The 142,521-nt window shown below is 53.4% G+C and overlaps 1 protein-coding gene across 1 annotated transcript; it reads right to left on the reverse strand.

Annotated features, from left to right (window-relative positions):
- Positions 1 to 10,884: 10,884 nt before the first annotated feature.
- On the reverse strand, positions 10,885 to 71,888 carry RET (ret proto-oncogene). The gene is given in 21 exon segments (XM_068548830.1): positions 10,885 to 10,928; positions 10,931 to 11,014; positions 13,614 to 13,761; positions 15,893 to 15,992; positions 17,069 to 17,206; positions 18,514 to 18,584; positions 20,802 to 20,924; positions 21,008 to 21,222; positions 22,321 to 22,428; positions 23,894 to 24,041; positions 26,683 to 26,939; positions 28,622 to 28,744; positions 29,320 to 29,430; positions 31,094 to 31,219; positions 31,968 to 32,226; positions 34,351 to 34,550; positions 35,922 to 36,117; positions 37,236 to 37,477; positions 39,721 to 40,008; positions 42,023 to 42,286; positions 71,807 to 71,888. Coding segments are annotated over 21 exon segments (3,312 nt in total). The 5' UTR covers positions 71,874 to 71,888.
- Between the last annotated feature and the right edge of the window lie 70,633 nt (positions 71,889 to 142,521).

A 142,521-nucleotide genomic window follows, 5' to 3' on the forward strand; every position in this document is an offset into this window, starting at 1 on the left:
AGTTGCTTATTCCAGGGACATCCCCAAGGCATTCTGTCCGGCCCTGAGCTGAGCAGGTGATGGGATACCGGGCAGCACCAGCCCCTGCCTGTGTCTGGGCAGGACATGGCTGTGCTAAGAGGGGATCTGCCTCCCATCTGGGCTCTGCTCTCCTTAGCGGGTTACCTTGGCAGGCTATGTGGGCTTAGCCTCTCTAAGCCTCAGTTTCCTCAGCTGTGTTATGGGGACAATAATAGTACATGCTTCCTAAGATTGTTGTGAGGATTAAATGCAATTTTGCATTTGAAGTGGTTGGCACTGTGCTTGGCAGGTAGGTGGCAGGCAGTCAGAGCTCATTGTTATCGTTAAGTGCATTAGTTAGAGCAGAAGTCTGGGGCGACTGGGGTGGTACATCCTGTAGGAGTGGCAGCATTCCAGGGGGATCTGTTCCTAATCACAGCTGTCTTCATTGGATGATGGTTGTTGGGATGTCTTTAACTTGGATGGTCTCCTTGGATATGTCCTGTGGGGAATTCCATGGGTAGGAGAGACTGGACAGCCTACTTCTAAGCCAGGCTTGCTGAATGTCCAGTCTCTACCCAACTTCAGGATCTCACTCCTCTCTCATGGCACTTCTGAGCAAATGAAAACATTTATGGTTCTAACACCCCTTCCTCCTCAACCTGGCCCAAGAGTAAAGAATTCATCTAGTCATAGACTCCATGGGTCTGTAAGCTCCTGAAAGTAAGGACCATGTCTTTTTCATCTCCCAGTACTTTGCACGTAGTAAGTGTTCAACAAATATGAATTGAATTGGTTAGAATAAGAACATGCAACAATCCCTCTCTTGTTCAGAATCTCTACCACTTGACCAGCTCCTCGGGCAGACGGCATGCCTGATTACATTTTCTGCCTGCCGTAATTAAGGTTTTGGTCTGGTTGGCTGGTTATGTTCTAGTGTGAGTTTCCTGACATCCCTGTGGAGTAGGTTATGGTCCTTAGTTTACAATGGAGAAAACGGAAACTCAGAGAGGAAACTGCATAAGCTCTCCCAGGACAGGACCTGGCATGAACTCATGGCATAGGGTCATTTCTTTAAAACTATTCTTTGAATCCTCCATTAGAATTGTTTTTAAAATAATTGAGGTTCTGCCATCAATGGATTTAAATTGTAAGCTTATTATTAACTGCCAAATCAAATACTAAATGTATATAATTTGAATTTGGAGAGAAGATAATGCTTAATTCAAATTCTATGGCAGATAATGGATAATATACTGGGGCTTATAAAATAAGTAGTTCACTTGGGAAAAATACTAAAGCACAACTGTGGTATGATTAGTATCAGAAGAATGTAGTTAAAAAAAAAAACCCAAAAATTTCCCACTAATCTCTAATCTGAGGCTTTTGTGTTTTAAACTATGAAGCTTTCCCATTCCCCTAGCCTGCCTTTGAGTCTCTGCCAAAAGTAAGTGATGGGTCTCATGCCCTGGCTACCACAAGCTCTGAATAAATAGCCTTTGCCTGTTTCATTTGGGCAATCTTCATTTGCTTCTAGTTTTCCTGGTAGCCCCGCCAAGGTATGGTCTGCATCATAGTCTGCTTGTTACCTCAGACTACAGCCTTCAATCAGGTGTGGCACCCACAGTGGCCTACTTGTGCCTTGCAGTTCTTGGTTTTGGGTCTTACCTCTGCTCTCTTTGTGTTGAGTTCCTTGGCTATTTATTCTCAGTTTGGTACTCAGCTTTTGTTATTGGTTCATATTTGTTTGGCATCTTTGATAGAATCAGTACATTCTTTAGCATCCTTTTTGCTGTCTTTTGTGTTACTGTTTTGTGTTGTACTGTCTAAAAGTGTTGTTTGTCATAAGAAGAAGAATCATGGTGTAGAACACAGGCATAGTAGGCCCTACAACCTGTTGCTCCAGCCAGCCTCACTGACCTGTGAGTTTGGGGTTCTCACCAGACTGGCATCCACTAGGACCAACGTTATTGCAGTTGCCAGTAAAACTGGATGGGGTTCTTCCATCTCGATTTTGTGTCCAGAGAGACATGAGGTGCACAAGCATTACATTCCTACCCACTGTTGCCAGCTCTCATGGTGTTGCCTAAGTCTAAATCCTCTTCTCCTCCAGGAAAACTCCTGCTTCTTTTATGTGGTCTCTTTGCAATCCCAGTTCTTGGGTCTATCTCTCTAAATGGCGAAACTTCACCAAGGATGCTTTGGGCCTTCAGTGGCCACTCTGAACATTCCATGTGAACAAGTTTGTTCATTTGAGAGATGCATTAGAAAAGAAAGGGAACAAGATTTCTCAGGCCCAGTGGTAGCATTTTTTGATTGGTACTCAGAGGTCACCAAATAGAATCCTGATTCAAAAATTGTTTCCCTAAGCGATTCTTTGGCCAAAGCTAATGAGAAATTTGACAGATTTAAGCAACAACGAACTAGACTCATTTTCCTAGAAAAACCTTCCTCTGCTTGTCCCGCAGTTGCCTTCCTGCATACACACTCCCTCCTTCCCCCCATCCTTCTGATCTACTACCAGCCTCCATCCACTCCTTCTTCTTTCCCTTGTCCAGACCCCTTCCCTCTCCCCAACAACTCTCCTAAGACCCCCCAATTCCATTTGCCTCTGAAGGTCCATTCCTCTCATGAACTAGGTATGAAGCCAGCAACCGTAGAATTTAAACTTTGGATCCAAGCTGAATTAAGAGCTATAATTTAGGACTTTCTCAAACCCAGACCAGACCAGCAACTCTTCATAGAATAATTTAGAATATTTGGGGGAGTATGTGATCCAAGGTTACCTGACCTCTATCAACTTGTACACGTGTTGCTCAGAACCTCAGGTGCTAAATCCTGAATGGAAAAGCTGAGTGGGCTCACCTGGAAAGGAGTCTACAGGATCCTTCTTTCCATAATAAACCTGAGAATCCACAAAAAGACTCAAAAGGTAGGGTGAAGTCTCCTAAAATCCCTACCTAAAACATTTCCAATAAAAAGAGATTGAGCCATAATTCCATCATGCAAGCAGAAAAGATGAATCTATAGGAGATCTTTGGGATAGGCTAGAAAATACATTGCAGCAACATTTGGGAGTTTAAAAAGTTGCCCTTTCATCATTCATTTTGTTAATGTAGTTAAACCTGAAGCTGGAGACCCAGTTCAAAAACAGAAATTAAAATGGGAAATAGCCTCTTGACCTGAACAACAATACCTGGCAAATATTTCGAAAGGACTTTAGAACAGAAACAAGACAGGACCCCAGATAAACTTGTGGCCCTGCAGATCAGTCAGGTAGCTTACTCCTCAACCAACCACCTATTGACAAGGACTCTTGCAGGTATCATAAACAGAAAAGACACTGGGAAGGTTGTCCCATCTTATGAGAGAAACACCAAGACAAAGAAAAATCCCTCAATTCAGGTTAACGACCGTGCTCCAAGGAAGGAAAAGCACACAATACCTGCCGTACCCTTAAACACTCAGGTGAATTAACTATAAATATAGAAAGTGTGTTGGTTTCCCAGGGCTGTTGTAACAAATTACCACAAACTGGGTGGAATAAAACTACAGAAACGTATTGTCTCACAATTCTGGAAGCTAGAAGTCCAAAATTAAGGTGTCGGCAGGGCCATGCTCCCTCCAAAGTCTCCAGGGGAGGATCATTCCTTGCCTCTTCTAGCTTCTCGTGGTTGCCAGCAACCCTTGGCTTGTAGCTGCATCACTCTAATCTCTGCCTCCATCTTCACATGGTATTCTCCCCGTGTCTTCTCTGTGTCCCAATTCCCCTCCAATCATTGAATTAGGGCCCACTCTAATCCAGTATGCCCACATCTCAATTTGCATCTACAAAGGCCCTATTTTCAAATAAGGTCAAATTTACAGGTTCTGGAGGTGAGGACGTATCTTGTGGGGAACACAGTGCCACTATAGCTGGTAACCTCATCAGTTTCAGGCAGCTACTGGTGCTAATCTTTCTACATTAAACCTTGCCACCTTTGCTCAAACTTCACCTGGCAGTAAACAAACATACGTCATAGGTGGTAGTGTTTCAGATAATCCACAGATGTTCTCTATCCCCCGGCCCTTAACTGTAAGCCTTAAGCCCTTGATTGCAAACATTCCTTGCTGCTCTGTGATACCACCTCTGCAAATTTAATAGGGAGAGGCTTACTTTGCAATATTAAATATACACCAGAGTATTTGGGACTATTTGTGAGATTCCAGAGGACTCCCCTACTCATAAGCAAGTTGATTCTGTTCTGGATATACCTTTGCCTTCTCCCTTATATTTAATGCATACCCCAGACAAGTATTGAAACTGAACCTGACACTCTATGGGCTCAAAGTTCCACTGATATGGAAAAATAATTGGAGCAGAACCTACTAAAGTTCATATAGATCCTACCAAACCATTACCTAAGCTTCCCCAATATCCCTTGAAGCCATAAGCATAGTAAGGGATCAAACAGATAGTTGAAAGCCTTAGCTCCAAAGGTCTTCTCAAACCCCGCCCTTGTAATATGCCCATTCTGGCAGTAAAGAAACCGGTGGACAGGTTTAAGACCGCAGGGCCATCAACGAAATTGTTATTCCTCACTTCCTAACTCAAATACCATCCTGCAAGCCACTTGCTGTAGTGAATCTTTGCTCAGCTTTTTCAGTGTGCTTCTAGAACAAGACAATCAGTAGTTTTCTTTGTGTGTGTATGGTAAAATACACATAAGATTTACAGTTTTATCCATTTTTAAGTATACAGTTTAGTGGCATTAAGTACATTCCCATCGTTATGCAACCATCACCACTATCTCTAGAACTTTCTCATCACCCCAAACTGAAACTCTGTACCAATTAAACATTAACTTCCCATTTTCCCTTCCCCCAGCGCCTGGCAACGACCATTTGACTTTCTGTCTCTATGAATTTGACTGCTCTAAGTACTTCATATAAGTGGAATAATCTAGTGCTTGTCTCTTTGTGTCTGTCTTATTTTACTTAGCATAATTTTTTCAAGCTTCATCCATGTCGTAGCACATGTCAGAATTTCATTCCTTTTTAAGGCTGAATAATGACAGTCAATACCTTTTTGCCTTCACCTGGGGAGGGAATATGTTACAGCAGTGAAACTTTAGGGCGTCAATCCTTGGGTTCACCTTTCACAACTAGGAAGCAATCTGGAATTCCACACAATTGGAGGGCTATTCCAATAGGGGACCTCAAACTGAGGATTCTGAGACCCTCTAAAAGCAGCTGATCTTCAGAAGCAACAGCTGACTCAAGACCTTTAGAACAACAGATGACCTAGGACAGTGGACAACTTCTGCCCAAGACGTCGGATCAAGACCCTAATTCTTGTTTTGTTTGTTTTTATTTGCTTGCTTATTCTTCTTGTCATTTTCTATAGATCCTGGTTGTCATTCACCAATAATGGACCTTTTCCTCTCTTGTTTTTTCTCTTTATTACAATGGTTAGGTCAGAACATACTAATTCTAAATGCCATTGTTAGATTATCCCAAGCAGTAGCCACTGCCCTAGATCTTAAACTGACTGCTGAATCTACTATCCATCCCCAGAACCCCATGATGAAAACCACAAGGAAGTTATCATCTCATCAAGGGAGGCAATAAGGAATTACAGCTGTTGGCAGCTCCATTTGCAACAACATGGAAAACAACCTTAAACAAGTTAACCTGTGACTTTGCTGCTTTCCCAGAAAAAGAACCAATTATTACAATCTATTGACCAGACCTTAGGTAATTCTAAATTCGAATTCAATAACTTTCATAGGGTGATGAGTCAAATACTTGCCACCTGTAAGAGACCAACAGAGATCTAAACATGTAACACAACTCATGTAAGCCCTGGTTCCAGCCTTCTGTCACGAACAACTTCTTTCCTAGATCTCCACGTATCCCTACCAGATATTACATCTTCTGTGGTCAGGATGCCTGGTCCTGTTTGCTTCAGACTAACATCTCATGCACGTTAGGAATAATATTCCAAGACTTGTCTGTACAAGTCTGCACAAGTCTTGTCTGTATAAGTCTGTAAATTACCAAGGCTGAAAATTCCGAGCTCCAAAACAAAGTCACCCTTGATTATTTAGCACTCTACCTGGGGGAATTACTTACTATTTATGTGAACAATTTGAGCAGTGTTCCCATCGGTAGGAATCATGCATATAGGATTGTAAGAAACTTATCACTAACTCTGGCAGAAGTCATTAGCAGTACCACCTCTTCCCTCGCTGGAACACAGATCAGTCCCATCTTGTTGGCACAAGTAGGGATGGACAGTTGCGTTGCTCTAGATTTCTTGTTGGTAAGTCATGATCTGTGCCATTCCTGATACCACACTTGGATCAATGAAACAGGGAAGCTGGGACAGACTATACAATGCCTTAAGGCAAAGCTACTTGGGCTCTCTAAATTTGATCCTCATGGTCTATATGGGATTTGTTCTTGGCTTGGATTGGGGTTCTTGGTTCAAAGCATCTTACAGGGGTTATTAACTGTTCTTGTTTTTGTCCTAGTGGTCATGATGCTGATTCACTGCATTCTATCTAGGTCTCAAATGCTTCTGCACAGACACTTTCTCGTCAGATGATCACCATGATGATACAACAACAGAAAGGTCAAGAATACCTCACAGTACAGTTAACCACGGAGATGACTGAACAGTCAGTCTCTAAGTGGTGAAGATCTGGATTTCTAAACTTACCTGAATTCATCAACTTTCAAGCAAGAAAATTACCAAAAGGGGGGAACTGAGAGACTGAATATGCGAACAGACAATGGCCAGACCACATATAACTGAAGATCTCTGACCCACGAACTCTGACCCACACCCTCTGCAGTAACTAGCCCAGAACGGTCAGGGTTTAGTCAATGACTGCCAGATTCCCCATTTTTTTGGCCCCAATTTCCAACTTGAAACCAGCTAGAGAAAACCAAATATATTCTCCAAGTGATCACAAGACGCTCTGTTCCTAGTTAGCTGCCTCCAGTCTCCCCATGTAAACAGCCTCCAATCACAGTACACCGGAAGCCTCCTCACTATTTTTTTTTCCTGTAAAGCTTTCCCAGTCCTCTGCCTGCCTTTGAGTCTCTGCCAAAAAAGCAAGTGATGGTGGCCTCTTCCCTTGCTATAGTAAGTTCAAAATAAATAGCCCCTGCTCCTTATCCTTTAGGTGGTCTTACTTATTTCTGCAAAGCTAAAGATTATAGGTAATTTACCTCTCTTAAAAAATACAACTTTTGGGGACTTCCCCGGCAGTCCAGTCCTTAGGACTCCAAGCTTCCACTGCAGGGGGCACAGGTTCGATCCCTGGTTGGGGAACCAACATCCTACAAGCTGCAGCAGTGCAGCCAAACAAAACAAAAGAATTTTCTGCCACAACACTTCTTTTAACTTCTTTCAATGACTATCCTGTGAGGCACCGGAATCCTTCCCGCTTCTGTGTCCTTCCGGTCCTTAAAAATTGTTTCCTACTATCTTACCTCTCTTTCTATATATTCATGACGTCTCTCAACCCCTTTACCCTGGAGTTTTGAGCAATCCAAGAGCTATGGCCTCTCAAGCCCTGTGGCCACAGAGCCTCAAGGAAGATTTTCAAGCTCTTTAAAACTCCCAGAAAAAAGGTAGAAAATATGGAGCAAGGCACATGCTCTTGTTGAGAGGAAACTCCGAGGACAGAGGCTGTGACACAGGCATGCGTGGGCTCCCTGCAGTCCTCCGAACAAAGTCCCTTGCCTCAGGTAGCAAAAGGCAGCCTTACGTTCTTCCTTCTTCCGGGCTAGACCCTTCCCAACCCACAGGAATGACTTTCCTCTGTGGGGAAATGACAAGTGCAGAAAAGGACTGGACTACAGGTGAGAAACAAGTGCGGCCAAAAAGAGTACCGTTGACAAAACTGACATCAATAAATAGGGACACAAAAAATGAACTTTGAACTTTTATTCAAGAAACTGACAGTCTGCGTGGTAAATACGGTCTGTGTATGAAACATCAAAATGGTTTCTTTCTTGAAAAATGATTTTTTCCCCCTTAGTTTTAGAATGTACTTTCCTTACCTTGCCTGCCCACACCAATTTTGAACTTGAATTGCTCAGTGTCATCTGAGAGGATGCAGGATTATGGTCTCTCCTGATGTGGTACCCAAGTCCTGAAGTCACAGGGATTGGCGTGGTCTCTGGTCATGGCTCCCTCCACACTGCCTAGCCCAGGTCTCTGTGACACTGATGTCCCTGAAGCTGCCACGGCGAGACGGCCTCCCTGTCACAGCTCCCCTGAGAGATCTCCGTTGGTCAGGCCCTGTGATTTAGCACATACCAGAAACATCTGCAAAAATATCTTGCCATTTGACACAGCAATAAAAGCCTGAGTTGCACAGATTAACCGGGATTTCTTTCAAGTGTTCATACACGTGCCTCTTTAACTCTGGGTGTGAAGCTTATTCTCCCAGCTGTCACCCAGCCACCCATCCAGCCTCAGCTGCAGGCACAGCAATGCACCGCACATTGAAAAACTCTCTACATACAGGTTCTGGTTTCTCATGATCTTAGCCAAGAATCGTTCATGTGAATCCCAGTTCCCTAAAGAGGTAGGAGACTCTACAAAGTTCTTTTTGTTTTTTTAGCCGCATGGCACGGCGTGTTGGATATTAATTCCCCAACCAGGGATTAAATCCGCGCCCCTTGCAGTGGAAGCTCAACGTTCTAACCACTGGACAGCCAGGGAAGTCCCTACAGTGTTCGGAATGAGGCTACCAAGGTTGCTGCCGTGGAGAAGGGGCGGGGCGGGGCAGGCAGCCTCAGTGGAGGGTGTTTTCTGGATGTACAGGCCCACCCAGAGGGTAAGCACCACGTGCAAGTTCACGCTAAAGGGAAGGTGTGCCCTAACCGCTGCACGTGCCCTTCGGGCCCACTCTTACTACATCTTTTCCAGGGCCACAGAGATAAGGATTTCTTAGGCACTTTCTAGAACCACCCTAAATACCACCATCCAAATATCCTACATGTTAACATGCTCGAAGGAGGAGAGGAAACCATTCGCTCCTCTGCCTGGGAAAATGCTCTATTTGTAGTGGGGGAAATTATGCTTTCCCTTTGAATTTTCTCTTATGTGTTCAGTATCTGTCTAAGACCTGTTCTCAGACATTATATTCAAACTACATTTCCACCCAAATAAGCCGGCCTCATGCCATCCTTTGTGGAGGTTGGTGGAGAATATGCTTTTTCTGAAAAATAAACCACACACACACACACACACACACTCTCTCTCTCCCCTAATGGAAGTTCTCTGCTCTTGAAAAAGGGGTTTTTAGTATTTTAGTATAAGCTTTTCTCAGCATGGGTTTCTAAACATTCAGAGGCAAAGGCTGTAGCAAATAACTGACCCTAGAAATTGCGTTTATTTCCTGTCCCTGTGGTCCAGATTGAAGGAGGAAGCTGAGAACAGATGCAGGTGCTGAGGGCAGGAGCTGTAGCACCGTGGGCCTGGGGCAGCCCCTGGGTGATGCAGGCACGTGACTGTGTGTGCACATGTGCACCCAGGACAGGACATAGGCCCTCAGCATCCAACGCACAAGGCAACCACAAATCAGATTTATGTTGGTAACAACTCACGTTTCCCTATTGACCCACCTGCTCCTTGCCAGGTTTTTGAGGAGGAGCTCATACCATTCCTACACAACCCGACAGGAAGACATAAACAGAAGCATTTAGTATTTTAAGTTTCATAGTGGTTCGGGTCAAAATTTTTCCTCTAATGGACCTTCAGTCATGTCTATGCATTTTACATTCTCTCCCACAACTGTCCAACTCCAGCTTCAAGAAATAAGCAGTCAGCAAATCGCTAGAGAATACCTGAACTCGACATCGGCTGCTGCTCTATTTTAGGGAAGGAAACCTAAAGGAAGGAATTCCTTGAATGGCAGGATGAGCTGAGTTTTAACAATGACTATAAATGTGGCTGTTCGTGTACATATTATGCAAGACAAGTCAACAGTATCACCAAGAGCCTCCTGGTCCTTCAATCGGCATCACTTCCCCGGTGGTCACCACAACAGACTCCCTTGTGACATCTTACTCCTTACATTGAAACTTCAAAATCAGAAACCTGATGTTTCCAACCAGGAAGTTAAAAAGAGAAAAGAAGTTTACACATTTGAAGATACACGATTTTATTTACATAACTGAGATGATTTTCTTAGTCACCTTGATTACAAAAGCAAATTAACATGGTATGGTTTAATAACCTTTCATAAATAGATTTAACAGATTTTAATAACGGACAGATTGCTACTTAATACTCAGTAATGCTTAATAGTTAGTAATTTCTGCGTATATGCATATGAAAACTCTGTCTGATAGGGCTAATAAGTATGAGTACCTTTATAACTTAGGAATAGACAATTAGATTATGAGTCAAGGGTTAATTCCCCATCACTGGGTCAGCCAGTTAGACCTGGAGTTCTCACCCTGCGGAGGACAAACCTGCTGCACCCGCTCACACTGAGGAGGCATTCTTAGTAACTTGACGAAGTTTATTCCCACTTCTGCATTTAACAAGATTATCATTAAGCACATCTGAAACCCAAAAGTTTACCACAACTAGATATTTGTAAAGGAACGTATCACACAGCGTGTCTGAACAATGGCCCAAACTAAAGCTGCACTGCATCTGCAGTAAGTGTTTCTCCAGCGCTCTTCCTGGGTGTGTGTGCACACACAAGGGCATGTGCATGCATACACACACACACACACACACACACACACGGCTCCTCCACATACTCATCCAAGCCTTCTTGGCCACAAAAATGCCATAATTTTACTGCTTTTGTGAAATGGCTATAAAATCCACTATTTTAATGAGACGACATTAAGTCCTTTCACAGTGGTTTAAGTATGAAGCCCAGGCAGTGTTTTGGTAACTGACACTCTCCTGCAAAGTGACAGCGCTGGGACAGAAAGAAGAGCCACTGGGACTTCCCGAAAGCCACCCCGGCAGGATGGGAGGAGCGCTGAGTGTCTGTGACCACAAACAAGCAGTGAAGAATGATAAGAAGCTTATGAGTCATGGTCAGAACCTAAAAAACAGAAACGTCTTACCATAGCAGCATTACGTTACAATCACAGGAAGAGTGGATACATGTACCTTTTCACACAAGCTCTATAAGAGCCAAAACACTGTCTTTTCCACATCAGAATCGTAATCAGAGGTGTCCCTGTCGATGCTACTTCTAACCTAACTAGCTGAACTGTCCCTTTGAAACTGAGCACAAGTCCCACCCACTAATGTGTGAGATGAGCCTCCGTCACTTTTCAGCGCTGGACGGGGGGACGCTGAAGGCTGTGGGGTGCAGGGATTCACAGCAGCCAAGTCTCTACGGTCAGCAGTCCTTGGACACGAGGCCACTCCACTCAGCGGCCCCGCTCCTCCATACACTTCTCGTCAGGGGGTTAGTGATTACTCAGCGACGGGAACAACTGTGTCCTGGGAGCCCTCTCCCCTCACACCACCTACCTACACAGCAAATGTGGCATCACGTCTCTCCACTGTGCTAAATCTAGGAATCATTTTAATCATGATAAAAATCAAATGTCTCCTTAAGAAAAGGTTACATGATTTAAAAAAACAAAACAAAACAAAAAAACATTCTCAGGATCTCGAAGGCTGAGCCGAGGCCTGTCCTGAGGTCCCCTCTCCCTCTCCAGCCCTGGCTGGGCTTTGACAACCCTATGAGGCCTGGCCGGGCTCTCGTTCTGAACAAGAACAGGTCGTCTGGGCCAGTTTTTTTTTTCCTGCTGCCTTTTTGGTGTGTGTGCTTCATGTTTAAATCGTGTGGCCTCGTTTGGCGGCAACTGGAAAAATCAAACAGTTTGGATAGTGCGTGAGGGACCCACACGTGTGAGCACGGAGTACGTGGTGCTCACTGCTGAACCCAGACCAGTGCTGGGTGCTGCCGTGGACTGAAGAGAAAGGGACACCTATATGCTGGACTCAGAACACTCGTCCAGAGCGCTACGTCTGCTGGGAGGGAAAACCACCAGCCAGTGTGAAATGTGCAAGGAGGGGCCAGCAGACTTTCTGTTCTCGGTATGTTTCTTCCCCTGTGAGTCCATTACCTTTCACAAAGAACTGTTAACTATCAAACGTGTCCATTAATTGTGCCGCGGAGGGTGAAACCATCCAGTTAGCATATACACTATCATTTGCATATCTCGGACACCCAGTGTTGGTGCCATCGGCTCTCGTGAGTGGTACAGGACTCTCTTCAGGCCAGTTCGGGTCTGACATGCCTAAAAATGAAAACAGATCATTTGTTCTGCACTGAAGAACCCAAACCTCATGTGCAGACAGTAAGGCCTTGGCAAAACTCCCTTTGAGGTTCAAACCAAACTTCTGGTTTCTGGGCCAAATGCCTTCAGAGTTTCGTGCTCCAGGTTTCCAAAACATGGGTAACATTTGGGGGGAAACATCACGTGCTCTCTGGTAACTGCAGCTTACCAGAAACTACCAATTTGGACTTTTATAAGCTTCAGACTCTCAAATCTGATAAATACTTGTTGACCTGTTTAACTCTTTTTCTAAGGCAGCATAAAGCATCAGCACCTTGCTGTAATACATGGCTTACTGCAGCAGGAAACTTTCTATAAAAAGTTCTCTAACGTAAAGGAGGCTGCTTGTCTTCCATCCCAGCCTACCACGGAGGAGAGGATCTTCCAAACCAAGGGTGCACGCAGGCGAGCCCCACGGCGTCGACAGGACAAATGGCAAGTAGCACTAGCCAGCAAGGAATCAGTGACCCAGGAGGCATGCAAAAGGAACAATCTCGGCAGAAAAATGCTTGAAACTCCAAGATTTCAAAACAATCCATGATGAAGTTAGGAAACAGGAAAAAATTTCAAGTACTGAATCGAAGACAAAAGAAGGAGTTTTGGCAAGAACCGTATTTACTGTCCATTGCAAGACCACAGCACCACACACTACGTTCTTTCAAAAAGCATTTTGCTCCAGCTTTTTGCACTGACTTCATAAGTGACAACTGTCATGACAGTTTGTAACGCAAAGGATGTGAAAACAGCAGTCTGCGTGCGTCCCCCCATTCCCCTCCCCCCGCCATGGTGGTCCCCAGCACCAGGTGGCCTCCAAGAGCTGCCTTCCACCCAGGCGGGGTCTGGGGGAGCGGCCACTGGCTGTGATCTTAATGCAGGCAGAGTGGTGCTGGCTCCTCCTTTCTAAATTAAATGCCTCCCCAGATCAGGTAAATTTATCCCAGTAGTTAAATTAGAAGTACTATGACTTGATACCCACCCAGGAAATGACTTAGTCATCATTTTCTCAATATCCCCTGAGAGTTCTGCCCTGCCCTCTTTCTTCTCTATCGTCCTAAGTTGCTGGGCAGTGTGGTAATTACACGTATTTTCACATCCTTTTAAAAAAACAGAATAGTAAAAATGCCTGAATGTAAACGGATGCAAAGTCAGACATTTACAAACAAAAAGGTTCAGAGCAGACTTTGGCTTCATTCAGACCAGAAACACTCTTAAAAAGCATTACAGAGAGTAAGGACAGTGCAGAGAGGAACAATGTGGCTAGAATCTAGTAAATGCATGTGAAATTCTACCATAGAGTTTGTTTTCAATCCACGTGGAGGGGAGGTTTCGAGGGAGGGGAGCGTTATTACAGTCCACCAGGGGCATCTCCTCCTCCGACAGGCCGTCGTCGTACAGCAGGGAGTCGGATGGGGTGGACGCGGCCAGGTCCAAGTAGTCCTGGAAGGGAGAGACGGCTGGTCACCCCTGGCGCAGGCCACTACTGGACATGCCCGCCACTCCCTGCCCAAGAGCAGAAGCCCTGGCAGAGTCCCACCCCATGCCTACTGGCCTCTTGTGAGACCTGAGCCCCTCGCCAGGGTGCCAGCACTGAGCTCCTCCAGCCCCTGTCTCGCCGAGCTCTGCTCCGTGGTCCTCATCGCTCCCCCTTAGAAAATCACCTCCTTGGGGGCACAAATGTGCTCCCTCACTGTCCTAGTTCTCTCTCTGCAGCACTGGGGGCACCAGGCCCAGCACTGGAGAATCGGCCTGTTTACAAAACCCAAGGCTCTGGGAGAGCTCGCTGCAGCCCCATGACTCATTGCAGGAATGCCAAGAAGCACTCTCCAGCTTCCCTCGAAGCATCTCGAACATCATGTCAGGACTCAGAAATCTGAGGCACTGATGTGGGTTTTGCAGAGGACACTGCTATAGATAGGCTTCAGCTCCCAAGCATGACGATTCTTGAATACCTGCTATTTCCACTTCCCTGGTTAAATGTGTAAAGAATGGTTCCAGCGTTTTGCTGGCTGGTTCTCAGCACCGCTCTAGGAAGGCCATCTTTTGGCATCAGCTATAGCCTTTGTTTAGGACAACCCTGCACTCACTCACAGGGTTCACCCAAACGGTACACTGATGCTCGATGCTGAGTTTTATTACAAGTGGCCGAGTCCATGCATCTTGCTCTGAAGAAATAGCTTTTAGTAAATGTGTCAATGGAAGGACGAAACCACGACGGCAAGGTCTGTGCCTGTTTTGTTTACTTGCATGCCCAGCATCTAACACAGAACGTGGGAGTCAGCGATTGCTTAATCAATATTAGTGGAAACTTTGTTGACTTCCTCAGTCACCTGGAGTTGTAAACTTGGAGGCACACGGATACGACTGTTTGGCCCACACAGAGGTTTTGGAAATTTAAATGAGTTGCTATTAAAAACTGGGAAACAACATAAATATCCCTTAAAATTCAGAAGACCCGGCATGCCGGCATTCATGTTCCTACAGGTTACAAGTGTCCACAGTGAGGCGTCTTTCAGAGGGCTCCCAGGACACATGCCGGCACTCATGTCCCTACAGGTTACAAGTGTCCACAGTGAGGGGCCTTTCAGAGGGCTCCCAGGACACATGCCGGCACTCATGTCCCTACAGGTTACAGGTGTCCACAGTGAGGGGCCTTTCAGGGACAGCTGGTGGGCTCCTGTCTGTCACAGTCTCCGCTGCTCTCTAGTCACTTCCCACCCCCAGCCGGGCCCCTGATAGCATATGAATTTAGGACATAGACATTTCAACTCTACTTCCTCATGTTCTGTTATTGAAAATGATTCTGTTTGGCTTTGGAATATTTTCCTCCCACCCCTATCTGTGGAGGGCTCTTCCTAAGGGTCAAGGTAAAAATCTTGGTTTCTTCCATACAATGGAATATTACTCAGCCATAAAAAGAAACGAAATGGAGTTATCTGTAGTGAGGTGGATGGTGTCATACAGAGTGAAGTAACTCAGAAAGAGAAAAACAAATACAGTATGCTAACACATATATATGGAATCTAAGGAAAAAAAAAAAGGTCACGAAGAACCTAGTGGCAAGACGGGAATAAAGACACAGACCTACTAGAGAATGGACTTGAGGACATGGGGAGTGGGAAGGGTAAGATGTGACAAAGTGAGAGAGTGGCATGGACATATATACACTACCAAACGTAAAATAGATAGCTAGTGGGAAGTAGCCGTGTAGCACAGGGAGATCAGCTCGGTGCTTTGTGACCACGTAGAGCGGTGGGATAGGGAGGGTGGGAGGGAGATGCAAGAGGGAGGAGATATGGGAATATATGTATATGTATAACTGGTTCACTTTGTTATAAAGCAGAAACTAACACACCATTGTAAAGCAATTATACTCCAATAAAGATGTCAAAAAAAAAAAGAAGCCCAAAAGGCCTGGATTAAGGACAAGGGTTCAGTCGCTGGCTCTCCCTGGGGGCAGCACGACCAACTCCCTCCAGGCAGGCTCGCTCTGCGTTTCGCGCTGGGAACTACACGGGCCGGCGGGAGGCCCGCGGGAAGCTGGCACCAGGAATGGGCTCCAGGTACTCACTCTGCTCTTAACCATCATCTTATCCAGGTCTTTGCTGATGTCGGCAAACACTGGTCTCTTGTCTGGCTCCTCCTTCCAGCACTGCAGCATCAGACTGTACCTGATGGGACACACAGGTGGGCGGTGACAATCCAGCAAGGACTGCCCGGTCATAGCCACCAAACTCAGTATAGTGCCCTGGGCCCCGGGGGCTCTGCTCCCTAACCTCAAAGCTGCTTTTGTGTCACTGACATCCTTCCCTGAGGTGGGTCAGAGCTTGAGGGGTCAGCAGGGGCTCACAGCGTCTGGCACTGTGGTTCAGCTGTGTCCGCTATGATGGCTAAGGCAGAAACGCTGGTCATTAAAACTCTTAGGAAGGACGAACTGGGTATGAATACAAACACCTGCCAATCACACTCTGACTTGTACCTTCCTCCCTCCCCTGGGGCCCTGGCATGGCTGCAGGGCTTCCGGAGCTACCACGTGGGTGTGCGCTGGGCCCCTGCCTGTCAGCCCAGGCCGTCCAGGGAGGTGGCACCTACTCACCCTTGCACTCCCCCATCTAGCCTCGAGCCAAGCACGTGGCAGGCACACGACAGACTCTGTAGAATAAATGGACCAGTGTCCCTCTGCCTGTGGATGACCCCTTCTCATGTGTTCTCAACCTGTCCTCTGAGAAGCATCTGATGGAACCACCATCAGATGAGAAGATGCTGGTGCCCCAGGGCTAAAGTCCAGGCGCCCCCTGCCCACTCCTTGCCTGCCTTTGTGCCTCCACCTGTGTACTCCCCTATATGCGCCCTTGGGGCCATTCTGAATTACCCACCCCGCCCCAAGCATCCTGGGACAGGTCTCTGGCCTTTGGCTCAAGCTGCTCCCTCAGTCTGAAGCACCCTCTCATCCTTCCACCACCTTTCCCCAGGTCCTGCTCCCCCTCATCCCTGTAAGTCCCTCCAGGAGGCCGACCCAGCCCCCAGTGGAGTCAAGGGTCCCCAGCATCTGCCGTCACACCCAAGGGCGGTTCTCTGACTTCTGCCCCATCATGCCCTGCCTGTCACTACCTGCCACCCAGCTCGCCCTGGGCTGGCACCCAGGGCTGCCCAGGAGCGGGAAAGAATGAGTGCACGTGTCTCATCCCCGCCAAAGTCCAGTGTGTCTGTGTCTGAGGAAGGCTGGGCCAGAGCAAAGCCTGCTCACATCTCCTCGCTGCAGTTGTCTGGCCGCTCCATCCGGTAGCCTGTCTTCAGAAGGTTGAAGAGCCGCTCTGGAGGAATCCCAGGGTAGGGGTTGCCCCCCAGGGTCACAATCTCCCACAGCAGGACACCGAAGGACCACCTGCAGGGAGCAAGAGGACCAGTGAGTGGTTGTACTAGGTCTGCAGTGCCCTCTGTGCACCAGACACTCATCCCCCCCGCAGTGTCTGACCCCGAGTCCCCAGTACAGAGAGCGGCCCAAGTGCTCACAGCTTCAGCCTGTGCTGACCCAGCAGATGGGATGGGGAATAGAGGTGGGGATGAGCCATCTGCCTGCCCTGCCCCCACCCCTGCCAAGCCACTGCCCAAGCTCAGCCCCCTCACCCGAAAGGGCACACGGCTGGCCCCTGAGGTGATGCTCTTAAGCATCACAGATGGCACAGGGCAGCCAAGCAAGCACATCAAAACGTAGGCGGGCCCTAGGCCACAGGGCAGAGGGCTCCCTGCACAGTTCCTTCACCTTTTCTGCGTGCTTGCAAATTTTCGTAAGATCTTAGAAGAAAAAAAAGCACTGCTATAGAAAACACACTTAACTGTGAGAGAAAATTTACTGTGAAGGGGGGACAAAATCATATCACAAAACAGTATTATCACACGAGCCCACTTACAGTCACAAAAAGCATATACCTGCACGCCACAGAAAACTCTAGGCCATGCCTGCGAGGGCCAGCAGTAGTTACTTAGGGGTGGTGGGATCCTAGTGGCTTTTAGTCTCTTCATGTTGCTTTCCCCTGCATTTCCAATTGTCTTACGGTCAACTTTGTAATCAGAACACAGTTGTTAAAACTGTCTAAGAATTGCCTTTTCACAGCCCACATTGTTCAAAATATGCAAGCCTGTTCAGAGCAGAACACTTGGAAACAAGTCTGCTGTATTTTTGAAAACTATCAAAAATGTATTTGGACCTGGAAGACTTAGTTTTGGTTCCCATCTTGGAGTAGTTTGGGGCACCTGCCTAGAAACTCACTCAAGGCCACCCCTGCCTATGGGCGGGAACCAGTCCCCAGGGACCTGCTTGAGCCCAGCCTGTGCTTAGGCCCACAGGAGGGAAACTGTTTGGCTGAGCCTGTGTGTCAGAGACATCCAGAGAGGAGAGGGGAGGGGAGAGCGAGGGAGGCGAGGGGGTCTGCAGCCATGGCTCACACCCTTACACTCCACCCTTACACTCTGAAAGTAGTAGCTTTCAGAACTACTGCCTGGGCCCTCGCCAATTGCTGAGTGAATACACAAAGCCCCGGCAGCTTGGAGCCGGGATGAGCTGTGGATGGTTGGCATGAGCCGACAGGCACTCAGGGCCAGCACTGTCCCCCAGTGGAGCTGCTGAGACAGGTGGCATGGTCCTATACACGTGTAACCTCCCCCCTCCCCGGGAAGGCAATACCCACTCACACATCACTCTGGGTGGTGTAGATGTGATCGAAGAGGGACTCAATGGCCATCCACTTGACTGGGATCCGACCCTAAAGAGGGTGTGAAAGAAAGGCATTAACGTAGCTCTGACATCCTGGGAACTGGCGGGGTAGGGGGTAGGGGTAAGGGGGGGGCCACGTCCCAGGCTCTTCCAGCTCTGAGGGGATGCTGAGTAATGACACCAGAGTGGTCCTGGGTACAGGACTGGCGCCTCGCAGGGGCCGGAGCCCCAGCCTGGCCCTCGCAGGCTTGACTGAGACACCAGAGGGAGTCAGCTGGCCTGCCCACATCTACGCAACGTGTGCCTGTCACGCACCGCATCCCTGTTGAGAAGAGACCCAAGAAATTGATATCGAGCACAAGCCAGGTCCCCCTATGGACGCTTCCCTGGCTGCTGCTGCCCAGTGGGTGGGCCAGGAACACCACGCAGCGAGGTCTCCTTTGATTTCTGAGGGTGAACGAGTTTGGGAAACTGACATCCAGCATTTTCCATCTTGGGGACTTTGGATGCAAACAATCACACTAAAGGCTCTTCTGAAAAGCTCTGAGGGAAGAAACCTGTGTGTGTGCCTTCGGGCTGGTTTTTACCTCTTATTTTATCCCAGGGCCCTTTTAGCATCCTCTGAAAGAGTGCCCCCTACCACAGAGGTGCTGGGGTCAGACCTAACAAATCCTTTCTAATGCAACTTGAGAAATAGCTTTTCAGTACAAATAGGTCAGCCTTAAGGCAGAAATCAATTTTTTTTTTTAAAAAAAGGCATGCATTAGACTTCAATGCAACGTTTACTATAATTCCTTTTTAAAAAAGTATTCTTGGGCTTCCCTGGTGGCGCAGTGGTTAGGAATCCGCCTGCCAATGCAGGGGACACGGGTTTGAGCCTGGTCCGGGAAGATCCCACATGCCACGGTGCAATGAAGCCTGTGCGCCACAACTACTGAGCCCACGCACCTAGAGCCCGTGCTCCGCAAAAACAGAAGCCACCGCAATGAGAAGCCCATGGGCCGCAATGAAGAATAGTCCCCGCTCGCCACAACTAGAGAAAGCCCGCACACAGCAACGAAAACCCAATGCAGCCAAAAATAAATACATTAAGTAAACTAAAAAAAATTTTTTTTTTAGGATTTATGTCCTTAATGAAGTGTGACTGTTTCGGGGGTGTGTGTTCCCAACAACGCTGCCTACAGCCTGTGCTCCTGGGGGACGTGCTTGGCCACATTGTGCTCCTTGATTCGTGACACGGGGCTTTCCTGAGGACCTATGCGTCAACAGGAAAGCTCTGTCCACCGCCCTCCACAGGGCAGGGAGCAGCCCCTCTCCACTTCCCCTTCAGCACTTCTGAGATGTGTTGTCACAACGGACACCCCAGAAGAAATGAAACATCACCCTCACAGCCCCTGGCAACACCAGGTCTTCTCCTGACCCTCAGAGCAAAGCTGAAGTGTACGCCATCACTTTTTGTGTTTTTCTTTTTGAGCAGCATATGTTCTGAATGCCAGGTTAGCTGTGTGTCTTGAAGGTACCCGTGAGCTGGCCCTGTCCAGTCTGTCACAGGGAGGCTGCAGGAGAGGGGCTGAGAGGGCAACAGAACTAAGAGGGTCAAGACCAATGCCACAGAGAACTGGACCACGCCAGGGAACCAGATTTCCCGAGAAGGGCCCCTGACCACCTGTTTCAGTGACTCGGAAAAAGCTTCTGAAATCCCTACATTGCGACTCCAGACCCTGTCTCCAGGGTCTCCTGGTGCATCTTCCAAACTCTCTTAGGCAGGGGTTCCCAGGCCCTCGTCCCAGTAGAATCCCCACCTGTAAAGCGATTCATTCCCTTCTGCAAGGAATGAATAGCAAGCTCGGGTTTATTTCATTTCTCTCCTCTAAGCAAAGGACTAAAGGAAACAGTGACTTTCGCTCTGTAGAATCAAGAGGAGCAACTGCAGAGAAGAAGGTTGTTATTTCTGCAGTGTTAGGTGACCTTCGAAAAGGATAGTGATCAAAAGCGAGAGAAGCTGCAGAGTCCCCACTACCCAGCGGGCAGCTCTGCAAGACCACGTGTGGCCCTGAGGAAGAGAAGGAACAGACTTGGGGCTGAGTCCTGAGCTGGGTCTCTGCAGGACTAGGGAAGGGTTTGGGGATGAGGGCTGGAAATTTATACTCTAAAAATCTGCTTTATCTTCTCCAGATAAATATCTTGCCCCTACCCTGTGGGGACCCTGACGGTTGCCCACACCCAGCCTGGGAGCCCCAGGCCGGCACACCCCAGGACCTGGTACCTTGCTTCTCTTCACGTAGGAATCCTCTTCATAAACATCTCGGGACAGACCAAAATCCGAGATCTTCATCCTGCGCCCCTCGGCTACTAGGACGTTTCTGGCTGCCAAGTCCCGATGGACAAGCTGCAAGGAAGACAACAGCAGGGACCCCTGAAACCCGGGCCCATGGCAGGTGGAGGGGAGGGCAGGGCTGGGGCGGCACACACCTTCATCTCGGCCAGGTACTGCATCCCCCGCGAGATCTGCCAGGCGAAGGAGATGAGGTCGCCCATGGTCAGGGCCCGCTCCTCCGGGTTGTCCAGGTAGCTGGAGTTGCGGCTGTCTCTGCTGCCCACGTAGCCGGGCCCCGCCTTGCGGCTCTCTCGGAGGAAGCCCCGCAGGGAGCCATACTTGGCATACTCCACGATGAGGAGCAGCGGCCCTGGGGGCAGAGGGGGCTGTGGGCTGGCTGCCTGCGGGGCCCCGGGCAGGCGGAAGTCAGGCCAGCTCTGGGCAATTGCTTCCCAGAGCACGCAGCAGGCCACAGGGCCCCTGGGCAGGCTCTGCACCTGGGCAGACAGACCCAGCCCTGCTCTGGGGGGCAAGTACCTGCGTTCTGGCAGCCTAAGGACTTAAGCCCCAGCTCACTCGCACATCGCTGGCTCTCCACCTTGCGGGGGCCATGCCAAAGCCAGCTGCCTGGGTGGTCGAGCATGACCTCTTCCCTGGGTGCCCCAGGCAAGCAGTCACTGCATTCAGGACTGTCCTGGGAGGCACCCCCTGCTGCTAGGATGTCAGGCCTTTCTGCATCCTCGGTCCTGCCACAGCATGGCCTGGGGACGGCTGACAGAGGCAGAGTCTGGATCTGCCCGTGGCCACCTGCTCCCTGCTCCTGCCTGCTCTCAGCAGCTCTGGGCTGCAGTCCTGCCCGAGGCCCAGCCCTGAGTTCTGCTGGCGCTGACCAGTGTCCCTGCTGCCCTCTCCCTGTCAGCCCCATCTCCCTCGCACCCCAAACACACACACACACACACACACACACACACACACACACACAGTGGGAGGTGCCCTGGGTGGCACAGCAGGTTTGGAATACCAGCAGAGCAGGATGCTTTTATATGAGAGACGGTGACAATGCCTTTGCCACGCAGGGCTGGGGTTGGGGTCACCCGGAGGTTATGGCATGTCTGGTTCCCCGTGCCCAGGAGGTACTGCTCGTTTCTGGAGCTCCCTGCCTTGGGGGCTCTGCCTGGAGCAGGGTGCTGACAACCAGGATGTCCTCAGAGACCTCATGGCAGCACTGGGAAGCCCAGGGAGCACACCGCAGGGAAGGTCTCACACAAGCACTCCTGCTGCACCCCTTCCGGCCCTCTCACTGACACGCAAGCTCCAGGCAGGAGCCAGAGCCGCAGACCCTGCTTCCGGGAGGAGAGAGAACAGGGGCCCAAGGAGGAAAGGATGGGGAAGGGGAAGGAGGCAGAATGGGGCGGCCCGGAGCCCCCTGGCCTGTGCCTGGCGGCCGCTCGTCCTGGGCTGGCCTTACCGTCCTGGCTGCAGGCCCCGTAGAGCTTGATGACTTGCGGGTGGCTGACCTGCGTCAGGAGGTTGAACTCTGACAGCAGGTCCCGCAGCTCGCTCGCCGAGGCGTTCTCTGAAATGCACGTAAACACAGCAGGTAGCAAAGCGGTCCCTTCTGTTAGCCCCTTCTGCAGCCCTGCTGGGTCACGGCACCCACACCGAGGGTGGGGGGCGGTCTGCACAGACCCATTATTCCCTTCAGAGACATCCTACCCAGGTTCAGACGAGGCCTGCAAGGATCCCACTGCTTGGGGCTACTCTCAGCCCGTGGGAGGGTCAACAGCAGCCTCGTGTGCCTCCGGGGAGTAGGAACCCGAGAAGCACACGTCCATGTGAGCGGATCTTTCCATGGAAAGCCTCCCAGGGCTGGGCTGTGCCCACAAACGGCATTATTTCCCTGCGATCACCATCTCTCAAAGACAGTGGTGCACAGAGACCCCCTTGTTAACCCTTCTGGGAAGGTAAAGGGACTCCCTGTTGTCCCCAAACACCTGCTGACCAAGCACTCAACAGTGGCGGGTGAGGCCCTGCAGAAAGGTGAAGACCGCCAGACATCACAGAAGTCCTCCGGCCACGCTGAGCACGCGTGTCCCAAGGGTGGACGGAGCGTGCTCGGGCTCCCACCAGAATCTTGGGTGTGGAGGTATTCTGAGACAAAAGCTGCGGCTACACAGTCCTGCTGGGTCAGTGGTCCCACAGCCCAGTGCCCAGCTGTGTCACCTCCTCAGGGTGCAGACTTGTCTGGAGATGAGAAGACAGCTGGAAGATGGGGCACTGGGACTCTCTGGACCATATGTGGGTGACCCAGGGCCAGTCTCACTGTGCCCCTTAGGGCCTGGGATCTCATGGGCAAGGGGCGACCCCAGTCTGAGGGCCTGGGCAAGTACCCAGAAGCACTCTGCACTGCATGGCCCCCTGACTGCTGAACCCACGTGTACATCAGCCGACTGTGTCCACTGCACGGCCGCTGGGCCCTCCGTCGGTCCACTTGGGCCAGAGCCCGGCTGTGGCAGAGGGCCATCTACCCAGTCTCTGCTGAGAAACACCAGTGAGGATGCCTAGCTTGCAGCAAGACTGGGGCGGGGCAGACCCGCTGAGGACCCGTGGGGACTGGGCAAGGCAGGGCCCTAGGGGGCAGGGACTGGTCCTTACAGGTGATCTCTTCACCAGGACTCTGGTGGATGCTTGGCTGAGAGAAATGAATGGAGCAGACTGGGTTGGGGAGAGCTGTCAGTCCAAAACCAAAAGGGCTTTAACTTTAAACTCGGATCTTTACCCAACACTGGTACAGAAGTAGCACCACTCCAGAACCTTCCAAGGGAGGAACGTCCTCACCCTGCTTCTCCAGGGACCATGCCAGCCCACATCATCCACGGTGGGGATCCCCAGACTGCAGCCACTCAGGAAGAGCAACGGGGGGGGGGGGCCTCTTCAGGAGGCAGCAGGCCAGCTGCCCGAACCCTGGCTGTCGCGTGGCTTCATCCACCCCTTGGGGCTCCCGCAGGTGTGCATGGCAGAACCACGCAAAGGACAGATACCTTTCAGCATCTTTACAGCCACAGTCGTGTACCCCGCTTTGCCTTTCAGCCGGAAGGCCGTTGCCTTGACCACTTTTCCAAATTCTCCTTCTCCCAGAGTTTTTCCAAGAACCAAGTTCTTCCGAGGGAATTCCCACTTTGGATCCTCCTATGTTGGGTGTGAAGGAAGGGAGACAAGAAGAGAGAGAAGAAAGATGGTGAGAAAAGGAAGAAGGCAAGACCTGGTGGACAAGCTCCAGTGTGCAGACAACTGACCGTCACCTGAACCAGCCCGTGACAGTCACCATGTCCAAGGGCAGGACCCCACAGTCAGGCCCTGAGGTGTCGTGACATGATGTGTCTCCCCCATGGGAAGGCAGGTGTTGCCACAAACCAGCCTGGACTCCGTATGTCCGTACCCTCGCTGGCCCCTGTCTACCGAAGATGCCCTGTGCCACCCCAGGCCCGTGTCCTTGTCTGTCCAATGAGGGATTCAGGGCTTACTCAGCACCCACAGGGGCTCACAGGGGAGCATGGCCTCTTCCCTGGGAGTCAGGCCCAAGCTGCTCAGCACCGTCTCCGCTTTGGACACCAGGCCACAAGGCACTGACTGGCCAGCAGCCCAGATCTTCAGGTGCCCTTTCCAGAGACCCCTCCAGGACTCCCAAGAGAACCGAACTGGCACCAGTGGCCCAAGTTGCCTACCAGCCCAGGACCTGTGGCTACTGGTGGGCATGTCAAGGACACCTTCCCTGTGTGGCAGCCCCTGGAAAGGTACCACCATGCTCCTTGGGAACCTCCACCCCAACGCGTGGAAGACACTGCTCCTCCCATAGGCCCAGGCATTACCCTGAACCTGCACCCCCCTGCCTCCCCACCGCAGTCCCATCCACATACCATGCCCACTCAAGACCACACCGGGGCACCTTCCCAGACCCCCAGCCTGGCTCATGCACTTGAATTCTGGGGATGCTGAATCCAGTCTGGAACCTGCCTTCCTGTGCCAGCACTGGGCATCCTTTACCCCAAGCCTCGCTGCAATTGGGTGGCGAGTGGGTGTGGCTTCAGGTGCTGTTTACGCTGTGCCCTGCCAGGCTCGCCTAACACACAGAGATGACACCACTGGGGACGCAATGCCCCCCAGCGAACAGAGCCTTGTGTTCTGACATCTGGGAGCAAGGCAGCCTCCTCTCAGCACCACGGCGAGGGGTGCCTTCCAGCCAATTCCTGGGCTTCCTGGTATCTCAGGTTCCCCAAGAACCCACAGTCAGGGTCAATGTTGACAACACGGTCACCACCGCCCTGGTGTCCACCCTGCACTGGATAACAGTTTACTGCTCACAGAGACTGCGCTAAGGTAGATATCACTGATTTGATCCTCTTAAAAACGTTAAAAACCATTCCCCCCACTTTACATAAGACAAAACAAAGGCCAAAAGATTGCATAGCACGTCGGAGACCTTGGAGCTGGTCAGCGGGGCCCCCGGGCCTCGGGCCCGGCTCTGAGTTGCTCTGGGCTCTGGGCTGGAGGTAACGTGGGCCGAGGGTGGTTTTTGCGGAGGGGTTCCCCCTGCGCACGCACCTACCAGCACCACTCTCGCCGTGTGCCTCAGCCCCAAACCGCCAGGGCATTTAAAGGAATCAAATGGCTCGGCCCACGCGCCTGCTGTGGAGGCTGAGATGCCGCTGGGGCTGGAGAACCCCACCTGCGGAGCGATGGGAACTAGGGAAGTCAGGAGGGAGGCCTCTGTGGCCACCACATCGGGGAACAGCCCTCATGGCCCAGACCCTCACAGAGGGGCCAGCCCCCCTTGGGTGGCACTTCCTATGAACCCTGGCTACCTCCTACCCTGGGCTGCGGACTGTGGCCCCCAGGTGCCGAGCTTCCTGCACACGGTGCAATGCTCCCTACCCAGCCTCGTGGGTAGAACTTCTGTCCCCATGCACCCTCGGCTCTGGCCACCTCCCTCAGCCCCGCCCAGCACCCGGCTGCCAGCAACTTGGGCGCTCCCAGCAAGCGCGCTGAAGGGCACGGCAGGCAGAGGAGTGGCCTGGCCAGGTCGGGGTGGTGTCTGAGGCGCCCACGCTGACCGCAGGCCCAGGCCCTGCCATGCAGGAGGGGCTTGGGAAGCATGCTGGCTCTGGCTGGCACTCTTCATCGGCCGGCCGGTCACAGGCCCGGGCCTGGCTCCCCCGCAGGTGCCCTAGAGGCCCCTCAGCGCCCCCTCCCTCGGGGCCAGAGACAGACTCCCCTCTCTGCTGCTGCCACCCCGACCAAGCCCCCACCTGCCAGCCTCTCTCGCCGGGATGGGGACAGTGCCTCCCCACGGGGCTCCCACCCCACAGACTCCCAACAGAGCGGCCCGTGGTAATGAAGGCAGAACACGGGCCCCACCCCCAGGGGTCCCACCCTCTGAGAACAAAATCCACGGTCCTCCTCAGCACCTCCGCCAAGCCTTCCTCCTCCCAGCGCTTGGGGCATCGGCAGGATAGCTCCCGGTCAGGTTCAGCACGGCCCACCCGCCCCGTACCCTAACGGCCCAGATCTCAGACCATGTAAATCAGCACCCATCATTCTCCACCCTGCTCCATGCTCTCCGCCCCTCCCTGGAAGGCCGCTCAGTGAAGGCAGGGGGCTGCTAGAATGCTCAGGGTGTCCTCCCGGTGGGTGAGAACACATTAGCCCCAGGTGACCCGTCCCCTCCTCCCCTCCCAGCTGCCCGAGACCAGAGGCCGGCGCCACCTGCAGGCCCCCTCCCCCCGGGGGGGGCGCTGCCTCCCCAGCCCCGAGGCCACACGGAGAACCTCACCGGGATCTTGAAGGTGTCCACAGAGACCTGGTTCTCCACGGAGTCCAGCGAGGGCCGGCGGGCACCGGATGAGGAGTAGCTGACGGGAAAGGCCTGGGCGGGCCGGCGGAAGGTCATCTCAGCTGAGGCGATGGGCGGCTTGTGGGCGTTCTTGTGGTAGCGGTGGATGCAGAAGGTGGACAGCAGCACGGACACGATGAAGGAGAAGAGCACGGCTGCCGCGATCACCGTGCGGCAAAGCTCGTCACACAGCGGGTCTGCAGGCAGCGGGGGTGGGCCGTGAGAGATGACACCCCGGGAGGGGGACCCCGGATACCCACAGGAGCTGGTACAGAGCAGCTCTCCAGCCCGCCACGCCCAGGACAGCCGGGAAGTGTCTGCTGTGACCAGCTTTGAGCATCCTGGAGAGCACTGCTGGTGTGAAGGTCTGAGAGTAATTGCCAACCCTCCAATAGAAGCAGCCCACAGCAGGTACGGTTCTGTACGTTTTTGCTATTGGAGACTGTTACCACCCTTTTCCAGAAGGAATGAGAGTTTATAAGCAGCCTGCCTAAGGTCACACAGCAGAGGTCATGCACACCTGCACCCACCCACCCTAGAATGCTGCGCTGAAGCCAGAGGCCCAGGGGCGCTGGTGGGGAAGTGCAGCTCTTCCCCTGTGTTCCCGATGTCTTTTGTATTTTCTTTATAGTCAATATAAAGGAGGGAGGAAAGAAAAGTGGCCCAGGACCTAGGGCTGTGCAATAACAACCCAAATAACAGAAAAGCATCCCTGGGCTCAGGCAGGAAAGCTCCGCATGTGCTCAGTGGGGCACCTGCTGTCCCAGAAGAAGCACCTAGAGGCTCTGGCTAGGAGGATGGGGACCCATTTGGCCAATGCCATGGGCCCAGCAAAGGCCCTGCACAGGGACAGTCCGAGCAGACACTGAGTTATCTGGTGAAAGAACTAATTTTCCAGCCCAACCTTTACCACAGAACTTCGGGCCAGGGAGTTCCCTGGTGATTCAGTGGTTAGGGATCTGTGCGTTCACTGCCAAGGGCACGGGTTCAATAATCCCTGGCTGGAAATGGAAGCAACCTAAGTGTCCATCGACAGATGAATGGATAAAGACGAGTGGCATCGTCTATATATACCATATATATGACATATATACCATGGAATACTACTCAGCCATAAAAAGAAACGACATTGAGTTATTTGTAGTGAGGTGGACGGACCTAGAGTCTGTCATACAGAGTGAAGTAAGTCAGAAAAAGAAAAACAAATACTGTATGCTAACACATATATATGGAATCTAAAAAAACAAACAAAAAAAGGTTCTGAAGAACCTAGGGGCAGGAGAGGAATAAAGACACAGACGTAGAGAATGGACTTGAGGACACGGGGAGGGGGAAGGGTAAGCTGGGAAGAAGTGAGAGAGTGGCATGGACACATATACACTACCAAATGTAAAATAGATAGCTAGTGGGAAGCAGCCGCATAGCACAGAGAGATCAGCTCGGTGCTCTGTGACCACCTAGAGGGGTGGGATAGGGAGGGTGGGAGGGAGACGCAAGAGGGAGGGGATATGGGGATATAGGTTTATGTATAGCTGATTCACTTTGTTATAAAGCAGAAATTAACACACCATGGCAAAGCAATTATACTCCAATAAAGATGTTAAAAAAAAAAAAAAAAAAATCCCTGGCTGGGGAACTAAGATCCTGCAAGCTGCATGGCGCGGCCAAAAAAACCCCCAAGACACCACCAAACTTCAGGCCAGAAGGCAGTCTTAGAGGCCCTGACCCAGCTCCCTGTCTGCACAGATAGGGGAACCAAGACCCCAAGAGAAGGCAAAAGGTCTCCTGGGTTTCCGCGCCTTCCCGCAATTTCCTCCCTCGCTCCTTGGGGCTCAGGGAGGTGTGGGGATCCCTGCCCGCGTGGCCCCAGCCAGCTCACCCTGGCTGTCTTCCGGCTCGCAGAAGCACTTCTTCTCCTCCGGGAAGCAGTTGCAGATACCGAAGCCGGCTTTAATCCCCCGGCGCTCCCCAGGCTCGTGCCCACCAATGATGCTGCCGCCCCCTGATGATGGACACGACCCACTCAGCAGCCCACTCCGCCTCGGGGGGACCTGACCAGCCAGGCCACCCGGACAGGAGCGTGAGAGGCCCCTCCCCACCTGATGTCAGGACTCTCAGGCCCAGGGAGCGCAGTGAGCTCAGAAGTCTGTGTCACCCAGGCAGGAGTCTCAGCACGACAGGCCCCCAAACCAGTCCCCTGGCCACAGCGGGCGAGAGGAGGAACCCACAGGCTGCCCAGGGCCCTTGCTGAGGTCCACACACGGTCACTTTTCAGAAGCAGAGCACGGGCAGCAGGGGCAGCCGGGAGTCAGCGGAATGGGGGACAGGGCGCCGCACCCCCATGAGTCGGCCAGGGCAACACCGGAGAGGGTGGGTCAGGCCAGCAGGCGCTAGTCTTGGGGGAGGAGAGCCCTCTGTTCAAATGAAACGTTAGAAAAAGGCTCAGCACGCGCAACCCAGGAAGTCGGCTGGCCTGGCTGAAGTGCAGGTGGGAGTCCAAGCCCCTTCAGCTTGCTACCTACACCCCCTTCCCAGGCCCTGCCCTTGCTCAGGTACACGCGCAGGCCCGGTGCTTACGGAGGCAGTCCTGGGGGCAGATGTTGGCGTCTCTGCTTTCCACGGCGTCACAGTGGCCATCGGGGCAGGTCTTGATGCTGGGGGAGCAGGTGGAGAAGTTCCTGGTGATCCCTATGGCACACAGCAGGCAGTTACTACCATGAGGGAGCACCAGCCTGGTCAGACTGCCAGAGCCACGAGGGCCACACCCCAGGGCCTCCCCCAAGGAGAAGCAAACCGAGGCCTGAGCCGAGAAAAACCACACGTGGAGCCCATCCCTGAGGAGAGCCTGGGGGTCCGGGGTGTACAGGGCAGCCCGGGCAGTGAGGGCTGGAGGAGCTGGGCAGTCCCAGGGCTCTGCCCGGGCTCACATCAAGGAGGCCAGAAGAGACCAGACAAGGCTGGGACCCTCTCAAGGCGGTACCATGAGTGGGACCCTCACATCGGTGGCCGTGGCTTGGAGCCAGCAGCAGGCTAAGCCCAAGGCTGTGCAGGCCCCTCCTGCTTCGGGCCACGCTCCCTGGGCTGGGATCTCCCAGGTAGAGCTTCTCTGAAGATCGTTTCGGATATTTTGAATTTTTTTTAAGGTTTGTGTTTTTATGAACTAAAGCCAACTATGAATGATGTGCACAGTGTAACCTACCTTATACTCATCCACCTTTTGGATCTTTGAAAAGGGTCTGTGAACTATGTGTCTAAAAGCAGTGGGTGAGGGCTTCCCTGGTGGTGCAGTGGTTAAGAATCCACCTGCCAGTGCAGGGGACACGGGTTCGAGCCCTGGTCCGGGAAGATCCCACATGTCGCAGAACAACTAAGCCCGTGCGCCATAAGTACTGAGCCTGCGCTCTAGAGCCTACGAGCCACAACTACTGAGCCCATGTGCCACAACTACTGAAGCCCGCGCGCCTAGAGCCCGTGCTCCGCAACAAGAGAAGCCACCGCAGTGAGAAGCCCGCATACCACAACGAAGAGTAGCCCCTGCTCGCCACAACTAGAGAAAAGCCCGTGTGCAGCAACGAAGACCCAATGCAGCCAAAAATAAATAAATAAAATAAAATAAATGTATAAGAAATAAAAAAAATAAAAGCAGTGGGTGAATGGGAGAAGGTTAGGGGGAGAGATAGTTAGGGAGTTTGGGATTGACATGTACACTCTGCTATATTTTAAATGGCTAACTAACAAGGACCTACTACTGTATAGCACAGGAAACTCTGCTCAATATTACATACAACCTAATCGGGAAAAGAATTTGGAAAAGAATAGATACGTGTATGTGTATAACTGACTCACTATGCTGTGCACCTGAAACTAACACAACATTGTTAATGAACTATGCTCCAATATAAAATAAAAAGTTTAAAAAAAATAAAAGCATTGGGTGAATATATTCACAACTGTACATGTAATTTATGTGTATACAGGTAGAGAAATGGAGACACAGATGCCAATTCACATCTAGTTTAGGGACAAATATATGTACAGAAATTTAAAATAAAATAAAAAGAAATCAAGCACATCCCAACTTTGGCCCAGACCCTCCCAAGCCCAGAGCGAGTCCAGCCTCAGGCACCTGTGATCCCACGGTGATAAACAGCCCTAATGTCCTCATGCCACCCTGCACTCATGTCCACCCTCTCCTGGCATCAGGAGTCACAGCAGGGGACAAGGCGCTGGGGAAGAGACTCTGAGTGGGCGGGGGTGGAGAGCATCGCAGAGGCTGGCAGGGCCCACACAGACGCCCTTTCCACTCAGCCGGCATCACCCTCCCGATCACCCGGCTCTGCACGGGGCCTACCTTTGCCGTCTCCCTGTCTCCACTCGCACCTGCCCGTCAGAGAGCCCAGGCCGCCGCATTCCTCACACTCGGGCCGCCTCTTGCTGACCGCGCAGGACAGGGGGCAGCCTGGCTCCTCTGCCACATCTGGGGGTGGCAGAAAGCAAGTCACAGGGGGCCAGCCTGGGCCCTGTGTCCAGCCGCCAGCACCCACGGGTGAGGGCAGCGCTGGCTGAGCTGTCCCCACGGGCTGAGCCCAGAGGGGAGGTAGTAACTAAGCACCGGGGCGCAGGGCAGTGAGGGGGCTGCTGGGGAAGGGGTGGTACCACGGTCACAAAGCGGGGACAGCTACTGGGCTAAGTATGGAGGGAGGGTGTGAGGTGGCCAGACTCGGCCAGTGACACACAGGACACCCAGTTAAACCTGACCTTCAGATAACGGTCAACACCTGCTTTGTGTAAATACGTCCCTAATATCACGGTGACACGCTTGGAAGTTTGTCTTCTAAGAGACACTGCAAAAGTTGCACGAGAGGTACTTACACCAAAAAAATTGCTTGTTGTTTACCTGAAATTCACGTTTAACCAGGGTCCTCTATTGTATCTGGCAGCCCTAAAGCAAGTGCCCAGGTAGGACGCGTTGACAGAGGTGATGGGCAGCAGTGACCGTCCACAATGCTGTCACTCTGGGCTAAACTGTTTCGCACTTTCCCCGTCATCCTTCCAGCTTGGCTGTGCAGCGTGCACCGTTTTCCCATCTTACAGGGAAGGCGGCTCAGGCTCAGGGAAGCCACCAGTTAGTGAGGGGGAGCAGGACCGGGCCCCTTCTGTGGGAGAAGCCCGAGGCTCTACTACGCCCCGTCCATCCCGACCCTCCCCGCAGCCCTGGCACTCACATGTCCCCTCCAGTGTGACGAGCAGTGGGGCCTGGGCTTGCCGGCGGGTTGGCCGTTCGACGGCCACTACCGTGTACTGGAGTTGGGCACACTCGGGCCGCTGCAGGGCCTCCGTGTCGTTCACGAACAGGGTCCCCGTGGTGTCCTCAGCCGAGGTGACCATCCCCAGGGCGCTGCAGTTGGCGCTGGAGAGCTGCAGCTTGTACTGCACGTGGATGCCACTGAACTCCTGGCAGTTTTCCACACAGACTTTCCCAATCTAGGCATGGGACACAGGGAATCCTTAGCTGGGTGGCTGGACCACCTGTGATGGTGGCTGGAGGGGCTCCCTGGCAGCCTGAGTCCCAGGACAGTTTCCTACTCAGCCCAGGATGGTAGCTCCCCATCTCCCCATCCTCCACGCCCCCGGAACCTGCAGACCATGCGCCTGCCTGGTCCTGCCCTGCCCAGACCATGGGACCACCATCCATACCTGCTCCTCAGAGCCGGAGATGAAAGAGCACAGGGCACTGGGGTTTGGTTTTGGGGCTGGCCCTCCAGGGAGGTGCTGCTGGCTTGCCCAGCTCATCCCTCACTTGCTCACTCATTCAGGTACAAAGGCAGCCTGTATGCCTCCTACACACCTCCCTCTCTTCCGGCCAGGCCAATTTTGCTCTGCGGATCACCAGTTCCCATCCTTAGTGCACATGGCTGGGGTGGTCCACGCCCGAGCCAGGTCACTCGCCTGGTTAGTCAGAGCATGTCACCCCGGCCACGATTCATGCAGCATGGTTGTTTGTCCCACACAGGACCCAGGGGGCCTTCCTGGGACTTGGGCTGGAACTCCTGGGAGAGAAGGGATGCTTCTCCCAGGGATGCTAGGCTGGCAGCTGTGGTCACTGGGGCCCGGAGCTGGTCAGCTGAACTCTCCTTTTTACCCCCTCAGCCACTCGAGTTACCATAAGGGTTGTGGTGGCTTGAGATCAGAAGCTCTGACTAGTCAAGGCTGAGGGCTGGGGGCCTGGTGGGGGAGCAGGGATAGGGCCCTGCCTGCAGCCACGCACCATGCCCTTGCTCAGCCCGACTCAGGCCCAGGGCAGAGCCAGGCTCCTCCAAGCCCATGCTTGACGCCACACCAAACCACGTCCTGGGCTCCACACAAAACCACCTCCTGGGCTTCCAGCACTTCCCTGTACAAACCGGGCTCACTTCCACTCTCTCCAGTGACTCTCAAAATTGCCCAAGGCCATCATCCTCAATTTACAATCATAAAAACTGGGGAGCCGGTGAGAGACCACAGTGAGTCTGAGGCCGGACTGGGACTCAGGTCCCTGTGCCCTCCTGAGTCTGCTGGAGCACAGGTGACCCACCTCCAGCAATGCCTGCTCCCGCTCAGCCCCCCAGACACCCCTCAGGCCCCTCTGCTTTGTCACCTCCCACCACCCTTGACCCCTGCCTCCAGGAAAGGCCTGAGGTTGGGTGGCAGGGTGGGGAGCCTGGATGTGTCCAAGGGTGGGGTTCTTCGTCCGCTGGCCCCGGGTGGCTGCCAGGAGGTAAGGGTACCAACCACAGAAACTGGCAAAACCACTGGAAAATAGGAGACGGCCCTAAACGGGACATTCTAAAGAGGATGTGGCCACAGCTGCCCCACTAGGAGAACGCAGTACGTTAAGTCATATGCTTGCTGTAACCACGAGTGAACTTTCAAAAGCGCTTAAGAGAAACATTCTCGGAAGAACTGCACCAAAATGTTACACACTGGCTGATATGAGAAAAAGAGATCACTCCTGTCTATCCCTTATCTCTTTTGACGAATACTTATTACTTTTATTTTTTCCATTTCTAATCGTTATTTTCCAACGACTAATGCAAAATTAGCTCTAGTAAACATACTTGCAGAAAAGTGGAAAGTAGAAGCGCTCCTTATCTTTCCCTGCAGAGGGCGCCACCGTTAATTGCTGCCTGCATTTGCACACTTGCAAACTCCCAGCAATGAGGACTTCGTTTTGAACATAGGGAGCCACCTGAGACCAACACTTACGCAAACCACTTTTTCACTTAATTCACCAGGAACGTCTTTCCAAGTCTGCATACATAGATTTACCTGGCGCTGCTCCTTCATGAGTACAAAATGTTTTAAAGACGCCAAGAAAGGAGACGGCAAAGAAGAGGGGCCCACAAAGCCCACGAGCCCTGCTCATGACTGTCCCACTCTTCCACGGCCCCAGCGTTCCTGGCCGTGTGCCTGCAGCTCCCTGGGGCCACTCTGTGTACTACTTAGCTCAGGGAGGGGGTGTCACCCACCCCCCAGGCCTGCTTGAAATCTGCTCAACGGAGCACCCCTCCCTGGGGGTCTCCTGCCCCTCCACACCCCTCCCCAGGCAGGCAGCAGGCTGGGGCTCACCTGGGCGAAGCGGCGGGCCCGCCTGCTCGCGGCAAAGGAGTAGGTGCTGGGCAGGCGCAGGCTGACGGGCAGCACGGACACGTTGAAGTGGAGGAGGAGGACGCCCTCCCCTGGGGCCTGGAAGTCCGAGTCGTTGACCAGCACGGCCAGCTGCACGGCCCGGCTCTCCGAGATGGGGAGGCTCCGGTTGAGAACCAGCCCTGCAGGAGGTGGGGGGTGGGGGTATGTGTCTGTGTGGACAGGACACGGTGATGCTGGGCGGGGGCCCTGCGGGTTGGGACCACTGTCCCACGCCGCTGCATGCCTCCTCCCCAACGCGCTCCCCGCGCACATGTGGAAACAGGTACCTCCACCCACATGGACACAGATAACAGACCTGGCGGGAGGCATTAAGGTAGAACTACTATTTAAAAGTGAGTCGCTGTGCTGAGCTGGGAGCCCAGAAGACCCTTCTCAGCTGGGAGGTAACCTTGGGGGTGTGTGTGTGGGGGTGTGTGTGTGTGTGTGTGTGTGTGTGTGTGTGTGTGTGATGTGAGTGCGGGGCAGGCCACACAAGGTAAAGGACCGCCACCACCAAGGCCCTGGGAAGACCGTGCTGGCCCCTGAGAACTCTCAACAGCAGCAGCCTCCTGTGGACCCTTGGATTCCACAGGCCTCCAGCACCCGGGAGCTTCCACCCTTCTGAGCACTCGTCGTGTGCCAAGGCTAAGGTTTTAGTTTAGTGGAGACAGAAAGGGGGAGGGGGGCCTCTGGTGCACATGGCACCAGAGTGAGTATGCAGGGGCAAGGATGACGTTTTCCCTCACACAGGACAGAGGGCTTCAGAGGCCTGGTGGGGGAGGGGAGGAGGAGAAACACATAGGATCAGGCCAGCCAGAAAGGGGTAAAGGCACCAGTGATCCTGGGTTCCCCAGAAGCAGACCCCCAACCAAGGACCCAAGTGCAAGTGGGGTATTTGAAAGGTGATCCTAGAAAACACAGGCAGGAGGGCAGGGGAGGGAGGCAGGGAGGCTTGAGGATGAGTACGCCCCGTCCTGCAGGTGAGCACTGCGGGCACCTGGAGCTCAGCCCTGCGGGTGGGCGCATTCCAGGAGCCAGACAGGAAAATCATCGTGGAACCCTCCGACTCTAGGACACTGAACTGCTATTGTATGGATACATCAACTCCTTGTGAGTAGAGAGTTGCTGGTTGGGGGAGGGGGCAATAACCCCCAGGCACTCGGGCACCTGGGAGGTGGCAAAGCAGGTGCCAGGGGCCAGAGGGAGGCCTCAGTGACGACACACGTGTTGCAGTGAGTCCTGGCGTGGTCAGCACGGGGAGGTGTTGTGGTGTCCTGCCAGGGTCGGCCTCAGGACAGTTCATGGAGAGGACAGCCTGTGAACACCCACCAAGGTGGCCCAGGCAAGCCCAGCAGAGACAAAGGCTGGGAGGAGGAGTGGAAGGGGCGGCTGCCTGGTGCTCAGAGGGCCAGGACAAGTGTCTGTGTGTGTGCAGGGTGCTGCCCCATCCAAGGAGAGTGGGCCACCAGTTCCCCAGGGGGCCCAGCCAGGCCACACCTGGCCTCGCTTACTGTAGTCATGCACGGTTGCCCGCACAAAGCTGCCGTTGGCCTGGGCCAAGGTCTCGTTGGGCGAGTGCTCTACTCGGAAGGTCTGGAGGGCCCAGGCATCCCCGGAGAGCAGTGTGCTTGTGTACCGTCTCAGGAGCTCCCCGGATGCTGGCACCACATCTGCATCGAAGACACGTAGTGTGGCCACAACAGTGCCCTGCAGAGAACAGGGGGTGCCAGTTAGGGCCCTTAAAGCCAGAGACCATGGGAAGGCACATGCCCCACGAGTGGACCAGGTGTGTGCAGTCAGAGCTGGCTCTAGGGACAGACTGACCTGGGATCAAGTTCCCTGGGGCCCCTAGTCAGCCTGCCCCAGTCACCCTTCCTGGGCCACTGCAGCTCACCTGTGCAACAGGTGTGACAGGCATCTACAGACTCTCCGTAAGGATGGATTAGAACACATGCCCTGGTGCTCTGCTGAGGACCTCATCTAGGCCCCCATAGAGCAGAGCAAGCACTCCTACTCTTCTCTGAGGAAACCAGGCTCCACAAGGTGGAGGCGTTAGCTCAGTGTCATAGACTGACAGACAGCAGACCTGGGATCCAAGCCCAGGTATCCACCAGAATGCTCTCCTCCGAGCATCTTAATGCTCTCCTCCAAGTCTCTTCTGTACACCAGGCTGGAGAGGGTCACGAGGAAGGTTCTGAGCAAAGTCACAGGGCATCTCTGCTCTCACTGCTAACCAGGCTCCCCAATGTCACCACGAGGGGGTCCTGCCAGGCTCATGAGACATTCCCCTGTGTCATGTGCCTTCCTCTCAGCGGCTCATCCGCCAAACCTGCTCTTGGGGTGCCCAGAGAAGCAGGCAGTGACAACATACTACGCTCCCACCCTTCCATTGCTCCTGCTGGCCTGCCGGCTGCAGGACAGCCGGGGCCCAGCAGGTGGCAGTCACGCTCCACCTACGTGGATCAGAAAAGGGTGGGGCCGGGATGGGGCGCAGGGAGATCCCTGCCGATGTCAGCCCTGGGGCCCCGCCCGCGGCGTCAGACACAGACTGGGCACTCAGGGCCCCCGGCCTCCCAAGGCAGGGGTCAGCTGGGTGCCGGTGGGGCTGGCCTCCTCTCTCCTCCTCAGCTCTCCTGGACACCGACAGAAAACCCCGACAGACAGACTGATGGACAAATGAAAGACGAATAGCTAGATGGACGGTCAGCCACACGTCTGGATGGCTAGAGGAACCGCTGAACAGACCGAGGAATAAATGGCGGATGGAGGAATCCAGACACCGAACAGAGAGACACCAGACAAGCACCAGACAAACGGACAGGCACCTCCTTCCGCTTGAACTCCACGACGGCGCTGGCGGTGTCGACGCCCCCGAGGAAGCTGGGCGCAGAGTCGTCTTCGTCGTACACGGTCACGGGGAAGGGCACCATCACCTCCTCCTCACGCGCGCCGATGCGCACCGCGCACGTAGCCACCAGCTCATACTTCTCCCGCTGCTCGCGGTCCAGGGCCCAGCGCGTGCTCACCTCCAGGCTGTCCACAGCGCAGCGGAAGGGCAGACCCTCACCTGCGCACCAAGCAGACCAGGAACCCCGGGCTGACCCCCGGGCCGGGGAAAGGGTGAGCTGCCTTCCTCAGGGGCCCACCGGGAGTGGCGGCACGGGAGGGGGTCCTGTGGATGGAGCTGGGGTGCCTGCTGGCCCTGGGCCCTGGCCCCTCCTCGGTTCCACAATGGGGCACGGCGCTCCAAGCACAGTTTGCAGTGAAGACTGTGCCCTGAGCTGCACTGTGGCTGCAGCCTGCACGGGTGCTGATGGGGAACAGAGGGACCAGGAGGCCTGCATCAGGCCCTCATCCTCATCACCTAGGAGGGCTGGTCACACCCCTTCACACACCTTGCCTCTGCTGTGGGGAGGGCTGGCACCAGCTCAGCCCAGAGATTCAGCTCCCAGCATTTGCTGGTTTCTGAAAAAAAAAATTTAGGAATTTTTTTTTTTTTTTTTTAAATTATGGAAGCGGTATGTGCTTATTTTAGAGAATGTGAGAAATAAAGCTATTCCACCACTTGGAAACAAACATGGTGGACATTTGGTGTGATTTTATATTAACACAAAAATATTTCCGACTGCCTGGTTTGAATCCCTGTCCTATATACAGGACAGGGATTGTGTGGCCCAAGGCTGGTGGTTCTGTCTCTCTGTGCCTCAGTTTCCTCACAGAAGAGGAGATGATGAAGGCAAAAGTGTCTGTTCCCTGCCAGACACTGCTGTACGTTCAGTGACTCACGTGTCTTCCCACAACCCGATGAGGGAGGACCGCTAACAACAATACACTCTTCAAGCCAAGCCTGTCCTGGAATTCATCCTCCAGAAATAACCCAAAAAAGGGGAAAGGCTGAAGGCTTTAAGGTCAACACTGACCACCCCACAGCCAACCACGGGAGGGCTGTCAACTCCACTCAGTGGGAAATCACATCAGAGCCACACATTACATGTGAATTATACATGTGGGAAATGCTTATCACGCAAACATTTCCCTCTATTGTTTACAGTTACAAAAAACCTTTCTTTTAGCGAAAAAGGCAGCTAAATCATACACTTTGCCGGCAATTCTGCATAAAGACATCTATCCCTGCTGCAGGATAAATGAAAAGATGCTGGGAGAGTGTGAGTGACTACTTTCCTTACGCTACTGAGATTTTCTTCAACGTTATTACCGGGTGTATGCCATCAACGTGGTGTGAATCCAGGTTCTACTTACTAGTAAGTCCAGCTTTTAAGTGTCCCTTTTGAGTCCCAGTTCCTCGCCTTTAAATGGTTTAATGGCACCTCAGCTGCCTTCTCTCATCTCCACTGGGATCCAATTCCCTTCCCCTCCCCACATACGTGCTCTTGGCCTCCCCAGGGCCATCTTGTGGCAGGACCATCTTGTGGCAAGGTCCACTGTCCTTGCGGCTACTCAAGCAGAATCCTGGAACCAGGCTTGGTCCCTTCTTTCATTCAACACCCCACATCCAACTCACCAGGATATCCTGCAGGATCCTCCTTCCAAGCATGCCCACAACTTGCCTGCTTCTTGTTGCCCAAAGGTTTCCACTCTCACCCCAGACCTCATCCTCTCACTCAAGGATTTCTCCTGCCTCCTAATTTGTTTCTCTGCTTCCCCCTAAACCATCCACCCCAAATCATTTCTAACACAGCAGCCAGACTAAGCTCTTAAAGGTAAGGTATGTCCTGTCAATGATCCCCCGTCCCAAACACCTTCCATGGCTCCCCAGTCCCTCGCCAGGAAGCCCTGCCCCCTCCCTTGGAACTGCTCTGCCCTCAGCAGCCTCCGCCCTGCCCTGCGGTTCACTGCACTCCAGCTACATGGGGCTCCCACCTTGGGGCTCTTGAAGGGGCTCACCCTGCTTGCCTGGCACCCTCCCACCTTTGCTCCAGTGTCCCCTTTTCCCAGCCACCTGATGTGAGACAGTGGTCTCCACCACTCCACACCCTCTCAGCTTTTCATCCCACCTAATCCCTTCAGAGGCCACCCAATTTCCTTAGCACGTTTGTGGTCTCCATCTCCCACGGGATGGAAGCTCCAGGCAGGTGGGATTTTGGCCTGATTTGTTCACTCTCTCATCCTTGGTCCCTAGAACAGTGCCTGGCCCATGGCAGGCGTACATGAGATACTCGTGGACTTCTGAATGAACGGATGACGGGGTGGTGCAGAGTAAACTCGATGGCTTGTGTATGTAGAGGGACCGCAGCGCCGTGCCTGGCACTCAGCAGGCACCGAGGAAGGCTCCACGCGGCGGGCACTCACCTCCCAGAAGCCGGTAGGCCACGCTGACGTTGGGGCAGAGGAATTGCACAGGCAGCAGGCGGAACTGGTGGAAGGTGCCGGGAGGCCTGTTCTCCCGAATGCGGAAGGAGAGGCCCGTCTCGGGGAAGCAGAGCTCCCGGGGTTTGAGGGCACCGCAAGCCGGGAAGGAGGTGTTGATGATGGAGAAGTACACTCGGGCACAGCCCGGCCACTGGCACTCGCCCTCACGAAGGGACGCGGGCGACAGGAAGACCTGGAGGTAGACGGTGAGCAGCGGGAAGCCACCGTCTGCAGAGAGAGAAGTCAGGCCCGCCGGGGGGTCAGCCACACCTGCCCGGCGGCGGGGAACGGAGCAGGGAGGGGGCAGGAGCTCGGGGCTGGTGCAAAGCCCAGTCCTCACCAGGGTCCACAGGGCTCCTCTGGGCTCTCTGGCCCGGCCGCCACCTCCTGGGGGTGCCTCACCGGCCCACCTCTCTTGTTATTCAGGTCTCAGCTCAAATACCCTTCCTCAGGGAGGTGCCCTAAGCCCCAGGTCTAACACCAAGTGGAGAGCTTCCCCAGGGAGGGCTCTTGCCCCGCCCCTTTCCCCAAGGCAGTTTCTTTTTTTTTTTTAATTTTTAAAAACACTTTCATTTATTCTATTCTATTCTATTTTTCTATCTTTGGCTACGCGGCTTGCGGGATCTTAGTTCCCCGACCAGGGACTGAACCCGGGCCCTTGGGAGTGAAAGTGCAGAGCCCTAACCACTGGACCACCAGGGAATCCATGTCCCCACCCCCGCCCCCCAGGCAGTTTCATTGTCTTCGTAGACACACACTTCCTCAGCACCTAGAGAGGGGATTTCTGGCAAGTTTCAGCATGGAGGCACCACAGCAACTCCCCCTCCAACTGGTCTGGATCTCAGCTGGGGTCGGGGGCTCCTCCCGGGCCCTCTATCTCAGCCCTGGGGAAGTGGCGGCCCCTCACATATTCATTCATTCTCTGTGCTTCTTACTAGCCTGTCCTCCGTTGTGCCAATCTCCTGCCGTGGTTAATAATTCTCTAGACAAACTTTCCCTGTTCAAATTACTGATTTCTCTCCTGACTGGACCCGACAGGTACCCGAGGTCACTCTCCAATCACGAACAGAACAGGCCTCCTACGAAACTCAGATCCTCAGCAAATTCCACCCTGGCCTCCACCCCAGTGGCCCTGGTTCTTCAAGTTCCCCACTGGGGTCTCGAGATGCAGACGGTGGCAACTAAGTGTGTGCAGAACCAAGACCTATGTCAGGTGCTACCTCCTCCAGGGAGCCGCCTGGGGTACCCTGAGCGGGGGGCATCTTTACTTGGGGACCCTGGCTTCACTTGGCAGATGGGTGCGGTCATTCTGCCCCTGCCGGGCAGAGCCGCCCACTCTGTGTTCCCAGGCATGCCGCCTGTCTCTCAGCGCACACGGGGGCTCGGGGCCGGTGTGAGGGTCCAGGGAGGCCATGTCTACGGTGGAGGGGCTCAGAGGGGGGCGCTACTGGGTGTGTGGTCACCATGTGGTGCCACAAGGCACAACTCTGCTCCACGACCCCTGCTCCCCGCAAGTCCCAGGGTCCCACGTGGCCTACACTCCAGCTCGGACCTCTGCTCTGAGGAGTTGGCCAGGCCTTCTTCCTGCTCCACTTCCGTCTCTGGCACCAGGCCCAAGTCCCTGCCAGGTGTCAAGGGCAGCTTGCTGCTGACTTCCCTGGTGGCGCAGTGGTTAAGACTCTGTGCTCCCAAAGCAGGGGAGCCCAGGTTTGCTCCCTGGTCAGGGAACTAGATCCCACATGCATGCTGCAACTAAGAGTTCGCATCCCACAACTAAGGAGCCCGCCTGCTGCAACTAAGGAGCCAGTGAGCTGCAACTAAGGAGAACTGGGAGCCACACTTTCCGTGGGAACTGCTGCTTCTCCAGCAAGTTGCAGACCATTTGCTAAAGCAAGATCTTGGGAGTTTTCTCCTCTTAACTCCTCTCTCACAACCCCAAATCCTTGTTAACCCAACTGGAAAAGGCATCTGGATCTGGAGAGAGCACCCAAATCCTTCACATGGCTTCTCCAAAATCCAAACAGCCTCAGAAGGCCTAAGGGTCATCAGTGGTCCCCAAGCTCACCCTGGCTCCCTCACTGGCTGCGCACAGAGGCAGGCCAGCCTCAACTCACTCTCTCCACTCTCACGCAGCAGGAGCCATAGGGGAGCCACCCTCGGTGTGATGTGTGCTGTGTGAGGCTAAGGCGAGGGCGGGGGGTGGGGGCAGTGAGGTGCGTAGGGGTCAGGGCTGCTCCCTTACTGCGGATGCTGAGCTTCTCCCAGGAGCTGTGGTCCAGGCTCCGGTTAAGGTAGAGAAGCCCCGTGTCCTCCTGGATACGGACCCAGTCGTTCTCGTGCAGCCGCGTGCGGTAGGCGCCGTAGAGGTGCTGGCCCAGGCGGAAGCTGGGCACCTCCTCGGGGACGTCTTGCAGGGCGTGGACGTAGAGCAGGGGCATGCCGGCTGGCTGGTCCACGTACAGCTTCTCCCAGTAAGCATCCCTTGAGAAGTAGAGTCCCAGCGGGGCTGCAGGAAGCAGGGAAGCACATGAGGGAGGGAGGGAGGGAGGGAGGGAGGGAGGGAGGGGTGATGACGGTGATGACAGAGCCCAGAGCAGGCCTCCTAGGCAGACCAGTATTCCCCAGAGGCTTTATTTCACATTTTTAAAAATTGGAGTATAGTTGCTTTACAATGTTGTGTTAGTTGCAGCTGTACAGCAAAGTGAATCAGCTACATGTATACATATATCCCCTCCTTTTTGAATTTCCTTCCCATTTAGGTCACCACAGAGCACTGAGTAGAATTCCCTGAGCTATAGAATAGGTTCTCATTAGTTATCTATTTTATACATAGTATGCAAAGTGTATATATGTCAATCCCAATCTCCCAATTCATCCCATCCCCCCATTTTACATTTTAATAATAGATTCTTTGTGGACCAAAAAAGAAAACTTCACTAATTTAAAATTCTGATCTTAGTAGGTCTTTCTCATCTGTAGTCCTAAGTACATCAACACACAATTATCTATATAGCTAAACACTAGCTGAGGGACCTCCCTGGTGGCGCAGTGGTTAAGATTCTGTGCTCCCAAAGCAGGGGGCCCGGGTTCGCTCCCTGGTCAGGGAACTAGATCCCACATGCATGCTGCAACTAAGAGTTCACATCCCACAACTAAGGAGCCCGCCTGCTGCAACTAAGGAGCTGGTGAGCCACAACTAAGGAGAACTGCGAGCCACAAATAAGGAGCCTGGAAGCTGCAACTAAGACCCAGTGCAACTAAATAACTAACTAACTAAATAAATAAATATTAAATAAAAAACACTAGCTGAAAGTACACCGCTTTAAAACAGAAAAAGGAGGAAGTGAGGCAGCTTAAAACCGTTGCAAAATCGTTCTCGATTACCCAAGTTTGATAAGCAGGTGAACCACTCAGCTGGGAGCTCACCCAGGCTTCTGAGCAAATCACCTGGAGCCAGAGTTTTCAAGTGTACAAGACGCTGCCAGACAAGCAGGGCAGGCAGGAGTCACCAAAGATGAACACAGCACTAATAAATCTTTAGCTAAAGTCAATCACACTCCTACCATATGACCCAGAAATTCCACTCCATTTATCCAAGAGAAATGAAAACATATGTCCATCAAATGACTTATTCACAAATGCTGGGGTTATTCACAGAGCCAAGAACTAGAAAGAGTCCAGATGTGCTCCAGCGGGTGAACAGATAAGCAAACGGTGGTCCATGAGGGCCACTGACACACATGACAGCCTGGACGGATCTCACAGACATCCTGCCAAGTAGAAGGAGCAGCATGAAAGAATCACATGGCACGGTTCCAGACTGATTTTAAGTGACAGAAATCAGACTGGCTACCTGTTGGTGGCGGGGGAGGCAACACACCAGGAAGGGCAGGAGGCATGTTCTGGGGAACATAAAGGCTGTGTATCCCGATACGGGCATGGCTCACACAGGCACATCCATTGGTTAACAGTGTACAGCCAAGATTTATGCACTTCAACCTATGTAGATTTTGCCGAAACTGATCGCCAAGGGACTGTGGGTAGAGCTGTAAATGCCACAAGGAAGGCGGATGCTGACCATGGCTGCGCTGGGTGAGCCCACGGGAGCCCTCATCCTACTAACTCTGCTGACTTTGTGTATGTTCAGCATTTTTCATCACAAAAAGTTTTAAAAAACAGTAAGAATTTTTTAAAAAAAATAATTAATTAATTAATTAATTAATTTATGGCTGTGTTGGGTCTTCATTTCTGTGCGAGGGCTTTCTCTAGTTGCGGCAAGTGGGGGCCACTCTTCATCACGGTGCGCGGGCCTCTCACTATCGCGGCCTCTCTTGTTGCGGAGCACAGGCTCCGGACGCACAAGCTCAGCAATTGTGGCTCACGGGCTGAGTCGCTCCGCGGCATGTGGGATCTTCCCAGACCAGGGCTCGAACCCGTGTCCCCTGCACTGGCAGGCAGATTCTCAACCACTGCGCCACCAGGGAAGCCCCTAAGAATTTTTTAAAAGGTGGATAAATGGGCAAGCAATGCTTAAAAAACCTGCAAATGCTTAAAACCTACTCTACGAAGCACAAAAATGTACCAACGCACAAAGCAAACATGAGAAACACTGTACTTGTGTGTAACCGATTTCTCCTTTCAATTGGTTTGTTTCCACCTACATCCCGCTTCCCTTGCAGCCATGGGGGTGAGTGGCCGGTCCACTCCGCACCAGCAGAGGAACCCTGGGTCTGCCTGGGTCCTTGAGGACTCCCTTGGGTGTGGGAAACAATCAAGTGCCAGGTGAAGTCAGGTGAAGAGAACAGGCGAGACCTTTTGGATCCCAAAGTGGTAAAACAGTAAGAAAACTAGAAGGCTGCTTGCACTGTGGAAGGTTTCCCAAGGATGACCTCAAAGGCAGCCAGGCTGGGAATGCCAACTTGGAGGGAAGTGTGCATTCGGTCCTGCCGGCCCAGTGCCCAGTGTGGGAGCTGCCCTGCCAGACAGGCCTGGACCACAGAGCAAGGGGGAGAGGGAGAGACCAGGAGAGAAACAGAGGGAGAGGGAGGGAAGGAGCGGAAAGAGAAAGGGGATCAGGTGAAAGGGGGAGAGGAAGGGGGGGAAAGAGAGCGATGCTCTGGCTAGAGCCAAAGGCCTGGCCCTGCACACCCCGCACTAAAGACAGAGATGGAGGGAAGGGGGCTGCACGCCTGGTGCTGACCTACTAGACCTTCAGAAATCTGCTCCCTAGGAGCGCTGTCCCTGGAGTGGGACCCAGAGTTACTGGGCCTCTGCAGGTGCGGTACAGGGAAGGGCAGGCTAGGACCTCCAGGAGCCAGCCCTGTGCCCTGAGATAGGCTCTGTGCTGTGGCCTTCCTGCCCTGCAGCCTCTTGGGGGAGGATCCACCCCAGAGCATCACACTGCCTGCCATCCAAGGGGGAGGCAGCTCAAGGAGCCGCAGGAAGAAGTCACGCTGGGGAACTCTGGGGAGGGAGAGCTGAGACACTGCTTCCCCCACCCTGGGGTCTCGTTGGCAGAGACCACCGGCAGGAGCTGCCCAAACGTGGCTGAATGCCACCCTCCTGTCCCCACACCCTCTCTACTGGCCCAAGAAGACACAGGCTGCCCCGCAGATGCACTCAGGGCTGACTTCTTTGGGATTTAGTAGCTGATGCCCACAGAGAGGCAGGCAGCTCAGAGGGCTGTGTCAGCCCCAAACGGCCACAAGACTGGACTCTTCCCTGCTCCTGTTAAAGGGCAGCCAATGGCACCGGCTTGGAGCAGGCCTTTTGCAAGCCGGGCCGAGTGATGGGCCACGGCTGACAGGTCCTCCCACACAGCTAGGATTCACTCCACAGGCTCGAGCTTCCCCGGAGAAGCTCATAGTTTGGGGTCCCGAAGAGGATCCTACAACACTGCCCATCACGGCTCTTTTTTTTCTTTTTTCTTCATTTGAAAATATCTTCTTCCAATTTATGACTTACATATTGATTTTTTTTTTTTTAACGTCTTCATCACTGCTCTTGAGACAAAGGCAGGAGTACTTCCTGTGGTGTCTCCTCATCCAACAGGAGAGGAGAGTCACCCAACGGGAGGGGAGGGACAGCCGCAGACGGGTCCCTGATGGGGCTCGTCCCCCACTAGGAGCGTGCTGGAGCCCCACCGCGCCGCCTGGCAGAGTAACCCTGGGTCTGTGCTCCTCACAGAAATCAGACGGGCCCCCAGCCTATGGCAGCACCCTGCCCGGGAAGGTCGAGTCTGGGAAGCCAGGTTCAGAAGGGGGACAGAACCAGGCACAGCTCTGCTGCCCCAAGACAAGGGCCTGAATCACGACAGAGCCAGGCTTCCCTTCCCTCCAACCCACAGTCCACGAGGCTGCGAGTCAGAGGGTCTAGTGGGAGCTCTGGGGTGGGGGGTGGACGGGCAGGGGGAAGGGGCCCGGAAGCTGCTGCTCACTGCCCCGTGGACAGGAGAAGAGAGGGTCTCCCTTCCCTCTACCACCGCCTTCTCCAGAGGACCTGGCCCACCGCAGCTCCCCACCGCCTCGCAGCGGTGTGGTGTGCAGTGAGCGCAGCCGGCTGGACCGACAAAGTGCAAGGCCAAGCCCCCCCCCGCCCCCCAACACACCGACCCTCCATTTTCTTCGCAATCCCAGACGGAGGTGCCAACGGGACCACTGCTTTGCAAACAGACACTGAGGAGGGAACAAAAGCTGTCTGAACGCTCAAGGACACACACACAGCCAGCCAGAGAACTGGGATTCGGACGGCAGTCTCTCCAGCAGCACACCCCTGTCCGGCCTGCTCAACCCCACTTCACAGCAGGCCAGGCCCTGCAGCCACCGTACCCACTGCCCCGCTGAGCCCTGCGTGGTGACCGCAAGTCAGCAACACCAGCCTGCAGTGGAAGGCGGTCCCCGACGGCTCACCTTCTCTTGGGAAGCTTGCATTCCCGGCCACAAAGAAGGTGAGAGACTGTAATTCCCAGTGGGTGACAGGGTGGTGGCCTGGTGGCAGCCCAGGCTCGTGACACCACGCTGGGTGGGAAGGGGGCTCAGCCAGGGCCAGGGCCGCCAGCGTCCTCCTCACCCTGGCAGAAAGGCGCGCACCGACCGCTAGTGATCTGGGATGCTGCCAGCGGGTCCCGTCTCACAGAGCTGCAGGCAACTCCGCCGGTGGGGAGCCCAGGGTGGATGTTGGTCCACAGACAGCACACCGCCAAGGGCAGCCTGTGTCTGCCAGCCCGCTAGGCCACCAGCTCTCCGTGGTCTGCCAGACCCCTCCGTGGAGAGGTGAGGTCTGCGTTCTGGCCCCCGGCGTACCAGTGAGAGTGTGCTGTGTGATGACTGAGCCTACGTCAGGAGAGGAGCACAGCTTTTGCCGGCTCATCCTCTGGGGACAAACATGCACACACCCCGGCCCCGGCCAGCTGTGCAAGAACCAGCTGCCCTTGGAGTCACCGGGGGGGGGACCTTACAGATGGGTCTGCTGTGGCGGGGGGAGATGCATGCCCCACCTGCCAGGTAGGCAGGAGCAGATCCAGAACGGGGCTCCTCCTCCGGGGCCCCCTGGAGTGCATGCACTTTCAATGGTCCGGGGTCCGGGAGGTAGGAGGGGCCCGAGCTCCCGGGAGCCCCTACCTCCAAGCTGGTCCAGTCCCCACCATACAGACCACATGTGCAGGACAGAATGGGCCTTGCCCGCTCTCATCTCACAGAGCCAGGCCCTACGGGATCCGTGTGGGGCTCAGTCGGTTGCTGCCTAAAGGGATTTGTGGGCTGGGCAATGCTTGTGAGCAGAAACAGACTTAAATGCACTTAAAATGCCTCCCAGGTGGTCCCTGCTCAGGGCATGGCTGCCTTAATGCTCCTCCTTGTCACAAACACTTTTAGATGGAAAAACACATACTCCGAGGTGGGGAATGAGGACGTGGGTGCAGGGCTGGCCTCAAGGGGTGTAGCCTGGGGAGACCACAGGGCCCCATGCTTGGTTTAATGCTCTGCTGTCACTGTCCTGAAATCCTTCAAAATTCTAGAACAAGAGGCCCACATCTTCATTCCACACTGGGCCCCACAAATGATGCGGCCAATCCCAGTGGATGAATGAGAAGAGCCTGGGATGGGCCGTCGCGGGTGTCCAGTTTCGTGGGGCTGTGCAGCCTCTGCAGAGTGGTGGCCTCCTCCGGACCTCGCTTTCTTCGACTGTGAACAAGAGGAGGGCAGGCTGGGGAGAGGAGGAGCAGCCGGAGCAGGTGCAGACAGGGCGTACCTTTGCACAGGTACATATTGTACAAAGCTCTCACTTCGGATTCACAATCACCGTGTGCAAATCCCTGCACTGCCCCATTTCACAGGTAAGAACACTGAGGCTGGGAGGTGAGAAGCTTTCCCAAGGTCAAACAGCTGGAGATTCTGCATCTCGGGGTTTGGTACAATGGCTAACAAAGTGGTGGTGGAAGTCAGGATCAGGGCAGACGCTGGTCCCGCTGGGAAGCCCAGGGCCCTGCCAGCTGACCACTCCTCCCTGCCGGCATCGTTTTGCCAGGAAGGGCTTCCTGGCCTGTGAGCTCAGACCTGCCTCTGGTGAGAGCCTCCCCTGGAACTTCAGGCAAGTCAACACAGCAGGACTTGCAAAGCCTGTCCCACCCATGCCTTCCATCCCTGAACGTCACTGGGTGACAGAATTCTCCCACCACACAGGTTCATGTTTCTGCCTGGACAGGTGATGGTCCGCATCACCTCGAGGTTCTGGTTCCTCAGGTTGCCCCGGCACCGCAGCAAGGGCTGAGGAGCTGGTTTCTGCTCACACAGGAGGGGCGGGTCCCGCACTGCTCATGACACAACTGCCAAAGGCCCAAGTTGCTGCTCGCGTTTGGAGAGACCCCAAGAACCTTCACGGCGTGTGCGTGTGTGTGTGTGGTGTGTATGCCCGGGCATGCAGGAGGTGGCAGAGGCGCATGGGTCCAAGACCCCATCTGCTCCCACCCTGCCCCACCCCTGCAGGGAGAAGATGTGGAACTAAGGTTCAGTGGGGGTGAGGTGCTGCTCTGTTCCGAGCAGGGCCTCCTTCAACATCTTTACAAGTAGAGTGACCCGGGCACTGACGCTCTCATTCGGTGCATGCAGGCACCAGCCTTCTTGTACCCTGGAAAGGCAGCTTTCAACGTTCCATACCTGGCTGGGATGTGTCATTTACTTGTATTTGGATGCAGACAGAACGAGGCCCAAGTCCCCACCTCACTCTCGTTCATTTAACTCTCCACAAGCTCAGACGTGCGTGCACACTCACACAGGCACTCTTACCCGCACTGGTCACAGGGGCATACGCTCTCAGACGTGCACGGGATGCTCTGAGCACCCTCCTTTGCGGTGGAGGATATCGCAGGTGGACAAGGGTTTCTGGTTGTCATCCCTTGCTTCTGCGGCACAGGGTGTGGGGACATCCTCTGGGCTCCACCTCAGTCACATGCCAGACGCACACCGTCCCCTGGTGCCGGCGCAGCCCACACCCTTACCCCGCGATCACCTTCCCACAGCTTCCCAGACCAGACGCCTCTGTACGCCCGCTGACAGCCTCAATTCCCCTGTGCCTGGAGGGTCGCCTCCTGCTAGCCTGCACAACCTAGCCAACTTCTCCACGTGCAGTGGGCTGTGACCCCAGCCTGGGGAGGGGGCCCCTTCCCTGGGTGTCCGCCCTTAGCCTGAGGTTGGCCCACAGAGCTCTCCTACACTCACCACTGCTGACCAACTCTTATGTTAACCTCTCCTGGTTCCTTTGCTGTATGGGTACTGTCTCCTGACTGGACGCAGAATGATACACACACATCTCCCTCTTACATATACACTTCTTATCTCACACGCACGTGGTTACACACTCTCACATTGTTGCACACTCACCCCCCCTTCCCCATTCTCTCGTTCATTTAGTGAGACACACTGAGCCTGCCCAGCCCTGACTGTAGGCTCACCTCACCAGCTCTCCTGATCAGCCCTGGACATCAGGGGCCATACACAGCTCCCCTGAGGTTCCCTCGACCTCCTCGCCACCCTCAGTGGAGGATGTGCTGCCATCTGACCATGCCAGGCCAGATCCAGGCAGTTACTTCCTAACCGGGTGCCCTTGGCTAATCAGAGGGAGTCACACTCACCGTGGTCATGGACACACCCAGGGCCCCAGACAACTAGAAATGTCCTAGGACTACACCTTGAAAGCCAGAATTTGGGGCTCTCAAGAAAGAAAAAACATTGTGAGATGGTATGATCTGGGAACCGTGTGGGGTTACAGCAGTGCCTGAATCTGTGTGCAAGGCAGGCCCTTCCTGCAGAATCCACTCACCGGGCAGCCCCGCTCCTGCCCTTGATGAGCGCCAGATCATGCAGATGACAGTTTTATTATGGCCCAGCAGAACCTCCTTAACAGACGGTTTCCTAATGCCATCATCTTCACTGGGAATGGGAACCAGATCTCGTGGACTCCTCCCCGGGGGGGAGGGCCCTCCCCCTGCGGGCCTGCTGTCCCCGTGGGGGGGGGGGGTCCCTCCAGCCCCAAGGCCCAGACAAGGGTGCTTGGCACCATCACCCTCTCCTCGTCCACCTCACGCCCCTCCTCCCATATCCCGTTCACGTTTTCTCTTTATTCCAGTTGAATATTTGATACGTACAAAGTATATTTTGCAGAACATTTATGCCGAAAGTATATTCTGTGACAAACATCCATGAGCCCATGGCTGACCTAACTGGACACTTGGCATTGCTGCTGCCCCTCCCATGCCCTCACCTTCCACCTCATCCACTCACAGCAAACGTGAATCTGTGTCTGTGTTTTTCTTATCCCCCTCCATTTTAAAACACTTTTACCTCATTCTATTTTTTTTTTGGAATTTTTGAATTTTATTTTATTTATTTTTTTATATAGCAGGTACTTATTAGTTATCCATTTTATATATATTAGCGTATATATGTCAATCTCAATCTCCCAATTCATCACACCCCTGCCCCGCCACTTTCCCCCCTTGGTGTCCACGTGTTTGTTCTCTACATCTGTGTCTCTATTTCTGCCCTGCAAACTGGTTCATCTGTATCATTTTGCTAGGTTCCACATATATGCGTTAATATACGATATTTGTTTTTCTCTTCTGACTTAGTTCACTCTGTATGACAGTCTCTAGATGCATACACGTCTCTACAGATGACCCAATTTCGTTCCTTTTTATGGCTGAGTAATATTCCATTGTATATATGTGCCACATCTTCTTTATGCATTCGCCTGTCGACGGGCATTTGGGTTGCTTCCATGACCTGGCTATTGTAAATAGTGCTGCAATGAACATTGGGGTACGTGTGTCTTTTTGAATTATGGTTTTCTCTGGGTATATGCCCAGTAGTGGGATTGCTGGGTCATATGGTAGTTCTATTTCTAGTTTTTTAAGGAACCTCCATGCTGTTCTCCATAGTGGCTGTGTCAATTTACATTCCCACCAACAGTGCAAGAGGGTTCCCTTCTCTCCACACCCTCTCCAGCATTTGTTGTTTACAGATTTTCTGATGATGCCCATTCTAACTGGTGTGAGGTGATACCTCATTGTAGTTTTGATTTGCATTTCTCTAATAATTAGTGATGTTGAGCAGCTTTTCATGCGCTTCCTGGCCATCTGTATGTCTTCTTTGGAGAAATGTCTATTTGGGTCTTCTGCCCATTTTTAGATTGTTTGTTTGTTTTTTTTAATATTGAGCTTCACGAGCTGTTTATATATTTTGGAGATTAATCCTTTGTCCATTGATTCATTTGCAAATATTTTCTCCCATTCTGAGGGTTGTCTTTTCATCTTGTTTGTAGTTTCCTTTGCTTTGCAAAAGCTTTTAAGTTTCATTAGGTCCCATTTGTTTATTTTTGTTTTTATTTCCATTACTCTAGGAGGTGGATCAAAAAAGATCTTGCTGTGATTTATGTCAAAGAGTGTTCTTCCTATGTTTTCCTCTAAGAGCTTTATAGTGTCCGGTCTTACATTTAGGTCTCTAATCCATTTTGAGATTATTTTTGTGTATGGTGTTAGGGAATATCCTAAAATCATTCTTTTACATGCAGCTTTCCAGTTTTCCCAGCACCACTTATTGAATAGACTGTCTTTTCTCCATTGTATATCCTTGCCTCCTTTGTCATAGATTAGTTGACCATAGATGTGTGGGTTTATCTCTGGGCTTTCTATCCTGTTCTGTTGATCTATATTTCTGTTTTTCTGCCAGTACCATATTGTCTTGATTAGCTTTGTAGTATAGTCTGAAGTCAGGGAGTCTGATTCCTCCAGCTCTGTTTTTTTCCCTCAAGACTGCTTTGGCTATTCAGGGTTTTTTGTGTTTCCATAAAAATTTTAAGATTTTTTTTGTTCTAGTTCTGTAAAAAAAAAGCCATTCGTAATTTGATAGGGATTGCATTGACTCTGTAGATTGCTCTGGGTAGTATAGTCATTTTCATAATATTGATTCTTCCAATCCAAGAACATGGTATATATCTCTCCATCTGTTTGTATTATCTTTAATTTCTCTCATCAGTGTCTTATACTTTTCTGCATACAGGTCTTTCGTCTCCCTAGGTAGGTTTATTCCTAGGTATTTTATTCTTTTTGTTGAAATGGTAAATGGGAGTGTTTCCTTAATTTCTCTTTCAGATTTTTCATCATTAGTGTATAAGAATGCAAGAGATTTCTGTGCATTAATTTTGTATCCTGCAACTTTACCAAATTCATTGATCAGCTCTAGTAGTTTTCTGGTGGCATCTTTAGGATTCTCTATGTATAGTATCACGTCATCTGCAAACAGTGACAGTTTTACTTCTTCTTTTCCAATTTGTATTCCTTTTATTTCTTTTTCTTCTCTGATTGCCGTGGCTAGGACTTCCAAAACTATGTTGAATAACAGTGGCGAGAGTGGACATCCTTGTCTTGTTCCTGATCTTAGAGGAAATGCTTTCAGTTTTTCACCATTGAGAATGATGTTTGCTGTGGGTTGGTCGTATATGGCCTTTATTATGTTGAGGTTGGTTCCCTCTATGACCACTTTTTTATCATAAATGGGTGTTGAATTTTGTCAAAAGCTTTTTCTACATCTATTGAGATGATCACATGGTTTTTATTCTTCAATTTGTTAATATGGTGTATCACATTGATTGATTTGCATATATTGAAGAATCCTTGCATCCCTGGGATAAATCCCACTTGATCGTGGTGTATGATCCGTTTAGTGTTGTTGGATTCTGTTTGCTAGTATTTTGTTTAGGATTTTTGCATCTATGTTCATCAGTGATATTGGTCTGTAATTTTCTTTTTTTGTAGTATCTTTGTCTGGTTTTGGTATCAGGGTGATGGTGGCCTCATAGAATGAGTTTGGGAGTGTTCCTTCCTCTGCAATCTTTTGGAAGAGTTTGAGAAGGATGGGTGTTAGTTCTTCTCTAAATGTTTGATAGAATTCACATGTGAAGCCATCTGGTCCTGGACTTTTGTTTGTTGGAAGCTTTTTAATCACAGTTTCAATTTCATTGCTTTTGATTGGTCTGTTCATATTTTCTATTTCTTCCTGGTTCAGTCTTGGAAGGTTATACCTTTCTAAGAATTTGTCCATTTCTTCCAGGTTGTCCATTTTATTGGCATAGAGTTGCTTGCAGTAGTCTCTTAGGATGCTTTGTATTTCTGCGGTGTTTGTTGTAACTTATCCTTTTTCATTTCTGATTTTATTGATTTGAGTCCTCTCCCTCTTTTTCTTGATGAGTCTGGCTAATGGTTTATCAATTTTGTTTATCTTCTCGAAGAACCAGCTTTTAGTTTTATTGATCTTTGCTATTGTTTTGTTTGTTTCTGTTTCATTTATATCTGCTCTGATCTTTATGATTTCTTTCCTTCTACTAAATTTGGGTTTTGTTTGTTCTTCTTTCTCTAGTTCCTTTAGGTGTAAGGTTAGACTGAGATTTTTCTTGTTTCTTGAGGTAGGCTTGTATTGCTATAAAATTGCCTCTTAGAACTGCTCTTGCTGCATCCCATAGGTTTTGGGTCATCGTGTTTTCATTGTCATTTGTCTCTAGGTATTTTTTGATTTCCTCTTTGATTTCTTCCGTGATCGCTTGGTTATTTAGTAACGTATTGTTTAGCCTCCATGTGTTTGTGTTTTTTACGTTTTTTTCCCTGTAACTGATTTCTAATCTCATAGTGTTGTGGTCAGAAAAGATGCTTGATATGATTTCAATTTTCTTAAATTTACTGAGGCTTGACTTGTGACCCATGATGTGATCTATCCTGGAGAATGTTCTGTGCGCACTTGAGAAGAAAGTGTAATCTGCTGTTTTTGGATGGAATGTCCTATAAATATCAATTAAATCCATCTGGTCTATTGTGTCATTTAAAGCTTGTGTTTCCTTATTAATTTTCTGTTTGGATGATCTGTCCATTGGTGTAAGTGAGGTGTTAAAGTCCCCCACTATTATTGTGTTACTGTCAATTTCCTCTTTTAGAGCTGTTAGCAGTTGCCTTATGTATTGAGGTGCTCCTATGTTGGGTGCATATAGATTTATAACTGTTATATCTTCTTCTTGGATTGATCCCTTGATCATTATGTAGTGTCCTTCCTTGTCTCTTGTAACAGTCTTTATTTTAAAGTCTATTTTATCTGGTATGAGTATTGCTACTGCAGCTTTTTTTTTTTGATTTCCATTTGCATGGAATATCTTTTTCCATCCCCTCACTTTCAGTCTGTATGTGTCCCTAGGTCTCAAGTGGGTCTCTTGTAGACAGCATATATATGGGTCTTGTTTTTGTACTAATTCAGCAAGCCTGTGTCTTTTGGTTGGAGCATTTAATCCATTCACGTTTAAGGTAATTATCGATATGTATGTTACTACTACCATTTTCTTAATTGTTATGGGTTTGTTTTTGTAGGTCTTTTTCTTCTCTTGTGTTTCCCACTTAGAGAAGTTCCTTTAGCATTTGTTGTAGAGCTGGTTTGGTGGTGCTGAATTCTCTTAGCTTTTGCTTGTCTGTAAACTCTTGATGTCTCCGTTGAATCTGAATGAGATCCTTGCTGGGTAGAGTAATCTTGGTTGTAGGTTCTTCCTTTTCATCACTTTAAATATATCTTGCCACTCCCTTCTGGCTTGTGGAGTTTCTGCTGAGAAATCAGCTGTTAACCTTATGGGAGTTCCCTTGTATGTTATTTGTCATTTTTCCCTTGTTGCTTTCAATAATTTTTCTTTGTCTTTAATTTTTGTCAATTTGATTACTATGTGTCTTGGTGTGTTTCTCCTTAGGTTTATCCTGCCTGGGACTCTCTGTGCTTCCTCAACTTGGGTGGCTATTTCCTTTCCCATGTTGGGGAAGTTTTCGACTATAATCTCTTCAAATATTTTCTCAGGTCCTTTCTCTCTCTCTTCTCCTTCTGGGACCCATATAATAAAAATGTTGTTGCGTTTAACATTGTCCCAGAGGTCTCTTAGCCTGTCTTCATTTCTTTTCATTCTTTCTTCTTTATTCTGTTCCACAGCAGTGATTTCCACCATTCTGTCTTCCAGGTCACTTATCCGTTCTTCTGCCTCAGTTATTCTGCTATTGATTCCTTCTAGTGTATTTTTCATTTCAGTTATTGTGTTGTTTATCTCTGTTTGTTTGTTCTTTAATTCTTCTAGGTGTTCGTTCTTTAATTCTTCTAGGTCTTTGCTAAACATTTCTTGTATCTTCTTTATCTTTGCCTCCATTCTTTTTCCGAGGTCCTGAATCATCTTCACTATCATTATTCTGAATTCTTTTTCTGGAATGTTGCCTATCTCCTTTTACCTCATTCTTGGCAGGCACTTTTGCTGGGTAGAGAATTCTGCAGGACTGTTATTCTGTCCTTCAAAGACATGTTTCCGCTGCCCTGCTTCTGAAAGCTCTGTGCTTGTTCTAATTGTCCCTCCTTGGTGTTCTCTCTTCTCTCTGTTTGCTTCTAGGACCTCCTGTGTTTGATGCTCTCCAGTTTCACTCCGATTAGCCAGCCTGCTCACCCCCATGCAGCTTTCCTCCTTCTTGACTTATCCTCTGGGTGCTCTCTTTCCAGATTCTCCTCTAGCAAATGGCAGCCAGTCCCATGGCTCAAATGACTGCCTCTGGGCTGAGGACTGCCACGTTCACCAGCCCTGACCTCCTCCCGAGTGCTAGACGCACCTCTACCAACTTGCTCCATCCTCTCCCTTGTCTCAGTCCAGCTTAGAGAACCATGCAGCCTCCCCACCCCAGTCCAGGCACCATGCACCTCAGACTCGCTCTGAGCCCTTCCCTCTTCCATCCCTTACACCAGCCCACAGACTGCCCTCTGCCACCCCCCGCCCAAGCTGCTGTGCACCCTCACCTCGCTCACCTGGACAACACCATGATGCCAACCAGTCTCCCTGAGCCCACTCTTGACCCCATAGGCCACTTGCCCCAGAGCAGCCAGGGTTAGTCAAATCACATCACCTCCTGCTTGAAAGAACTGATAGAACAAACTAATAAATGAACCAATGAATGAATCAAGGAAGGAACAAACTAATACATAAATGGTTTCATGAACACATGTGGGTAATGGTTGGGCACATTTGGGAAATGGTCAGAATTGGGGATAGGAGGGGGGTGGGGCCAGGGAGGTGGTTCAGATCAGATCAGACTTGGCTATGACACTCTGGCTTGGTCTGGGAGCCACAGGTGGATGGTCAGCAGCAGGATGAGCTGGATGGAGCCTCGTGGATGCCCCTCCTGTGCTCACAAGGCTCTCGTGGGGCACGCAGCGCCCTTTAGCGCACTAGCCGCCTTAGTGAGGCCAGCAGTTGGCGTTGAGCAAACAGCCATGAGAACAGCTGCGAACAAAATCACGGACCCTGGCTCAGGAAATGACATACTGGTAACTGAGGAACACTGCCACTGGGAGACGTCAGGCAGAACATGTGTGCTCATTCACACATGTGCACGTGTGCGCGCGCACACACACACACACACACACACACACACGTGTGCACTCTCAGGCAGGGTCACCCTGCAATATGCTTCACACACCCTGTAATCTCAATGCTTTGTCCCAGCTGGAGGCTGGCTTTGCAAGGGACTGTAATGTAATTTTGCTCTTAGGAAAAAAGCACAGATCAGGGAAGGCTCTACTGAAAATAATGAATTTGGGGGTAAAGGGGATCCTAGTTTTTAAAATTAATTGTGGTAAAATACACATAACATAACTTACCATCTTAACCATTAGATGTACAGTTCAGTGTCATTGAAACAAATTCACATTGTTTTTCAACCATCACCACCATCCATCTCCAGAACTCTTTCGTCTTGCAAAACTGAAACTCTACACCCATTAAACACTAACTCCCATTCCCCACCTTCCTCCAGCCCCTGGCAACCACCATGTGACATTTTGTCTCTCACTCTGACTACTCCAGGTACCTCATATGAGTGGAATCATACAGCATTTGGCTTTTTGTCACTGGCTTAATTTCATTTACCATAATGTCCTCAAGGTTTATCTATGTTGTAGCATGTATCAGAATTTATTTCCTTTCTTAAAGTTGAACAGTATTCTGTTGTATGGATATACCACATTTGGTTTATCCATTCATCCACTGATAGACAGTTGGGTTGCTTCCACCTTTTAGCTATTGCGAATAATTCTGCTATGTACATGGGTATACAAATATCACTTTGAGACCTTGATTTTCAGTGTACACTCAGAAGTGGAATCGCTGGATCATATGGTAATCTTATTTTTAATTTTTTGAGGAACTTTCACACTGTTTTTCACAGTGGCTGCACCATTATACATTCCCACCAACAGTGAATAAGGGTTCTAATTTCTCCACATCCTTGCCAACACTTGTGATTTGCCATTTTTTTAAACATCTTTATTGGAGTATAATTGCTTTACAATGGTGTGTTAGTTTCTGCTTTATAACAAAGTGAATCAGCTATACACATACATATATCCCCATATCTCTTCCCTCTTGTGTCTCCCTCCCACCCTCCCTATCCCACCCCTCTAGGTGGTCACAAAGCACCGAGCTGATCTCCCTGTGCTATGTGGCTGCTTCCCACTAGCTATCTATTTTACTTCTGGTAGTATATATAAGTCCATGCCACTCTCTCACTTCGTCCCAGCTTACCCTTCCCCCTCCCCGTGTCCTCTAGTCCAGTCTCTACATCTGTGTCTTTATTCCTGCCCTTCCCTAAGTTCTTCATAACCTTTTTTTTTTCTTTAGATTACATATGTATATGTTAGCATACGGTATTTGTTTTTCTCTTTCTGACTTACTTCACTCTGTATGACAGACTCTAGGTCCATCCACCTCACTACAAATAACTCAATTTCATTGCCATTTTTTTTGACAGTAGCCAACCTAATGGGTGTGTGGTTATATCACACTGTGGTTTTGATTTGCATTTCCCTAATGATCAGTAATGTTGAGCATCTTTTCATGTGCTTACTGGCCACTTCTTCTCTGGAGAAATGTCTGTTCAAGTGCTTTACCCATTTTTTTTTTTAAAGTCTTTATTGAATTTGTTACAATATTGCTTCTGTTTTGTGTTTTGGTTTTTTGGCCGCGAGGCATGTGGGATCTTAGCTCCCCAATCAGGGGTGGAACCTGCACCCCCTGCATTGGAAGGTGAAGTCTTAACCACTGGACTGCCAGGGAAGTCCCATTTTGCCCATTTTTGAATTGGGTTTTGTTGATGTTGTTGAGTTGTAGTTCTTTATATGTTCTGGATAGTAACCTTTTATCAGACATATGATTTGCAAATATTTTCTCCCATTTCACAGGTTGTGCCTTTTCACTTTGTTGACTGTGTCCTTTGATGTTTTAAATTTTGATGCAATACAATTTATCTATTTTTTCTTTTGTTGCCTGTGCTTTGGTGTCATGTATGTTTTAAAGATGTGCCCACAACTCTTCCTTTAGAACCGAGTAAGAACAGAACCAGTAAGTTCTTGGCTCCATCTGGCAGCCCACCCACGCTGCCCTGGCTGCCTGCCACCGGCCGCCTGCCACCGGCCAGGTAAATGCCTGTGCACTGCAGGTTTCTGCTGTGGCTCCTGCCTTGGCTCACAGGACCACAGTACCCAGGTACAGGAGAGACCTGAATGGCTGAGGGGCTCACCATCCACTGGGAGAGGGCACACACAAGCCTGGCCATGTGGGCCCACCCTTAGTGCCAGACTCCCAGGGGTCCTCCATTTCCAATAGGCACCGACACTGCAGATGCTGGGGCATGCGCCCCCCCCACTGTAACTGCCTCAGCACACACAGTGGGCACAGTGCCCAGGGGCCCACACAAATGTTTTAGTTTATGTTAAAGTCAGAAGGAAGAAAAAAATGTAATAATAAGGACTGTGTAATAATAAAGCAGCCTGGATTATATTTGTCTTTATATTAATAGTCATGAAATATAATCCTACTTTTTCATGGGGAAAGGGGCCCACAGAGGTCACAGGGCCTGAACCCACAGTCAGTAGTCATGACGTGGCCCTGGCCCAGGCTCCAGAGTCCCCTCACAGAGACAGTGGAGTCCCAGGCCAGCTGAGTTTGGCTCAGAGCCCTTCCCTCTGCCTGTGTGGCCACACCTCCTCCCCACACGTGCCAAGGTGCCAACCCCAGGAGTACTGTGTGACCACTCAGTGCGCCCTGCCCAACAACTCAGTTCCCTCCTGCCTTCTCTGCACCCGGGGTTCAGAGGGCTCCCGGCCTCCCGCCTGCCCCGGGCAGCCAACACACACGCCTGTTCCCAGGTGTCTTTCTGAGCCCTTCGCTGGGCGTCCTGTGCCCGGCCCGATGCCCACAGCCTTGACCTGCAGGTCCCACTGTGGAACCCTGGCTCCGGGCCTCGTGCTAACTCTTCCCAGCCTCGCCCACGACCCCTGCGTATGTGGTCCCCCACCCCGTCTTCTCTCCTGGGCGAGCCCCTGCCCAGCTCAGCCCTCTCCCCCCACACCCCCAGCCATGCTGGCCTTTCCCCCCTTAACTCCCAGAGCACCGACCTGATGCTAAAAGAAGCAGAGACTGTAAAGACCCACAGGGCCAGCACTGGGCCTGTCTTGCTCACCGCTGCATCCCCAGAACCTTGCCTGATGCCTGGCACAGAGGAGGTGTGAAGGGAAGGTCTGGGTGGGCTCTAGTAATTTGACAGTCCACAGGCAGCTCACATACATACATACATACATTCATTCATTCATTCATTCATTCATTTATTTATTTATTTATGGCTGCGTTGGGTCTTTGTTGCTGCGGCGGGCTTTCTCTAGTTGCGGCGAGTGGGGGCTACTCTTTGTTGCGGTGCGCGGGCTCCTCATTGCGGTGGCCTCTCTTGTTGCGGAGCGCGGGCTCCAGGCACGCGGGCTTCAGTAGTTATGGCTCGTGGGCTCTAGAGCGCAGGCTCAGTAGCTGTGGCACATGGGCTTAGTTGCTCTGCAGCATGTGGGATCTTCCCGGACCAGGGCTCGAACCCGTGTCCCCTGCAATGGCAGGCGGATGCTCAACCACTGGACTTGCCACCAGGGAAGTCCAGGCAGCTCACTTTGAGAGCCAGCTGCCTCTGTCCATGGGTCCCTGGCTCAGCTCAGCTGTACTCGGTCACAAGCCAATGCCTCCTGCAGAGGGAATCTGACAGCTTGTCCCAGTCCTGATGCTGCGAATTGAAGCCTTTGTCTACAAAATCATCGAGAAAACTCTGGCCTCTGCAGGCGTACCCAACAGATGGCCAGCTTAGTGCATACACTGGGCACTCAATAAATGCCAGGGCTATCTTCTGCCCTGATGCCCAACGATGACACCAGTCACCATTAGTGCAGCCTTGATTCCAGTCGTAAATTTCTTCTCCCCCAAAATGCTGCCAGCAGCCCTCAGTGGGCAGCGTGTGCCAGGGTGGCCACAAGTCTGAGTGGCCTTCCTGGTCTGGCCTGGGCACCCAGCAAGGGCCAGCTGCTTGGGCCCACACACAAGGAGGAGCAAGCAGCCATCCTGGCACACACTGGGTGCCCGGGGCTCTCCATGCTCCTGCGAGCTCTGCCTCGTACAGAGCCCCCGCTCCTGCCTGCCTGGCTGGTTTGCGGCTTCGCACACAGCACAGCTCTCCGGGCCCTTCCCACCATCATCCCTCCAGCCTGAGCCCTCTCTGTATGGTCCGTGGTGGGGAGGGCAGGGGACCCCATGCGGGGGTGCAGTGTCTCCCCAGACGCCCGTCTTCCTGGGCCCTGGCTGGACAGGGTGGCCGGTGGCCTGTAAGAGCAGCTGGATGGAGGAGGAGAGACCTGAGGGCCAGCCCGTGCCTCAGACGCACCACCAGCCCTGCACGCACAGGCACCCTCCTCCACACGTGCGAAAAGCTCTGCCTTGCACACCTTGCCTGAGCTCTCGCTGTAGACCTCGCTCTCCCCATCCAACGCTGGGAAACGCAATTCACCTCTTGCCCTCAGAGTGGAACCGCAAGCAGGCCCGGGTCTCCTGACACCCCACCACGCCATGCGCGCAGCCCTCTGCTGAGTGGGGAAGGAGTCAGGGCGAGGCTGAAGTTCGGGGGAGTGAGCCGTGCAGCCGAGGTCTGCAGCCCGGCAGCCCGGGAGGCAGCAGCCCAGACTCATCCCCGGCACAGCCCAGACTCATCCCCGGCACACAAGCCACAGCCTTCCGCTCCCAGAGGCCTGGGGCCCAGGCTGCACCCAGCACGCACCCGGGGCCACCACCCACGCTTCCCCACCCGCCCAGGCCAGATGCAGAGGCCTCGCTCAGATGACGGACACTCCTGCCCAAATGTGATTTCCCAGCTGATGCTGAGTTAATCACCAGCCTCACTGGCAGTTCCTTCCGGCTTCTGTGCAAAGGAAACTGCCAATTAGGTTACAATTAATTTCTTACCCAGGGCAAGGCCTGGCTGGAAAAAGACTGGCCACCCAAGTGGCCTGCTGATGATTGTGTGCGGGTCACCAGGCTCTCTCGGCTCCAGGGCTCTTGTGCCCTGCAGCCCCAGTCAAGGGCGGGTGTGCCAGCCCTGGCTTAGGGGTGACGGGTCAGGACATCCCTGGCTTGGACCCTGGTGCCACTGCTTGGGCAACTGTCCCCCCTCACACCCAGCAAGGCACTGCGACTCAGACTTAAACCTGTCACCCCACCTATCTAGAGCTCCTCAAACAGAGGTGGTCCTGTCCATCTCTGCCCCTCCCCCAGCACCCTTCTTGCCCTTATTCAACATTAACCGGCGAGATTTCTACATTCTTCCCGAGAGGCCCTGTTCTAAGTGCTTCACGCACGTTGTCCCACTTAATCAACACGACATCTGCCAGAGGTAATGACGACAGCCAGAGGTAACAATGACAACTTTGTTTCCTGTCTTACAGAAGGGGAAACCAAGGCAGAGAAAGGCTACCTTGCCCAAGGCCACACAGAGAGTACGTCAGGACTTAAGCCGAGGGTCCCACCCAGGCCAGTGTACGTGGCCACCAGGCTCCTCTGCTCAGTGACGGCCGTGCACACGTGTGCGGAAAAGCCAGGGCACCATGACCTGGGACTCCGGGCCACCCACCCACCTGCTTGCTAACCAGGCGGAAAATGCAACCATAAATAACCATCCACAGCCTCCTTCAGCCTCCTCGAAAAGGCAGGAGTCCCTAAAAGCCCCTCATGTAAATTTGCTCTTTCACGTCTCAGTGAAATAGGGCGAAGGCCCAGGAAGGCATGACCAGGTGGGAGTTTGCTCAGCCAGCGCCCGCCTGACAGGCACAGACACAGTCACGGCTGCTGTGTGCGCGGGCGCCCATGGATGCTGGGGGCCTGACGTGCCCTTGCCCGCTGGACACAGAAGAGAGCCTTGAGGGTCCTTCACTCTGCCCCTGTCAGGTCCTAGTACCACCCTGAGAAGTGAGTCTAGATACAAAGGAGAGATTTCAGTATGACTTGCGGAAGCAGAGAGACAAGGGCAGAGGCAGGCCAGAGCCGTGCTCCTTCACTGCCTTGCTGTATGGCCAGCTCGGCATTCAGCCTCTCTGGGTCTGTTCCCAGCTGTGAACTGGGACAGGAACCCCTCCCTGGAAGCACTGCTGGGACAGAGCACCTGCTGGTGGAAGCCAGAGCCAGTTCTCCTTTCTCCCTCCCTGACCCTCGAATCAGACCTGCCTGGGCCCACAAAGGCTTCCTGCTAAGCCCAGTCAAGGCCTTCCCACCCTGTGCTGGGCCCCAGCACTCATGCAGCTTCTGGGTGCAAGCTTCTGGGTGGCGGGCGGACTGCACTGCCTTGGTACGTTCTGCTATCCCGGGAAAATGGCCTCAAGGGACTGGCAGCATGACATCACACAGTTGCAATTAGGGTAATCAACTTACACCAGATCCGCCTGGTTATTTTTAGAGTCTGGACTGAGAGTTTAGCGAGACAGGGCAGCCCTGGGTTCCCCTGCTGCTGAGTCCCACCTTGTCAGGTGGGCTGGGTGGGTCACTGGTTCCCAGAACCCCTCCCTTCCTCCCATCCCCTGGGTCCTTCACAGGATGGTCTTTGGGCATTGGCACCTCACATACAAGATGTGACACCATTGCTTCTGGGACATTTGAGCTCAATGTGGCTTCAGGGTCTGGGTCTTCTGAGAATGTCCTCAGGGTCCCAGTGGGGTCATGGTGGCTCAGCCCCCACAGAAGGACACTGGAGGAACCCATGTCCTCTTCGAAAGGGACCTCGGGCTCAGACACTGAAATGTCTCTGGACAAAAACTGCTCTGCAACACTTGGTGGAAATTTGATAGAGCAAACTCAACAACAAAAAGACACACCCACCCAATTAAAACATGGGCAAAGGACCTGAATAGATACTTCTCCAAAGAAGATACAAACGGCCAAGAAGCACACAAAAGATGCTCAACATCACCAATAATTAAGGAAATGCAAATCAAAACCACATGAGATACCACTTTGTACCCAGTAGGATGGATACAATTTAAAAATATAAATAGAAAATAACAAGGATTGGTGGGGATGTAGTGAAATTGGAACCCTCACATACTGCTGGTGGGATCCTAAAATGTTTCAGTTGTTGTGGAAGACAGTTTGCCAGTTCCTCAAAAAATGGGACTTGGAATTACCATATGACTCAGCAATTCTACTCCAAAGTATACACCTAAGAGAACTGAAAACAGGGACTCAAACAGATATTTGCACATAAATGCTCACAGCAGCATTATTCACAAGAGCCAAAAGGTGTAAACAACCCAAACGTCCACCAAGAGATGAATGAATAAATAAATGTGATATATGCACGCAATGGGATATCGCTCAGCCTTAAAGGGCATGAAGTACTGACACATACTACAATGTGGATGCACCTTGAAAACGTCAAACTAAGTAAAAGGAGTCTAACACAAAGGTCAATTTACACTAAATATCCAAAATGGACAAGTCCACAGAGACAGTCACAGAGTGGCAGTCGCCAGGGGCTGGGGTGGGGGGACTAGGCATCACTGCCTAACGGGTATGGGGTTTCCTTTTGGGGGCGATGAAAATGTTCTGGAACTACACAGGGGTGATGCCTATGCAGCACTGTGAATGTACTAAATGCCACCGAATTATTCACTTTAGGACAGTTAATTTTATGTTACGTGAATTGTAATTGTTCGACACCGCATCCTTCCCCCCTCCCCACCCCACTCCCAGCTGCTAGGCCCCATACAGGCTCCTGCTGTGCTGACCAGGAGAGGCCGACCTGGAAGAGCGGTACACAGGGGCACGAGTCCACAGGGGACCACAGGAGCGTGTGCAGGTGCCCCAGCGTGCACCCCACTCACCCACCATGCTCTCTCTCCTCTGGGCGCCAGCCTCCCTTGCAGAGAGAAGGACCCTGTGACAGACCAGCCCGTGGACATGGGCAAAGTGCCCCAGGCCCCTCCAGGCCTGGCTCCTCAGAGCTCTGTACCCCTCCCCGCGCACACGGCCCGGTGTGGAGTGGCTGACAGGGGCAGGGTGGTGGGACACCACGAACAGGAGACAAACGGACTGTGTTGAGACACTGAGACTGGAGGTTACTGTCACCCCCAAGTACACAGTCTCTCCTGCTCACGGATACAGGCGGGTGGGAGGCTGCAGAAGCAAAGATTCAAGAGGGTCCACAGTGGAGACTTTACAAGGCTCTGTGGAGTCACGTGTGTGGTCCTGCTGGATGAGTCTCCTACAGAGACCACCTGCAGGTGCCCGTCTGACAAGGCTCAACCCCTCCCAGTGGCAAAGCAAGTGCCCAGAGAGCTAAGTGCGTGTTAACCCTGCTTCCACAGGCGAGGAGACAGCGGGTCCTGCACCCACTTCATGGCTAAGTGGCGGCTGGAACGGAGCCCTGCTTCCCAACTCCACCCTTTCTCCTTCCCAGAAAGAAGAGAACAGACAGCAGTGGACGGCCCACAGGCAATGCTGGAAGGGCAGGATGGGGGAGCAGGCAAGGAGAAAGCCCACCCAGGAGCCGCCTCCAGCTTCTGGGTCTTCCACCACCTCACTGTGTCTGTGTCTTTGGCTGTTTCAGAGGCAGAGAAGTTTGAGTAAGAAACTGAGTAAACTCCTTCCCTCCACTCGGACTCCCACCATCACTCTGTGTGCCCCCAGGCCACCCCCCCATTCACCCCGCTCTCAGGTCCTGGCACACAGAGTGCACATCTTCCCAAGCATTTTCCAGGCTGTTAGTTAAAGTTTAGGAACTTACATTGTTCCTTTTCCCCTTTTTGTAAGAGTGAGAACCCTCAGAATTTTCTGGCAACCCCATAGCCACATGGGAGGGGGGGGCTGCAACCAGTTTTGACGTCCATTGTCTTGCCAGGGGCCTTCTGATTGTTTTCACAGCAGAACCCTTCCTCCAATCAGAGCGCAGGTCAGGGCCAGCGCTCAGGGCAGAGCTCGGACCTTTGCCTCCCTCTCCCGGCCACCCTGCCCCTCAGGCACTTCTCTGGAGCCCAGGGCCCTGCGGAACCCCGACAGCAGCAGCCCATGTCAGAAGAGCGAAGGCTTAAGACTGCGATAAGGTGTGACCGCCGGTACCCGAATCTGGGAGGGGGGCTGGGGCCCCCAGGACCTGGGTCTGCAGGGGCACGGGCATCTCCCCTGAGCAGGTCCCAGAACTGGTCCCTGCCTGCCAGAGCCCACCAGGCATTGCTGATGTCATGGAGAGCCTGCACCAGCTGGACCACCAGGTGGGCACACACCTGTGCAGGTGCACAGGTGACCTTTCTGCAGAGGTGCCCTGGCTGCTACACTCTGTGGAGCCACTCACAAGGTGAAAGCAAACAGAGGTGTTTGCTCGGGGCCGGCCACCTGCTCTCCTTGAGGGCCCAGGCGGCGCCTGAACTGCCTTCCCCAAGGTCCCATTGGCGTCAATGCGCCCACAACCATGCTTTCTTGGGGGTGTCAGCTCCAGTGGGGGAGGAGCTAAGGGAACAGTGGCACCTCGCTGCTGCTCTCACCGCCCCCCACCTCGCCCAGTGGACAGCTCAGTGGGCCACTGGCTTTACATCCTCCAGCCTCAGGGACAGAAGCGGGTCCCAGGGGCTCCCACAATTACATAGCTGTAAGGCCAGAGCTTGATGGAAGCCCAGGCGTCACCTGGCCCCAGAGCTCAGGGAAGGTGGACTGTGGGAGGACCAGGCGGGGGGAGGAGGGCAGGATGAGGGTCCCGTGCACAGGGGCTCCCAGGTGTCCTGGAGCTGCAGCCCGAAGAGGGCCTCATCCTCTAAGGTCCTCTGAGGTGTGATGGAGCCCTGTCTCAGGAGTTACAGCCTCCCCTGAACCCCTAAACACGCCGCCACTCTCTGCTGCTCTGAGGCAGGGAGAGGAGAGCCGTGTGGGTTCTGGAGGCCTGAGCCTTCTCACCCCTTCAAGCCCCCCAGGAGCGCCCTCCCCAGGCCACCCAGGTCACGGCCCTCAGAGGGACATCCTGGGCCTGGTCTCTCTGAGCCATACCAATGCCCCAGCCTTCCAGGGGCTAAGGACCCTCACCCAGAAAGCACGGAAGATGGGCCCTTGAAGACCCACGGGAGGCAAATGGGGGGGGGGAGGGTGAAAAATGACCCCTGCTGCCATCACACCCCTGTGGCCCAGGGCCAGGAGGGCCACTTCCCTGCCTGGCTGCCCACCTGGCTCCCACCCTACCCCTCAGCAGGCCTCCTGCCATGTACCTCTGTCTGAAATCACACACACACATTTGAGGTAAGTGGCTGCTTAGGGCTTCCTTTACTGCTCATCTCTCCCTACAGGCAGACAGCTCTGAGGTCAAAGGGACCTTCCGTCGTCTCCCGGAGTGCATCCCTAGCCCCAGAGAAGCTCCCCAGGCAGCAGGTGGTCCCTCGGGGAGTGCTTGTGGGCCCATCACTATTACTGTTATTGTTACTGTTGAGTCACTCAGAAAAACAATTGCAGAAATGAGAAGGAAGAAGAAGAAATGAGGAGAAGGAAGAAGAAGAACCAAGGAGGAGGAGAGGACGCGGGGGTTTGAGCCTGAACACTGCGCCCACACAAGGAAGCGTCCTCTCCCACACCCACGGGAAGGGGGAGGGGTTCCACAGCCGAAATGCAGCCACTTCTGTAGGACGGAAGGCATCACTACTGTTTGCGGGGGCACTTCTCCAGCTCTGCCTTTTTCCCAGTTGGGCACTTTCTTCTCCCAGTCTGTCGTGGAGCCCCGGGTAGGAGGGCCCTTTCTTGGACAAGGAGACACAGGTGGTACCCATGTGCCTTGAAGTCCAGCCCCTCCTCAGCACAGTAGCTCCTGTCAGGTTCTGGGTCCCCAGGCAGAGGGTGGGTGCAGGGGCCACACACCCAGCCTACACCACCAGCACAGAGGCCTCTCTTCCTGCCACGCCAGAGGACACACGCCCCTCCCCTGGGGCTGGCTATGACCAGACCCCAGCTGGTGGCAGCTCCCGGACCTGCAGGACTCCCAGACATCAGCTAAAGCAGCGGTCCCACCTGAGCATCAGCCAGAACCCGAGGGGCTCCTGATTCAGGTGTTGAAGCACAGTGGCACACTTTCCTCCCAGACCCGGGCCAGGCTGTCCCTAGGGCCCCTGGAGCCCTGAGCAGGAGGGTCACCAGTGGGTGAGTGGGCTCAGGGCCACCTTCCTCTCCCGTGACCCCTCCTCAGCCCCACTCCTGGTCCCTACCACCACTGGCCCAGAGAAGGGGCTTGCTGAAAGCCAGAGGACCGGAGTGGGGAGACACAAAGTCCTCTCCATGGATTCAAGTTCACAGGCTGTGGGAGCCTCAGTTTCCTGACCTGTGAAATGGGAAAACAAGGCTACATCCCTCAGGGTTTCGGGAGGATACAGTGAGCTAGCAGACAGGCAGTGCTCAGCACAGGACCGGCAGGCCATGAGCCCCCTGGGGGTGGCTACTGCTGGCATCAGCCTTATCCAGTGAAGATCAGGGGATGGAGGAGTCCTCTCTCAGGTCACAGAGGCGGGACGGCCTCAGGGGAGGCAGCAGCTTCCTGGCCCTCCCTTCCCCTTGGCACCCCATGCTCCAGTTTAAGAGATACCATAATTTTAAATTAGTTTTCTCCTCTCCTGGCTGAAAGGCCATTAGCTCCCCATTAGGTGAATGCATCCCATTTTCTTCACACCACCAAGGAAACAGTGATTTACTTAGCCGTCCCTAAAGCAATTCTGCAGAATAAAGGCAATTTTGCAGTGGTCTCAATAAACTTCCCCATTTGCTTTCTGCTCACAGACCCCACCCTTAGGAGCCCACCAGCTGACCCAGCCCCTTGGTCCCTGAGTAGGTTGGACTCTGCTAGGGCCCAGGACAGCCAGTGTGGGACACAGGCAGCTCCCAGAGGCCAGAGGGGCTTAGTGGGCTGGGGCGGAGGAGAAAGAAGGCTGGGCCTAGGCAAGCCTGGTGAAGCAGGACACCATTCATCTCTGGCCAAAGAGGGAAGGGGCTGAAAGAGAGAGAAAGTCAGCAGAGCAGCCTTCCTGGCTGAGGGGCTGCTCTGGCACCTGCTGGTCCAGGCAAAAGTGGCAAACCCAGGTCCAACAGCAGAGGGGTGGGCCAGCAGCCTGGAGAGGGGGCTGCTAGGTCATGGCCAGCTTTCCTTTCTTCAGTACCCGGGAGTGAAAGGCCCAGAGGGTGTGCACACAGAGAGGGCAGGTCTTTCCTTGTGGCTAGAGGTGCTGAGCAAAATGGGACCCAAGAAGCCAGGCCAGAAAGATGAGAGATGTGAGGCCTGGTGAGGAGCAGCAGGAGGTCAGGGAGATGGTGATGGGTGAGGGGTCAGCCTGAGACGTTCAGGGGGATCCCCAGAAGCTGGGGCTCAGTTTCTTCATCCATGCCACAGGGATGCCTGTACCTGCGCTGGAGCAGCAAAAGGCTAGAAACTCTTCTAAGAACAACTTTTAGATGGAAGTTCTTTAGCTCTGGTTCCAGGATACCCAGGGTTGATGGGCTGTGCTCCTGAGTATGAGGTGGGAGGGGCAGGTGTCCCTGTGTACACATGTGGGGGTCCCAGAGTGTGTGAGTGGCAGAGAGAGGGGCTGGGTTCCCTGGGGGAGGGTGGAGTGTGAAGGGCCAAGCCACGCTGCGTGAGTGTGTGTCCACAGGCCTCATGATCACATATCCTTGAGAAAGGGCAGGAGTGTGTCTTAGTGATGACCAAGAGTGACTGTGAGTGTGTGAGCATGGATTCAAGGGTGTGTGCGTGTGTGTGTGCCCGTTCGTGCACTCACACGGATACCAGAGTGTGGGTGAGGAGTCCTGCCTTGCTCTGGGAGTCTGTGTCTGTGTTGGCTCCTTTTTCTGAAGGTGTGTGCATTCACACACAATGAGAGTGTGTACATGTGGAGGGGGGCACACCGCGAGGGTCTGTTTATGCCCCAGGACCTTGCTCTGAGCATCCCTAGGCCCTCGAGCCCACCCCTGCCAGCCCTGGGGCGGTGCTGTTCCTTCCCCGGCCACTGCCTCTTCCTCTGGTTGCCTCCCTACCCCCCTCTCGTCAGTTCCCCAGCACAGAAAAGAGCTTCCTATCTCGGGGAGGTGTCTGGGCCAGCACAGGAAGGCTTTCCTCCTCTAGAGACCCGGCCCATCCCCCAGGCAACAGGCCTGGCCACAGGAGGGCTGCGTCCACGAGAGGGCGCCCCGGGGCCGAGCTGCTCCCAGCCTGGTGGAGTCTGGGTGGGAGCAGCAGCCCAGCTCACTGGTGGCGGTCTGGAGCAGCTCGCTGAGAGCCAGGCTCAACAGCTCCGGCACTGCTACTCCGGGTAGAGGGTGCCCGCAGGCCTCTCCACAGGCCCCGCTGTCTCCTCTTGGGTATCGCGGGGCCACCTCTCAACTCCCAGTGCCACCAATCGTGGTTTCTTGCTCATCCCATGGGGAGGGTGGGTGAGGCAGGGGACTTGCTTTCCCCGGATTGGAGGGCCTTTCTCTGACCACCCAACTCCGTGCGTCCAGGCTGTGGAGAAGCCACCTGCATTCCCACCAAGTGTCACAGGCTGCCCTCGCACCCCTACCCCCAACTCCAGCCCCCACAAGGCCTCAGTTGGGCCCCCTGGCTAAGCGTGGGACAGGCACGGGAAATCCTCCACAAGCTTCTGAGGCTGCCCAGTGTGCCCTGGCTTCCGGCTCACACCTGATCACCCGCCCACAACTACAAAGTTGCAACCCAGAGTTACAAGAGGTCTCCTGAACACCTTGTTTGTGTTTACTTCTGCCCTGCCTTCGGCCTCCTCCTGCCTGTTTTCCCCTCACAGCACCGGGACCCCCAGACTCCCAATGCTTTCCCCCATTCTTCCCCAGGTCAAAGAAAGGGTTTCTCCCCTGGCTTCCCTATGATGGGCTGGGGGCCCATTCTAGCTTCAGTATCTGCCTCTTGAGCTCAAGATCCAGTCACACAAATGAAGCCTTGGGCAGGCCTGTGAACCCAGAGTCTGTGCAGGACCCAGGGCCAGACGCAGGGGACCACCACCTCTTCTGTTCCCAAAGGCCACAGGGAGAGAAAGCTCTTTGTAAGCAGTGAGGGAGGGTGGCTGGAGCTCCTCTCTCAGGGAAACTTGGTGCATAGTGAGTACTGAAGAAGAGGAAGTCAAGGACAGTTTGAGGGAAACTAAAATTCGTGGTGTGTGGGCAGGGGGGCGGGCAAAGATTCGACAGCCTTGGGGTTCACTCATCCCGTCAGGGTTTTGGGGGTGGAGGCAGTGGCCAGCCTTTGCAAGGCCACGTCTAATCCTCCCAGCACCGATGTTGGCGGCACACAGCCCTACTCCACTCCAGGACGGTCAAAAGCGCTTGGTACAGGTCGGCCCAGAGCCGTCAAATGGTCCCAAAGGCCGCACCTTCAGGTGTCCCCGCCTGGCATCAGCGCGGTACTCGGAAGCCGCGCGTGGGACTGGAGCCACGGCGGGCCCTCAGCCGGCTGCGCTGGGCCAGTCCGAGCGGGCCCTCGAGGGCAGCCTCCCTAGAAACCACAGCCTTTTGGGTTTTCTTAAGGACTAGAGCGGCAAAAACGCACAAGGGAAAAGCAACCATTTTTCAAAATAGCAGATGCCCTCCGCATCCCGCGGCTAGCCAGGGTATCAGAGCTGCAGGAAGAATGCACCGACGTGTAGAGCGACAAGGAAACCAGGACGGAGCAATCTTTTACAGAAACACAACTCCTCCCCGCCCAAGTCGCAGGCTTTCTAGGGCTACCTCACCCGTCCTCCCCCACCTGCACCGAAACGGCTACAAGCTCCGTTCGGTTCGCTCGAAGACGCTGCTGTGGCGTGAGGCGCCACCAGGCTGGGGAGCGCGGCTGCGACAATGGCCCTGGGCACCGACCCCGGCCGCCCGGCCCGCGTGCCGCTCCGACCCGAGTCCGGCTCCAGCCCGAGACCCGCCCAGCACGCGGGGCCCGAGGCGCCCTGCCCACCACACCACCCCGCTCGCGGCCGAGCCCGGGCGGCCGGCAACTGCGCAGCCCGCTGCCCGCCGCAAACAGAAAGGCGTTTCCGAACGCGTCCACTCAGCCGCTCGGCGCGCGGTGCCAACTTCGCCTCGGCCGCTGCGGGCACCGGTCCCCGGCAGGACTCACCTTCTCCGAGCAGCGGCAGCAGCAGCAGAAACCGCAGCCCCACGGTGCCGGCCGTCGCCTTCGCCATCGCCGGTGCACGCTGGGGCCGCGGCGAGAGGGACGGTGGCTTGGGCTGGGGGTCTCGGCGGCGGGGTGCGGCGCTCAGCCGGGCTGCCCCATGCCCGGCCGGGACGCGGCGGACGCGACGAACACTGCAGGCGCAAAGCGTCGAAGCGCGGGCTCCAGGATACTCTCCGCAGCTGCGCGCCGGGCTCCGGTCGCGGGACTGAGGCGGGGCGGGGCGAGGCGGGGCGGGGCGGGGCGGGGCGGTGAGGGGGCGGGGCGGGCGGGGCCCGGGTGCGGGCGGGGCGCGGGAGTAAGGGCGGGGCACTGGGTACCCGACCGGGCGATGCCTGGTGTGGTCCCCGCGGGGCGCGGGTTAGGAGACCAGTGCCGGACGCGGGGTGCGGGCCGGGCGGGGCACGAGTAGGGGCGAGGTGCGGGACCCGGGGTACCGGCCCGCCAGCCGCAGCCCCAATCCGCGCACCTCCGCACGCACAGCCACTCTTCCTCACTCTATGCGCCCGCTCTCGGTCTGTGCGCTTCGACCTTCCCCGCCACCCAGAGAGGGCAGGGAAACCACGGGGATGCGGGGTCTGGGCGGACTGGCTGGGGGTGCTCCCGAGTGGACGTGGAGACTAGGCAGGCGCCCCGCCTCCAGGCTCCGGGCGCGGTGCGCATCCTCAGCCACTTCTCAGAGGGGCAGGCGCGGTGGGAGCGCGGCCTCTCTTGGGGCCGGAGGCGGGAGGAGGGGAAGAGCCCGGGTGGGGGAAGGGGAACCTGGGCGCTTTCTGCGCACGCCAGGGGTGAGCCTGGCCTGTGGCTTCCAATGTCCGCGGTCGCTCTAGGGTTGTCCTAGGCTTAGTTTGTGAACCCGCCTCTTTAGGACTGGTCCAACCAATGAAACCAGGAAACTGACTGGAGCTGGCTCTAATGGGGTGCTTGGAGGGTAGGTACTCTCTCTCCCCAACCAAACAGAAGAATTCTTAGGATGGGGGGCTGACTGGGTAGCAGAGCAAGTAGCGAGAAGGAACTGGAGCCCCAAAGAATTTAAATTTTTGCCCAAAGAAATGATGCCCATAAACACATCCAGTACTAAAAAGGGAAGACTCTGGGTCCCCAACATGGGGGGTCCTGGAGGTTGGAGGTGAGCTCTAGGCCTCTGTGGGAAAAGTCCACTGTTCTACTCCCACCCGCTAGCTGCCTTTGTGGTCTGGCCCTCACCTAGGCACAGAAGAATGCATGTCCAAGGGGCCTTGGGGTGGGAGGGTCCAGGGTACCTAGGCCTGGGGTGCCCCTATTTCAGTGTCTCTTCTTCCTGCTGTGCACAGAGCCCCGCCCTCTTGCCTGGCTGAGCTCGGGGCTGAATAAGAGCTCTGCACATCACTCTGCAGATATGAAGTCAAAGTGAAGTCACCCTCGCAGGCAGGAGGAGGAGCTGCCAAGACAGGCTGGCTGGGGACTCTGCCAGGCGAGATGTCCAAGCCGGCCTGCTGGCTGGAAGCCAGGGCACAGTGCTGCCAGCTCGGGAGAGCCACCCTGCGGCCACCAGACCTTGTGTTGCCTGCCTCACGCTCCCCGAGCCCCAGGCCCTTGGATTTATGGGGCTGGAGTTGGCCATGGGGGACTCCCCTGGGTGTAGAAAGGCCCTACCTCTGGTGCTAGTAATAACTACCAAGGCTGCACATTCAGGTCTGTGCACAGGGAAGGGACCTGAGTGGGAAGCGAGGGCCTGAGGGGAACTTCTCTGTTACCAACAGGCTCCCGTGGCAGAAGAATGCAGAAGGAAGAGGGGTGGCCTGGCCCATTCTTCCAACCAGCCCCACCCCTGTGCCCCCCAGGGACCACCCTGGCCAAGCCTTGGCTGACACCGGTCAGGCTGGATGTCTGGTTGTGCTCCGTGTGGCCACCTCAAGGGCCCATTTGAGGCTGTGTTCCTTCCTCGGTCCTCAGACCCTTCCACTCTCCTGCACCACCCTTGGGGGTCTTGAGAGGACATCTGACACTATGGTGGGGACATTGCCCTCTTCTTAGAAAAAGGTCTGGGGAGCCTCATATGTGTACCCCTGTACCCACATGTGCCTACACCTGTGTTCACGTACAGGGATATGCGCGCATACCCTCACCCACGTGCATGCCCAGAGATCTGACCAGAGGGGGATCCAGGAGAGCGCAGAGGTGAAGCGCTGGGCTTGCTGACCTCGGGTCCTGCATATCCATAAGAGACCCCGCTGTGAGACTCAGACAAGGCCTGACATCAACTCTTTGCCTTACTCACCCTTCCATGGGCCCCCTAATGGAGTTGTTTTTCTCCTCTGAATTTCCTGCCCCACCTTCCTTTCCTCCCTTCCTTCCTCTGCTCTCCCCTTCTCCTCATTCCCCTCCTTCCCTCCCATTCTCTGCAAGAATCTCTTCTCCATTCCTTTGCCCCAGCACAAGAACCAGGCTAGCTGCCTCACTGGGGCCTCAGCGTCTTCATCTGTAACACGGAAATCACGATATAGTAACTGCCTTGCAGTGTTATGGCTGAACCCAAATGAAGCATTGACAGAATCAGCACAGTTTCTGGCTCCCCAGAAAATGAGCTTTTTTTTTTCTTCTCTTCTTCCAGGGTCCTCTGAAGTCCAAGGAGCTGTCTGGGTGGTAGGTTGGGGGCAGTTGCATTGTGTGAAGGTTGAAGGTGTGCTCTGAGTTGTATCCTGGCTGGGTCCCTGGTCTGTGTGACCTCGGCATGTTTGCAACGTCTCTGGGCCTCAGGAAGGCAGAGCTCCATCCCCCCAGGTGCCTGAAGACAGGTAAGTCCCCGGCAATCAGCATGAGCTGTCACTGTCATCATTGATTCCCATCAGCTGCAGACGCTGAGGCCGAGGCCAAAGCGGTCAGTGGACATTGCTAAGGTAACACGGAAAGCAGCTGGTCCCTAAATCAAGCTGTCTGTTGCCCTCAGCTCTGGCTCCCCACTTGTATAGGTAACAAATCACACCTGTATGGGGATGGCAACCAGTGAGACCGGCCTGCAGGAGCCAACACCTGTCTCTGGCCCTCCCCATAGGACCTGCAGCTTTCTCAGTGAAAGGAGGGAGAACGCTGGAGCCCCAGAGTCCTCTCTGCCACAGCAGCACTTATCTGGGCGTATACTTACACATGCGGGACCAGTGGGTTGATTCATGCTGACGCCTCACTGAGACTCTGGGGGCTTGGCTCACACCGAGTCCCCAGCCCGAGGGTACCACTGGCCCAAGGCCGCTGGAACCTGATGGGGCCTCAGGTCTGGCAGTGCCCGCCTCTTGCCTCAAGGACACCAAGGAGAAGGCCCATCCTGGCTCACGAGTGAGCGTGGTAATAACAGGGAGCTTGAACTGGCGAGTCCGGCAGATATGGCCTGAATGCTTTTTAGAAAAAACATCTCCCAAGGCAGTTTCATAATCTGCCTTGTAATGCAGATTTAGACAAGTTTTTACGAATGCACTTTTTCAAATAGGTCTTAATGGATCCTTTGCAGTAGTTACAGTACATTGTGTAAATGCAAACAGAAGGCTTTTTGAAAACATGTATTATTGATCAGAAAGGCAGCAGCAATTAGAAGCCGGCGTGTCATATCATTCAATGCACACTTCCTACACAGCCCTGCTTGTGCTCTCTCATAACTTTCTGACAAATTATCCTGTCCCTGGGAAGCCCTTTCTTTTCCCTTTTGCTTCTGGGAGCGAAGGAGGACCTCCCCGTCAGTTACTAGCTAGAGGTGAATGAAAAATTAAGCTTCCCTTTACCATCGCAAAACCTATTTACGACTTCTCCAGTTTCAAGACTGAAATGGCAAAACCTTCAGGTAAGATGGATGATGCTTCTCGATTTGGTCTATGGGCCACAGTGAAAAAAAACAAAACAAAACTGGTGACAGATAGCATGTGCTGTGGGAGGGCAGAATCACAAAGCTGGGGAGGTCTGAGCCAGAAGCCCTGCAGGGAAGCCTGCTTTGTGGGAGGGGTATTCAACCAGGGTCCACAGGGAGGAGCTCTGGACGCCCCTCCCCAGTCATGGAACCTAAAATGATCAACTAGCATAAAGCTGAGACTTGTTTTTGCTTAAAAATCCATATTTGGGTCTGTATTTCACCCGATCTGCACATTTCCCATTTGCCCTTCTTCTTGAAAAGTTCATTTATTTAACAAACATTTTCTGGGCACTTACTGTATTCCAGGCACCCTTTCCAAAGTACAGTGAACTAAACAAAGACCCTCCCTTCTGCGTGCTTCTTAAGGACAATCACCAACACGTAAGGCACACATGCAGCACAGTCGGAAGTGACCCCAGATGGGGTGAGACACGGGGCGGGGTGTTTATCAGGGCTGGATGTCCTGGAGAGCTGACTTTGGGCAAAGACAGAGCTGTGGGGACAGTGCTGCCCGCAGGGAGGTGACAGGACGTGCTCTGGAGTTCCCTGCGTTGCCCCAGCAGGGACGAGGGGCCATCCTTTATCTCCCCACGATAGCATCTTCTCAGCAGCCTCACCTCACCCCTCTGGAAGATGCAGCTCTGGTCTCTGAGAGGGTTACAGCCTGCAGGATCTGCAGAGTGAATACTCTGGCCTGGGCAGTCTTTTGGAGCCGAAAAAACCTGCTGTGCTCTTGGTGTGCTGACAAATAGGAAGTCCGTTGACTTAATGCCCTATGATGTCTTCCAAAGCCTCCTTGCCCAGGATGGTATGGCTGCAGCTCCAGGCACAGTGTGCAACTTCCACATCCATCTCAGGCCTGTGGGCGATGAGGTGGTTTGCTGTGAGCTGGAGGGGAGGGGGAGAGGGGGGCCAGCCACCTGCCCTTGGGGGCGGCCCAGCGTGTGAGGGCACAGCCTGGGTGGCTCCCCCAGCCCCCTGTGCTTGCAGCCAGGCCCAGGAGAAGCAGAGCACTTACTTGCCCCCTTCTCCCCACCCCCACCCCAGAAGTGTCCCGAAGACCTCACTCAGCTGTTGCAGCAGCCCCAGGTGGGAGGGAGCGCTGTTCTCAGGTAGATCTAGAGTGCCCTCCTTGCTTCCTCTCCAGCACCTCCCTAGGGTTGCTACCTGAGCTTAGGCGCACTGGGGGCTCCCAGCCCTGCTGAAGACCCCTACCCAGCCTGGATGGGGCCCCTCCCTGCTTGCTGAGAAGCTGGCCAGCCAGGCCTTCATCCCCTAGCGCTGTCCAGTGGAACGTTCTGCAGTGGTGGTAACTTCCTGCTCTGTGCTCTCCAACGCGATGGCCACTGGCCAAGTGTGGCTGTGGAGCACTTGAAATGTGGCTGGTGTGACTGAGGAACTGAATTTATAATAATGTAAAATTAAATAGTCACATGTGGCTAGTGTACTTGCTGGGCGTTGATGCTCTAAGAAACACCTTCCCAGCCTCTCTCGGAGGCTTCTGGGGGCTGGGCAGGCTCCTAGCCCAAACCTCCCCCACTGGAGGGAGAGCGGAGAAATCAGAGCCTGCCGATTCGCCAGCCCCAGTGGGCTCTCTGATCCAGCAGCTGCCACTCTGTTTCCTGGTGGTGTGAAGATGCCGTAGTCACCCCCCTGCCCAGAACGACAGTGGCATTGCTGGGGTTCACCCTGGGCACGCTCTCTCACTCGCCCTGGGGAATCTTCTGTGGCCATGCCTCCTGAAATCCCTGCTTCCTGTAGGCAGAGTGAGCGCTGCAGGGCCCTGCTCTCAGGGGCCTCTTTGGAAAGGGGCTGATGAGCTCGTGCATATTAAGATGCGGTGATGAAGGGCTGTCAGGGGACTCTGCGCAGCAGCCTGAGACCCAAGGGCCTGCTCACTAGTGCTGGGAGCTCAGCATCCGGCCCCTCTCCAGGGCCCTTGTCCCTCTGCTCCCAAGCGCCCCCCCGTGGTCCCAGACTCCCCACGTGTTCTCTGGCCACTGACCTCCACCGGCTGTTCCTTCTGCCTGGGAAGCTCTTCCTGCCTCCTCCTGGCCCCTTCTGCTGTTCAACTCCTATTCAACACTCAGAAGTCTCGGCTCCAAAGTACCCCTCTCCCCAGTCCGTGCTCAGATGCTCCATCTAGACAATCTGAAACGGGCCCAGTGTGTGTCCTGGTTTTTGTTTTTGTTTTTTTGGCCGCAAGGCATGCGGGATCTTAGTTCCCCAACCAGGGATGGAACCCATGCCCCCTGCATTGGAAGCGCAGAGTCTTATTAACCACTGGACCGTCAGGGAGGTCCCGCTTCCTGGTTTAACTGTGCTGTATTTATCTCTAGCCCTCTGCGTGGGGACCTGCTGAGGACTCAGAGTGCCAGTCGGGTGACCTGCCGTGAGAAATGACCCTCGTGGCCAAGGGGACAACCTGGGCAAAGGCCCAAGGTATGCTCAGGAGGCAGGAGGGAAGGGCATGGCCGTCTGTGGTGACAGCATCAGTGCTTGCCACCCGTGTGCACACTCACACCCCTTTGCGCCCCTTCTTCCTCTGGGCTGCCCTCTCAGTGTGAGTGGGAGCCCGTCTAGTCTATAAACATCAGCAGCAGGGGCGACAGGAGCAGGGGCTGGAGCCGGAAGACAACTCACAAGGAGGGAACAAGGCACCCCAAATAAATCATTTGGGGCCTGACATTTGGAGTGTTTGAGTTTGAGACCAAACACAGATGCCCTTTAGATAAATACATTTTTGAGACGTGTTCTGCAGGAGAAGTTTATGACTTTAATAGGTTTTTAGTGTCAGACGAGCATCGGGAAGTGTTTTGTTGAGGGACTTTCTCTTAAAAGCTCAGAATCCTTCTTTTCCCTCTGGCCCTTTAAACATAAGGATACAGAGATCTTCAGCAAGGGAAGATTCTCTTACTCCCGGTTCCCTGGGGGTTGGCTCTGGGCTGGGATAGCTCACCTGAGGAATGTTCTGGGAGGTTCTGAAGACCTCAGTGCTCCAGGCCAGGGTGGGTGGAGGATGGGGGGTCTCCCGGGAAGCTGATTTAGAAGCTTAGAAGCATCCTCCTGCCTCAGAGCAACTCCTCCTCTCCTCCCCAATCCCCCCACCCAGAGGAGGCTGATGGCTGGTCCTCAGGGATGAGAAGGGCTCTGTGTGGAGGACGGGGGTCCCCCTGAGGCCTCCGGAGGTTGGCAATTTTCTGTGGATTGGAAACTTTACAAAGATCCCTCACGCTGAAGCCCAGGAGTACGAAGGAGCTGAGCTCACCACAGGCCCTATGCCAGAGAGGAGACACAGGAGAAGGTCAGATGCAATCATGTCTGGAAGCTTCTCCCTTCCGACTTAGAGACAGGCCCCCACCTGCCCATCCTGGGCTCTGTCCCAGGACCTCCAGGGAGCCCCGGGTCCTGCAGCCGCCCTCTGCCCAGCTCTTGCCTGAGCACCAAGTGGCCACATGTGGGGCTGCTTCTAGTACCCCGTGCGTGCTGCTCAGCCCTCTGCCTGCCCCCCAAGACAGGGGCTGCGTTGTGAGGGGGTGGATGCCATCTCTCCCATCCTTGAATGAGGCCAGCGTGGAAGAACTCACCCCAGGTCGTCTGTGCTGTGGCTCTGGGCCACATGGGGAGGACCCCTGGCCGAGCTGGACTGACCTTGGGCTTGTCTTCCCAGCACAGTGGGTGTGGGTAGGTCGGGGGCACACGGCACCCAGGTGGGAAGAGGAGGGGCCCACTGAGACCCAGAACCTGGCTCGCAGAAAACACACAGATGGAACTGAGAGGAAGCCCAAGTGAACTTAGTGGTGGCGCGGGCTTCAGGGGCACAGGCAGGCCACTTCCTAGCACAGCTGTGAGATGCGCACTGGGGTAGTGGGGGATGGGAGAGAAGGGAGAGTTGTGTCTGTGCTGTTCTCCAGACAGGACATCTCCCGGGGGCAGGAGAAATGTTCTCATCAACCAGTACACCGAGACTCCACATTGATTGCAAGGAGGTCCCCTCGTTCCCCTCAGGTGACACCTAAGGGAGACCTTCTGAGGACACCTGGAACCACATTTTCAACAGCTCCAGCTGCTGTAACTGAGAAACCTGACCTCAGTTTTTCCATTTCTGTGGATAATTCTGCCCTCCCACCCTGCTCCTCCATCTCCCGCCCCCTAGCCCTGGCCCTCAGGGGCCTGTCTCAGACACTCTCCTCACCCCAGACCCCTCTCCTGGTCCTGGTCATTTTATCCCAGGCTGTGTCAGGAATGAACGAACAAGGAGATGGATGCAGAGAGGCTGGGACTGAGCAGGGACCTGGGTGCCGGCCCTCCCTATCCCCACCCAGCCCCCCACCCCAGGCCACTAAGTCACCTCCTCTGCCCCTGGGACTTGCCAAGACCCTCATCAGGAGTCCGCCTAAGGGATGGATGAGAAGAGTTTGGATGAAGCACCTGTAATCTTCTAAAGCTTCGCTCCTGCCTCATAATTATTTCCTTACAGGATCCAGACGCTTGGATACGGCCAATTTCTTAACCCCATTCACAACAACCTCTTTTTGTTTTTTTCACGGTTGTCTTGGAAGCAACTGCCCACAAACTGAAAGCAGCCTATAAACTACATATCATTGTTGGGGTCTCTCATGACCTTGCCTGTGTGGGGGGGCCGGAGGGAATGACCTCTGTTTTATTTCCCAGGTGGATACCCTGGCTGGGGCAGGGGGTGGGGAGGTTGATTGGTTACCCATTTGCATCTGTAATTTATCAGCATTCTCAAAATCCTAAAGGTTTGGGGCTTAATTATTCATGTCTGACCCCTAGAAGAAAGGCTGAGTGAGGTCGCCCTGGATGGCAAAGCTGTGGGGCCCGAGTCATCTCTCCTAGAAAAGGAGGCAGGTCCTGAGTGGGCGCAAGTGAGAACAGCTCATGGCTATGGACATCCCACCTGGGGGCAGCCCTGGACTGGAGCTTCTAACTCGTTCAGGGTCACAGCACCTGCCCGGGTGGTAGCAGCGTCCCATTTTACAGGTGAGGTGCCAGCCCAGGGGTTCTTTCTCTGGGCTTCCTTCCCGCACTCCACACTGCTCCCGGTTCTCAAACGCTAGTGCAGGGCTGGTCAAACACAACGGGAGCCCGCCCCTCAGGTTCCAAGGCTGCCCTCGGGACCAGTTCCCAGGGGTTCCTGATGCTGCTGGTCCCGGGCCCACACTGTGGGATCCGCTGCCCCAGAGCATGATGGGATGGGAGAGATGCAGGTAAGGGTCTCAAGGTGGAAGGTACCCGCTTCACCCTCCCGCCGGCACGCCCTGTCCCCAGTGAGCCTCTCCTCCTCTGCGTCTCTCCTCCCTATTCCCAGCCTCCTTCCGCCCCTGGCTTATACCCGTGGTCCTGGCGTCGCTGGGAGCCCACCCAGAACACCCTTTCTTCACTCCCCTGCAGGGACTCACCTGAGTTTGCATACAGCTGTCTCCCCCTAACACTCATTTCTTTAGCTGGGTCCCTCATGTGAGACTCAGGCCCGTTGGAGTCCACTGGGGGACCCAACACCCTCACTGTGCAGGTAAAGGGGGGCGTCATTTCTGTGACTGGGCTGGATCCTACTGCGACATGTGACCCAACCCTTGCACGGTACTGAGCTTCAGGGAGGCTACAGCAAACGCATTTCCCCCGTCTGCAGAGCAAGAGGGCTATCGCCATCGCCATCACCCAGAACACGCCTGCTTTGCTCCCCTGCAGGGGACCTATTTCTTCAACTGGGTCCCTCAGAGCAAGACGGCTATTGCCATCTTCCTGACGACCATGTGCACAGCTCTAGGGGACTTGGTCTCTGCCAAGGCGTGGTCACTTGGTAAAGCCTGACTCAGCACCTGCGTATGGCCAAGGGGGGGACTGGGGAAACTGAGGGAAGAGGGGAGGCCAGGGGACCCTGCACCCTTAGGGTCTCATAGACCCCTCCAGACAGTACACATAGGTGGCGGTGGTGGTGGTGGCAGTGACTCTGGCTGGCCTGTGCATTGCTATTTCCAAAGACTGAGTCTTTGGAGCAAAGGAATTTTCATTCCTTTTTCATTAATGAAAACCTTGCAGCCAGAGGAAGCACCCCACTAAATGACTGATACTCCATGAGATATGCGCTGCTCAGAAATGTCTCCTAGTCAATGAAGAAGAGATAACAGTCAGTGGAATAAAAATTAATCTGGCCACTATAGGAATTAATATAAAAACATCAGATGCGGGACTTATAAGGGATGCCACCTCCAACTAACCCTCCCTGGGTTAAATACCCCAGGGACGATGATTTACATTCTGTGCTACAGGCCTCTGCCGGCATAATCGATAGGGATGAAAAATGGGGCCACCCAGCCGTGCCTACCCATGGGGCTGGGGAAGGGAGCCGAGGGGGGGGGCGCCTAGGGCTGCCCTGGAGGCTGCTGGGAGCAGGGCCCATCTGAGCCATCCACTCTTTCTTCCCCTTCCTCTACCTCCCTGGTGAGCCCCAGGCCTGCGGCTGATGGGTTTCTGGAAGTCTGGGTCATGGCACCATCTCACGAGGCCTCACCCCAGCGCCTGACTCCTCTGGGGGTACAGGAGGCGGCCGGGGGAGAAGAGGGCAGGGCAGGCTGGGCCAGGTGCTGCCGGAGACCAGAGCAGTGGGACCCCCACTGGGAGCTGGGCTTAGGTGAACCTCCTGACGGTAATCAATCACTCACCCATCTTTGCTCTGCAAGAATTACCGCTCCAAACTCTTGGTTTAGGGTGGAACTTGCCTAAGCGACTGTTTATTCTCACCATCCCAAACTTAGGATCTGCTGTTTCAATCGAGGAGCTTTAAGTCTAAGCCCTTGCCGGTCAGGCCCCGGGGTGCTCCTCTGCAGGGAGCTTCAAGCTGGGGCTCATGCCCAGAAGCAGATGGGCCTCACCGCAGCTGCAGGGCTGGCCTTCCTGCTGTGCCAGGTGAGCGGCGACTTATCCTCGCTCCTCCATGGTGAGGGCCGTGCTTGCTCAGCTTTGCGCCACGATGCACCAGCCACACCCGGGTTGGGGGTGGGCAAGCCAGTGTCAGGGCCAGCCAGGTTGCCCCCAGCTGGCTCCCTGCTCTCCATCCTGCTTGGACCTGCTCCTGGGGGGCGGGGCAGAGGAATACCCTGTCATGGCCCTCGATGTGGAGACCCCAGAGGAGGCTGATGCAAGGAGGACAAAGTGTGGATCCCACAGCCCCTCCCTGCCAAGCCCCAACTGTCCCGCAGCCACACTGTCTACTCTGGAGTTCCGGCAGCCGTCCGGGGTGGGGCACCAGCTCCCCACTGTGCCAGCCTCTCATCACGTCCTGCCCTGCCCTCTGCTCTTACGTGAAACCCTAGTCATTGCTCTTCAGATGTGTTGTCGTCTGCTGCTGGACTCTGACCGTACAGCCCCCAAGGAAAACCCCTGTAGCGCTAGTAGTGAGGAAACTCCGGGGGGAAGGGACATTTTGGTCCCTTGTTCTTGATGACACAAGAGCCTGGCCCTTCCCAGGGAGGCCTACTGGTGTCTCCTTTGCGTGCCCCACCTTGAGCAGCCTGGCAGGGTGCCCTGGGTGATCGCCACACTTCTGCTCACCCTCACAGTGGGTGGACCTGGGGCAGGCCTCCATTGCCTTATGTGGTGCAAAGCCAGGGACTAGTGACCTCGAGCAATCTCGGGGATGGAAAGGCCCAAAGGTACCACTCAATCTAAGCCTCATCATACAGATGGGGAAACTGAGGCCCCAGAGAGATGGGCCAAGGCCACAGAGTAAAGCAGGCCTCCTGGCCCCAGGGCAGTGCCCTCTGCCCGCTGAATCGCCCAGGATGCTGGTCTGGGCTACCGTGCAGTCATCCTGAATCCTACTGAGACAAACATAAACCCTAATATTATTCTTTTCATTGTATTAGGAGTTAAATTGCATCCCCCCAAATCCATATGTTGGAGTCCTTAACTCTCTGTACCTCAGAATGTGACCTGAGGTCACACTGATTTGGAGATAGGGTCTCTACAGATGTAATCAAGTTAAAATGAGGTCATTGCGGTGGGCCTCAATCAAATATAACTGGTGTCCTTACAAACAGGGGAAATTTGGACAGAAACATGCACAGAGGGAAGTTGAGGTGAAGAGACACAAGCTGAGGAGAGAGGCCTCGGACAGATCCTTCTATCACGGTCCTCAGAGGAACCAACCCTCATTTCAGACTTCTGGCCTCCAGAACTGTGAGATAATAAACTTCTATTGTTCAAGCCGCGCAGTCACGGGAAACTGATAGTGCCTGGTGCATTCTAGGGGCCGAGGCCCTTTTGGGATGTTGGCTCTGATGTTGCTGGGATAGAGGTCAGAGAATTGCTGGAGATGTGGGCTTTTGGAGGCATGGAGTGGACAAGAGAGCCATAGCCCACATCTCCTGCTGTCTTGGTGATGTTTTCTGTACCCACTGATGGCAGAGACCTCTGATACAAAACCCCACGGTGACCCATCTAGGGCACCTCCAGCCAGCCAAAGAGATGGAAGGAATGGGCTACTGAGTGCTTGCTTGTCCTTTCACGTAGTAACAGGTCAGTGTTGTTCTAATGAAAAGGACTTCACGGGCATTACTGGTGTAGGCGTAATCACACAATATGTATTTTAAACAAAATCACAGACCCCCACTTGGTGAAACTTATTCCTCCCATGCACGGCAGACCCCCTTGAGTGGCTCTCACAGACCCAAACCAATTAGAGCTTCCCAGGACGAGGAGCCCTGGGTCCGCACACGTCCTCAGTAGGTCATCCACAGAGCGAGTGCTGCATCCCTGGGACAGAGAAATTCAGGGAAGGCGAGGGATCACCTAGGGATCACCTAGGGCACTGTTCTCACGTCTATTGCTCAGTCTATTGCTGAATAACAAACCATCCCCAAACTGTCTTAAAACAACACCATTATTTCTTTTGCTTATGAGTCTGTAACATGGGTAGTGCTCAGCTGGGGTAGCTTGTCTCTGCTCCACTCCGCTTAGCTTAGGGTGGCTTGCAGGCGGGGCTGGAACCACCCAAGGTTCTCCCTCACGTGACTGTGGTTGGTGCTGGCTGCCAGCCCAGACCCTCTGCCTTCACTGGAGCCGTCCACCAGGACACAGACATACAGCCCTGTAGGAGCTGGGCTTCCTTACAACATGGTGGTCAAAGTCACATCACCTTCTGCGTCCTAGCCTCAGAAGTCACCCTGCATCCCTCTGCCATGTTCTCTTCATCACGGCAACCATGAAGCCCTGTGCAGTTTCAAGGAGAGGGGAAACAGAATCTGAATGGGGGCGGTGGGGTGGATGGCAAGATTCTGGAACAGCGTGTAGGGCAGAAATATTGCTGTGGTCATTTGGGGAAAATGTAGGCTGCCACATCATGGCCCAGAGGTCACACCAGGGAGTCTGGGTCAAGGGGGCAGGTTCCCAATATGATTCACCATCAGGAGTTAGGGACACAGTGCAAAAAATGCCTCCCTACTGCCGCTGAAGTGAGTCTGAGTCAATACTCCACAGGTCACACCTGTGTTCCCCTTTGGCCCCGTGGGCCCATCAGCACAAAGACCAGCCGTAATCTTCTCTCAAGTCTCCTCAGCTTTGGCCGTCTGTGATGCCAGGACTCTCCAATCTAAGGAAAGAGTCATCGGTGGAATCTCCTTCAGCAAATGACCCACTCAAAGGGAGGATTTGTCATGCCTGGGGCGTTTTATGAATCTTGTTGCTTCGTCTGGCAAGCTGTGATTCCATCAGTAACGACACAGCCAGCATGAGGTGATGCTGCCAGGGCAGACACTCTGATCAAGGGCACACGGGGGGGACGTGTGACCCCCGCCCGGGCTGCCTCTTCCCACCTGCCTCAGGGGGACCCTGGGTGGTCGGCTCCTCCCAGCCAGGGTATTTGGGTGGGGTAGGGCTGCAGCCTCACCAAGGTTGCACTCTATACCTGTGACACTTTTGTGAGTGACAGAACACCCTGAGCCAGGCCACCCTGGACCCCAACACGAGGGGGGAGCTGGCCAGGGTGCAGGGACAGCTGTTGCACACAAGGACCCAGGCCCATGCCCTGCTCTTCCACTGCCTGGTGTGGGCCAGTGTTCACCGGCCCACCTGAGGCCTCCTTCCTCACCTGGCGCACAGGTGACACCCACCTTGCAGCAATATATGTCAAAGGGCTCAGCCAGAAGCACTGACTCCAGCCTTGTCTAAGCCTGAAGGCTGAAGGCCTCCACCGCACTGGGCCCGCGGTGACCCTCCACTGTCCACATGCACTCAGCTCCCGGCAGCCCTGGACGTGCCCATCTGCCTGCCAGCTGCCCTGCACCCACCTCGGACCTCTCCTCACTTGGCTTCCCGGACACAGCCCCTCCTCTTCCTCATCCGTGTGCCTTCCTCGGCTCCACTGCTAAACATGGATGTGTTCACAGAGGATGCCCATCCTGGGCCGTCAGCTTACCCTACACTCGCTCCTGGATGACCGACCTCATCCAGGCCCGGCTTTGAACCCAGCCCACCCCGCCCCCAACGCTCCCCTCCAACCCGCCTCTGCTCCCTCAGCCCCTCCTCCCCCTTGAAGTCCACTTACTGAGCTGCCTGCCCTCCATGCCCTCCAGTGGGCAACTCAGGTTTAATGCATCAAAAACAAACTTTTTTTTTTTTTTGGCCACACCGCACAGCTTGCGGGATCTTAGTTCCCCGACCAGGGATTGAACCCGGGTCCTCGTCAGTGAAAACGCGGAGTCCTAACCACTGGACCGCCAGGGAATTCCCCAAAACAAACTCTTAATTTCCGCTTTTCCCACCCCCAAATCTTGCTTCTCTTTCAGTTTTTCCCGTCTTAGTAAAAGGTGCCATATTCACTCAGTTTCTCAGGACAGAGACCAAACAGTTAACGAGTGATTCCCTTCTGTCTTTTATACCTTGAATCTGATCCAGTAGCATGTTCTGTTGGTTCTCCAGAGCATATTCAGAATCTCACCCACCTGTGTTGGTCATGGCCACCTTGGTCCAAGCTGCTGTCCTCCCCAGGCCGTTGCAGTGGCCTCCTGTGGGGCTCCCACCTTTGTCCTCAACGCCTTCTGTCCTCCTCACAGCCCCAGAGTGATGCTGGGAAAAAAACAAGGCCCATCACATGGAGGAGGCAGCTGAGGCCCCACCCCAGCTGGGGCGATATCTCAGCAGCTGCACCAGTTTGCCTGCCCCTGAGTCTGCAGCCTACAAGATGAGTGGTCCAGAGCCTGCTCAGATGGGTGGGTGCTTCCCCACCTCAGCTCACCCCATCTGCCTGGCCTCAGCCTCCTCCCCCTCCCGCTCCCCCTCCTCCTCACTCCACTTGGCCTCCTCCAGCCTGCTGTGCTTGTCCCTTAAATACAGCATGCCTGCTGGTACTCGGGCCTCTGAACTGGCTGTCTCCTCTATCTGGGAGGTGCTAGTCCCACATGCCCTTGACCTCTCCCTACTTTGCCCAGATGTCTGCTCAGATGTTCCTCAGTGGCTACGCTCTATGAGCAGTACTCCCATGCTCTCCCTGCTCCACTTCGCTTTCCTTAGAACCCTGTTATATTTGCATTGTTGTATTTGTTTGCATGCTCATTTGCACGTGTGTGTGTGTGTGTGTGTGGTTTTACACTATAATGTAAGCTTCCAAGAACAGGGAGTTGGCTCTTCTGTGTCCCTGGTGCCTAGAACAATGCTTGGAACATAGTAGAGGCTAAAGAAATAGCTGTTGATTAAATAACTGAGATGATGATTCACCCACATCAGGACATGTGGCTTCCCTGGGTCTTCCCAATAGCTGTGTGCTATTCCATCATGTGGATGCGGCCAAGTTTAATTAACTGGCCCCCTACTTGAGGACATTGAGCGTTTTTATTCTTTTGCTATAATAAACAAAGTTGCATTGCACATCTTTGTATACCTATCTTTACATTCATGTGTGAATATAGTGAAAAATCCATAATTCCACGCTCTGGACTTGCTGGGTCAAGGAGTATGTGCGTTTAAAGCTTTGGGAGATAGTGCTAAACTGTCCCCCAAGAGTATTTTTAACAAATTATGATTTTTAAAATATTTGAAAACACATATTTAAAAGAATGAAATTAGCACCACTCCCTTATTAGAGCCCTTGAGACTCTGAGATCAGGCTCAGGGACCGAGTGTCGTTTCACAAGGGTGAGGCTGAGTCTCAGAGAGGGCGTGAGGTCTATGATTTCTTGACCGTGGGCATGGTAACCAGGATGGCTCCAGCACTGGGGTCTCACACCCCAGCCTCTTTTACTCTTACAGGAATCAACCTTCAGTGCCTGTCACTGGATCACGTTGTAACACAGGAAAATAAAAGGACAGTCACTGAGGGTGGCTGTTTTCCTGCATTGTAAAGAACTTCTTGAAGTTCACCAGCACCAACCCAACAAGCATCTATTTAGTGCCGGCTATGTGCTGTGATGGTGTAGGTGGTGAGGATACAGCCTGCAACAACATAGAAAAGCCCTGGCCTCAAAGAGCTTGCATTTTCACTTGAGGAAACAGACAGTGAACGGAATGGTAAGTCGGATGGGAAGAAATACTATGAGAAAACCAGCAGGAACGGTGTGGTCGCCAGTTTCAGAAGTGGCTTCAGGCGGTCACACCTCCAGGTGCTCACACTCTTGTGCAATCCCCTCCCTCTGAGTGTGGGCTGGACATGGAACTTGCTTTTAATGAATAGGAAAGGCAGAGTGATGGGCTGGCCACTTCCAAGACTAGGTTACAAATGACCGTGAGTCTGTCTTATTGGCATGCCCTCCCATTCCTCCTTGCTCACTTTGATGTTTTGAGCAGCACCAGGTGGGCCCATGTGCAAGGGACTGAGGGCAGCCCAAGAGGAGCTTATTTCTGCCCACAGCCTCGTGAGACAGCCTGACGCAGATCCAGCCCTGAGAGGACCACAGCCTAGCCAACACTTTGACCGAAGTTATGAGAGACCCAGGGGAACAGCTAAGCCACACCCAGATTCCTGACCCATAGAACCTGCGAGATAAATGTACAAATGTTGTCTTAAGCCTCTACATTTTGGGCTAATTTGTCACTCAGCAGTAGCTAACTCATACAAAGAGGAGTAGAGAGTGCCAGGGTAGGGGGTGTAGTTTAAAATAGAGTGGGAGGGGAGGAGTTATTTGAGAAGACTTGAAGAAGGGAGAGACTGAGCCCCAGGATCCCAGGGGCAGAGTTAGATTCCGGGACAGGAGTTGGTGGGAACTCAGGAGACAAATGTGGCTGGAATAGAGTGAGAGGGGTGAGAGGCAGGGGCAAGGCAGGGAGGGTGGAGGGATGTCACGCTAGCATTTGACCTTCAACTCTGAACTTGGGGAAAGGGAGCCTTTAAGACTTTGAGCAGATGCACATTTTAACAGGCAGGTGATAAGTGTTAGGGAAGGTGGGGGGCAGCAGCAGGGAGATGGCCAGAGGTGTCAGATCCTGGGTTTACTTGAAAGGTGACCGCAGGATTAGATGTGGGGTATGAGGGAGGAGTTCCTGCATCTAAAGGCAGGTGGTAGCTGGCAGGTTTGGGGAGACCTGGAGGTCGGGGTTCACAGGCCCTAGACGCCTGTCCAACCTTGAGGCGGAGGGCTGAGGAGGCGGTTAGGCCAGGCAGCGTGTAGAGTGTTTGTAGCCACGGGACAGGATTGAGGGTGGGGAGAGGGGAGGAGAGGACCGAGGGGTGGGGAGGCCAGGGCAGGGAGCCTGCAACGCAGCCGAGCACAGGGTTGGGCAGCGGGACCGGAGCGCTGAGTGACCACAAGGTGAGGCTGAGTGCTGACCTAGCAACCTGACGGTCTGAGTCCAACAGAGGGATGTCTGAAAGATGGGCAAATAACAGTATATTCGGACCTGATGGGAATGATCGAGCTGGAGAGGGAAACACCCAGGACCCAGCAGGGAGGGAGGCGGCTGGAACCAGGCCCGAGAGAGGGAGAGAGAAACATCCCTGGGAGCCAGTCGGGAAATCAGAGCGTCTGGTCCTCAGGAAGTTCCGGAGGACGCAGGTGCCCCTGCAGCACGCGCCCGGCCCCTGACTTCCCGCGGCGGACAAGTGACCCTGGGGGTGACAGAGCGAGCTGGAGCCGAGCTGGGCGACTGCCCTCGGAATTTCCTGACCTGGATGAGGTTCAGCCTTTAATCTCATATTGCATCTACAGCCTTGTCTCATGTGGTTTGTGAGAAACTGGGGGAAAAAAAGTGCTCCTAAGCTTTACAGCCAACCTAAGACACATTTGAGTGAGCTCTAAGGTGCTGGGGACAGGACAGAGACTCTGGGGGCCTGAGCTGAGGGTGCAGTCTGGGGTCCGAGCATGCTGGGCTGCAAGACTAGGCCCAGGTCCAGGTGCCCGCTGTGGGGGGCTGGCCTTCCTAAGCCTCGGTTTCTTCATCTGGCAAATGGAGTGACTGAGAACACCACCTCACAGGCTGTGTGAGCAGGAGCCCCTGGGGGGCAGTGACTCTGTGTAGTTCTGGGAGAGTGACCAAGGTGGCACCAGCAGGTGGGGAGAGTGCCCTGGAGAGTCAAAGTATTGCTCTGCCTGGGGGCCAAAATCACTATGAGAGTATAAACTTGCCACTGAATTGAGGAAAAACCGCTTGTTTGCTACAGCATCTGTTTCCCTTCCTCTTCATCTGGGCCTAGGAGGATTTGGTGCCTCATCATGGCCAAGAAAGCAGGTAGTAAGAGCAGGACCCGAGGGCTGGATGTCTTGACAAGTGGAATTTTCCTTCTTTTCTGGCCTCTTGGGAGAGATATTACTTCCTCCATTGATGCAAATGTGTTCAAAGTGCACTTCCCACAAACTCAGAAATATCGAACTGCCTTTCTGCTGAGGCCTGGGACTGTGGCCTTGGCCCTCCTGCTGAAGGTGGCCCGTGCCTGGCCACAGAGCCAGCACCTGGCACTGGGGCAGAGCCCAGGTGCCATGATGTGTGAGCCAGGGGAACCTGCAGAAGGTGCGCAGAGGAGAGCAACCCCAGGAAGCACCTGATGCACCCCCTTTGCTTTGCAGAACTGGGGCCCAGAGAAGGCACTGAGTTGCCCGGGGCATGCAGGGAGTCCTGGGCGCCCAGCCTGCTTCTCCTCCCCCGGCCATCTCAGACCAGGAGTTTTCTGGGAAGCAGCAAGGAGGTCTCGGCCAGGAGTTGGTCTTCAGCCAGGAGTTTGGGTTTCAGCCAGGAGCTGATATTTGTTAAAAGAGTTGGAAAAGGTGAAGCTGTTATCAAGAAACAGTATCTGGGGTCTGAGTTCACTGCAGGGTCTCAGGAACTAGATACCATCAGCCTGGCCTGCCCAGCGGACATGAAGGGAAGCTGTGGCGGTCACACATGGGAGCCGCCTCCTCCCTGGCTGGCCTGCCCAGCGCTCCCAATAGCCCAGAAGATGGAAAGCAGGTTACCAGTCCAGGAGGAAAGGAGTAGAGATGCCCTTGCTGCCAAGGGCTGGGTCTAGAAACCTGACTGCTTCTGGCTCCCTCACTGGCCTGGAGCTGGCAGCAATGGCCATTTCTGGCAGAGAGGTGCCTGGGTTTGGAAGTTGGAACTGGGGACTTTGGAAGCCCTGGCTCCTGCTCTGCAAGGCTCTCAGCCCCCAAGAAAATTCTAAGTCCCCAAGAAAATGTGAGCTCTCAGCTGGTCTCCATAGCTGGACATTTGCCTCTTGTTTCACAGCGGGTGGGCCTCTATTTAGATGGACCCCAAGAGCAGGAGAAAATGTTTGGTGAACCTCACCACCCACTTCCGATTCACTAAACATGGTCACAGATTTTTCTTTCATGGGATAAAGAAAATAATGGCAGGCTCTGCAAGGTCATTCCCAACCTCCTCTCCCTTGTGATCTGCGCTATTGAGGCTGAAAAGCTAACTATATTCCCAGCCTGTCTTGAACTAAGTGTGGTCAAATATCACAGTTCTGGTAAATGAGATATGATTGGCAGTCAGCTGGGGGATTCTGGGAAGGCTTGTTTTCTTGATAAAAGAGCCATATGTGGCTGGTATTTCCAGTTTTCTCTCCATTTCCCTACTTCCTGCCTTGCAGGTGGATGTGATGTCAGGAGTTGAGGCAGCCATACTGTAACACTGAGGCAGAATGCCTGAAAAAGAGGCAAAGCACTTGCGGAGACAGGCCCTGATATGGCTGAGCTGCTGAACCCAGGGCAGCAGCTGTCAACTTGCAGGACTCTTGTAAACTGAGGTAAAATGAAACCTTATTAGTTTAAGCTGTTATGTTTGGAATTTCTGCAGCTCCAAGCATTGCTGGCTAATGCACACCACTGTAACTATCAGCCAGTATCACATGTGACAGTGAAACCCTAGCTGCATTCCCATCGCATTTTGAGACAAGGGTGTGTCCACTGTAACCACTAGGAATGATAATAATACAAATAACATTTTTGAGTGTTCATTACATGCCAGCAACTATCCTAAACAGTTGGCATATTGGCTCATCTGATGTTCCAATAACCCAAGGGGGAACATTTTACAGGTGTCAAAACTAAGGCACAGAGAGGTTGAGGGAACTTGCCCAAGTTGGTAAGCAGTGAGCCAAGATGTGAATGCAGAAAGTCTGGCTCTAGAATCCATCCTCACAATCACAGATGGTACTCACCATGTATCTCTACGATCAGGAGGCAGGGAAGAACAGCACAGCCCTGACGAGGCGTCTTGTCCTGAGCTTCACGGCCACCTCATTCCCTCCCTCCACGCACTGCTCTGGGGAAGCCAGCTACCTGCCAAAGGAGGGTGGAGAGCCAGGATCAGAGCTGGGGAGGTGCCATCTAAAATGTTTGAGAGGGACTTCCCTGGTGGCGCAGTGGTTAAGAATCCATCTGCCAATGCAGGGGATGTGGGTTCGAGCCCTGGTCCGGGAAGATCCCACATGCCACGGAGCAACTAAGCCCGTGCGCCACAACTACTGAGCCTGCGCTCTAGAGCCCGCGAGCCACAACTACTGAGCCCGCATGCCACAACTACTGAAGCCCGCGTGCCTAGAGCCCGTGCTCCGCAACAAGAGAAGCCACTGCAATGCGAAGCCCGCGCACCGCAATGAAGAGTGGTCCCCGCTCGTCACAACTAGAGAAAGCCCGCACGCAGCAACCGAGACCCAACGCAGCCAAAAATAAATAAATAAATAATTTATTTTTTAAAAAAAGTTTTAAAAAAATAAAAAAAATAAAATGTTTGAGAGCCTCAGGCTGGGGGAGCCTGTGGGGATACTTCACAGAGAACCGAGACCTTGGGCTAAGGCCTCTCCTCTGCTCCAGGGCATGTATGAGCGAACACTGCCAAGATTTTCTCTTCCTTCTTCTTCTGTTTCCAAAGCTGATTGACCTCACTTCTGATGAACATCATTTTCCTTATTTAAAAAAATTTTTTAAAATAAATTTATTTATCTATTTTTGGCCGTGTTGGGTCTTTGTTGCTGCACGCGGGCTTTCTCTAGCTGCTGCGAGCGGGGGCTCCTCTTCGTTGTGGTGTGCAGGCTTCTCATTGCGGTGGCTTCTCTTGTTGCGGAGCACGGGCTCTAGGCGCCGGGGCTTCGGTAGTTGTGGCTCGTGTCTCTAGAGCGCAGGCTCAGTAGTTGTGGCGCACGAACTTAGTTGCTCCGCGGTATGTGGGATCTTCCCGGACCAGGGCTCGAACCCATGTCCCCTGCACTGGCAGGCGGATTCTTAACCACTGCGCCACCAGGGAAGCCCCTTCTTTATTTTTAAAGCTACTTGAGTATTCAGTAATACTGTAGAGTCTTATAGCTGGGGAGCTGGCTGTCTCTTCTTCACCTGTTATCACCTAAAGCTTTTTTTTTTATTGTGAAAGTAATATGTGGCTGCTATAAAACCTTCAGATAGTTCACAAGTGTGTGAAATGAAAAGTATAATTTTCTGCTCCCATGTTTTCAACTTCCACAACCTTCACCCACAACTCAGAGGGATAGCATTGCCTAGGAGATTAGAGGGTGTCCTTTCAGTTTTCCCTACACAAACAGACTCACCTATGTAAGATGCACACATCTGATCTTAAATTTTTTAAAAAATCAGTCTATACATGGCATTCTGTAAGTTGCTTCTTCTCTGAAAATAATTCATGGACTTAAATTTGGTTCATTGATTTCAATGTATGCTGGGTGTTCTTTAGGAAGGAGTACTGCAATTTCCTTAGTTAACTTTGTGTCCATGGACACTGGTTGTTTCCGACGTGTTGCTTTTGTGTGCTTGTGTTCTAGTTTGGGTTGAAGAGACTCCTACAAGTGGCACGGCTGTGTCCATGTGCACGCCTATCACCATCTGACAGGTATGACAGGTAGGGCCAAATGCCTTTCCTCACTGCTTCTCTAGTCACTCTCCCAGCGTGCTCCTCACCCATGCCTCACTAATCCTGGAAACTTTCAGTCTTTAAAAATGTTGCAAACACCCCAGTCACAACATCCAGTACCCAAACCTTGGTTTCTAAATACAGTCTCCCCTAAAAGGAGCCAGGGACCAAGCCTCCTCGGAGAGATGACTGATTCCATGGCTGGGACAGGGAACTTAAAAATGGGCTTAGGATAGCTTGCTGTGACAGAAAGTAAGGAAGTAGTCAAACTATGATGGGGACGTGTCAAAGGGACACAGGAGACAACTTGAAGGGGCTCCCATTGACCCAATCAGGACATTTTGAGCATTAAAATAAGTATCAATAATTACAGTAATGAATTATAACCACTAGAATTAAAACTCCATGCATCTATAGCGGGATTAAATAAGTAAATAGAAAAGCAAAAGCTAGTCTTTGTAGTAGAACGTCAGCTAATAAATGTAGATGGAATTTAGAAAAATTATCATTTGGCAACAATTGTAATAATAATTGATTCAGACAGGGGTCATCAGCAGATGCTAAATTTGTGGGTGAACATTTGAGCAGCAAGAGTGGAATCACTGTACTTGTTTATTACAAAAGGAAAAGTAGTAACTTGGGGCCTTCCCAAGGCAGACCGGGGTCTGGGGAGATAAAGTCATGGCAGCCCTTGCGCAGTGGGGTGTGGCTGTGGGGGTGGGGACGGTCAGTGCTCCAGCCGCACATCCTCTCCATGGATGATCCTGAAAGCTTCCCAGGGGGAGCCCAGCAGCCCCCACTGATGGCCACCCCTCTCCTCTCTCTCACTCCTGCCTCCTGCCTCGCCTTCCAAACCAACTACCCACCCCACGTCCTTGTCTCAGGCCCGGCTTTGGGGGACTGAGGCAACATGCTTGGTGGGCTCCAGGGGCCCCAGGGAGGCCATGCGTCTTGGGAGACCAGTCAGTCAGGAGCGATTGCTGTGGTCTAGTTGAGGGCCAGTAATGGGTGGGACCCCTGGGTGGGGTGGGAGGGTTTGCTGATGGAGGGTGGGGGACAACAGCAGAGTCACGGTGGCTTTGCCCTCAGCCTTTTGAATGGAGCACTGGGAAGGACGAGGTTGCCACCTGCTGCCCTGGAGGAGAGGCCTGGGCCGAGCGGTGTGAGTGCCAGGGACGGAGCAGGAGTTGCTACAAGTCACCCTGGAGGTGCCTTTCAGAGGGTCAGAGCGATCTTCGTGGGTGGCATCAGTGCACAGATGCATGAAGCCACGGCCTGGATGAGCTCACCGAGGAGGGAGTAGGGAGAGAGAAGATGACCAAGAATGGAGGCTCCCGGGACATTCCAGAGTCCACACGTCAGGATGAGAGGGTGGAGCCGGCCAGGGGACCAGCGGGGGTGGGTGGCAGGTGAGGTGAGACTCCAGGGCCATCTGTGTGGGCCGGGATTCTGCTATGACCACCCGCTGCTGCTCCGTGGGTCCCGGCCAGGGAGGAAGGCACTTCCAGGAGGGAGTGACTCACCGCATCAAGGGCAGCCAGCAACGTGGAGGTCGCAATGGGCCTGGATATGAGCACATCCCTCAGACGTCCTGAGATCCAGAGAGGGGTGGCCAGCTCCCTCATGGGCCGTTGCATCTCTGACATGTCATTAGCACTCAGGGCAGGAGGACAACTGACCTTTTTTTCTTTACGTTTTTTAAATTTCTCAATTCTCCACTTTGAATAGATGTTATTTTTTTGTAAGGAAAAAAAAAAGAATTTTACTTTATTTAAATGTAAGTTAGGTTCCAGAGATGTTCTGGATCCCATAGGCATGGTGGTGGGCTGGTGAGAGCCTCACGGCTCCTGCATGGGTCTGGGGACTTCACACCCAGGTGAGGGCAGGTCACCTCGGCTTTGGTTCAGTGGGGCTGGACTTCTGGGTGATCCTGAGAAGCGTCCCCTGCAGAGAACCAGACCCCCGTTTCAGACCGACTGTGTGGCCTTGGGGAGTCCCTAGGCCCCTCTCTGGCTGTTCCTGCCTCTGTCCACGAGGGCGGAAGAGTGGCCTCTGCACACCGGGCTGGCACGAGGCAGAGGTGTGTCGTCGCTTGTCATTCTGTTCACCTGCCGTGACCTTCCTAAGAGGGCAGGCGTGGAGGTCATCATCTCCCAGCTCCAAGGCCGGCTCAGAAGGACCATTTGGCAGCCATCACGAGTATTGATGGTTAACATGGATTTATTCAGCATTCACCTGTCACACAGTCGCTGAGCGCCCACCGTGTGCCGTCCACTGTTCTGGTTGCTGGGTATGTAGGAGTTAACAGGAGATGCGGTCAGAGTGAGATCAGGGACAGTGCGATGGCCGTGACCGTGGACATGACAGGCAGAAGCAGGCCTGGGGCCCAGAGCTGAGCTGGTGCGGCAGTCCGATCTGTTGAGAACTGGGAGTGGCCAGGCCCGAGAGCCCCCTTGCAGAAGCATCGCCACACCGGGTGAGGAGTCTGAGGACTGGAGTGGGAAGGGCTGCCCAGGCCCGTGAGTGGTGACCTTCTCCCAGGGCCTAGGCCCACTCTCTGTTCCCTGCCCCTCCTTCACCAAACTCTCCACTCTCCCTCACCCTAACTGCCTATTCCAAGCCTGGCACCTCCCAGGAAAGGTGACCTTGGTGTGTACCACAGGGACAGGTCACAGGCAATAGCTCCTCCACAGGACAGGCCACACCGAGTCATTTACAAACACAGTTTTAAAGGTCAGTGCAAGTCATAGGACATCACCAAACCCGTCAAACACCAATGTGGTAAAGCAGAAAACCAAAACCAAAAGCCCGCTGACGTGGTAACCGTGAGTAGCTTTCTCTGGACACTGGGACCTGGGTGATTTCTATGGTGATGCTTCTTTGGGGCCTTGCACCCCTGGAAAAGTGGAAGTCAGCCCTGCAGTTCTTCTCACAGCATCTCCATCAACTGTCTTTTCAGGCCAAGTCTCCAGGCTGAGAACCCTCTTATCGCTTTGCTGTTTTGTTAGTTTTGCCTGTCTTTTCCAAACTGTGCACACAGAGTGAGTTACTTTTAGAACTGAAAAGCCAATACTTTCATTAAAATGTAAAGGAAAGTTTACAGTTTACTTTTAAAAACAACAGAAGCAGCTCTGGCTAAGCCTGGGTTGGGTAAAGTGTGTGCCCGAGGGTCCTTCTGGCCAGCGCCTGACCCGCTGCTGGAGCCTCTGGGTATTTGGCAGGACAAATAGGTGAGTGGCTGCCGATTAATTTAACACAGGGTCTCTTGGTTTGAGCTTGTAATCTTCTTGGCCTCTGGGTCTCCTCCTGTTCCTGGCCCCTCCCATTTTTCTCCTTCCAAAATGACCAAAAGAAATACAACCTCCCATTTCAGTGGGGAAAAAAATTCATCTAAGTAACCTTTTAATAAAAAACAGAGGCTCTCGCTTGATCACAAAATCAATTAGTCGGTGGAGAATTTTATTAGTCAATCATGTAAGTAATTAAAAATATTGATTGATGGGAGCGCCTGTGGCTGAGAGCTGCTGCTTCACCCCAGCAATATGGGGCAGCGGCTGGCACAGGGGCACCGGGAAGTGATCTAGAGTGGGGGCTTTTACATCATTTTCTAGTGCGCCTCTTCCAAGGTCAACTCGGGACACATTAGACAAGGGACTCAGCTGATCTTGGAGCCTCCATTTTCTCACATGAAAAATAACAGGGCTGACCGCATGGGATTCTCTTGTGGATTAAATGAGACAGAGTTTGAATGGTGAGTGGCCCGGCCTCTGGCTCATGACAGGTGGGGTTGTATTCCTGAGGATCAAGGAATTCTGGGCTCCAAGTCTAGCCTGGTCCTGGGGCCGTGGGCTAAGAGGGACAGAACAGTCACTGGGGCCCTGTCTCCTGAGTCAGGCTGCACCAGGCAAGGGCTCTCCTAGGTTCATCTGACCAGAGGTGGACCGGGTGATGTGGGCACTCAGCCTCCCGTGCTCAGCACCCACCTCGAGTTCAAGGGGAGAGGAAACAGACTCCCTCTTGGCGGAAAGTGGCAAGGTTCTGAGAGAGTGCGTGGAACTAGAAATACTTTTGTGGCCGTTTTTGGAAAATTTCACCTGCTGCACAGGACCGTCTCTTCCAGAGGCCCAAGGAAGGTGTCCTCCGTCATGAGAAGCACCCGCCTTGGCACCCACTTCAGAGACATCATGAGAGGGGAATGAACCTCCACTGACTGAGTGCCCTGCCCCGTGCCTGGCACCAAGCAAATTATCCTACTGTCTCCTCTTCATAGCACGTGTGGTGGAAATTACTTCCCCACTCCACAGATGAGGAATGGGGATCTGGGAGGCTCTGTGACTTACTGGTCCAAGGTCCCCCTGCCGGCACACAGGAGTAGAGCTGGGGTTCTAGCCCGGCCCACAGGGCTCTAGAGTCTGCACCCCTCTCCCCGTGCCTCCGGCCCAGAGGCCTTGCCTTGGCCGGGGGGCTGACCATTGGCTTTGGTCCTGGCTCCTTGCCCACCTGCTCAGCCTTGGCAGCCTTGCCTGTGGTGGGGTCAACCTCCCGGATCAGTGACAGGAGGTGTGAGTGTCTGCAATGAGGCCACAGGGCCAGGTGGCCCACCTTCACTGCCCTGAAAACGACCTCCTGGCCCTCTGAGCAGCTCCAGCCTGCCCACCAGCGGCCGGCCTCACACTCCTGAGCCACTGCCGACTTGCTGGCTCTCCCTGCACGTGGCTCTTGCCTGGACACAATGCACAGGGGTCATGTGAACCCACATGGGCCCAGCACCCTGACAACCTTCCTTGACTGTGGTGACAGCCTGGGCCCAGTCCGTCCCCGCCCTGTGAGTGGCTGCAGCTGGACCTTCCCCTCAAGGAGTGTGGGCACCTAGGGCCCGCTGTGTGCGGCAGGGTCTCAGGGATCCCCCAGCCCCTAACGGATCCAGCTCCCTGGACGCTGTGCGCGCTGAGGCTCTAGCGGCTCCCCCAGCACCCCAACCAGGCGAAGGCCCCAGTATGTTCAGGCTCTGGTGTTAAGTTTCCTCCCCCATTCTGGGCCTCCCTGTGCCCCTGTCCAGTGGATGCAGTGAGGCCCAGCTCACCTTGGGAGGTCCCTCAGGATCAGACCCCCGGGTGCCTTCCCTAACACAGAGATGGACGGAGGGAAGATGGGGCTACAGGAAGTGGACCCCTGTAGGGGGAGGGGAGGAAGGGAGAGACCCTGAGCCTGAGTCGTCTGCTGTCAGCCCCTCCCCCATCCCCTTGCCCGCAGGGCACAGGCCAGCCCTGCCTGAGGGTCCTCAGGAGGGAGACCCATCAGTTCCTCAGGGCCACCTGAGACAGTCGCCCCACACCAGGCCCAGGGTCCACCCGCCCCTTCCTCCCCAGGAACCCTGTAAGCCTTACCTCTCTGGGCCCTAAATGCTTGCCCCACCAGGAAGGATTCCGAGCTTCCTTCCTGGCACACAATTTTTCAAAGCCACCTCAAAAAGCGGGCCGCTCATCCTCTGTAAAACCTGGCTATTTGTTTAGACTAGCTGACATTTCCATGGTCTTTTATTACAGAAAAGATCCTGGGGAGAAGGCAGGATGTTTGCACAGAGCTTACACCCTCCGCCTGTGGTCCCCAGCGCCCCGGAGTGGCTGGGACTGCACTCCTTGAGTGGGCGGCCTCTCCCCCGCCCTTCTTTCCTGAGAAGGAGGGGTGGTAGGCAGCCCCCGCGCCCCCCGGGCACAGGACCCTCCAGGTCTCTGCCTGGCCCTGTGCTGTGCTCTGAGGGGCAGGACAGACAGGCCATGTAAGAGCATGGCTTCCTCCTCCGTGGGGCAGTGGTTCCGTGACTGCCATCCAGCTCCGTCAGCTGTGCCCTGCCATAGCCTGTCTTGGGCTTCGGTGTGCTGTACCCTTTCCTCTCCTTTGCGTCTTTGTTGTCAGCGTCTGCCAGGGGCCCTAGTAGCCAAAGGGGTGGGTTGGCTGCTGGTGAACTCCATTTTGAGCTAACAGTCCTAATTATTCTCCAGGATCCATCTCAAGGACTATCTCCTTCCCGAGGCATCCCCAGCCTGGCGCACCTGTGGCCTGAGGAATAGTCTTCTCCCTCAGCCCTCACCCAGGCGCTTCGCACGTGACTGCACTCGGGTCTTGCGTCCTCCCCAGCACTAGGCCACGGTGTCAGTCACACTGACTGGGGTGTGGGTCCCAGACCTGCCCCTGACTGGCTGTGCCCTCTTGCGCAGTTGCCGTGTGGAAAGCCCTAGGGTGCTTACCGTACATACATGCTTGACCCTCCCCAGGGCAGCATCCTAGGGGTCCCCGTCTTCCCCGCTATGCCTGGAATGCAGTCTAGGTACGAGGTCCTGGAACCCGAGCTGGTAAGCAGTGGGAACATCGGCACTTTCCGAGGCTGTGTTCCTACCTTCGTGTCCTGGAGAGGAGGAAAGAAGGGCCGGCTCAGCACCGTCATCCAGCAACGCCCGGCAGGGAGGGTCAAAGCCCAGGGCTGCTTTGGCCTTAATTAAATCACCCACTGGCCCAACTCATCGAGATAAATTGCTTTCACTCCTGTGGACCCATTTCTGGAAGTATCCTTCCACGTCTGTGTAAACATCCCCACGCCCTCCACTCCAGCTCCCACCTGCAAATCACGGGAGGCGTTTCTATTTTTTTTTTTTTTTAGAAATTCACGTTCTTTTATTTATTTATTTATTTATTTATTTATGACTGTGTTGAGTCTTCGTTTCTGTGGGAGGGCTTTCTCTAGTTGCGGCAAGTGGGGACCACTCTTCATCGCGGTGCGCGGGCCTCTCACCATCGCGGCCTCTCTTGTTGCGGAGCACGGGCTCCAGACGCGCAGGCTCAGTAGCTGTGGCTCATGGGCCTAGTTGCTTCGCGGCATGTGGGATCTTCCCAGACCAGGGCTCGAACCCGTGTCCCCCGCATTGGCAGGCAGATTCTCAACCACTGCACCACCAGGGAAGCCCCAGGTGTTTCTATTTTAATTGAGATCAGCTGCTGACAATTAGGGATCCTCTGTCTCAGTCACCAGGAAAGGGCTACACATTTGCGGATTAGGAGACTGAGCTGGGCCTGGGGTGGCCCAGGGCGCCATGCAGCCTGAGTAGGTGGGATGGGGTGGGAATGCCTCCCTGCTGCAGCCCAGAGCCCACCTGCCCGATGTGGGGATGAGCCCACCTGCCAGGAAGCTCCCCTGTGGACAAAGTTTTAGTCTTGTCAGCATACGGGGGTGGGGGGGCGGAGTCCCAGGTGCTGAGAGCCTGCCTGAGGGGTCAGGCCTGGGCAACTTTGGCATCCTCACAGGAGGGGGGCAGGCGAAGAAAGGGAGGGGACAGCACCACCACCACCACTTCTGTCTGAGAGCAGAGCAGAAGCCTCTCCCTGGCCTCCCTGCCCCGCTCTGGGCGCCCCCAGCACCTCCCCCGCTCACACACACATTAGCCAGAGCGAGCTTTCCAAAACGACGGAGCCTGACCCACCTTCACGCACGTCTCTTAGTAGCTTCCTGTCGCCGGTAGAATAAATTCCGCATTCCTTCCAATGGCCCCCAGGGCCCTTCGTGGCCTCCTGGCCCCTCTCCTTCTTCAGCCACTTCCTTCCCTGGGACTACACTGCCGCCCGTCCTTCTGGCCTCCGGCCCCTGTACTTTTCTTTCTGTCGGGTCCCCTTTCTCCTCACCTGTCTGGCTTTATCGCTCTCTTCAGCTTGAGCTCAGCTGTGGCTTCTCCAGAGGGGCCCTCCCTGAGCACGCCCGGCCATTCTGTGTGAATCACGCATCCCAGCAGTCTCTGTCCCCTTCGCCTGTCTGCTCCCTCCTCTACACCTGCTCCTCAGAGTCGGCCGGTATCTTCCTTACTGACTTGTTCGCCTTCTCTCTGCTGAGAGAGGTAGGGGCTCACCTGTCTGGCCCCGGGCACTGAGTGGCCGCAGCTTCAGGCATGTCAGTTTCGCCCCCCTCCACAGGCTGTCAGCTCATTGAGGGCAGAGGCCGAGTTTCCCGTTGTCATAGACATCGTTCCTTGCGCCTCCAAGCCGGGCACCGTGAGGCCCTTACCTGCGTGGGCTCCATTCACTGAAGGTCATGGTGCTGATCTTCTCCCCATTGTACAGATGAGGAAACTCTGTCTTGAAGCCCCCGTGCCCTGGAGGGGCACTCCCGAGTGGAGAAGCAACAGGGCCCATGCTGGCTGGAAGGCCTGTGCGGCTATGGCTCTGCGGACCCTCGGCCGAGGCCCTGCCCCCGACGAGACGCACAGGGCCTGGTGCCTGGCGGCCCTCCAGCTGTGACGGACATCTGCAGCAGCTGGGCCTAACCCGCCGCTCTGCCACATGTGTTCTGTCTCAAACCCTCCACTGGGGACGTCCCTCACACTGCGATTTCCTGTGATGTAATTTGCTCCCCGGAGCCTGGGGAATGGCCGCCTGCGGGTGGGCGGAGGGTAGGCTCCCCTGCAGGTGTGCGTGTGCACGCGCGTGTGCACGTGCGTGTGTGGAGCTGCTCCTCGGGGACTGAGGGGTCTGGAGCGGAGAGGCAGCACAGTTTGGACTTCTTGTTAAAGAGAATGTGTCACAGGCCGTCTAAGCATTTTGGAAACTCAGAGGCCCTGCTTCCTGGTGCCCGACCCTGACAAGTGGCTCAGCCTCTCAAGGTTCTCAGAATATTCCTCCATAAAACAGGGTAACAACTCTACCTCGTTCTCAGGCTCGCTGTGAGGATGAAAATGCATGACAAGTGCTGAGGGCCACACCCGCCCGGAGAAGGTGCTGGGAAATGTCACTGAGCGGACTGGGGTGGGGCAGGATGGAGACCTCAGGGTTCAGCCCACTTAGTGGAGGGACCTCAGGGAAGCCGGTAACCTCAGAGGTGACCTCTTCCCCAACTACTCAGGAAGCAGCTGTGAAGGTCCATGAGGAGGCGGGCCCAAGAAGCCCAGCCTGGTGCCAGGAGTTACAGAGACAGTTACTCTCATGGCTGAAATCTGAGCTCTGTTCAGGCCTCAGCTGCTGGGTGTGGGCATATCTGGGGGAACTGCCTTTTTCCCTGGAACCTCCTGAGATTTTCCAGCCTGGGAAGATGGAGAGCACCAGCCCTCAGGGATGCTGAGGGGATCCCTGGGAGCTGGAGAGGAGCAGGAAGCTTCAGAACCTGCCCTCCGCCGCAGGGGGAGTGTGCACCACCCCCTACATCCAGGCCAAGGGGTTTTCTGGGGCTGCCGGGGCAGGGGCAGGGGGGTAGCTGAGATCACACCCCGAGCCCTTGGTCTCCAAAGGGCAGGCCTCGGGAGGCTGTAGGCAGGTCTGCAGGGCGCGTCCCCTGGAGGCTCAGGGTCCATGTCGCTCTCCAAGGTGCTCTTCTTCTCCTTCAGCAGCCGGACTTGGCATGTGGGAAGGATGAAAAACAAGAGCAGTCAATCCCAATCTACTATATATAAAATAGATAATAGGGACCTGCTGTATAGCACAGGGAATTCTACTCAATACTCTGTAATGGCCTATACGGGAAAAGAATCTAAAAAAAGAGTGGATATATGTATATGTATAACTGATTCACTTTGCTGTACACCTGAAACTAACAAAACATTGTAAATCAACTCTACTCCAATAAAAAAAAAAAAACACAAAAAGGAGCAGTAGCAGGAAAGGCTCTCTAGCCACCCAGGGTGGCGGGAGGTCCCTGCACCTCCCAGATCTCTGCTGTTTCATGGGAGTATGGCCTGCCCTGCCTGCTCCCAGGGCCACCAGAGGTCCAAGTGACAGTGTTGTGTGAAAGGATGGAGGTAATAAAAACGATAAAAACAAGCCAGCACAGGTTATGATTTTGCCCTCCATGTCCTTGTTCCGCTGACTCCGCTGGCTCTGGGCTGAGCTGAATGCCTCCTGTGTAATGAGACGATGGACAGTTTATTCCTTTGTGCGCAGCCGACCAGAAACCCAGCTTAGGGTGCCACAGTCTGTGCCTGGAGGGCAGTCCCCGAGCCTCTGCGTGTGGGTCTGTGGATGAGCCTCACCCTCTCTACCTCGGTTTTTCCTCCTCGGTTTCTCTAGAGCCTGTGCTCTAGAGCCTGCGAGCCACAACTACTGAGCCCGCACGCCTAAAGCCCGTGCTCTGCAACAAAAAGAAGCAACCGCAATGAGAAGCCCACGCACCGCAGTGATTTGGGGCACTGGAATGGGGTTGCCTCAGAGCTTTCTTCCTTTCTGAATTGGGCTGTGTTTTTCCTGTGTTCCCTGGGGTCTTTCCAAGTTGGCTTTCCCTGAGGCATGGCATGGACTGTTCTAGCTCTGCAGGTGTACATGCCATCTCAGGGGATGGGAGCTGGAGAACACTGAACCCCTGAACCCCATGTTTCCCATGGCCTGGGCACATCTCCCAGAGCATGAGACAGCCCAGCTGCCAAACTGAGGCTACCTGGCTATGCCTTCTGCTTGGTGGGACTCCTTGAAGGCAGGCCTGGACCATAGACCAGGCACCAGCCTCTGAGCCCCTCCTTCCCCAGCACCGCAGGGCACTGGGCAGAAGCCTTGTGCTTCCCACCATAGCTCTGAGGCCCAGAGGTTCTGCACAGAGGGACTGTCGTCACACAGGCAGGGTGCAGACACTGGAGAGGTCACCCCAGCTCCCTCTGAGGTGGGGATCAGCACCCCATCATGCCACACACAGCCTCCACCTGGTGGCCAGCCATGTCCCTGGTCCCTCCCACTGCAATCCTGGGGCACCCCATTCTCTCAGCCTCGCGTGTGTCCTGGCTTTAGGCATTGTGTGCACTGTCCCTTCTGTGTCCCCACATGTGCCTCTCCTGTGACTGCAGGGCTGGGGAGAGGGCCAGCTCCCTGCCTCTCTGTGTCTCCAGGCTGTTCTGCTCCAGGGAAGGGCAGCAGGTCGCCTGCCCCACCCCCAGGCCCATGCTGGCAGGTTGAATGAATGAGTGCCCAGTGGCCAGGCCTCCATCTTCTCCAAAGCCCTGCTGGGCTGGGCCAGTGGGTCACAGACCTGGTGAGGAAGTCAGAATCACAGACTCCATCCAACAGGCCAAGCTCCTGGTCCCTGCCTGGGGATGGGTCGGTTCACGAGCCATGGGCAGGAGGCATGTGTCACTCTTTCGTCTCAGACAGTCCCAGGTCCCTGAGCTCCCAGCCTGACCTGCCCCGGGCTGCAGGCTTCTGCTGATGGGGTGAATCCTTCACTCTGTGCCCAGTGCTAGACGGGCATTTCTTTGCTGCTTTTTGTTATCGCTAACACAGCTTCCAGGATTAATTACGAAGTCATATTTGAAAAATAGTTATTACAGAACCAGCCCATCATGAACACCATAACTCGATAAACAGCAAAAAATGGACATCACCAGACCACTGACCACTGTCCTCTATGAAGACAGATGCAAAAACCTTAAATAAACTATTAGCAAATGGAATAATATGCCACAACCAGGAGGCCATCCCTCTGTTGAGTAAGGCTGTACACTGTAAGGAAGGCTATTAACAGAGTCTACTCGTTAATGGATCAGACGGCAGACAGCGATTGGAACGGTGCGGAGGGGCTTCAGGACCCGGCAGTGCTCTGACCTGGATGGGTGACACAGACATATGCAGTTTGGAGAATTTGTGGAGCTACATATTTGGAGTTATGCAGTCTCTGTGTAGTGCTACACTTCAAAAACAATTCAATAAGAAAAGAAACCAACAGGGAGAAGATGTTTGCTGTACATACAGCAAACTGAAGATTAGCAACTTAAAAATCAATAAGAAAAAATACATATAACCTATAGGAAAAGAGGGCAAAGGATAAAAAAAGAGCAATTTGCTTAAGAGGAAACATGAATGGCCAATAAAAAATATGAAATCAGATGTTCAACATCACTAACTATTGAGAAAATACAGATTAATAAAAATGGAATATCATTTCGTATCCATCAGTTTGGGTAAAAATGGTGTCTGATAATCCCAAGAGGGGATGAAATGATGAACAGTAAGAAATTTCACACCCACGGACAGGGGTGCAAATTAATCCAACCACTTGGAGGATTGGACAGAAATATGTGAATTCGAAAAAGTGCATGCCTCAAGATGTGGAAATTCCACTCTGGGTACATGTCCTTGGGTACCACTGGGAGGCTGAATAAGAATGTTCATCATGATATAGTTTGTTATAGAAAAAAAACTGGAAATAACTTAAATCATTAAGGAAGTAGACAAACAAATTGTGAGATATTTATGAGATAGAATCCTCGTGGAGAAGTTAAAATGAGTGAATTAGATCTGTATATATCTATGTGGATGAACTCGAATTTAGATTGTAGTGTTTTTTTTTGAAATTAGAACCATTTTTAATTAAATGGCATGGAAAATACAACGTATCAAACTTTATAGGATGCCGTTAAACATGTCTAGAAGAATATTCATAGCTTGACACTCTTTTTGAAGCACTTATAGCTTCACCATCCACATGTGCTTATCAGCCCTGTGTGCATGTGTGTGTCTATATGTCTCAAAATTATGGAAAGCACCTTGAGTCAGGAGGGAAGGTATTCTGCAATATTTTGTTGCTTTTACATGAATTTAAAACTTCTGAAGTAAACATGACCAGGTCTCAACATTTATAAATTCCAACACTGGTGTCTGCTATAGTCTGTACTTTTCTATAGTTTTAAAACTTTCTAAACAGAAAAAAAAACCCCAAAAACCCAGGGACTTCCCTGGTGGCACAGTGGTTAAGAATCTGCCTGCCAATGCAGGGGACACAGGTTTCAGCCCTGGTCCGGGAAGATCCCGCATGCCGCGGAGCAACTAAGCCCGTGCGCCACAGCTACTGAGCCTGTGCTCTAGAGCCTGTGAGCCACAACTACTGAGCCCATGTGCCACAACTACTGAGCCCGCACGCCTAGAGCCCGTGCTCCGCAACTAAAAGAAGCGACCGCAATGAGAAGCCCACGCACCGCAACGAAGAGTAGCCCCCGCTTACAACTAGAGAAAGCCCGCGTGCAGCAGCGAAGACCCAACGCAGCCATAAATAAATAAGTAAACAAATAAATAAATAAATAACCAGAAAGGAAAACCAAGGGAATTAACTAGAAAAAAAACCCACAACTATTAAAAAAAGGTGGGTGGATTTGGAGAAAGTGGCAGCTGCTGCTACTCCAGAACAGTGCAGGCCCCTGGCCAGGCTGGATCTCAGGGCTTCACACTCATGAACTCGCCCAGCCCATGACTGGGTCTGCGTTTGCAGAGGCTCCTGGCCGACCTATGAGGACGGCACCCACGGGTGCCCTGGATTATAGAACTAGTCACTGCTCACTCAGGCCACGCAGGCCCTCAGTTTGGGTCCAGCTCTGGCCTCTGGGCAGCTCCTCTGGTCTCTAGCTCACCCTCATCCAGGAAGCTGCTTGGGGATCTGGTGGCTGTGGCCCCAGCCCGAGGTCAGCCCTGTCCACTCCCAGCCACCCCAGACTCCAGAGCTCAGACCAGCTCAGAGCTCCAGGCAGCCCTCCACACGCCCCCACTCCCGGTCCGGGCTGGAGGAGAAGCCGGGTTTACAGCAGAGCTATAAAGAGAACAGCCCACATTTATCTTGTGCTTAGAATCCACTGTTATCACTGGTCTACCCCTCACAACCACCAGGAGACCAGGACCCCTCACAAGGGAAATCCATGCTCCTTTTAGCCCAATCAAGACCCAGGAACAAGGAAAGGACCCAAAACAGACAGGGAGAGGGGAAAAGGCTGGGAAAACGATTATTTTGACATTTTTTGGTTTTGTTCCTGACACACGGAAGTCAGGGTGAGCTCATATCTGAGTGGTGATAAGAATGAGTGGTCCCCCAGTGCTGGCTGCCCTTCCAGCACTTGGGAGCTCCCTCCTGCCTTGGGAGGAAGGGCTGGGGGAGGGAAAGAGTTGCCCTACGGTCAGGAGAGGTAGGGTCCAGGCCAGCACTGTTGAGTGAGGTAGGCACTGCACTGTGTCCTGGGGTGTCACCTGTTGGGCCCCTTGCCCTCCAGCTCTGGTCCCTCCTCACAGCCCCACGGCGTGGGCACCCAGAGGCTTCACCTGACCCTTGCCCCCGGCTGGTCTTCTCAAGTCTCAGGGGCGGGGGCTAGGGTTGCGCCACCCCTAGAGTGGGGAGGAGCTGGTTTCTTGACTTCTAACCAGCACTCGGCATGAACAGAAATACGTTCCAGGGACCCAGCATCATGCCGTGCTCTCCACAGCCCACGACACTCTCTAGATTCAAAGAATTCTGTGGTCACGTCTGTTTTTTCCTGCTGGAGCCCATCCATGTTTGCACATCAGAGTGCAGTGGTGATGGAGCTGGGGTTGCCTTTCTGGGCACTGCACCCCCTATCTCCCCCCTGAGAAGCTGGCCATGGTGTCGGCTCACAGTGGACCCCAGGGAGGGAGGCTCAGAGCTGGGAGAGTCTGAAAGGACAGTAATGCAATCACCACCCTGAGACCCTGTGCAGAGAGCTTTCGTCGCAGTATCATGTTTGTGCCTCGTGACCCCAGCACACGGCTGGACGGGGAGCCCTGGTGGTGGCCAAGGCCCTTCTGGGGCTGGCACCCTCCATCTGTCCAGCATTAGCTCCTGCCGCGCCTCCTACAAACATTTCTTGGACCACCTGTGCTCATTCCCACCTTCACACTGTGCTCGTGCAGGTCCCGCTTCCCAGGATGGCTGTCTTCTGAGCCAGAGGCCCTGCTCAGAGGCCACATCCCCCCAGACATCTGCTTGTCTGACTGCGCCTGCAAGAAGCCAACTCTCCTATCTCAGACGGCATCTCATTTACATGCCCAGTGTCTCAGAGGAAAGTTGTGAGAAGTAAATCTGACAAATTCACGTTAGTCTGCCCAAGTTCATTAGAAATAGTCATCATCATCTTTGGGAAAGCAAGGTTGAGCTAAAAAGTAAAAGTATACAGACAGGAAAAACAGGGCAGCTGAGCACCAGCAGGTGTTCTATCAGTAAACGCAAATCGTTTTGCAAAATTCGGGTGAAGACCATGTTTGGTCTTGCACAGGCTTGGAAGCTCTGCAGTGGAAAGTGGAAGGTGGAGGAGGTCGGCTCTAAGTCGGGGAGGTCTCCTTCCGGACACAGGCTGCTCCTCCCCGACCCAGTAGCCCAGGGCAGTGGGGGAGGCCTGGGTGAGCTGGGTGCTGGGCCAGGGGCCTGCCCAGCCCTTCTCATTCTCAGACTCCTGTGGGTCTGCATCCTGAGGTCCTGGGGCCGAAAGGGCAGCCGTCACATGGCCTGGCTCTGCTCCTGGCAACCAGGCTTGTATTATACATCAGCAAGATGGGTCAACCCTGCGGACCCCACTCACCTCACAGAGCCGCAAGTTAGAAGCCATCAGGTGGGAATAAGGGTGGGAGGTCCTGGGGGCGGAAGCTGTTGCGTCGTCTCTACCTCTGGGCCCTGGAGGTGCCCGTCCCATCCTAGGTGCTCGACAGATACTCAGTGGGTGGTTGATGCGTTTATTCAGCCAACAGTTATTTAGCACAGGTGCCAGGCGTGGGACTGGGGCCAGTGGCTGATAGGACAGACACAGCCCTGCTCCTGGAAGCTCGTGTTCTAGTGGGCAAGCCAGACCCATAAACGGAGCAGCCTGGGCAGCAGGAGGGATCCCTGAGAGAAGAGGCCCCGGGGCACGGAAGGACCCCTGCCCTGTGAAGTCCCAATTACGTGGACACGGAATCAGCCAAGGCAGAGAGCAGGGGACAGGAGGCATGGCCAATCTCGGCTATGGCCATCTTGAAATTCTTAAAATTTTACCTTTGAACTTGTGTTCTCTGAGTGAGGTTCTGGAACAATGGAGCACGCGTGATCTGGGGAGACATGTGAATACGTGTGCAGCTCCATCCTCATTATCTTCACGAAGCCTCATGAGCACAGGGTGCTGGTGGACGGTGTGTGACTCAGCGAGGACAAGGAAAGCTTGTCACGTCGATGACTGAGTAAGGGTGGCAATGAGACCCGAGGGGCCGCGCGTTCTGGTAGAATCCAGATGCTCTCGGCACTGGCAGGGTTTCTTAAAACCCAAACAAGGGGCCCATCATGTCCTTTCTCTCTGGCGTCACTTCCTATATCAGCCAGCCACGTGGATGAAAATGATGACAGAAGGAGAGGGACTTCCTTCCTCGCCGGTAAGCTGAGGTTGAGGGTGTTGGTAGAATGTGCCCTGGTGTCAAGAAGTGAAATTAAAACAGTTGAGTTAGTTGTGTGAAGCGTTTGCACCGTTCTGCTGAGAAAAAAAATACACATGCCTGTAGGAGCTATAGAAATTTTGGTGATTCCACGCATCAGTTAAATGCTCTTATATTTGCATTTAAAACTGGCATTGAACAATAGAAAGGTGAATGGTCAAATTCATGCTACTAATTAAAATTAAAAATTTTTCTTTTCTTAGAATGACATTAAATAGCAAATTAAAACACTGCAAAAGAAAGGAAGATGGAGAAAGAAAGGAAGAAGCTTCACATTTCAGTACCTTTAAGCACACGTGTTCCTTGCCTTTTGAATGCGGGGCCCACACCTCACTCTGCACTAAGCCTGGGTGAGCGTCGTATCAGAGCCACGGTGCCAGCAAAGGGCAGGTGGGAGGATGTGGGCGGGAAGGGGGTGGTCAGAGAGGAGGCTGTGAGAAGGGGCCCAGTGTGGCCTCGGGGGATGGTGGCTGGCCCCCAGGTGTGGTCACTGCAGGGAGGCGGAGCGGGGTAGAAGGGGACCCCTCAAGTGTGCCACTTAGTGCCCTCTTAGGGACAGCCTGGGAGTCGGGGTGCAGGGCAGAAAGGGAGCAGCCCCCTGCCCGGTGTCAACCAGAGCAGCTTTTACGCATTGGGCCTCCATGTAACATTTCACCTGAACATGGTCTGAGGCTAAGAAGTGTGTGGAGACCTGTGGAGAAGGCAACCCCTGGGCCTCATTCAGGACTGGACTTGACCCTTGCCAGCCTGGCACCCAGAGCTATCTGGGGGCACGGGACACCCCTTCCCCACCAGGGCCCCTGGGAGCTGGGGTTATGGGAAGCAATTTGATTTGAACAGCTCGCCCCACCCCCAGCCTGGAGGCAATCTTGGCCCCGAGTGGGCTCTGCCTGCGAGGAAGGTCCAGCATCTCTCCTTTCACTCATCAGCCCTGTTCTGCACGCCGAGTTGGAAGATGATGGCCTGTCTGGTGTCTGGGAAGTACTGCCTTCCACTAGAAAGTGTGGATGATTAAAGCCGAGGTCAGGGGTGATGGAAAGGGCTCCATGAGCGCCGGGCAAAGTGGCACATGGTTTTCCCTTGTGCTCTTGCTCTGGGCCCTCCTCAGGGGTCTCTCACACTCACACACACGCCGCCCCAGGACCTTGTGCGATACTAACAGCCACTCTGTGAGGTCAGCAAGGTGGGCCTGGGCCGGCTGGTTAAGGAAGTAGAAGTAAAGAGAACTCAGGCTTCCTGCACAGCCATGCTGGACCGGGCTCTCGAAATGCATTACCTCATTTATTTAATCCTCACATGGGTTCTCATAACTATTATCAGAGCAACTGCTGTTTCCAGAGCACCGACTCTGTGTCAGGGATTTTCAACGTTTCATCTCAGATCTTCATGTGAGTTTAACTGACCAAGGGGCAGTAGGGATGCCTTTCCATTTATTTAGATCCTCTTTCAGGTCATTCAGGAATTTTTGTCGTTTTCAGTGAACAAATCTTGCACATCTTTTATCAAAATGTTTTCTTAGTATTTAATTCTTTTTGATTCTATTAAATGGAATTTTTCTTCATCTCATTTGCAAATTGTTGTTTGCAAGTATATAGAAGTACATGGATTTTTGATTGCTGAACTCATGTATGTTTTAATAGTTTTCTTAAGGATTCCTTAGAATTTTTTATGCACAAGATTACAAATAGTGATGGTTTTACTTCTGCCTTTCCAAGCTATATGCCTTTTCTTTCTTCCTCCCTCCCTCCCTCCCTCCCTCCCTCCCTCCCTCCCTCCCTTCCTTCCTTCCTTCCTTCCTTCCTTCCTTCCTTCCTTCCTTTTTTTCTTGTCTAATTGCCCTGGTTTGAACCTCCAGTACAATGTTGAATAGAAGTGGCGAAAGCAGGCATCTTTGCCTTGTTTCTTATCTTACTGGGAAAGTACTCAGTCTTTTGCCATTAAGTATGATTTTGTGGGCTTTTCATGGATGCCCTTCTGAAGATTAATGATGTTCCCTTCTGTTCCTAGTTTGTGGATTGTTTTTCACATGAAAATATGTTGTATTTTGTCTAATACTTATTCTACATCTACTGATATAATCATATGACTCTTCCCTTCATTCTATTTAATATGGTATTTTACATTGATTCTTTTTTGTATGTTATACCAACTTTGCATTCCTGGATAAATCTCACTTGATTACAGTATGTAATCCTTTTTAAAAAACATGTTGCTGGATTTGATTTGCTAGTATTTTTGTGTCTATATTTATAAGGGATATTGGTCTGTAGTATTCTTTTATTGTGGTGTCTTTATCGAGTTTTGGATTCAAGGTATTATTGGCCTCATGGAATGAGTTGGGAAGTGATCCCTTCTATTTTTTAGAAGAGTGTGTGAAGAATTGATAGCAACTCATCTTTAAATGTTTGGTATAATTCACCAGTGAAGCTATCAGGGCCTTGATTTTTCTTTGTGAGTAATAATTTGATTATTAATTCAACTTCTGTACTTATTATAAGTCTATTCAGAAGTTCTATTTATTCTTGAGTCCATTTAGGTAGTCTGTGAAACAGATACTCTAATTTGTTGGCACACAATTATCCATAGTATTCCTTTATAATCCTTTTTGTTTCTGTAAGGTTGGTAGTAAAGTTCCCTATTTATTCCATTTCTGATTTTAGTAATTTGAGTCCTTTCTTTCTCTAGTCAGTCTACCTAAGGTTTGTTCCTCTATTTCTCCATTACTTCCTTCTTTTGTGTTATATTTTCTAGCATACTGTTTTAGTGTCCTTGTTGTTTCTTTTACTGTATTTTTAAAGTTATTTTCTTAATGGGTTCCTGCAGATTACAATGAACACATTAATGATCAGCTAATGATTGGGAAGAGATTTCCTTCAATGCTTTTAACAAATAAATCCTCTAGCCTTTGCTGAGGGACTGTGTGTGTGTGTGTGTGTGTGTGTGTGTGTGTGTGTGTCAGAGCTCACCTTCAATGCTCAGGCATGCAGTTTACAAGTCTGCCTTAACTTTCACTTTCTGCTTGCAGAGAGCCTCAAGTTACACCAGAAGTGAGAGATTAGGTCCTTAACAGGTTTTTCCTAAGCATGTGCATAGCCCTGCACTTGCATATGACCTTTTAGATTCCCAGGAATATGTCAGAGCTTTTTAAAGCCCCCTATAGACATCACATTCCCTAGGTTTTCTTTTGCAGTTTTTTTGTTCTGCCTCTTGTTGGCCCCAACTACTATTGCTACCTCAAACAGCTGCAGTGTAGAACACCTGCTGGTCATTTCTGTCAACAAACACCTTAGGCATAGAGCTATTCATATGCAGTGAGCCCTGATTTTTTAAAAAATCATTTATGGAGGATCCTAGAATGGAATGCAGAACGTGACAAAAGAATCTAACGGCACTAAAAACGTCAGACATTATTTCACTGAAGAGGATGGGGAGAAAAGGTGCTGACCTAAGTAACTTCAGAAATGAGTGGAGTTCGTAAGACTAAAGACAAAAGGAAGTGTACATAAGCACTGTATTCTAGTTGATATAGTTGTTCCTCGCAGAAGTATGGGTTAACAATTCTGAAGCCATTCTACATGTATACTGAAACTGAACAATTAAATATAAGGATGGTTGATGGTGGGAGCCAGGTTTCTCACTGTCGGAGTGGGAGGTTACAGATGAACAAGGGGGGAAAGGTAGAATGATCCATAGCCAAGCCAAGGTGACACAGAAAATTAACCATCACATGTAGTATGGGCTCTAATTTCTTTGCTTTGTCAGCTAAGAGACCCTAGAAGCAACAACACCACAGTAGCAATGAGCACACTCAGCCCCCAGATCTTGATTTCTAAAACCATTCTCCAGTAAAAGGAACCAGAGCACCTTGGAGAACGGCTGAATCTAGGCTGGGGTTGGAAATATACAAGATGAGCCTGGAGCATCTTGTAGTACCAGAAAGTAAGAAAGTGGTAAAAAAAAAACAAAAACATAATGATGGGGCTAAAAGGGACACAGGAGTCAACTGAAAGAGCTCTCAATGGCCAAAGTTGGAACAATTTGAGTGACAAAATAAACTAGTATTGGATTATAACCCAAAGTATAAAATAAATATTGATGATTCTTTATTGATATAAATAAAATTACTAAATAAATAAACAAATGGGCAGAATAGACAAATATCCTGTGCAGAAGAATTCCAAACAATTGTTGTAGATACTCCACACTTAGAGGTAGAGTATAACTCCCATTCCTTAAATGTGGGCTGTTCTCAGTTACTTTCTTTTATAGAATACATTCTACTTTGTTAAAAAAAAAAAAAAAGAAAGAAAGAAAGAAAGAAAAAAAAGAGTAACTTTATATAGTAGAGAAACCTCACAAATACTATCTCAGCCAAGTGACCAAGGTCAATATTGACAATCCTAAGCCATATTAACAGCAAAGACCCTTAATGTGATATGATGAGAAGGGCATTTTGTCTCTGTGGTCTTCCTCTCCAAAACATATTACCCCAGTCTAATCATGATGTACCATGAGGCATATCCCAACTGATGGATACTCTACAAAATACCTGACCAGTACTCCTTGAAACTATCCAGGTCATCAAAAACAAGGAAAGTCTGAGAAACAGTCACGGCCAAGTGGAGCTGAAGGAGACATGATGATTACCCGTAATGTGGTATCCTGGATGGGGTCCTGGAACAGCAAAAGGACATCAGGTAAAACCATGAAAATCCAAATAAGATGTACTGCTTAATTAATGATAATGTATTAATATCGGTACCTTAGTTGTGACAAGTGTACCATATTGACATAAGATGCTAATAATAGGGGAAACTGGGAGTGGGGTATATGAGAACTCTCTGTCCTACCTTCACAATCATTCTGTAAATCTAAAGCTCTTCTAAAATAAAATTTTTATTTTAAAAAATGGATTGGAAGTTTTGTATAGAGAGATGTGATCGATGTGCCAGCATTTTAAGTAAAGGATCTTCCCCTAAATGCCTTTTCTCTGGGATGATTTCATTTCCCTGGAGAAAAATCCTCTAATTTCCGGCCTGGGGACTACAGGACTGGCTGCTGGTACTTGGGTTGCTGCTTCATGGTGGAAGGGGGTGGGGAGCCTATGTCATTGCTCAGGAGGCAGATGTTCACTCACCTGTCCCTCACTTCCAACATGATGCCTCCCCTTCTCAGTAGGTTCTTGATGTTCCCAATACAGGACCTCTCTGGCTCACTTTCCCTGGGAACACACCTCCTACCTCCTGCAGGCATGTGGGGGGGTCTTGAGGCCTGACACTGGGGCTCCGTCACTGCTTCTCACCCATTTCCCTCCATGGGACTCAGGGCTGTTTCCACCAAATCACCTGCTTTCCATGTTCCCACAGTGTGTTGCTATCAGTTGTTTGGTTGTCTCTTCCCCTGTGTTTTGATCGACTTGTTGTTTATTTGTCTTTGTAGGTTTCAAACTTCTCTTTTTATTTATGGTCACTTTGGTAGGATTCGGGGAGAGAGCAAAAATAAATGAGATGCTCAATCAGCCAAGTTTAACTGAAAGTCTTATGGTTCCTCCACCATGATCAAATATTCTGTAGGAAAATTGGGGCATGACATTTCCTACCCTAAGATCCTGGGACTGAGTGCTGGCCCTGAGGCTCCTGTCAGACAAAAACTAATCAGAAAATGGGCAGATAAAATATCTGAGCTGAAAGATCAAAGTCAGAATCCCCATCTCCCTAAAGCCCCAGATTCCCTTGGAAACCCACAACCCCATTACCTCGAAGGAAATATGGCCATACAGGTGAGCTTCTCCGAGTGTCAGCTTGTCTGGGTAGGTGGCAGCTTCTGCCTTGTGGCTCGGGAATTCCGTGGCAGCTCTGATCTTACCGGGGCCCACAGGAGCCTCTCAAAAGAGCCTGAGTCACCATCACGAAGTCAGCCAGCACCCTGTTCCATCCCCAAGTAGGCCAGCAGAGCTCGGGCATGCTCCCATTGCCCTGATGGACAACTCAGGACAACTCAGAGAAGGGGTCACTCAGCAAGTCCCCTGACCCCCTGTTATCCTGACATACTCACATTTAAGGTGTAGGCTGCAGCCCCAGTGGAAATATAAAAAGGAAGTCAATTCCATGGTTTTTTCCTCACAAAAAGAAAGCTAAATACCGTCACTCAGGCCAAAGTAGCCTCAACATGAGAGGTGAAGCTTCAGGAAAGAACTTAAGAGGCTGCCTCTAGAAGTCTGCTACTCAGGGCTCTGTCTTTCCCTGGAGCCAGGAAGATCCTGTGTGGGATTCTGCTCCCAGCTGCCCACCAGCCTTGGTGTCACCTCGTTTTACTCGGGGTGACAACCAGGCCAGGAGATGCTGGCCTGAGACCTGCCCCTGCCATACAGGGAGCCTGTCTGAGGCAGTGTCCCTTCCCTGCTGGGCTGAATGTCCCTCTGAAAGGCCTTCCCCTCCCAGCAATCTCACAGCATGGAAAATGCCATGACCAGGTGGTGCTCTCACCTCCTGGCAGCTGGACGGCATCATTTCTCCTCCAGCCCACCCGGAAGTGGGCATCATCTGCACTGCTCTCCCCTGGCTCTGCGGCCCTGGGAGCCCTGCTGGGAGGCTGAGGCAGGTCTTGGCGTACCCAGGACGTTCCCTCCTGCTCACAGTCTAACTCACTCCCTAGAGTCCAGCGAAGCCTCCTGCAGCCAACCTGGTCGGGCCCATTTACCTGGGGATGGGTGGGGGGCCCAGCCCCCTCCTAGGGGTGAGTAGCCGTGTCTCCACCAAGGCTTGGCTCCTGTGGTGGTGGGGAGGTCCCCCGAGCATCCACCCCTCACCCTGCCCTCCTGGGACCGACCTCAGCGTCCCCTCTGCTGCATGCCCCCTCCTGCCGGGGCCCCGGCACCACTCCCTAAACGCAGCCCTCCTCACTGCATTCCAGCCCTGACATCATCTCTAGACCCATCACCCCTGCCAGGTGCTGCCCGCACAGGGAAGGAGATCCCTGACGGCAGAGCTCAGAGCAGCAGACCTGGGGGGCCTCACAGGGAGGCAGGTGAGGCCACCCGAGGAGGTCACCACCAAATGTCAGGGGCCCCAGTGCCTCTCACTACCTCTCTCCAGGCAGGGGCCAGATCCAGGCAGGCAGGCAGCAGTCAAGTGCATCTCAGGGCCAGTCTGACAGCCCCACTCCCTCCAGAAAATAGGCTCTGCTCCATCTTCATGTATTTATAATAGCCCTTTCTTGTTTTTTGTCAAGCTGTGTTTTCTGTGTATCAATAAAATCAATGATACGAATCCCACACCAGGGCCTGATTTGAGATCTCTGCTGGGAAACGCTCCTTCTAAAGCCCTCCCTCTTCAAAGAGCTCTCTCTAAAAGGAAGTAATGGTCTCTGCCCAGGCAGGAGCCTTGTGGGACACAGAGGGCCATGGCTCTGCAACCTGGCCTTCCATGGGGCTCTCTCATCTGCACCCCCATAAGTGGATCAATCAGGGATGCCCAGCTGAGGAGAGCACGGTATGGGTGTCCTCCCCCAAAGGGACTCTAGGGTGCAGAGCACCAGCAGGATGAGGGCTCAGGGGCCTGGGAGGTACGGGCTGCTCTGGGTCTCAGGCCCTGCCACCCTCAACTCCACACCCCCACCTCAGCATGCAGCTGCAAGCAGGAGCCCCTGAGGAACGTCCGTACTGGGCCAGAAAGCCTGGAGTCTAGTCTAGGGAGGGGTGAGAGCTGAGCACCGCCGCTTGGGGGAGCTCTGAGGAGCTCCTGGGTGAGGCCCCAAAGCTGCAGAGCGCAGAAAGGAGCTCTCAGGAGAGGGCCTAAGGCCAGAGGTCTGGGGATGGACTGCATGGGGCTCCTGGACCTGCTCTGGAGCATCAGAGTTGGGATGCAGATTCCCAGGCCCTCTTTCTTTCGGGGCCTTGCCTTCTCCAGGACATGGCAAGTCCCACATGTCTCATGGAAACACCAGCTCCTGTCGGGGTCACCAGGTGGGCTCACAGGCATGGGGTCAGCACAGCATTGGTGGTGGGATCAGCAGGGAGAGGAGAACTGGGGACTAACGGCCCTCGGTGCCTGATGACCTCCATCCCTCTAAAGGGAGGCTGGCTCAGGGTTTCTGGATTCCAGGGAGGGCAGGCAGGACCCCTGGGGGTGCCCTGGACTTGTCCCGGCTCTGTCTGAGGGCCTTGGATCCCCTGGGGGTCACCAGCACACAGTTGGGCAGGGGACATGCCGTGATAGCAGTTATGAATTAAACTGTGTCCTCCTCAAATGCATATGTTGAAGCCCTAGCCCCTATTGTGACTGTACTGGGAGACCGGGCCTAAAGGGAGGTAATTAAGGCTAAATGGGGTCATGAGGGTGGGGCCCTAATCTGATAGGACTGGTGTCCTTATTTTTTTTTTTTTTTAAGATTTTTTTTGATGTGGACCATTTTTAAAGTCTTTATTGAGTTTGTTACGATATTGCTTCAGTTTTATGTTTTGGTGTTTTGGCCGCAAGGCATGTGGGATCTTAGCTCACCGACCTGGGATCGAACCCGCACCCCCTGCATTGGAAGGCAAAGTCTTAACCACTGGACCGCCAGGGAAGTCCCAGGACTGGTGTCCTTATAAGAAGAGGAAGAGACCTCAGAGAGCTCTCCACCTCTCTCTCTCCCTCTTTCCACATGCATGGAGGACAGGCCATGTGAGGACACAGGAGGAGGTGGCTGCCGACAATCTGGGAAGAGAGGCCTCACCAGAAACCAACCCTGCCTTCAGAACTGTGAGAAATAAATTTCTGTTGTTTAGCAGCCTTAGCTGACTGATACAATGGTCCCAGTAGGAATGTTGTACATAGACAGATGCTCTGGGCTGTGAGTCTGGGGCAGCAGGGGTATGATCAGCGAGAGGCACAGATAGCACAGGTGCCTGGAAGTGGGGCATATATGGACTGGGGCTTGCAGGACCCCTCCCCTGGAGAACCCCTCTGAAGCCAGGGACATACTGGGCCCATTGTGGAGCTGGGTCGTGGTGCTGAGCAGTCCTCAAAGGTGTCTGAGACCACTGATGACAAGCTGATGACAAGATTGGCATTGAGGGTTGAAAGTGCAAGGTGACCAACACATCCCTGGAAGTTAGCTCTTGGGCCAGCTGTCATGGGACAGGCATATTGCGGGTGTTACTCTTGGCTGGGGACCTGAGGTTTCCATGAGGTCCAACCTCCAGGGTATGACCCATGGCACAGATGCAGGCCCTGGATGCCTCCCAGTGGGGAGGCACTTACCCTCCTGGGCACTCCCAGAGGTGCTGGGCACACAAACCACAGAGGAACAAGGATTTCAAGGTTGGGGTCTCGGAGGCTGCACCTTCTGTCTCCCCTGGGGCTCCCACTCCCAGTAGATGCATCTGATGGACAGTTGCAGGTGTCCTGGGCCAGGTGCCTCTTGGCATACAGTCCTGGGCTCTTCAGCAATGGGGCTTAACCCTCTGTCCATGGCTAGATATGGGACAAGTCTGGCCCTTTTATGGGGGCCAGTTGTTTGCGTTCCAGGTTTTCTGCCACCAGCTAATACTTATCCAGTGTCAGCTGTGTGCCAAGCACTACACTGGCTATTTATAACCCTGTGAGGCAAGAGCTCTCACATCCCTATTTCACAGAGAGGTAACTGAGGGTAGGTAGCTTGCCCCAGGCCACAGCTGGTTGAGGGTCTGAGTCAGGTTTACACCTCAACCCGCTGAACTTCACAGCCCAGGCTGCCTCTCTTCACAGCAGCATTGACCTTGGGGGTGGTTCCCTCAGCCCGTGGCTTCTGACCTCACAGACCCCGGAAGTGCTGGCCTAGGCAGTGTGGTCCTGCCCTACTTGAGGACGCACAGAAGAGCAGATCCTTTCTGGGTACAGTGGGCCCAGGGTCATCCCCCACTCTTGGGCTCTGTATTAGGGTTTTCCAGAGAAACAGAACCAGTAAGATACCCTTTCTATCTATCTATCTATCTATCTATCTATCTATCTATCTATCTATCTATCTATCTATCTATCATCTATCTATCATCTATCTATCATCTATCTATCTATCTATTTATCTATCTATCATCTATCTATCTATGCATCTATCTAGGGAGATTTATTATAAAGAATTGGCTCACCTGATTGTGGAGGCTGAGAAGTCCCAAGATTTGCAGTTTGCAGCTGGAGACCCAGGAATGCTGATGGGATTCTAGTCTGATAGGCTTGAGACCCAGTATTTCAGTTCAAGTCTGAAGGTCAGAAAAGATCAATGTCCCAGTTCAACTGTCAGGCAGGAGGAGTTCTCTTTTGTTCTGGAGAGGGTCAGCCTTTTGTGCTATTCAGGTCTTCAGCTGACTGGATGAGGCCCACCTGCAACAGGGAGGGAAATCTGCTTTATATCGTCTTCTGATTCAATGCTAATGTCACTAACACAACATTGTAAATCAACTATACTTCAATTTAAAAGATGCTAAAGTCATCCAGAAACACCCTCACAGAAACACTCAGAATACTGCTTGAGCAAATATCCCGGCACCCCACTGACCTAGTCAGGCTGACACATAGAACTCACTATCGCAGGTTCTGAGACTCCAGGCCCAGGAGCCCCGAGTGTGCGCCAGCTCCCAGTCGTACACCTTGCTCTGGGACAGGCTTTGGCTGTACGGCCTGGACGTGGATGAGATCACTTAACAGCACGTCCCCTGGGCATGCCCTCCACACTCTGGGCCTCCTTCCTCCTCCATACGTGGGTGTACTGTCCATGACCAGTGACCCATGCAGTGTAGACAAGGGCACTGGGATTCGGAGAGGTCCCACAGTCAGTCAGAGGTGCTGCCGGGATCTGAACCCAGGTGCTCTGGCTCCCAGCCCCAGAATATTCTGCTGCCTGCCTCCCGCTAGGGGGTGGTGTGCTTTCCCCACTCTCACCGGGTTCACGGCTGTTTCTGAAGTTGGGCGGCCTGCCAGCCTAGGGTCCCTGGAACAGTCTGGGATGTGAAGAGGAAGCTGATGCAGAGTGGGGTCCCTGAGGGTGAAGAGGACGACTCTCTCCTGCCGAGAGAGGACCATGTCTCTCCCTTGTACCCACCAGGGGCTGGCCTCGCAGGGGATTGTCCAGGAGACGCAGTCAGAGGGAGGCTGGATGTCCTCGAAGGGGGCAAGTCTCCCAATGCCGTGGTGAGATGACCCTCACATGGCAACCCCTAGACTTGCCATAAGATTCCAGACAGAATGATCTTCACACGCAGTTTAAGAACGGCTCCTTCTAAAAATCAGTACGGGCCATTACATACTGAAGTAATTCTGGTACATGCTGAGATTTGTAGAACTGAGTCCAAAGTCCTGGTGCGTGCGTGTGTGTGTGTGTGTGTGTGTGTGTGTGTGTGTGTGTGTGTGTGTGTGTGTGTGTGTGTGTGTGTGTGTGTGTGGCGGGGGTGAGTGTGGCCCGAAGCAGGCTTCCAACCACAGAGGATGGCCTTTGAGGTCCTGGAAGGTGGATCCAGGGTTCCACTTAAGGCTGGCACACTTTTGACAGGGTCCTTGAGGGCTCAGGACCCAGAGATGGAGGCTGTTGAGAAAAACAACGAGCATCCCTGGCAGGGAAAACTCTGGCCTACGGCTGCTCACGGCGAGACCCAGGTCCACACAGTTCACGCCCTCCAGGCCTCAGAGACCCGCACACCCATCCTCTGTCTTGCAGGTGAGGCCCCTGAGGGAAAGGAGCAGGTTCCTGCCAGGCCCCGCATGCCAAGACCAGCCAGGTGCTTGGTCACTGCCCCACACTGGACCCCAGTGGTCAGCCCCTCCTTCTCCCTTCGTGTCTTGTCCACATATCACTTTAGCTTTGTTATACTTCCTGTAAATCAACTCACTTTTTAACCTAGTCTCATCCTAAGCGACGTCAGCCTTCAAACAGTCTTTCAACGTACTTGGGTTTCTTTTCCCTCCATACACTGTCTCGATGAAGATGACTCGTAGAGATGAAGATGGTTCAGGCAGCTCCTGACTTAAGGAGTCAAGCTTTGCTCTGCAGCCTCTCATTGGGCGGCCCCGTCCCCAGAAGGACGGGGTTGGTCGGGCTGTTCTCTGGGAGCCAGGCTGTCCTGAGCTGATCTTGACCATGACACCACAACCTTCAAGGAAATGCCTTTTTCTTTGCAAAGCCAGGCCACATGCCATGACTGACTTGACCTCGTAGGTGTGAGGGTTCAGTAGAGGAGAGCGAGCTTCACTTTCTCCTGTGTCTTCTCCGAGTGGCCATATTTACCCCCATGACACTTGGTGTCTGAAAGTCCATATTGTTTGGGGATGAACACACTCACATTTAGTATTCATGTGACAGGATTCCCCTAACCTCTTGCCTTCTACCTTTTTATGCTTCAGTGTGACACTTGTCAGCAACAGAAGCCTAGATTTTGCTTTTGTGTCCAATCTGACAGTCTCTGTGGAGTACATTTGTGGTTATTGTTTTTACTGATCTATGAGAACTTCATTCCAGCTCTTAATTTTTGTCCTGGATTTTTCTAGACTTCTATTTTCCCTCTCCTTCCTAACTCCTATCAGAGTGACTAAATTTTCTGTCTTCCCTTTTCCTCTTCCTAATGGTTTGGAAGTCGTGGTTGGCTGATAATAGTTCCCAAAGACACAACCACGCACTAATACCCAGAACCTGTGACTATTACCTTATATGCAAAAGATGTCCTTAAATTAATGCTCTCGAGAGTAGGAGTTTATCCTGGGTTCTTCGGGTGGGCCCTAAATGCAATCACATATATCCTTATAAGAGAGAAGCAGCGGGAGATTTTACACAGACCTACACAGACGAGAAGGCTTTGTAAGGACTGGCAGAGACGGCAGTGATGCGGCCACAAGCCCAGGAAAGCTAGGGCAGCCACCAGAAGCTGGAAGAGGCAAGGAAAGATTCTCCCATAAATCCCCAGGAGGGAGCGCTACGCTGCCTTCTTGACACTTGGTTTCTGTCTTCTGGCCTCCAGAACTGTAGACGAAGAAGTTTCTGTTGCTGTCAACCACCAATTTTTGTGGTAACTTGTCATAGCAGTCACAGGAAACTAACACAGAGGTCATATTTTCTACTTCTACTACTTTAATAAGTTGCCCTGGAATTCTTTCCCTGTCTGCTAGAACATGCAGACTCTTCTTAGACACAGTCAGCATCTCTGCCCTGCTCCTCGCGAGAGTGCTGGACTTTGCTCCTCAGTATATCCATTCCCACTTTCTCTCAGGGGCCCAACCTCTTGACTCCTCTCCTGTGAGGACCTTTAAAACTGGAAGCAGGCCAAGACGCTACATTCACCAAAGGGCTAATTCATGGAAAATCAATCTGCTGAAAGTCGATTTTTCAAAAAATCAATTTGCTGAAGACAGACTTTGCCAGCTGACCAATATGGCAAACTTACCAATTTAAAAAACATTTGTTTCCTTGATGAAAATGAAGTGTGCAGCTATTGGGTGATAGAGTTGTTAACAGTTTCTAAAGCTTTCTGTGAAGGTTTAGCTGGCGGTTGTTTAGCCTGCTGGCAGCCCTCTAAGGCAGGTCCAGCTAGCTGGATGCTGAGGTCGTGGGGTGCAGTCGGTCTTTTGTGTGTATCTTCAAGCCCCAGTCCTGGGCGAGGCAGCCGTCCCCCCGCCCTGCTCTCATTGGCACAGCATCAGATCAGTGCCTGGGTTCACATGCTGTGCTTTCTCGCTCTTCATCTCTGTCCTTGGAAATGCCCCTCGCTGCCTCGAAAGCTCAGTCGTGCGTTTAAATGTTGTTTGTTATATGTTGCCCCGGTTTTCTAAGCCTTGTGTGGAGGGGGTGGGGTAAGGGGAGAGGATTTCCAAGGTCTCCAGGATTGCTGGAATGGAGCCTGCTGTGCCCTTTTTGTGGACAGGGAAGCTGAGGCCCGCGGCAGGAGACCCGCCCTAAAACAGTCGCATAGAGACAGGAGTGGAGTTGAGATTTGATCCTGGCTCTGCCTCCTGCTGCCTCTTCAACGGAGGGTGAAGGATCTTCCGTTGAATATTCAAGTCCTTGTCAAGGTTCACAAAGTGGCTTTGAGGAGGAGGGGCTGCGAGCCCCCCTAAGGCCCCCAGGGCCCCCAGTTGAGAAAGATCCTGAGGACTCATCTGGGCTCAGAAGGAAGGGGGGGCTGTAAGTGACCCCCAGTGCTGGTGCTGGTGCCAGCTTTGCTGCCCACCTCGACTCCAGGCCTGGCAGCGATGGAAGGGCAGCAAGAAGGGGAGGGCCCGCAGGCTCTGCCGTGGGGCGCAGACCTCTCCCCAGCCTGGCGCACCGTGGACCCACCCAGGCCTGTTCTTGTGCCTCTTCGGGCTCCGTCCGGGAAGTGCGGGTTAATGAGCTATTACATATTGCATGAGGCAGCCTGCTGATGAAGCACGCGGGATTCTTGCTTACAGGCAACCCGCCCCTGAGCTCAATGCCCAGAGGGTCCCAGTAGCTTGGTCGTCGGGTCGATCGCACCTTGGAAAGGCTGGGCCGGGCCTGAGTTCCTCCCTGACCGCTTTGCATTGGAGGAGCAGGTTTCCCTCCCACCCCTGGGCACAGCTGTGCCCAGCTGGCAGCCCAGAGCCAGGTGAACGTGGGGGGCTGGCTCTGAGTCCCCGCCCCCCCGACTGGCGGCCACAGGCCGCCATGACCTTCTCTGACCTGCCTCACCTCACCCTCCCCTGCCTGGGACTGCACCCCCCATCTGTGCCACCCCCCAGCCTCAGGCTTGGCTGTTGCAATCGGCTGATCTTTTAGTCACTGAAGCTCACCTTCACCCTGAGCAAACTCAGGTGACACGTGTCACAGGCTGTCCTCATGGGTGGCTGACACGCCAGGCAGATCCCACCTGTGGAAGGGGAGCTCTCACGGGAGTGCTGGCCTGCAGGCTTCGCCCTGTCCAGAGCTGGCCACAGTTGGTCTCTGTGGCCTGCAGGACGGTGCAGGCTCTCTCCTGCCTCCTGACCAGCCACATTTCCCATGACGGAAACCGCCTTTACCTGGACCTGTGTGGATGAAGAGACAAGGTGGGGCTTGGTTCCTGGTGGTGACGCGGGCAGTTCTGGGGGTCCCTGGCCACCTGCTGCCCCTCAGGCCTGCCCTCCGGTCATCTCTGTGGAGCAGCCCCCAGCGTAGGCGGTGGACATGGGTGGCCCTGGGTGCATGTCCCACACAGGCCGGAGAGCAATCTGCAGGGCTGCAGAGCAGGCCCCGAGGGGACACCTCACCGCGAGCTGGTCTGGGCGGGCTGACCACTGGGTGTGATGGGCCTGCTGTCGAGCAGGAGTTCCTTCCTCCTTGTGGATCTGCATCTGCCCCCCACGGTGAGCCCCTCTGTGCCTGCCCCTGCCTAGAGGTGACAAGGGGTCCTCACGACGTTCTCGGGTCCACCCCGGAGTGTTCACGTCCCCCTGAGCTGAAAGCTTGGGGGTTAAGCTCTCAAGCTGGTGTTTCAGGGGAAGTGACGTTGGCCTCTGAATCACGCGGGGTTCGCCCTGCGGCCCAGAGCAGGTAGTGGTGCGAGCTGGGGATGCGGGAAGGAGGTCCACAGCTAAGGTACCCGCTTGTGTGGCTGAGATGTGGGCTCCTCCTCCAAGGGGCTGACCGGACCCCCCGGCGCCCCCTCCCCGCTACAGCGAAGCCCTGACAGCGGCTGCCTCACCACCTTGCACAAGCCCTCTGGCTCCTTGGCCTGGCCTGGCCCTGGGTGCCAGGGTGCAGCCTACCCACGGCCCCTTGGCCTGAGCCTCCAGCCTGGCCAGTGCAGGGACCCAGACATTCTGGAATCAGGAGTCCCAGAGGCCAGCCACTGCCCCTGTGCCACCCCCCCACTCCCAAGGAATGAAAGGAGGTCACACGCAATAATCACATGGGTTTCTATCAACCCCCTGTCTTTGGAGTTACCACATCCCATCTGTGAAAACGGGATGCCAGCCCCTGGCCAGGCAACATGGAGGAAGGTGCAGCTGGTCAGCACCCTCCCCCGTCTCTCTCCCGATAGGCCTGTTGTCAGTAAACGTGTCTCCACATATCACTGCACTGAATTACAGAGGGGTCCTGGCTAGAGGCAGCTAAATGCTAGGAGCTGACAGACACGATCCTCCCGGACTGGCGAGGCTCCAAGGCCCAGACAGCAGACCCAGCCCAGGAGGGACGAGGGACAAAGGGCCCCTGGCCCCAGTGAGCCCACAGTGTGTCCAAAGGATGGGGTTGTGCCGCGACCCTCAGGCCCTGACTGCTAGGGAGGGGCCTGCTCAAGGCCACACAGCCAGCTGGGCCTGGCCAGGCTGCGGATCCCTGAGTCGTGAGCCAGCTGTCCGCCTGCTGCCTGCCCTGGGCTCCACTCCCTGGTCGGACTCAACGTCCAGGTGCTTGTGTGTCTCGCGGGCCTTCTAGCGCCCTTGGGCCAGCCTGGCGGCCCTCCAGCTTCACAGCCTGGAGCCAGCGGGGAGCTGGTTGTGGTGGTGCCATGAGGGCGGGCTTATCGCCCAAGCCCTGCACTGGCCACAAGGGGACCAGTTTCTCTGCTGGATGCTGCTGTTAGCAGGTGCTTCTGTGGGAATGATGACAGCATCCTGCTGGAGGCCCACTTAGGAGAGTCAAGTGAGGGCTGAGGGGCAGTGCTGTGTGGCCGTCCCTCACCTCCAAGACCACTGAGGACATTTCGTCTCAGAGTGGGCATGCAGGGCCCTTCCGGGCCTGGCCAGAGACCCTCCTTACCAGCCTTCGTCCCTCCTGTCCTTTATCTTATGCACCACTGGCCCTGGGGCCTTTGGAGTGCAGCAGAAATGTCAGGGGTCCTCACTTCTCCCCGTGGCTACCTGTCAGGTCTTCACAGCCCTCCTGGGAGCTGTCCCCAAGTGCCCTGCCTAGGACACGGCCCAGATCGAACTCTGCCAGGGATGCGGGTGTGGGCCCCCAACAAGCTTTTCCGGGCAGGGCCTCGACCGCTGTCTGTGACACGCTGTCCCTGCCTGAGCACGGGGCTCACAGAAGGACAAGGGCAAAGACAGCCATGAGACCCATCCTTGCTACACCCATGGGGAGATGGGTTAAGGAAGGTGGGACCTCAGGCCTCGGGCCGCAGAGAGGACCCAGGCCCGGGCCCAGGCTGTTGCCCCACCATGCTCTTGCACACTCATGAGGGTCGCTGTGGGGAATGGCCACCCTTTTGAAATTTTGAAAAGCAGAGGCAGGATATACCTGTCCCCTACCCCGTCACCCCACGTCCCCTCCACGTAGGCGGCTCTGAGACACCAGGGGCCCAGGGCAGTCCCGCCTGCAGACCGTGTTCTGGAAAGGCCCAGGGCGTAAGCGCTCTTAAATCCTGTGCGGGACCTGGGGCGGCGGGGGTTGAGCCTTTCCCTTCTCTCCTTCCCAGGCCAGGGCCCAGCTCTGAGGCTTGCACTTGCCTCCTGGCTGCCTCTCGTTCCGGCCCGTGTGCTAATAGGGAGAGCTTCCATTAAGGCTGATGACAGGAACTGCCACCCAGGAGACACCCTTTGATCTCAGGGCGGCAGGATACAGAGGAGTCAAGAAGGGGGGCTGCCCTTCCTGACACACCCTATTGTTGACCGGCTCTCTGAGTTTCCTGGACCTGGGGGTGGCAGGAGAGGGGACGGGAGGGCGGGGCTCTGGGGGGCAGGCCCCTGACCTGGATGGAACTGTCCACAGAGGAAGGGCCCAGCCTAGGGAGGTCCGGGGAGGGTGTCCAGAGCGAGCTCAGCGGGCCCCAGTATTCCTTGGCCAACCACGAGGGCTGGCAGCTCCGGGAGGGGGGGCCGATCATTTTCCAGAGCCCCTCTTGGAACTCTCCCTGCCCTTGCAACAGTTACAACCTTCAGGAGACAGGCTGAAGGGAACAAGCTGCACTGCGGCTCATCAAAATGCTTCCTGCACGGCCCCTCTGGGCCACCTGTCCCCGCCAGCAGAGACCCCTCAGCTGCCCACACCTCAGCTTCTTTCTTGAGAAATCTGAGGACCTGATGCTACCCCGATCCCCTGTGCCGAGGTCTGAACACCCTCCTAATGCAGCCTGAATTTAAGGAAGGCCCTAAAGGCGGCCTGATGAAGCTTGGAGTCCCAGCCTCTGAGCTGGCAGGGTGCTCTGAGGCATGGCACCCCTTCTCCCGCAACTGCAGACACGTATGGAGCCTGGCACCCAGGCCGCCCCTGCCTGGCTCACCCCAGTTTTCCCAGAGGGGTGCACGCCACTAAGGCCTGAGCACCCAGCCCATGGCCCAGTAGGGCCCCCTTCCCAGTGGGGTGCAGTATCCACATGTCAAGGGCCTCTAAATGTTCTCTCACCAAAGCTTATGCCTTTGGGAACCGGCGTTCTACAGAAGCTGTCTGAGCCTGAGGACGGCACCTCACCCAGCCTGGCCCGCGGTTGGCAGTGACCCTCAGCCCCTGATGGTCCACACAGGGGCAGAGTCCTGGTCACCCCTCAAATCTGACCTTGCCTCTCCCTGCCAGCAGCAGCCAGGAGTGGAGGGGGGTGAGGAAGGGATGCTGTGAAACATGGTATCCACTGAATGCTGGGGAGAGTCTCCAGAATCCAGACCCATGCCTCCAGGCTGTTCAGGCCTGTAAGGCACAGCAAACGTGGGTGGGAACAGTGAGGCCAGCAGGGGCAGGGAGGGCACCATGTGAGTTCACCTCAGGGGCGCCTACCCAGCGCGGTTCCCCTTGAGGCCGCGGCAGGGCAGGAGCCTCCCGGCAGGAGGAGCTTTCTCCGAGCCGCTGGGGCAGAGGCCCCCGTGCAGGGCAGCCCACCACCCGGTCCAGGCTCCGGCATCCCGGCACCGAGGGCCTTCCCGAGACCTGGCCGTGAACATCACCAATCCTGGTCCAGGGAAAACTGGACATGGGCCATCGTGGGGATGGGTTGGACAGACAGACAGGACGTCAGAAGGAGAAGCAGAGAAAAATAAGAAAGAGACTAAGAGAAAGGAAAAAGAATGACAGACAGGGAGGCAGAGACAGAAGAAAGAGAGACAGAGAGGACGGTGTGAGGGAGACCAGAGAAGGAAGAGAGGCACTGAGGCTGAAGCCAGGACAAGGGCAGGAGGGAGCGGGTGTCTCATGGAGAGGAGGGGGTGGACGATCCTGCAGCCAGTTCCCAGGGCTGCACACTTAGGCACTGAGCATTTCTGAGGGACTGGGCCAGTGACTTGGGGTCCTAGTGTGGGGCTCTCTGGGCCCCTGCTCTCCTGCCGTGCAGAGTGCCAGGGCTGGAGGGGTCTTAGAGACCACAGCCTGAGCCCCTTTCACTGAGGCAGCCACTGCGGCCAGAGAAGCATGGGTTTTGGACCCCCCCCCGAAGTCAGCCCTGAGCTGGGCCAGACCCAGAGACCCTGACTCCTCACCCAGGCTCCTGCTGGCACCCCACTCAAATCAAAGCCTAAGCTAAGAGGGTGGACATGAAAAGGCCAAGAGGCACAGGTGGCCTGGCTCCCGGGGCTGGGCAGACGAGGGGCTCAGAGCACTGCCATGGAGGGAAGGACTGACCCTCCCCACAGGTGGCCCTTGCCACTCCCCAGTTAGACAGGACGGGGCCCCCTGGCCATGAATATGCAGTGATAGGCACATGGGTGGGCTGATAGGCTGGGTCCAGGGTGGACAGGAAAGTGTCCAGGGTGGTCAGGAAAGTGTCAAGGGTCAAAGTCATCCTGCTGGAATCTCACCCCTGGGCATACACCTGGACAAAACTATAATTCAGAAAGATACATGCACCCCTATGTTCATAGCAGCACTATTCACAATAGACAAGACATGGAAGCTACCTAAATGGCCATCAACAGAGGAATGGATAAAGAAAATGTGGTACATATACATACAGTGGAATACTACTCAGCTGTAAAAAAGAACAAAATAATGCCATCTGCAGCAACATGCATGCAACTAGAGATTATCATACTTAGTGAAGTAAGTCAGAAAGAGAAAGACAAATACCATATGATGTCGCTTATACATGGAATCTAACATATGACACAAATGAACCTATCTGTGAAACAGAAACAGACTCATAGACATACAAAACAGACTGGTGGTTGCCAAGGGGGAAGGGGTTGGAGGAGGGATGGAGTGGGAGGTTGGTGTTAGCAGATGTAAGCTTTTACATATAGAATGGATAAACAACAAGGTCCTACCGTATAGCACAGAGAGCTATATTCAATATCCTATGATAAACCATGATGGAAAAGAATACAGTTTAAAAAAAAAGAAGGTATATATATGTATAACTGAATCACTTTGCTGTACAGCAGTAATTAATATAACATTGCAAAACAACTATATTTCAATTAAAACAAAGAAAATATTGAAAAACAATGAGAGAACAATTTAAGATGATAAAAACATCCTGATCCTTATCAAAATTTCTTCTAGATTTAGCATCAATTAAAGATTCTTTCCTGAACCAAAAAAAAAAAAAGCCATCTTGTTGGAGGCAGGTTCAGCAGGTGCCCAGGCTGAGCCCTGCTGGACTCCTTGGCCTCCATGGGGAGGGACATGTCTGCTCTACAGCCCGTGGTATCATGGACAGTTGGCCCAATTTGCTCTACTGTAGGCAATGCCAACCCTGGACTCCCATTTCCGAGAAGAAAGTTGCTCAGGCTATTGGCTTGAATTCCGGCGCCCGGCCCTCACCATCTGTTTAATCCTGGGAGGGTGGGGACACCTCGAGCCTTGGTTTTCTGCTCTGCAAGGTGGAGACCGGAATGCCTGGGGTTGATGGGACGCTGAGTGAGAAGAGGGGCTCAGGTGCCCCAGCTGTGGGGCGGGAGGGGCGGGGGTGAGCCTCTGGGTGTGGACCCAGCACGAGCCTGCAGGACTCCCGGCCTGAGAGCACCCGCCCGGCGCTCCTGAGTCGATAGCCCGGACTCTAGGAAAAGGAAGGGTCAGCAAAACAGGGCAGCGCAGCCCTCGCTGAGAGGCAGCAGAAACGTCCCGGGAGGTAAGCACCAGGCCATAAACATAAAAAGGAGTCCAGCAGGACAAACTAATGGCCCTTCGGTGGGAGAGGCAGATAGCTAGGATTCACAGGCGGGCTTCCAGATCAATACTTGTGTGCTGATTTGCTGAAGAGGCTTTTATGAAGTTTAAGCAGAGTTCATTGTTAAATACTCTTCTGTACAAAGGATGTGGGCGGCCGTATTAATTCCTTTTCTCTTACGGATCAATAATTACATTGCTGATTTGCTTAAAAGGCTCAGGTCGAGGCAGGGGTGAGGGAAGCGGGCCTCACGGCTCCAGAGAGCATGGCTGCAGGTCCAGGAAGACCACGCTGTGGTCGACGGAAACCACCAGAGTCCAGAAGGGGCTGGTGACAAAGGGACATGTAGCAAGCTGGCAGCCAGTTCAGGGTCGCCTCCATTCCCCAAACTTCCCTCTAACTCCGTCCTCCCCTCTTCTTCTTGAAGCCCTTCTCTAGGAGCCGGGCTGACAGTGAGGTCCTGGCTTCCTCTGGAGGCAACGCTTCACCCACTCGCAGGCGCCCGTCCTGGCCTCCTCTACTCTTCCCAACAGCCCGTCCCTCGGGCCCAGCTGAGAAGAGCTGGGAGAGGAGGCGTGCCCTGTGAGCCGGACAGAAGGGAGGGAGCGGGCAGGCCCAAGTGGGCCAAGGCCAGCAGAGGGGCCAGTGCTGACACGGTTCTCAAACAACCAGGGAGCTGGTGGGGAATCTGTGCCCTAACCTGCTGTCACACTCAGGCTGAGAGCAAGCCCTCCCCGCAGGGAAGAAGGCAGCACAGGTGGCCATAGGCTTCCCTCAGCTTTGACTGTCAGCCTTGATGTTCACTCTTCAATATCATAAAACCAACGGAGCACGGCTTGTTTGCTGGTGACTGCCAATAATCCCGGCCTTGTTTAGCAAGGATCTGGGGTGGTCTACACAACAGCCCTGTAGGATGGGAGGTAGGCAGGCTTGGGGCTGCTCTTTCCTGACCCTGGAATACAGTCCTGGGCTGGGCCCACTTTAACAGCCTGGAGGAAGTTCAGCTGGAGGACCCCAGTCACCTAATGTTATCCATGCTCAGAAGTCATAATGAAGGAAGGAAGGAAGGAAGGAAGGAAAGAAGGAAGGAAGGAAGGAAGGAAGGAAGGAAGGAAGGAAGGAAGGAAGGAAGGAAGGAAGGAAGGAAGGAAGAAGGAAGGAGGAAGGGAGGGAGGGAGGGAGGGAAGGAAGGGAAGGAAGGAAGTAAGGGGGGAGGGAGGAAGGAAGGGTGGTAAGAGCCATTAATTAACTTCTCTTGTCTAGATGGTCAAGAGGTTTCCTTGTCCAGGCTCACTAATATCATCTGTTGATGGCTGTGTAGGGGAGCCATGTCTGAACTCTGGGGTGAAGAGTGCCTATAACTGATTAATAATGTCTGCCATGGGCATGGAGTAGGCAGTGGTGGAACATAAAAATATATGTCATATATTTTTAGCTTCAATGAACCACAGAATCTGTTTGGTACCAAGAATACCACATGGCTTGAGACCTGGTTTGAAGACTCTCTTGAAAAAGGCTGTATCCTGGCTGAGGGGCCTCCTAGGGTCCTGCCTGACCCTGCACATGTACACAGGTGCACAGATGCTGTCGGGAGGCTATTATGAATTCTAATTCATCTAATAGCCTGGTCAGGAAATAGAAAGGTATATTACAGATCATTAAGTGGGTAAAGGAATTTGACAACCTTTGATCTGAGTCGGGAAAATAGATGGTATGAATTAATTTGCCCACTTGTGAAGAGAAGAAAAGTCATCCCTCAATAGTGACAGTTCAACCTCCAGGGACCTGGTCCCAGGGAAGGCATGCAGCAGCAATCCTGGGAGTGGAGGGCTTGGATGCACAGGGGTCAGCAGGTGTCTGAGGGCCATGGCTTCCAGGCTGCCCTCCCCCTGCTCCAGTCCAAGGCACAGATCTGTCCCTCACCTCACCACCGTCAGGGCACTGGCTCCCAGAGAATGTCCACTAAGGCAGGGACAGCCCTCGGGGACAATACAGGCACTAGGCACCCCTGCGTGTCAGGCCCATGTGTGGTACCCAGGTCCCATCACATCCGCCAGGGTCCCTAGGGGATTTGCTGCACTGATGCTGTGCTGACCCTGTGGGAGGCCAGGGACAAGGGCCCAGAGTGGGGATGTCACGGCGGGCTCACAGATCCAATGTCCAGTCACACACACTTCCACTGGGGTGTCCAGTAGGTTTTCAAAAGGCACCTGCCTGGTCTCCCTCCCCAGCAAGCATCCCCCTCCCCGCCACCCCAGCTGATGGCAGCTCCGACCTTCCAGTTTCTTAAGTTACAAGTCCTGGTGTCTCCCAGCGCCTTTTCCTCTCATCCCCCACGGTGCATCTTCCAGCAGATCCTGCGGCCTGTACCTTCCAAATCCACCAGAATCTCACTTCTGCTCACCTCCCTGCCCACCCCACCAAAGCCCTAACATCTCTTACTCAGTTCCTGCACTAGCCAATGCCTGTTCTTCTGTGCCTCCCTGCCCTACAGTCTGTCCTCTCCCAGAAGCCACAGTAGTCCTTCTAGGCTTAAGTCAGAACCCAGCAGTGGCCGCCCTCCTCCCCACAGCAACTTCTTAGACCTTGCCCTGCTCATCCTCCAGGTCCTGTGCTCCGCTGGCCCCGTGCTCATCTCTAATCCTCCAGGCCACGCCTGGCCAGGGCCCTGGCTCCGGTGCTTCTCCTGCTTGGTGCCTCAATGAGGGCTGTCCTCGGTGAACACTGCAGCCCTTTGGGCAGGATTCTTGTTTGTTTTGTCACTGCGGTGTCCGAGTGCCCAGAGCCGGGCTTGACACACAGTGGTCCCTCAATCAACGACTGTTGAATGAAAGTGTCCAGGCCTGAATAGGACGCTGCCTGGGGTGCAGTGTGGCCAGGAGAGGGCTGGCGAATGTGAGCTCAAGACAGGCAGGGACTAGTCCCAGGGGTGCAAGCACAGCATCGTGGAGCTCCAACACCTCTTGAATTGCAGGGAAGAATTTTAACAGGGGGAGTGAGTGGGCATATATCCGGACAAAACTATAATTCAAAAAGATACATGCCTACGTATGTTCATAGCAGCGCTATTCACAATAGCCAAGACATGGAAGCAACCTAAATGGCCATCGACAGAGGAATGGATAAAGAAGATGTGGTACATATATACAATGGAATACTACTCAGCCACAAAAAAGAACGAAATAATGCCATTTGCAGCAACATGGATGAAACTAGAGATGATCATACTAAGCGAAGTAAGTCAGACAGACAAAGACAAATACCATATGATATCGCTTATATGTGGAATCTAAACTATGACACAAATGAACCTATCTCTGAAACAGAAACAGAATCACGGACATGGAAAACAGACTTGTGGTTGCCAAGGGGGAGGGGGTTGGGGGAGGGATGGAGGGGGAGGTTGGGATTAGCGGATATAAGCTTTTATAAATATTGTAGAATGGATAAACAACAAGGTCCTAGTGTACAGCACAGAGAGCTATATTCAATATCCTATGATAAACCATAATGGAAAAGAATATATATTAAGAAAAAAGAATGTGTATGTATGTTTAACTGAATCACTTTGCTGTACAGCAGTACTTAACACGTAAATCAACTATACGTCAATAAAAATAAATAAATTTTAAAAAGACACCAAAAAAGGAGGGAGTGAGAACATTTTGCATTTAGAGGTTTAAGCTGGTGGTGGGCAGGACAGATTGGAGGGGAGAGAAAATGCAGGGAGCACAGTGAGGGGCCAGTATCATGAGCCAGGCAGGAAGGGGGAAACTGAGTCGGCCAAAGGAGATGGAGCGGGGCGGCGGGGGGTGGGGGAGGTGTGTGAGCAATTTTCTAGAGGGTTCGCAGCTTCCCCGTTCACCAGCTGCATGGACTTGGGTATGTTCCTTTATTTTCCCATCTTCAATGTCCTCACCTGTAAAACGGGCTAACAGTGGGAATCTCTCAAGGGCAGACTGAAGTTAGATGAGGTAGGTGTGCAGAGCACCTGCCCACAGCCCAGGCCCCTGCAGGCTGAGCTTCTGCCCCAGGCTGCCCCGGACCCTGGAAGGGGCTGAGTGCACACAGCCCCTCTGAGCCCCAGCCTCCCATTGACGCTCCTGTCCTCAGCCTGCCTGCTGATAGCTCAGAGGGCAGAGCCTTGATGGATAATGAGACCTTTCTCTCGAAGAGCACCCTGTGCTCAGTGGAAACATGTCCTTAGTATGCAAGGACACTGGATCCATTAGCTTTGAGTACACCATCATATTGCTGGAGTGATTGTTCCTCAAATAGAATTACTTCCTACAATTATCCTCTAAAAAGACAGGCCCCGGGCTACGGGCGAGAGGTGCTGGGAGGCCAGAGCCAAATCAAATCAGGGACCTGGTTCTTTGGAGATGAGTCTGGCACTGGGGTCCGCGTGGCACATATGTACGTGGGGACCGTCGGGACCCTCAACTGTGCCACCCGTGTTATTCCCCCAGCCCCAAACCAAAGAGATCGGAGCCCCAGCCAGTAGAGGTGGGGTGGGGCAGGCTGACCAAGAACACTGCTGAGTGAGGGAGGAAATGGCAGGCAGACACAAGAAACACGAAAAAGAGGGACTCTGTTTAAGGTGTATTCTGCTCTGAGTGAAGCCAAGTCTACGGTGGCCTCATGGCCCTGTGCTGTCTGCTCTCCCTGTGCTCCCTGACTGCACTGCCCCAAACAGATTAAGCGACTCAACATTAATGGCATTAATAGTAATCAGACCAAACACTGGCCTACAGCCCTAGATGCATCCCTCATTTAATCCCCATGACTATAATTGCCCCCGTTTTACAGATGAGGAAACAGAAGCACAGGAGGCCATTCAGTCAGCATATCTGGGGCACTGAGCACCTTCACGGTCCTGCTCTGGGCATCACGGCGAATGAGATAAAGAGTCAAACAGCTGACACGTCAGGGTGAAAGGGGAGACCCGCCATCGGTGTGTAAACGAAAACACGAGCCAGCTCGGCTCAGGCGGTGGTAAGAGTGTGTAGAGGGGGCCCCAGGGAGGGGTTCTGGCTGGACTGGAGAGAAAGCCCCCGAGGGGACATCTGAGTGGAGGGAAGGAGCTGGCCTGCAGAGATACGAGATAAAGAGTTCCAAACAGAAGGTCCAGCCAAGCAAAACCCAGGAGGCTGGACGGACGTGGTGAGGTTGACAAGGGCAGCAGTGGCTGGAGGATCTGATGCAGGTGCAGAGGTGGGAGAGGAGATGGAATTGGAAGGTGAGCGAGAGCTGGTGGAGGGTTGTGTAGGAGCGAGGTGGGTGGGTTTGTCTTGGCTGCATTGGCAGCTGCTGATGGGGTTAAGCCCAGAAGCAACGGGACCAACATGCACTTGGGAAGATCCTGGTGTTGCAGGTGTTGGGGGTGGGAGGGGGGTATGCAGAATCTGGCTGGACTGGACTCAGGGTAGCCACTGAGGTGACAGGGTAGACGAGTCCACGTGAGAGAAGGGTTCAAGGGAGGTGCGTCCAGGTGAGGGTGGCTGTGATCAGGTATTCTGGAGGTTGGCAACAGAGCTTCCTTGGATTGGATGTAGGGGTGAGGGAACAGTGGTGAGGGAACTCAAAGGGGTTTTGACCTGAGTAGCAGGGATGGGTCAATTCAGGCAGGGAGATCTGGGGTGGACCTTAGTCTGGTTCTGGGCCCTGGGTACCAGATGCTGTAGGGGATGCAAAGCGTGCAGCTGGCAGGTGAGTCTCCAGCTGAAGAGAGGCAGGGCCCAGGGAGAGGAGGGCCCAGGGCACGAGTCCGAGTAGCCAGCACAAGGTGGCAATGGAGTGGAGGTGCTGAATGAGACCATAGCAGGGCAAGGGGACAGGGATGGAATCGAAGTGCCCGACTTACGTGATGTGAGCGATGGAGAGAAAGGCGGAGTCTGCAGCCAGCTCTGGCTCACCCGCCTAGCTCCACCTGGGATCCGCCAGTTCACACAGCTGTACACAGCTCTCCCCCGCCCCGCACACACGCTGCCCTTCCTACCCCTGCCTTGCGTCTGGACCCCAGGGGGGCCCCAGAGCATATGTCACCCTGCCTCCTCTGACTCCCACCAGGATGGGGCCCTGTGCCTGCCTGTCAGGACAGAAAAAGCTGGACTTTATCTCATTTGTCTCTGTACCCCCATAGCACTTAGCAAAGAGTAGACCCTCTGAATGCTATTCCATTAAATTGAATAAACCAGGGCATTTTCTTATCTCGTTCCTGCTCAGAAGTGGGCTTGCCTCCACTTGCATCTGGGCCCATCATTCAGCGCGCTCTATTCTGTGGGGCGCACGCGTGCCAGATTAGGATCGCGGTCAATATCTGTTTTATTGTCCTTCCACACCAGCGCGGCGGAGCGTGATCGATCGCCCTCCTGGCTGCTGATAAGGAGGGCTCTCCGCTCGGTCAGACGAGGCTTCAGGCGCCGGAGCTGAGGACCCCGGCCTCCTTGCCTCCCCACCTCCCCAGCTCCAGAAAGCCCTGCCCTCTGCCGGCCTGCCCTCCAGTCTGGGATGACTCAGAAGGGAGTGGAGGTGAATGTGCATGAGCACCTATGGTGGGCAACACAGGGTGGGGACACAGCAGTCCCTGGCATCTGATTTGGGGCTGGTCTGCGAATGAAGTGGCCCTGGTCGGGGTGGAGGACGCTGGGGTGCCTGACAACCGTAGGCCACCTGAGTGAGAGCCACTTGCCCTCACATGAAGCCCACCACCGTTGGGGCCCACACCTAAGCTTACCACGCAGAAACGGCCCAGCCTCTGCCCACGGGTCATCCCCCCATTGTGCAAGATCATGACCTCACCATGCTCAGGGCCGCCCCTTGGCGAGTGTTGCCTGGCCTGGACCCGTCAGAATAGCGTCCCACTCCCACCCCGCCCCGGCAGGGTAGGGGGAGATGTGGCACAGCGCGAACTCAGGGTGCCTGGAAAAGAGCAGTGCCTGCTCCCCTCTCAGCTGTGGCTCAAGGCATCAAGGACCAGCCCTTTCTGTTCTCTATCTCACCTGTGTACCCTTCACTTCCCCCACCCTCTTTGCTCCTGATGGACAGGTTGTGAGCCCCTCTCCTGGTGCTCAAGCCAAGACTTCCAACGGTTTGCATCTGCTGTCTCAGAGCCCCCCACTTTTCCCTGTGGCCCTCGATGCAGACCGGAGCTGAGTGGAGGACAGGGACCTTAGAGTGTGACTGGCAGAGGCCCTGGTCCCTCCCCCGACCCCCATGCATGCACCAGCAGAGCTGTAGAACTCAACGTGGGGTCTTGGTCAATCCTTAGAGTGACGCTGAGAGATACAGTTATTCCCATTTCACAGATGAGGAATTAAGATCCAGACCCTCCTGGTCCCTTTCCAGGAGGCCTCTCCTCCTTTGCTCCCACAAGGGGCTTTGCCCTCATAGTTAGACACTGAGCGTCTCCTGTCCAGCCCTCCAAGCATCTGAGGGAGACCTGCAGTATGTTGTCTTCCCGTGTCTGCGCCCCGGCTGTCCCGGCTGTCCCGGCTGCCATTCAGCAACTGAGGCCAGGTACCAGTACCAGTGTCCCTTTACGTGGCCGTGGCCTTCCCCTGTGTGGGAGAGGGGTGTGGGAGGGGTCAGCACACAGTGCCTTTACCCGAAACTGCCATTGCCCTTCTGTGGATTTCCCCAGCTTGGAGGCAGGGAGGCTCCCCCAGCTTGTTCCAAGATGAGCTGCTTCGGGTCTCACCCTCCACTCTGGGCTAGGCTGTCCAGCCCGGATGGCACTGGCCAGTGACAGCATTAGCCAAGGTACCTAGAGACTCTGGTGAGTCACCCAGCCAGGGGCATGGCTCTCCAAGCCAAACGGGATGGCAGCAAAGATGCCAGAAGGAATTTCTGAGTAAAAAGACCTCCCTTGGAGCTCATGGAGAGGCCTGGCCTTTTCACCTTGTGGCTCTGTCCCCCTCAGAAGGCCCTCTTCCCATTCCCTGTCCCCACTGCACCCCGCTGCTTCTCACACTGGAACGATCACATCCATTAGTTGTCATAGCAACCCAGACAGGACGAAGTCATTTTCTAGAGGGCCCTGTGCAAATTATGGCATTACACCAACTTATTGCCAATCTTTTTAATTAAAACATTTTGCTTTCAACTCTACTAATGGCAGAGATCAGTAAACAGGGAAGATTGAATTACTGATATTGAAGCTCCCACATCTCTTAAAAGGCTTAATTACTGGTGGGACCACAGTGAGGCCAGAGAGAGGCTGCGAACAAGCAGGTGGGCCTCACCCATGAAGGCCAGCCCCTGTGAAGGTAACCAAACAAAGCCCAGAGCACCGAAAAGAGACACATTAAAAAAAAATTTTTTAGAACACTTAAAGGACATAAAAAGTTGCTAGGGTTATGGCTACAATTCAGTTTCCAGGAACCATGATGTCACATTGCTGGCTGCTCAATTTCTGTTTAATTAAATTGCCTGGTCTGACACCTGGAGGCAGAACCCTGTGTCCATGCATCCACAGTGTGTGTCTGACTGACTGATAAGGGGGCCACAGACCCCACTGGCCAGTGGCTGACTGATAAGGGGGCCACAGACCTCACTGGCCACTTGCTCCAAAGTCCCTCCCACCCCTCCTCCCGCAGTTAACATCCTTCTAACCAAAGCCCCCAGGGAGCACTTCCCCTCCCAGCAGGCCCCAGCAGGGTGGCTAGGAGCGGCTCAGCAGGAAATGCCCTCCGATGGGCCTCATTTAGTGAAGGGAAAACAAAGGCCCCAGAGAGAAGGGTCACACCAAAGCTCCTTCTCTGTATAATGAATTGTGCTAATTACAGTTATCTCCTTCATCTCCTCCAGGGTCTATAATGCCCAGGTAGGAACCAGTAGCTATTTTTAAATGGAAATTTTCTGTTAATTAAAACTGCTTCGAGTGTGTGTGTGTGTGTTGTATAAGAGTGTAGATGTGTGTGAGGCGTGTATGTGCAGGAGTGTGCATGTAGCACAAACTGAAGCACAGACACTTCTAGGCTCCTTATTCCTGAGGGTTCAGGACCCGTTAAGGTCCCTACATCAGAGCAGAACTTGGTTCCCATGAATGCACCTAAAATCAGATCATAGAAAAAGGTAAAGGGATAAAATATATACCCTGAAAGTCCTAGACCAAAATGTCAAAGAAAGTTCACATGTCAATAGTAATTTCAGACACAACAGAACACAAGGCAGAAAGCATTAATGAGGATAAAGAAAGACACTACAATTATGTCCACCAATATGACTCACTGACCATGAACTTGTGTGCACTTAGCAATACAATCTTGCAAATTTGCAAGGTTTGCATAAAACTAACAAATTCACCCCTTAGTGGAAGCTTTAAAATACTTTAAAATCAGAAATGGATAGCTCAAGGAGACAAAAAATTAGCAAGTAAAAGGAAAGAAAGTCTCATGAACGTTCAAAGAATGATATCATACAGCCCACACTCTGACCACAGTGCAATAAGTTGGAAATCAAAAACTAAGAAGTACTTACATAAAAGTGTTCTTGGAAATTTAGAAATGTACTCCTAAATGACTGAATTCAAGATGAAATTTCAAACGATTTAGCATAGTAGGGCAGGATATAATATATAAACTACTATATATTAAAACTTGTGGAATGTGGTTAAATTGGTATTTAGAGGAAAATGTATAGCCTTGAATACATTAATTGAACAGCAAGAAAGATTTTAAAGTTTTTAAATTAAAAAAACAGAAAAAGCAAGTAAAGCAGTGCTACAAGGCAGAGATTAATTTAAAAAAATTAAGAAGAAACAAGCACAAATAAGGCTGAACGCTATTTCTGTTTTTTAAAATACTAATGAAATTGATGAGGAAGGAAGAAACCCTGTTTTAAGAACCCAGGCACCTGGGTGCCCCCCACCTCCCCTGTCCCTCCAGGTCTGATCTCTGGCCCTGGTGGAGTTTTCTCCTCTAGTTCTCAGGGCACCTAGGTACTCTCTAAGGCCTTGTGGTTTGGACAGCCTGTGTTCTGTAAAACAGTGGCAAGTAATTTTGCCTGTCTCTGCCTTGTCTTCTTCCCAGGGTAAGCAAGCAAAGGGGAGTTGAGGATGATCAAGCTCTTGGTCAACCATAAAACTCTAGGTAACGTATGAGAATCAACATGAAGTAGCATGTAAGAAGTTTAATGTAAGTGAGCACTTGCCCAGCTCTTTATTCACTCAACTTGTTCTAAAGTTTTAAAATTAAAAACAGAGGGAAGTGGAACCTGGAGTTTGCACTCCCACCTCCCCAAATGTGAAGAAGAGCCCCAGTGGGGAGCGTGCTTCCCCACAAGATAGAGGGCTCAGAGGACAGGGTGATGTCCTGCTGTGGCCTTCAGCCCCGTCTAGTGTCCATCTAGGCGCTCTGATTCCAGGGGTCTGCAGGAAGCAGAAGTTCCCACCAAAGGATCTGAATCAGGGAGGCGCTACCCCCAAGCTCCACTGTCTGCCCTCTTGGGGTCTTCTCAGGAACAGAGCCAAATGCCCTGGTCTTTCCTCAGGCCTCCTAATAACAAGCGCTTCCACAAAACGTCACCCTGCTGCTAGCTCCTTGCCAAATACTTTCCGCCTTACCCAATACTTTCCTCCTTACCCATCCCCATGAGATACTATCAGCATCACCACCCTCACTTCATGGATGAGAGAACTAAGGCTCAGAGAAGATAAATAACCTGTCCAGGAGCCCAGTGCAGGAAGATGGAGTGCAGGTTTGAACGGGGCACCCTGCCTCCCAGCCTCCACCCTCACACGCTGGCCCCAGCCTGCCCCTGGCCCTCCCTCCAGACAGCGAGGCAGCCCTTGCCCGGGGCCCAGCCTCTGTCCCCTTCAGAGCTACCCCCACAAGCTCTGCTTCTCAGGGGCACAGCCTCCCTCTATCAGTCTTATCTGCCAGCAGGAGGGAGAGCTGGCAGCTGAATCACAGAAAAGCGTCCTCTCCCAGTGGAGTTGCAGATAAGGAGGGCTGCATTAACCCCAGAGCCCGCCTGAAATGCTCCCTGTTCTCAGGAAGCGGCTGCAGTCAGAGTCACAGACCCCATCAATCGCCCTCAGCAGGGGCTGATACACTGTCGGCTGTTGACACACAGGCCTTGGGTGGGCGAGTGGTTGGTGGGGGAATCCATCTCCCTCCCCTTGATATACGGGGGCACAGGGACCCTGACCATCAAGCCATCGGGAATTTCTCATCTGCCCATGATGTGTCCCCAAGGCGAGTGTTTATCAGTAGGTCCAATCTGCGACCCCATCCATAACGCACAGCCTGGTAAAACGGTCTTCTTATACTCATTGGAGGTGTCGTGTTCCTTGTCCTTCTGGAAGAC

This window comes from Eschrichtius robustus, chromosome 7 (genome assembly GCF_028021215.1).
Source record: "Eschrichtius robustus isolate mEscRob2 chromosome 7, mEscRob2.pri, whole genome shotgun sequence".
Classification (NCBI taxonomy): Eukaryota; Metazoa; Chordata; class Mammalia; order Artiodactyla; family Eschrichtiidae; genus Eschrichtius; species Eschrichtius robustus.